The sequence below is a fragment of the Elgaria multicarinata genome, chromosome 9 (genome assembly GCF_023053635.1).
Source record: "Elgaria multicarinata webbii isolate HBS135686 ecotype San Diego chromosome 9, rElgMul1.1.pri, whole genome shotgun sequence".
Lineage (NCBI taxonomy): Eukaryota > Metazoa > Chordata > Lepidosauria > Squamata > Anguidae > Elgaria > Elgaria multicarinata.
The window spans coordinates 92,379,974-92,524,152 of record NC_086179.1 but is presented as its reverse complement, the minus strand read 5'-3'; the positions used below and the strand labels follow the sequence as shown (position 1 = coordinate 92,524,152).

The 144,179-nt window shown below is 44.3% G+C and overlaps 2 protein-coding genes across 6 annotated transcripts; both read right to left on the bottom strand.

Moving 5' to 3' along the window:
• Nucleotides 1–46,131: 46,131 nt before the first annotated feature.
• Nucleotides 46,132–75,828, bottom strand: PARVG (parvin gamma). Of its 3 annotated transcripts, none has more exons than XM_063133335.1 (14): nucleotides 75,759–75,828; nucleotides 75,389–75,428; nucleotides 70,228–70,323; nucleotides 69,682–69,746; nucleotides 66,369–66,471; nucleotides 65,948–66,088; nucleotides 58,890–59,005; nucleotides 58,040–58,095; nucleotides 54,437–54,459; nucleotides 51,792–51,853; nucleotides 51,625–51,693; nucleotides 48,425–48,526; nucleotides 47,192–47,264; nucleotides 46,132–46,600 (listed from the first exon to the last, which is right to left on the bottom strand). In XM_063133335.1, exons 3-14 carry the CDS (start codon nucleotides 70,304–70,306, stop codon nucleotides 46,521–46,523), a joined length of 969 nt encoding a protein of 322 aa, XP_062989405.1. In that variant the 5' UTR covers nucleotides 70,307–70,323; nucleotides 75,389–75,428; nucleotides 75,759–75,828; the 3' UTR covers nucleotides 46,132–46,520. The 3 variants fall into 3 exon arrangements, with proteins under 3 accessions (XP_062989405.1, XP_062989404.1, XP_062989406.1); XM_063133334.1 differs by having other exon boundaries at nucleotides 75,389–75,431; nucleotides 75,759–75,820; XM_063133336.1 differs by having other exon boundaries at nucleotides 70,228–70,318; nucleotides 75,389–75,431; nucleotides 75,759–75,812.
• A 4,328-nt stretch (nucleotides 75,829–80,156) lies between these two features.
• PARVB (parvin beta) lies at nucleotides 80,157–136,720 on the bottom strand. 3 transcript variants are annotated; one of them, XM_063134333.1, is made up of 13 exons: nucleotides 136,579–136,720; nucleotides 113,797–113,886; nucleotides 110,097–110,167; nucleotides 102,421–102,523; nucleotides 101,621–101,761; nucleotides 98,267–98,382; nucleotides 95,121–95,179; nucleotides 93,962–93,981; nucleotides 92,136–92,197; nucleotides 89,988–90,056; nucleotides 87,938–88,039; nucleotides 85,145–85,217; nucleotides 80,157–81,280 (listed from the first exon to the last, which is right to left on the bottom strand). In XM_063134333.1, the coding sequence occupies exons 1-13, from the start codon at nucleotides 136,691–136,693 to the stop codon at nucleotides 81,204–81,206; spliced, it is 1,098 nt and encodes a 365-aa protein (XP_062990403.1). In that variant the 5' UTR covers nucleotides 136,694–136,720; the 3' UTR covers nucleotides 80,157–81,203. The 3 variants fall into 3 exon arrangements, with proteins under 3 accessions (XP_062990403.1, XP_062990405.1, XP_062990404.1); XM_063134335.1 differs by lacking the exon at nucleotides 136,579–136,720 and adding an exon at nucleotides 122,669–122,758; XM_063134334.1 differs by lacking the exon at nucleotides 136,579–136,720 and adding an exon at nucleotides 116,691–116,791.
• Between the last annotated feature and the right edge of the window lie 7,459 nt (nucleotides 136,721–144,179).

Genomic DNA, 144,179 nt, shown 5'->3' with positions numbered 1-144,179 from the left:
AGTTGTTACAAGGTAGCTTCTGTGAGCAGTACTGATTTTTTTGTACACAGGTCTAATGAGAACACATCACTGCAAACGTTAGCCATGGAACAAAATCGATTAAAGCTTGTCTTAGCTTGTTTCAACTTCAACCAGACATAGCAGTCAAAAACAACCAAGAAAAACACACCTACATTGAAATTGCAATACCTAATGACAAAAATGTTGCAGAAAAGAAAAATATACATCACTGGATATGGAAGTTAAAGAACTATGGCACCAGGAAAAACTTACAATTATTTGTTACTCACATCAGTCACCAGTATGACATTGTGGTTGTTTTTACAGAAAACCTTCAAAAATTAGGTCTACCGAAATACATGCATGCCAACATCCAGAAAGTAGTTATACTTAAAACATGTTCATTAGTCAGGACATTTCTGAATCAGTAAAAGACAATATGACTTGGCAAAGCCCATCATGTTCATCTAGAAAAACCACAAGCAAGAAAAGAGATGATGATAATGATAATGATGATAATAGCAACCCTGTTAATTTTTTAAAAAGTTTCTTTAAGAAGGATGGACAATTGTCAGCCACTGTTACAAAACATACATCATGCCAATTATAGTAAACAAATTGGAAAGGAAGGTCTATGGGTCTAAAATGCATTATTTAATAGGAACGTCACCTCCAAATCATCCCCCCAACTCACAGAAAACTACAGCCACCCCCACTGCAAATATGCACATGCATTCATTCAGTCAAACAACCAGGCATCCCATTCAGACATCAATACACTCACACTGCCAGCACACGTGTGCATGCACACACACACTCAGCATCACTCACTCAAAAAACATGCATGCACACATGCATTCACTCAAAGACCCCATGCACCCACACATTCTCACACACAAACACACAAACTTCAGTCTCTTACCTGCTCCTCCTGCTGCTGCTGCTGCTGCTGCTGCTGCTGCTGCTGCTGCACTGGGGGGAGCTGGAGGCTGCATTGCTGGAAGTTCCTGCACGCAGTCCCCAAGCACTCACCCCACTCACTACCCACCCCTTGCAGTGTCCATCTTGAATCTCGCCCAAACTCACGCGAGATCTCGGCTGTTGGCTGGGTCTCGCAGAGTTCCCAGCCAGCTGCCGAGATCTCGCGTGATTTCAGGCGAGATTCAAGATGGCCGCCGCCACTCACTAGGGAAATTTAGGCCTGGTAAGTTGGGGTTTATTAAGGCTCTCCCAGCTTCCGTTGGGGCCGGACAAAAGGGGGGGGGAGGTATTTCCGGCAGGACACAGATTCCCCCCTCGTTTCCCGGGCATGTCCGGGCCAATCCAGACGTTTGGTCACCCTATATTACTTTAAACGCTCCAAAGCAGCAAAGGAGTTTACATTTCCCCACCTGCCAACCTAGGGCATGTCTACACCAGGCAATATGACAGGGATCGTCCTGAGATTGTCCCTGTGCGTCCACATGATGCACAGGGGATTCTGAGAGCAGGGAGGGATGATCCCTCCATTTCCCCAAAATGTTGCCATACAACTTTGTCATGATTTTTCCCATGGTCCCAGGACAATCCCGAGGACTGCAGGTGGTGTGGCTGCCCATCCTGGCTTCTTCCCTCTTCCCTGTGAGTAGCGGGGTCATCAGAGGTAAGGAGACGGGCTTAGGAGAGTACAGGGCCATTGGGGGTGGAGGGGAGCGGAAGCGAGGCTTTAAAAAAAACACATACTTTTTCACTGGAGCGCAGGTGTGCTCCAGCGCCTGTCTTTTTTTAAAAAGATGGCAGGCGCAACGGCCTGCTTCCTCCCTGGACATTGCAAGCCGCATGTGAACCCAGGGGGAGGATCTCATGATCAGCATGTCATGAGATCCTCCCCCTTCCCTCCCCTGGTGTAGACATGCCCAAAGACTCTGTCTCCCCCTTCTGCCTCTACTTGCTTTGAGGTCAGATAAATCAACTTTGCCTGCTCCCAAAAGAGGTTGATTGGAAGGTGGAGCAGACAACACAGAGACCTTTTCGGAGAGGCAGTGGGCAGCCTCCTCTGTCAGTGGGGTTTTGGGGCTGACAGGAGCATGTAATTAACTTCTTGCAAGACAGTTTTCAAATTGTTGTTTTATTCCCTCCTGTACCTCTTCCTGCAGCAGAGTTACATATATACCTTTGTTCCAGGTGTGAGTTTCAAAGAGGAATCAATTTCTCAAGCATCAAACCTTCAAGGAGAAAAAGTCAGAAGCACAGTTGCCTAATTATCCATCCTCTGAAATGACAAAATACTCAATGGGATCCAAGTGTTGGGTTTATTTATTTTTTACTGTATGCAGAATCTGTTTCCACTGCGGAAAAGCTGAGCAGAAGTAGAGTACCATCACAGAGCCTTGTGACCAGGTTGGATTCAACCTTTTTGAAAAGCATTTGTTTGCCAGTAGAATTCTTCTTCTTCTTCTTCTTCTTCTTCTTCTTCTTCTTCTTCTTCTTCTTCTTCTTCTTCTTCTTCTTCTTCTTCTTCTTCTTCTTCATAGAATCATAGAATAGCAGAGTTGGAAGGGGCCTACAAGGCCATCAAGTCCAACCCCCTGCTCAATGCAGAAATCCACCCTAAAGCATCCCTGACAGATGGCTTCCCAGCTGCCTCTTGAATGACTCTAGTGTGGGAGCGCCCACAACCTCCTTAGGTAACTGATTCCATTGTCATACTGCTCTAACAGTCAGGAAGTTTTTCCTGATGTCCAGCTGGAATCTGGCTTCCTTTAACTTGAGCCTCTTCTTCTTCTTCTTCTTCTTCTTCTTCTTCTTCTTCTTCTTCTTCTTCTTCTTCTTCTTCTTCTTCTTCTTCTTCTTCTTCTCTTCCTCCTCCAGCATGGATAGTAAGAGCAGTAGAGCTCTGTTGGCTCACTCAGGCTTGCTCCATGGCCCAATTCTACTCCTTCCACTAAACAACAACCACCTATTGAAGTCACATGTGAAAAAGAGGTTGCCTGGTCCATAAAACTGAGAAGGCTACATATATTTTATTTAGTCCTTGTTCCTGTGCTTTCAACAGCAGCTTGACTTGCAGATATTAGCTGGTGAAAATGCTTATTTCCATGCTGCAAAAAGGCTTCACCCCAGGCCAGTTAAACTGATGACCAAGACAAAGGCAGGATCTACACTCCTACTTTAAGAACATCAGAAGTGCCCTGATGCTGGATCAGTCCAAGGGCCCATCTAGTCCAGCACTCTATTCACACAGTGGCCAATTAGCTGTCATCCAGGGACCCACAAGAAGGACACGGTGCAACAGCACCCTCCCACCCATGTTCCCCAGCAACTGGTGCACACAGGCTTACTGCCTTGGAAACTGGAGGTAGCACATAACCAACAGGGCTAGTAGCCATTGATAGCCTTCTTCTCCAGGAATTTATCCAAACCTTTTTTAAAGCCACCCAAATTGGTGGCCATCACTACATCTTGTGGTAGTGAGTTCCACAATTTAACTATGCACTGTGTGAAGAAGAACTTCCTTTTATTAGTCCTGAATCTTCCACCAATCAGCTTCATGGGATGACCCCAATGGGTTCTAGTATTTTGAGAGAGGGAGAAAAATGTCTCCCTATCCACATTCTCCACACCATGCACAATTTTGTACACCTCTATCATGTCTCCCTTCAGCCTCCTTTTTTCCAAGCTAAACAATCCCAGCTGCTGTAACCTTCCCTCATAGGGGAGATGCTCCAGCCCCTTCATCATTTTAGTTACGCTTTTCTGCACTTTTTTCCACCTCTATAATATCTTTTTTTTAGGTGTGGTGACCAGAACTGTACACAGTATTCTAAGTGTGGTCACACCATAGATTTGTATAAAGGCAGTATGATACTGGCAGTGTTACCCTCAATTCCTTTTCTTATAAGGCCTAACGGGGATTACAGCGGCCACACACTAAGTTGACATTTTCACTGAGCTGTCCACCACAACTCCAAGGTTTCTCTCTTGTATGGTCACTGCCAGCTCAGATCCCATCAGCTTATACTTGAACTTGGGTGTGTGTGTTTTTTGCCCCAGTGTGCATCACCTTACACTTGCTTACATTGAATGCATCTGCTACTTGGATGCCCACTCTCCCAGACTGGAGAGAACGTCACAAACCCTTTATGTTTTAACAACCTTAAATATTTTGGTGTCATCAGCAAACTTGGCCGCTTCACTGCTCACTCCTAATTCCAGGTCATTTATGAACAAGTCGAAAAGAATCCCAATCCCTATGGTTCCCCACTATTTACTTCTCTCCATCGGGAGAATTGACCATTTATTCCTACTCTCTGCTTTCTGTTCTTTAACAAGTTACTGATCCATAAGAGGACCTCTCCTCTTATTCCATGTCTATTAAGTTTGTTCAGGAGTCCTTGGTGAGTCTTTTTATCAAAAGCCTTTTGGAAGTCCAAGTAAACAGTGTCCACCGGATGTCTACATGTTTGTTGACACTCTCAAAGAATTCTAGAAGATTAGTGAGACAGGACTTGCCTTTGTGGAAGCCGTGTTGATTCTTCTTCCATGCTCCTGAAACTGGTGTGTATTTAAGGCTGTTAAAACGTTGCAGCTGCTTTTTCTAGAAATTAATTATGACAGGAGAGCCAAACACCGACTTTGGCCTTAAAACTTTATTTATGGAGGAGGCTTGACACTGTTCTTGGTTTTTTTTAGCAGAAGAATCCCTGCCAGGTAAAGATGCTAATGTTTACCTCCATCAGTTGAAGTCTGTGTCTTCAGCAGTGTGACCAGGTGCAAATGGGATACAAATAGCTGTAGCAAAGCAGAAATGCTGTTGATAGCTTGTCAAGTGGGGAGAAATTCTACCTGCTGAAACCCATTCGTCTTCTAACCAACTAGTTAAATCACATTTCTCTATTATACAGCTATTAAGAGCATGGAAAGCCTGGACCCCTTGACATCACCTTAGCCCAGCTGTGTGGGTAACCTGAACGAACGAATCTCCTGTATGTTCGGTTAGTCTTGTACCCACCTTTTCTTCTTTAATTGTGCCCATTAAGTCCCACCACCTCTCATTTTGCACCCATCTCTTCTTTAAAGAAACAAGATATTAATGTTAGATAATAAAGTGAAGTGCTTCTGGACATGTACAGAGTGCTCATCACAACTGAGCAACTGCAGCCTGTCCTCAGACCCTTTGGGTGTTATTAATCAAAAGGCCTTGTCCCTTGTTCCAGCTTTCCCTCCTTAATGGTTTTTTTTTTCCTGGTAAGAAAAAAGATGGAAGCAGTGGTGGAAAAACACAGGAGGGATACAAATGGAAGACAATGTTGCCTGGACCCCCTGGGAAATTCTGTGTTTGAGGCAGGTGTTTGCAGGATAAAAGCCTCATTTGCAATCACCCTTAGCATCCAGGAGAAGGGCTTCCTTCCAAGGAAGAAGACAAAGTTCCAGTGCAGGGCTGAGCCCAATCAATTCTTTTTAAAAATATACTTTTAAATAAAACACACTTTTATTTCTTAGTCCTTAGAGCTTCTTGTGTTGGCAACACTGTACCTTAATGTCAGTGCTCCATACCTGTTATGATGTAGTACGGTAGCTAACAAAGATTACTAGAGTGTCACTCTAAACATGAGGCAAGCTTTCCTTGACATTTTCACATCCCAACAACCTCAAAGTGGGATGAATAATTCGGCTAGATCTAGTTTAAAGGCACAGTAGATGAGCCAACATGGGGCAATGGTTAGCGTGTCACGCTAGGGCTCAGAAGACCCAAATTCATATCCCCACTCCTCCAAAGAACTCACTAGGTAACCTTAGATCAGTCAGGGGTGTCGTGAGGATAAAATGGGGTGGTGGGGTTCATATACACTGCTTTGAGCTCTATAGAGGAGAGGCAGGATATAACTGTAATAAATAAACAAAGTTGACAGCTCCTATATCCAAGATTTGTGATGTCTCCTTCATTTGCATTCATGCCTACTGTCATCCTATTTGGGAGTGAGAATTCACTTTGGGAGAAGGTGGTAAGGTGGTTTTATTGAATATTCACACCGATTTATTTGCAGAAGGGAAACGTCCCCCTGGCTTTTATCTTATTCGCGGGTGAGCAATGGCAGCTGCAGTTCTCCTTAGGTAATGCAATTCAGAACGTTACTGTTCTGCTCTTGTCTGCGCTACGTGCCTTCAAAGGCGCAATAAATCTCATCAGCGAGGAGTGAGCTGGAAGTGCGCGCTCATTCGCCTCTAAGGACTTGATGCCGTTGTTTGCAAAAGGCGGTTAGTCTTACCATTTTTAGAGTGGGCAGAACAAAAGTCCAGGAGGAGTTCATTGATTCAAGTTTCGAAGTAAATGGACAGCAGAACAGGCAATGCAACACAAGTGAACAGGGTGTGTATGTGTGTTCTGTGTGTGTGTGTGTGTGTACGTGGTTGTGTGGTTGCGCTGCTGACTTCCATAGAAGCTGCTGTGTGATAGTTATGTGTGACTCTCTTTGTGCAAGAGCCATGGCAGTGAGTGGGCTGATCCACACCTGGGCTTCATGCCTTCGGACGTTGTGGAGAATCCAAAGAGGCTGGGTTGCCGGACCATTAAGCCCGGAGCTACCTCGGGAGGCCCTGAGGAGCAGCCCAAGCATCAACCAGATAGAATTTCTTGGGCTGCTCCTATGTCTTCAATATCAGCTTATTATTCAGGAATGCTTCTTGCAGTATGGAATTTTTGCAGTGTGGAAACGTCTATTGTCTGCAGTTCAAGCTAATGCTCAGCAGCAGGAACTGGTAACAAAACTGGCAAATCCAAAGACAAAAAATATCTAGAGTTGGCAGGTTGTAGACCAGACGGGATCTTTACAATGGTTTATTACAGCTTTGACAACTGTTGGGGCCCCGTACACATTCCATGTACCGTTTTCAAAACATTTTCGAAGTGTTATATCCCGCTTGGTGCAGATCTGGCCCCAGACTTTGTACCTTTACCTTTAATAATGCAATATCAGAGTACTTCTAATATCGGAGGCAGGATGCCTCTGTATACCAGTTGCTGGACTAGACGGGCCTTCAGCCTCGTCCAAAATTGCTCTCCTTAATTCTCATGTGCTGTGCAGCATGACAGAAAGAGTGCCACATTCGGCTTGCTCCTTCCTGGGTCCCATTCAGACCACAGATGACCAAAGGAAATACACTCTTCTGTACAAATATTGCCAAGTCTTCTTTGCATCAGGTTAACCTACTGCTACCAAAGTTATATGTTCCCAAAAAGTTAGCAGGAGCCTCATTTAAAGTTAGGGCAGCTTCTTTACAGTGGGTTTCTGCAGGGGGAATCCGCACCCAGAAAATCCCTTATTTGGTGGAGTAAATTAAACATTCTTCCTATCATTACAGATACCCATTGCTAAAGTCTGGGGAATGGCGAGAAGACCGTGTAGATTGTGCTTGATGACATTTTGTTTAATAACAGTACCAAGGTATTGAAAATCCTTGACTAGTTCAATTTCCTCATTATTAACTTTAAAATTATGTAAGCCCTCCGTTGTCATCATTTTAGACTTCTTGGATGTTCAAATGAAGTCCTGCTTTTGTACTTTCTTCCTTAACCTTCCTCGGCATGTGTTTCAAATCATTGCTAGTTTCTGCTACTAATATGGTATCGTCTGCATACTTATTTCTATTTCTCCCTCCAACTTTGACCCCACCTTCGTCTTGATCTAAGCCTATTTTCCGTGTGATACGTTCTGCATAAAGAGTAAATAAAAAGGTTGATAATATACATGCCTGTCTCACGCCCTTGCCAATGTAAAACCGTTCAGCGTCTCCGTATTCTGTCCTTAACGTGGCCTCTTGCCCAGAGTATAAATTACGCATCAAGCACTCCATAGCTTTTTGTGATCTACACAATCAAAGGCTTTGCTGTAACCTATGAAACACAAGATGGCTTTCTTCTGGAATTCATTAGTCCGTTCCATTATCCAACGTATATTCCTCAGTTACTCAGATTAAAAAACTAATAAAAGACAAAACATTATGGTCTTTATTTACATACTATTTAAAATATCATATCTTGTCAGTAGATTATACATAACTAGCTGTACCCGGCGTAACATACGCCGTTGTAGCATATCTTAAAGTTTATTAATTAAATATCATCGCATTTTATTTATTTATTCATTCCCAGCAGGGCGAGCGGCCTTCCACCCAGCCACCAAGGGCCCCGGCTGTGCCTTGCTCATGCTCTGGACTGTGGCGCTGCCCCCTTCGTGGGGGGGAGCGAAGAGGCAGAAGGGCTGGAGGGGGGCGCGGGCAGCTTGGAGGCCGCCAATACAGCACCATCTGGCAGACCTGGGGGGCAGGGAGGTTGGAGGGAGGGGGAGCAGGTGTCCCCCTCTCCCCAAGGTTCCTGTCAGCCTTGGGCTGCCCGCCCAGCTCGCATGAGATTAGGCTGGGGCCTCGGCTCGCAGCAGGTGAGCGGCCTCCCACCTGGCCACCAAGGGCCCCGGCCGTGCCTTGCTCATGCTCTGGACCATGGCGCTGCCCCCTTTGTGGGGGGGGGAGCAAAGAGGCAGAAAGGGCAGTAGGATTACCTTGGAAAGCCCAGAGGAGTCGGGTGAGAGGCTTAGCAACCTGTATCAGCTGACGTTACACGTTGTTACTGTTGCTTAGCAACCTGTATCAGCTGAAGCCATTCTAGAATTCCTGAAGGCAAACTGGGCATGGCAAAATGGTAACATACCTAAGCGTTATATATATATATATATATATATATATATATATATATATAGTACAGTCCTATGTATGTCTGCTTCTTAGAAGTCCCATTGAGTTCAATGGGTCTTACTCCCAGGTAAATGTGTATAGGATTGCAACCTAAGTGTTCATGAATGTTTATAAAAGAGCTTCAAACACAGTAAAATATATATATCTTATTGTGGCTTTTACAATTCATTACAACAGCTACTCTTAAGAAAAGAATAGGAACTAAAAAGGAAATGAAAGGGAAAAAGGAAAGGTAGAATTTAATCACGTGTTCTTTTCTCATCCCTACAAATGCCGATTTTGAGCCTATTCCTCAAACAAATAATGAAACATTAGCAAACAATCTGCCATTTGATTTCCATCCAATCTGCACATAGAGTCGTTCCACTGCCAAGCTTATTTTTGCTTCCATGAGGGCTAGCAGCTTAAAGTTAAAATTAAGATAAATACCAGGACACAAAGTCAACCCTTTTTTGTCTTTCCTTGAGGGAAAAGCATTCAGCTGTTTTCTGTATTGGAACCATTCCACTCTGCTCTGAGGATTGAATAAAATATTGGGGGTTGGGGGTGGGTGGGTTGGAGAGACAGTGGGCATGTCTAGACCTACCTGCGGAGGGGGGGAGGATCTCGCAATATGGTGATTGCGAGATCCTCCCCCTCAGTCTACATGCGGCGTGCGACTCCCGGGAGGAAGAGGATGTTGCACCCGCCATTTTGTTTTGGTTTGGGTTTTATCAAAACTGAGTGCAGGAGCGCTCCAGCACAAAAGATATTTTTTAAAAAAACAACCCCCCACTCCCCCACCCCACCCCGATGGGCACAGAGCTCCTGAGGAACTCTGTGGCCTGGTTCCTCGCAGTTACTCACGAGGAACCAGGACAAAAACAGGATGCCTAGCCAAACCTCCCGTAGTCTTGGGATCATCCCAGGACCATGGGAAGAACCGGGATTAAAGTGTAGAGCCATATCCCAGGGAAAGGTAGGGATCATCCCTCTCTGCTCCCGGAATCCCCTGTGCGTCATGTGGATGCACAGGGATGATCCCCGAGATAGCGCCCTGTCTAGACATGCCCAGTTACTGCACCAGTTATGGCTGTCATGTGCAAAGCAACCCAATGCAATATTAAAGCACAGGAGAGGAAGAATACATAATGTATTTGGCTTTAAAAGCAAACCTTCAAGGCAGAGCCATTCTGCAGTAAAAAATAAAAATAAAATGAAATATGAGCATGCCATCTCAATGATGATGATGATGATGGGTCATCTGGATGAGAGGACTTTGTGCCCCAGCAACAAAAATAGAAGGCAGGGGAGAGAAAAAGCCATCCACTTGAGTTGCTGCCCAGCTGAGAGTTGCAGCTGTGGAAAGGAAACAACAGCCTTCAGAAGCGATGAGATGCTGGCCGCAATTGGAAAGGCATTTGGATTGTGCATTTTATCTTGCTGGGAACAGTAAAGAAATGGCCACAGGAAAGAAGAGTCACCACCTGATGTAGGAAATTACCATTTTAATGAAAAGGCTTGTAAGGTGTAAAACATACCCAGAGGGCAAAGCAACGGGCAAGGGAAGAGATCTCAGAGAGGGCAAGAAGCATGGAAGTTCAAAGTCCCGCTTTTTGGTTCAAAGTTAAACTGCAAAAGAGAGCATTTGTTTCTGATGGAAGAGGAAATGTGAATTCCTCTTGCTTCTTCTCTCGCCACTTGTTCCAAATGCTCAAAGCTTGCTGTTTTATGATCCTTTTGCACCCAAGCACGTCCGTTCTTATGAGAAAAGAAGGGATTGCCACAGCTTTAAACCCGTGAAGCAGTGCAAACCTGAGCATAACAATGGCATATAAAATCCATGAGGCAGCAAATCCCCCAAGTGAATTAGATGTGGCAAAACATCCCTCACTACACTTTTTGATGTCCACACAAGCTTTTTGAGGTTTGAATATATTAAAGAAAAAAGAATATCACAAAAATATGTATTCTTCGGGGGGGGGGGGTCGCCAGCTGAAGACCTTTTTATTTTCTCAGTATTTTAACACCTAATTTAACTTATATTTAAACTATGCTGTTTTAATCTCATATTTTAACCTATATCAGTTTTTGCTGTGTGCTTTTATCCTGGTCGTGCTTTTTATATTGTATTTTGTATTTGTGTTTTTAAATTGTTGGTTGTTTTATTATGCTCTTCATGGTTTTAATTTTTGTGAACCGCCCAGAGAGCTTCAGCTATTGGGCGGTATAGAAATAAAATGAAATAAGTAAATAAATAAATAAAATATGAGCATGACACATGCAGATTTGTCAAACACATTGTGGGATTTCGCAATGGCTACTGGATTTTTATTAATAAGAACCAACCATGTCACAAAATCTGACTTTGTTAAACTTTTCAATGTTTTGGCAGGAATGGTACACACACACACACACACACACACACACACACACACACTACCCATTTACCTGGGGGTAAGCATCTGTCAAGTATGCTGTAGGGTGGATTCCTGCACTGAGCAGGGGGTTATTTATTTTATTTATTTAGAGTATTTTTATCCTGCACCTCAGCCAAAAAGGCTCTCAGAGCAGCTTACAATTCATCAGTAAAGAAGACAGTCCCTGCCCTCAGGCTGACATTCTAAAAAAGATATGACACACAAGGAAAAGGGGATGGGGAGGGAAGAGGGGAAAAATAAAAAGAAATTAAGGAGACTGTTTAGGCTGGTGGCAAGGCCCTGCTCCATCCTCTCATCTCCCAATGGAGGGGCAAACCAACAGCTCCTTCTTCTCCCCCACAGGGTGAGGATGGCAGTTAGCCCTGTGAGAGGGTTTCCTTTTAGGCCCCTTCCAATGATAGCACTCTTCAAATACTTAAAAGGTTGCCACACAGAGGAGGGCCAGGATCTCTTCTTGATCCTCCCAGAGTGCAGGACATGGAATAACGGGCTCAAGTTAAAGGAAGCCAGATTCCAGCTGGACATCAGGGAAAATTTCCTGACTGTTAGAGCAGTACGACAATGGAACCAGTTACCTAGGGAGGTCGTGGGCTCTCCCACACTAGAGGCCTTCAGGAGGCAGCTGGACAACCATCTGTCAGGGATGCTTTAGGGTGGATTCCTGCATTGAGCAGGGGGTTGGACTCGATGGCCTTGTTGGCCCCTTCCAACTCTGCTATTCTATGACACTATGATTCTAAGTCCCATTGAACTCAATGAGACTTGCTTCTCAGTGTAGGATTGTGCTGTCAGTTGTACAGATTACAGAATAACTACAAGAATATAAGAGCCATGCTGTATCAGACCAGGGGTCCATCTAGTCCAGCATTCTGTTCACACAGTGGTGAACCAGCTGCCCATGGGAAACCCACAAGCAGGAAATTAGTGTAATAGCGCACCTTCCTCCCCATGTTCCCAAGCAATTGGTCCTCAGGATCTTATCGCTACTGACAGCCTTCTCCTGCAGGAATTTGTCTAACCGCCTTTTAAAGCCATTCAAATTGGCAGCCATCACTACAGCTTGTGGTAGTGAATTCCATAGTTTAACTACGCACTTTGTGAAGAAGTCCTTCCTGTTATCTGCCTTGAATCTCCCACCAAACAGCTTCATGAGATGACCCCGGGTTCTAGTATTATAAGAGAAAGAGAAAAATGTCTCCCTCTCCACATTCTCCACACCATGCATAATTTTGCACACCTCTATCATGTCTCTCCTTAGCCTCCTCTTCTCCAAGCTAAACAATCCCAGCAGTTGTAATCTTCACTCATGGGGTAGTTGCTCCATCTCCTTGATTTTAGTTGCCCTTTAGTTCCTACTCTCTTCTTTCTGAGGTTCATCAGATGAACCTCAGAAAGTGGGCACGCTCACTACTGCCCACTTACAGATGTGTGTGCATCCTTTAGATGCCAACGTCCACCTTCCACGCACCTTCCACTCATTTTTCGTCACAAAATAGACCCCTTTTAATCCGACTCTTTTTAAAAAATGGAATATGCCATGATCACCTGGAGCATCATCACACGGGAAAATCACGTTTCCTTACCGTCGCTTCTCCACCCCCTCGTTTGTCCCGCATTACTTCCTCATTCTGCCCTGAGGGGAAAGAGGAAATAAACAAAGACCGTGTGGCCCATTCAGGGGTCATTTGTGTCATGCCATCTTCCAGTCTTCTGGTACAGAACATTCTGGCTAGGCAGAAACATCCAGGCTATCTAGGCTGTTATGGGGTGTACATGTGGGAACGAAGCTACTGCACTCTAATGTGTATGTGCACACACCAATAAACAATAAACAAGCACCCCAAAAGACAAAATAAGGGCAGTGATTTGCCAGGGATGGATCCAAGAAGATAGCGACTATGCCTGGTATATTGGGGCAGTTGGTTGGAGTGTATGACAAAGCACTGTTATTCTTGTAATGCCAAAGCCTAGGAAAAGCGGATGATCTATGGTGCGCTGCTCTGCACTAAGTACATGCTCTCATCATTTTAAGTATAGGTTATCATTCCAATGTCAGCAGCACTCTAGTGTACTTGAGGTTTGTTTTCACTTACATGATCATTAAAGCTAGTGGTGGAATGTATCTTAAAAGCTACTAATGGCTCTGATAAGTCAATTCATGCAAGGTATTTATTAGTGTCTCGAAGTACATGCTGAAAAACCAGTAGTAGTATTATATCCCATTATCAGTTTGGAATAATGAGCACATAATGCATTCAGTCTGTAAGAGGCCAGAAATTCTAACATGCATGTGTGTGCGCGCGCACACACACACACACACACACACTTTTCGGTCTGTCCATTAGTTTTAAAATGTGGTGTAATGGCTCTCCTTGGACATAGACCAAGGAGACCCAGATGCAAATACGCACTCACTGGGTAACCTTGGGCCAGTCACCCTCTCTCAGCCTAATCTAATACACAGGGTTGCTGGGACGATAAAACAAGAGAGAACCATGCCATCTTGAGCTCCATGGGGCAAAGGCAAGCTATGAATGAACAAATGTAATTAAGTAAATAATTTAAGGAATGATGTATCTGAGTCACATACATTGTGACTAGAACAGAACTAGAAGCTTGTAGCCAAGAAATGTGCTAGTAAGTTCAAGTCAATCAAAGCACACAAACATACCTCTCTCCCCCTATCCTCAACGTTGAACCCTACAGATGTTTTGGACTACAGCTCCCATCAGCCCCAGATACCATACCCAATTGCCAGGGATTATGGGAGTCATAGTCCAAAACATCTGGATTAGAGAAAGCTGAGCAATACCAAAGGCGAAGTATGAAATTTGCCAAATCCAGGGAGTGGGCAGAGAATGAATACAGAGACATTACTCCAGCAGTCTGTTTCTAGAAAGGAAGCTGCCATGACACAGTCCTCACACACCAGGCCTTGTCGCACCTGAGGGTCGGCTAAAACACAATCTTTCCCTTGTATGAGAAGGTAAAGGCTAGAATCTGAGAAGGTTTTACTGTATATGGAATAAGCTGAAGGTTATATATATAAGCTGAAGGCAACGGCAAACCACCCCACTATAACGCCTGCCAGGAAAACGTCAGCGAAAGCAGGCGTCCCTCCAAGAGTCAGTAATGACTCAGTGCTTGCACGAGAGGTTCCTTTCCTTTCCTTCCTATATATATATATATATATATATATATATATATATGGTGTTTACGATAGTAACTGTAGAGCAGGTGATAAAGCCAAGCAGACATGTGGTTCGAGGTAACAAAACAAAATAAAATGTTTATTTTTGTTTAACAGATCTTAGTTATTTCAAATTCAAGTTAACCTGCTTAATCTATTAGTTTTAATAACAGTCATCTTAAGTCTCTTAAAATCTTATCTCATTTCACTCTCCACACCACTGACAATCCTAACTAACACTCCCAACTAACCAACAACCACCTGCTCTAGACTCCCCCATTTATACTCCTCCCCTCCTTTCACAGCATCATCAGCCCCACCCACTCAATCCACCATTCTGCACTCAATAGACAAAGTCAGACATACCTAAGGAAAAGAACTGTGGGTAATGCCACAGAAGTTTTTAAGCCTGAGCCTTCAGAGCCCCACCCAGAGCACAGCTGCAGCAGGCCATCAGTGTTGCTTAAGAGTAGTCTTTACTCATGAGGAGTCTTCATTCCTTAGGTAGGAACCTAGATGGCTGCTCAAAATCTGCCTCCAATTCTGAGAAGAGTCTATCTGCATCTACTGTTTCACCTGTAGTTTAAGATGACCATATGGAAAGGAGGACAGGGCTCCTATATCTTTAACAGTTGCTTAGAAAAGGAAATTTCAGCAGGTGTCATTTGTATATATGGAGAACCTGGTGAAATTCCCTCTTCATCACAGCAGTTAAAGTGCAGGAGCTATACTAGAGTGACCAGATTTAAAAGAGGGCAGGGCACCTGCAGCCTTAACTGCTGCGATGAAGAGGGAATTTCACCAGATTCCCCATATATGGAAATGACACCTGCTGAAATTCCCTTTTTAAAAAATTATTTATTTATTTATTTATTTATTACATTTCTATACCACCCAATAGCCAAAGCTCTCTGGGCGGTTCACATACATCTGTTAAAGATACAGGAGCCCTGCCCTCCTTTTTCATATGGTCACCCTACTGTAGTTGTGCCCTACTGCATTCAAGTCGTGGCCCTGGGTGTGGATGAAATTAGATGCATCTGGAAGTGGAGACTGGAGGAGCATGGCAACGTGGGTCAACTGCACATGTGCAGAATGGGTAGGACTGGAAGAGGTCAGAGAATCATCAGGTCTGCCCACGCAGAACCTATAGTGCAACAAAGACTGGAAACACACACTTGTTCTGAGACCTGGCTGGGGTTTCTGCCAATCATGGTCAATCGACACACAAGCATCCATATTAATCATAGAATCATAGAACAGTAGAGTTGGAAGGGGCCTATAAGGCCATCGAGTCCAACCCCCTGCTCAATGCAGGAATCCACCCTAAAGCATCCCTGACAGATGGTTGTCCAGCTGCCTCTTGAAGGCCTCTAGTGTGGGAGAGCCCACCACCTCCCTAGGTAACTGATTCCATTGTCATACTGCTCTAACAGTCAGGAAGTTTTTCCTGATGTCCAGCCGGAATCTGGCTTCCTGTAATTTGAGCCCATTAGGGATGAACCACATTTAGACCCATACTTGTTTGCTGTGTGTCCTTGTTCACACAGACATGTACCTTCCATGTATACACACGTATCCACCAACAAGGTTTGAAAGGGGGCTTTAACCAGAGGTGTGGTACACATGTAGCAGACTCATGCTCTTACTACAGTGGGGAATAGCTACTTCTAAACTGGAGAAATTAAGTCAAACACTTGTTCAAAATATGATAATTGAACTAGTTACCTAGGGAGGTGGCGGGCTCTCCACACTAGAGGCCTTCAAGAGGCAGCTGGACAACCATCTGTCAAGGTTGCTTTAGGGTGGATTCCTGCATTGAGCAGGGGGTTGGACTCGATGGCCTTGTAGGCCCCTTCCAACTCTGCTATTCTATGATTCTATGAATACAAGAACATCAACATTATTTTTTACAGATTTCTGTTCTTCAAAACCTGTACATGCAAATTCATAACCAAGGAGAAAATTGGCTTGAATAGTACATCTCCATGCTCATGGGTCAGCATACCAGTTCTAAGAGGCCCAATTTAGGATATAAGAAAATACTAAGATTGGAGAAATTAGCAAATACTAAATAAGGAGAAGAAAGTGGTGCTATGAAAATGGTGGAGCAGAGGATTGGAAGGCTATGAAACCAGGGAAGCTCAAGTGCTGATGATAGTGGTGAACTGTGGGACCAATTCCACCCTTTTCACTCAGAACCAGCAACTCATGCATGGGTCGTAACTCTTTACAAGCACTGGAATGGCTGGATGGAGCTCGCAATTTGTGTGAAACCTGGTTCTGGACTCAATGGGGCTCTTTACCTGTAGCGGAATATGCATGAAAGTGTGTAGAATTGATAAGCATGTATTGTATCTTGTAGGTGTGTATGTATGTGTTGTGAGATAATGATGAGTGACGGAATATATTTGTGAAAATGGAGGGAGGCTGCCATGAATGGGTGGAAGCAGCACATAGCTGAACTTAGCAAGGATACCTCCATCTGGAGGTTCATCTACACCAAGCAAGATATTCCACTATGAAAGTGGTACGAAAGTGGTGTATAAAAGGCAGGAGCTATCAGGATTTATTGTCCTCACCCTGCAGCAAAGCATCATTGTAAAGACACACATACACCCAGGAGATAACGCTCCATCTCTGGGTATATGAGGCAAATGGATCTACCTAGGGCAAACAAGGCCAGAAAGTGGAGGACTCTGGCCCTAGAAATATGGGATACACGAGAATACAGCAAAGGATGATATTAAAAGTAGGGTGACCAACTGTCAAGATTTTCCCGGATTTGTCCTGGTTTTTGTTCTTTCCATAGTGTCAGGGGGGATTTTCTATAATTTTCAATAATGTCCTGGAATGACACACCTTCCCCTTTAAGGCTGCCATTAGCATGGCAGGAGGGAATGACATGCTTTCTTGAGGCACATCATTCCCCCACCCCAAGCTCCAATTGAGGTCTTAAAGGGGAAAGTGGGTCATTCATGGACATTATAGAAAAGGCCCCAACTGGAGTGGATGGTGGTGGTGCAGAATGAAATCCTTTCCCCTCCTCCACTCCAATCGAGTTCTTTAAGGTGGCGGGGGAATCACGTACTTTCTGCAGGACTCAGAAAGCTGCTTCCCCACACACACACTAGGTGTCCTCTTTTTTGGTTTCCCAAATATGGTCACCCTAATTAAAAGTCAATGAGTCCCTACATGTATTCTCAGAGCTGAGGCATAGCCTAAGCAAAAGGAAAGAACGCTGATTCCAAAGCAGTTATAGGATCTGGAGCAAAGAACTCAAGGGCCCAGAAGGTGGACCCGGGATGGGTTAAAACAAAAGGAACAATAGTTTGGTTCTGGCAACCGAATGGAAAGTTCAGGGTGGTTCATTTTTCCATCTATACAGAGAGTAGTCTAATACTGTGTTCAAAAAACAAAAAGATGACATTAAGGATATGAAGCTGGATTTTTTGAAGCTGGATTTTTAAAAATTTTTTGAGGGCTTTTGATTGGCCAATTCAAAGGTACCTTCATGGGTGAGTCACCTGGGTGGCGGCACGGCTATCAGGCGAGGATCAGCTGGTCGTTCCCCAAACCCCAAACCGCAGATGCAGGGAAGAATTTCCTTTCATTTAATCAAGGAAGAAAGTGGCCCCTTTGCCTCCAAGGCAGTTCCAGAGCTTCAACGCTGTTCCTGGTAGTTCCCAGGCTGTTTCTTCTGGAACAAAATGGGAGTCTTGAGCCAATGTGTCATGTTAATGCCAATTAAATCCATAGCACAGAATACGCCTATCATAGGGTGACCAACTGTCAGGATTTCCCAGGATTTGTCCTGGTTTTTGTTCTTTCCATGGTGTCAGGGGGGATTTTCTATAATTTTCAATAATGTCCTGGAATGACACACCTTCCCCTTTAAGGCTACCATTAGCATGGCAGGAGGGAATGACATGCTTTCTTGAGGCACATCATTCCCCCACCCCGAGCTCCAATTGAGGTCTTAAAGGGGAAAGTGGGTCATTCGTGGACATTATAGAAAAGGCCCCAATTGGAGTGGATGGTGGTGGTGCAGAATGAAATCCTTTCCCCTCCTCCACTCCAATCGGGTTCTTTAAGGTGGTGGGGGAATAACGTATTTTCTGCAGGACTCAGAAAGCTGCTTCCCCACACACACGCTAGGTGTCCTCTTTTTTGGTTTCCCAAATATGGTCACCCTAGCCTATCAGAGTGCCAGGACACCAAGGCCTCTGCCTCCATACTTCTAAAAACTTGGTGGAGGGTGGGCCCAATTTCTAGGGGAGAATCATAGGCAGGGAAAGAGTGCTGAACTCCTTCCTTCTAGTTGCTTCTCTACCGGGCTGTCTCTCCCTAGCCATACTTTTTATTTTCCTCTACCGTCAATCACTTTCCTTTATAAATGGCACTGGATATTTAACATCAGGCTGGCAAACGGGCGCCCTGCCTGAAAATTGTCCACTGACATGGTTCTGCTTCGTTAGCATTCCAATTAGTTTCAGAGTGATGGCCTGGCTCCTGGCCGCAACTCCTGCCCCACTCGGGAGTGGGTGATTTCAAAGGTTGCTACTTGACATTGTCAGCCAAAGATGAGCAGCCTGCCTAGGATATCAGCAACACACAGCGAAACACTGTCACTTGCCAAGAGCAGAAAGATGCGAACTCTGCCTGTTAGAGGCAAAAGAAAAAGGACCATATGTGGGCAGAAGTACGAGCGCTACTTTGTAGTTGTGCTGCATTAATCCAGCAGCAAGTGCAGACATTTCCCCTGAACAGTTATGAGATTGCAACTAGTGATTTCCTCAGCTGGATTTGGAACTGGACTATTTCCCCAAAAATTAGAACACTCCTTTTGATTTCCCCCTAAGCCAGCAGTGGGCAGAAGGCAGAGCTCCAGATGTTTGGGATGTCAACATCCAGAATCTCCTGCCAAGATGGCCAATGGTCAGGAATGCTGGGAGCTGAAGTCCAAAACATCTGGAGATCTACTTTCTGCCAACCCTGCCCAAAGTCATGTCTTCCGCAGGTGAACATGCAGAGATCCTTGAAGAGAGTCACATGCATGCAACTTGCAGTCACATGAAAGAATCTGTGACTGGGGGGTGGAATCCCACATGGGCATATAGAAGAGAAATAGAGCAGGATCTCTTTCAGATCACCTCACCTAAGGACGAAGCAGTGGTTTTTTTTGGGGGGGGTGTTTCCCTGAACTACCTCCTTCCCAAATAACACTAGGTGACGTGGCAGTGAGGGTAGCGTTACCGCACAAATCCCATTTGGATCAGTGAGGACCCACTGCCGGGTATCATTCACACTACCAAAGTCTTAGCTGGTAGGGGAGGTCAGTGCCACCTACCTCAAGTTCTTCTCCCCCTCTGGAACTGTGTTTTGCCACATGACCTGCTTACACTAAGGCCATAGCTAAATGGGGCAATATCCCGGTGATTACCCTGGGATCATCCCTGTGCGCACAGGGCATCCCAAGAGCAGGGAAGAATGATCCCTCTCATGACCTGGGATATCGCCCTACAATTCTAGCCTGCTTTTTCCATGTTCTCGGGATGATCCCAAGACCGTGGAATGTGTGGCCCAGTGTCACGGTTTGTCCCAGCTCCTCACGAGTAACTGCAAGGAGCCGGGAGCTGGGCACGGAGCTCAGGAGCTCTGTGCCCATCAGGGGTGGGTGGAGGGAGCAGGGAAATTTAGTTATTTTTAAAAAATCTTACTATTTGCGCATGAGCACTCGTGCACTCCGTCCCCTTTAACAACAACAAAAAACCAAAACGGCAGCCGCAATGTCGCACACCGCGTGTAGACGAGGGCGACGATCTCGTGATCATAAAATTGCAAGATCGCCTCCCTCTGATCCCCCCTTGCCTAGCTGAGGCCTAAGAAGGGCCTACAGTTTGAAAAAAACCCCGTGGTTTAACATTAATATATGTGAGCAAGCAGGCAAAGGAAAAGGTTTTGTAGGCGGGTCATTTTTGTAGGTTTATTTGTAAAACCTATTGAGCGAATTTTCATTAAATGTTCACTGCATGAAAATGATGAGTAAACGACACAGTGGAGGGACTTCTACCATGCTCAAAAATGAACACGAGAATCAGGCAACAGACTCAGGGGGATATAAACAAAAGCCTCCTAATGGTGTCAGAAGAAAGGCTTTGGCTTTGATACAAAGGAAGGGTGTTTTCCCCCCTGAACATAGAAAGCTTTTCTATGATGTCACTGGAAGACAAAAGCTTTATATAATCTTCACAAAAGAGATGGAGAGGTTTGCCAGGGAAAACAACCCTGGGTTAGAAGAAAAGAAGAAAAAGAGACAGCCATTGCTCAATTTAAAGATCAGCTGATTTTCTGATGAGATTAGAGGCAGCAGAGAGCTTAGAGCTGCAACGATTCCAACCAGGGCAATAAGGAAATCAACTTCTTTCATGTTTCAAACTGGACTGAAAAGCCCATAATGTCTGATCTCATTATAACAAGCTGCCGAGGACAGCGGGATTGCCAGATGAAAGAACTGCTATCCAAGAGTCTAAAGATACAATGAGATATTGAATGTCTCTTTCATTGTACTAAAAAACCCCAAAAAACCAGGGTACGCTGCATTACGGAGAACGCCTTGTATGTACTTCATATATCACTGCATTGTGAAGAGGAAACAGCAGCCACTGCACTGTGAAGAACTCAATCAGTCCTAATATGCCTGTTTTCTAACCTATCTCCATTAGGGCTGTGCTCCGCTTCATTACAGATCCCCAGATCCGAAGCGGAGCAGGCCGATCCAGACCTCCAAAGCCCGGTTCTGGAATGGATTGGGGAAGGTCCAGATCGGCGCGGAGCGGAACGATCCGAAGCGTTTTGAACCATTCCGAAGCTCTGGACCCAGGTAAGTGGGAGGGGCTTACCTGGCGACGGTGACACTGCCGCAGTCCGTGTGGCAACAGCAGCAGAGCCAGGTAAGGGGGAGGGGCAAGCCAGGTAATGGGGGAGGGGGCTTGCCTGTCTGTCGCGGTCCGGGCGGCGGCTTCAACTGAGGCCCCGAGGTCTGGATTAGGATCCGAATCAGTTCGGGGAAGGGGTGCACATCCCTAATCTCCATGCAACAGGGGCTGGGGAAGGCAGAAAATATACAGGGCCAGAGTGCAGTCAGGGTGGGTGTTTGCTAGCCGCCCTCCCTACACTGGCAAAATGAGAACTTCCAGAACAGCACCAGCTTTGCACAGAACACCCAAGAAGGCCAGATTGCTGCACCTCTTCCGGGTTAATTGGACCTATACAAGGTGCCTTGCCCCAAAGCCTCAACAAACCCTGGAGCCAACACTGGAACCAGAGCACATATTCTATTCCCCACACAGGAAGCAGCAGTCGAACAGAAGAGTAGAAAAGCTATCTATCATTGACTTGGGCTCATCGTTGACACCCGGGCCTACTACTACCAGCTTTACCCAGCCCTGGAGAAGGCTAGGCTAGAAACTTTCTCCCAGAGATCTCAAAGTACAATTTCAAAGTTCAATTTGTTTTCAAAGTACAATTTGCAGAGAAGCCTTTAAATCATGTACATCATTTATTTATTTAAAACATTTATATTGCGCCCTATATCACAAGGGCGTCATACAGATAAAACCATACATATAAAATGGAACAATAAATATACAATTCTAAAACAAATTAAACCATTAATATGTTAAAACTGATATGAAATTTTAAAACAGTAAAATCCAATTAAAACAAGATAGTGTGCAGGCTGGTGGATTTAGAGCTTCATCACACCAGGGTTATACTGTGCAATCTCTGCGAATTGTGTGCAAAGGACTCCGAAGTTTTCCACCTTATAATCTGCTTTGATTGTGAAGCACTCCAAGGCATCCTGCTTTAATTGTGCTTTAAAGCCAAAAGACCCCACCTATTTTGCTACCTGTTTAGGAGCGAATCATTTGTTGTTCTCCGAGTGGCCACTGGGGGCGCAGGAGAAGGATTTGATATGTTTAAAGTACAAATTAAACAAATGCTTACATCTGTGTAAGTTTTAAAGATAAAGACATCAAAATTGGCACAGTAATAAATATTAAGGAGAGCTTTAAGCATACCAAATTTGAAACGGATTGGGTCATCTGTTGATTTTTTAAACGTTTTTTGTTTTTTTTTACATTCCCGCCCTTAAACCCTTTTCCTGGTATGCAAAGGATCTTAGGAGCGCTGCCGGCCGGGGTGTGATTTAGCTAACAATGACGACGACAGCTTTATGCTACAGGGGATAATTCAAGGGAAATGGGTACGTGGGATGAAGCCTTCAGCCATCAAAGGCTTTGTTTAAAAGCCATGTCTTAACTTGGCACTGAAATGAAGCCAGTGCCCAGGCAGAAGGCGGGAGCCAGGCCCCACGAGCCAAATGGCTGCTGGAATCCCTGCCCTCTGCGTCAGGATTAGCTGCCACCACCCTGCAGAAGAGAAAATGCAGGGGGTTGTTTAACGCAGCGGCAACTCGGCGGCGTATAGGCAGGCCCCTGGTTAAATAAAGCTGCATACATGTTTCTTTAAGATACAGAACTAGAACTAACGTTAGATAAAATGTTATCAATTGTAAGATTTTGGCTTGCCTGGGCAGAGAGTGCCTGGGAGAACAAGCAGCCTATCAAACAGGATTACCTAAACTCTGCCAACCATGCCTGCCAGTTAGGAAAATATATGTTCTCAATGATGATTGTTTCATTGGTTGAAAGTAACAGAACTTTAATTTTATTAAGAATGTGCTAGCCATTATTTCTATTATTCTTCTAATCATGTATTGTATGTAATAATGTGTCTCTCTGGTTTAGCATTGTTATTCTCTAATACTGTTTGAATAACACACACACATACACACACACACACACTGTGGTACCACTTTGTGTTTTCTGGCTTGAGGGGTGCTCAGGAAACACAACCTATAAATTAATTCTCAAAGCCCCAAACACTCAGCTAGGATTTATAAATCTATTGCTGCCTGGGGTCTAGCCATATAGCTGTAGTTTTCTTTGTTGGCCAGGTGACTCTTTCTTGGTCAGGTGAGTCACAGGCTGTCTATACCAAAGCCTCGCGGTGGCTGCAAATTATATGACGCCGATGCAGCTTTGCAGACGCCACAGGACTTTCCTGCAAAGTTGCACTTTGAAAAAGACAGACACTTAACCTGACATTTTCAGTGGGAGCGAGGTCAGTATGACACTTTTGTCATCTGACCTCTTTCCGGGGCTAATTCTGGCGGAAGGCGACTGGCTATTGGTCTCCAGAAACCAGTAAAGAGGGTAGGGAACAGCTCCGGAACCCAGATGACCAACGGAAACCCCACGTTCCCTCCTTTGTCTTGGGATTGCCCGATGCCACCCCAGATACGGGAAACCATGGGGCTTGGGGGGAAAGCAGTGCCAACTCAGGGCTGCCTCAGGTTTGTTCAGGTAAGAAAACCAAGCTAATCAGATGGAGCAGGATTGTTACATTTGTCTAAACAGTGCAATTGTAGACATGTCTATTCTGAACAAACCCCACTGAATTCAATGGGACTTACTCCCAGGTAAGTGTTTATAGGATTGCAGCTGCAGCCTCTTAGAGCTTTATCACACCAGCGTTATACTGTGCAACCACTGCGAATTGCATGCAAAGGACTCCGAAGTTTTCCAGATTATAATCTGCTTTGATTGTGAAGTACTCCCAGGCATCCTGCTTTAATTGCGCTTCTTAACCAACGGAAGTGCAATATTTTGCTACTAGTTTTCGAGCATATTATTTGTTGTTTTCCGAGTGGCCACTGGGGCGCAGGAGCAGGATATGAAGAAAAATTAAACAAATGCTTACATCTGCATAAGCTTTAAAGATAAAGACATCAAAATTGGCATAGTAGTAGATATTAAAGAGAGCTTCAAGCATACCAAATTTGAATCAGATTGGGTCATCTGTTGAGTTTTTATATATTTTTTTACATTTCCCTCCTTAAACCCATTTCCTGGTATGCAAAGGATCTAGCCGCCCGGTAGCAATAACAACAGTGACAGCAACAGTTTAGTGCTGTAGGGGATAATTCAAAGGAAACAGGTATGTGGGATGAAGCTATTAGTTCCTCTAGTATACCAAATTTCACTACTTTCTGTAATCCCTTGGACAACCATCGGGATTGTAACTATTTTGATTGCTTTTATTTTAGGCATTTTTGTCTCTTCCAACTTGTTATTCAAGCCAGTTAAACAAAAGTGAAACAATCACCATCTGACCGGAGGACTAACTATTGCTGCAAGTTTAATTTCAGAGGACATTGGGGTCATCTTGGTGAAAGTACTCCAAGAATAACCCTTGTCGAAATGCTACAATGAACACTGGAAATTTGTATTTTGATGCTGGTGTGATTTCCCTGGACTACAAACTGAGCAAATGCCAAAAATGTGGTTGGCAATTCCCCTGAAGCATGAAAGGGAAACATTTGAAAGTGATACATGCAAAACTTTATTTGGGTGTCAGTTTTCCTACTTAAGCTTAGGGCAGGGGAGGATTAATTGTATTCAGGGCTATTTGTATACTCTGCTCTAAAAAAAATTATTAAACCCAACAGCACCAAAATTCTGCACCAGCGTAACCCCAATTTTACAGTATGAAAAAAGAATGCTGCCATCTAAATAAATTATGAAAATTAGACTAGATTTTGCAGTGTTTCTTATTTTGAACATTTGCTTTTGCTTTTATTAGTCATGGGGAGAGAGCAAGGAGTTAAGTCAGGCACAAACACGCCACCCATGACTTTTGGAGACAGATATGAGCACCCCTGTTAATCATCTTGATAGTCCCTGTCAAAAGACAGTCTATCTGTCTATAATAGTATAGTCCATATAATCACGGGCGCTAGTAGTCTAAGAGCTTCATCCCACATACCTGTTTCCCTCGAATTATCCCCTACAGCACTAAGCTGGCATCGGCGGTGGCGTTGTTGTTGCTAAATCACGCCCCGGGCAGCAGCGCTCCTAAGATCCTTTGCAAAGGGTTTAAGGGGGGAAATGTAAAAAAATCATTAAAAAAAAATCAACAGATGACCGAATCCAATTCAAATTTGGTATGCTTAAAGCACCCCTTAATATTTATTACTGCACCAATTTTGATGACTTTATCTTTAAAGCTTATGCAGATGTAAGCATTTGTTTGATTTTTCTTCAAATCCTGCTCCTGCGCCCCAGTGGCCACTCGGAAAACAACAAATGATACGCTCGAAAACTAGTAGCAAAATATCGCACTTCTTTTGGTTAAGAAGCGCAATCAAAGCAGGATGCATGGGAGTACTTCACAATCAAAGCAGATTATAAGATGGAAAACTTCAGAGTCCTTTGCACGCAATTCGCTGTGATTGCACAGTATAATGCTGGTGTGATGAAGCTCTAAGTATGAAACATACTGTTCCTTGACTCCCGCTATGTCAGTCCTACAGAAGCTGTATAGAGGTTGCTTTCCTTCAATGTAACGGAGGACATATGGCCCTCACTTCTACACCCCTTTTGCTACTGAACAGCATTCAGTCCTTCCTAGCAGGCCTCAAGTCCACCTCTTCCCCCATATTTTAAAACCTGGCTTTTCCTAGGGCCGCTTCTTTTCCACCACCTTCTCTGCCTCAGGGTGTTCTCTGCCGCCTCCCCCACCATCCCTGCTGGCAATATGGCCACTCCAAGAGCAGGCTCAACTCGCAAAGCCCAGGGTTTTTCTCCCTGTGTGCCTGGGAGCTGGAGTTCCCCAACTGCCTTGGACTCCTGGCCAGGGCATAGAAAAGAAACATACTGTTCAGCTATTAAAGCTCAGGCTTTGAACTTTTTCAAACTTTCAGAATTTTCCGCACTTCTACGCTGCTCAAGCTTCAATTTTTTAAAAAATGAGCAAAATCAGTCTGGTAGTTCTCTAATAATAAGCCTTACACTGCCATATTTTTATAGAGATAGCAAATACGTACCTAAATATATACAGCCATCCTCTGGCTTCTGAGATTTCAGCAGACATTCCCTATATTCTTTTAGCATTTTGCAACCATAAGGGCTAGAAGGCTGTTTAGAATGTATTTAATTTTAAATCCGTAATTCTCAGGAAGCAAACATCTTTTCCCAGTACTACGTTCCATGGTTTTACTGGAATCATAGCACTCTCACAGCTCGGATTGTATTATTAACAATGGGTTGGATCGGTACACAGAGGGCCAGGAGAACCTTTTGAATGGGATGTGCTATGGTGTGAATGGGACAGAAGGGATTCCCAAAAATCAGGCAGAGGCACCTTCTGTGAGTGGAGCCCTTCCTTCAATCAAAAGCAGATTCTGGATCCAAATATCCTTTAATTTTAACTGCTTCACCCAGTTACTCTTGTCTGGAAGAGCTATGACTTGTGACTTTAGTGCATGAGTCTGTGATAAAGACAACACTTATAGAATCATAGAATAGCAGAGTTGGAAGGGGCGTACAAGGCCATTGAGTCCAACCCCCTGCTCAATGCAGGAATCCACCCTAAAGCACCCCTGACAGATGGCTGTCCAGCTGCCTCTTGAAGGCCTCTAGTGTGGGAGAGCCCACAACATCCCTAGGTAACTGGTTCCATTGTCGTACTGCTCTAACAGTCAGGAAGTTTTCCTGATGTCCAGCCAGAATCTGGCTTCCTTTAACTTGAGCCCGTTATTCCGTGTCCTGCACTCTGGGAGGATCAAGAAGAGATCCTGGTCCTCTTCTGTGTGACAACCTTTCAAGTATTTGAAGAGTGCTATCCTGTCTCCCCTCAATCTTCTCTTCTCCAGGCTAAACATGCGCAGTTCTTTCAGTCTCTCTTCATAGGGTTTATAATGGACAACTGAGCCAGCATTTTAATGGAGCACCTTTGCATGGACTTTATTTGTACCCGGGCCAGAGCTCCACACAGGCTCCAATGTATACAGGAAGCTCTCGAACAGGGCTTCCTATTTTCTTCATTTTGGGGGAAGAACTCTAAACACAATGAAGCTGTCTGCACAGAACTGCCCTAGTCACAGACAGCATATGGAAGCGCTGGAGCCTGTGAGATCGCCACGTAGACATTGGACTTTTCATGGGTATAACTGGAAAGCTGCAATCCTGTTTTCTTTAACAGCCATGGGGAGCATTAGGAAATTCAGTCTTTCATTTCCAGTGAATGACAAGGTTGTTACTATCTTCCTATTAATATGATTTCATTGTATATATCAAATCATCTGAATCGTTGCATATCCATTTTGTCAAACTGGAAAATTAATAAAAGAGTTCAGCTGCCTGCTGCTTTATCTCCTGGGCAATCTCTGATTCACTATCCTTTACAATTTTTATGAACTTAATGTTGGTAAATGAATTAAAATAAATCCTCATATAATTTTCAGCCACAAAACTGGAATAAATGTGTCCCCCTCCTCACCATGAATAAACTATTTGGGGGCAGTGGGGTGGTTCTTGTTATAAATACATCCGTTTATCTACATTGCAGCTCCTCCAACACCTGCAGTACATCACTTGTATTTCTCAGATGCTTAACAGTTGGGAGAAATTCATGAGGGAAATTTTAACGTCTCTCCTGCTGAAAATTTTGCATTGTATGGGCAAATCCTACCTACCTATCAGTCTGTCGATCTGTTCTCCCATCCATAAGCAATTCTACAACTCTCAGGAGCACCAACTAGAATTGTGTATGCATATAAATAAGAAGATAAAAAAGCTGTAGTTGGCAGCTCCCTAATGTCTACATCCCTGAATTATCTGCTAATTCTTGCTTTTCTCATTGGACAATGCAAAAATGTAATTTAGGAGTTCTCTTTATCCCCCATTATAAAGACAGTCTCAAGGCATCAATTCTTGTTCCTGAGAATATAAGCGAATAGTTATAGTGAATTCAGATGGAATAAAGATGAGGCAACCAGATGTCTAAGGCTGAATAAGTCAAGTTATGGGAGAATTCCGAAAGGACCAACAAAATAATTTAAAGATGTGGAGGAGCTGAATATGGTGTACTGGGTATGAAAGTAATCTCAAAACTGATCAATTAACATTGAACAGGCATCACTGAAGGTTAAACACACCCACACACTCTTCCCTATTGAGCTCAAAGGTACTGACAGCAACCGAAAGCATCCAGACTACTGTGCGATATTTATTTATGATTTATTTTATTCATGGTATTTAGGCCACCCAATAGCAAAAGTTATCTAGGTGGCAGGCAGTATAAGTGAGAAATAATCAAATTCAGAAATAAAATCATAAAATTTAATACAGCATAGCACAAACAGCATAAACCTAGCAATATTACTGTATTTCAGTAATATGCATGCTGTGTCTATTTGGCAGCGGTTGCATAAACACACACTAGTGAATGTTGACATTTAGAAGTGAACACTGACAATCCTGAGCAAATATTGTGAATGTCCAAAAACTCAGTTGTCTTCTTATTTCGCTCTGTCTGTTGGGACTCTGTGATTCTATACACAGTCAGTGGGTACGCTTATGAAACCCCATGGCTTTCAGTACCATCAATATTCTGATGATATTAGTCCTGAACTGATATTTTTGGTCGTGTTATTTGTGGCGATTCGAGACAGAGGGATGAAATGACATTTGCCCTGAAATTATGTATTTGTTTCAGTCGTTGTCATTAAGCTTCAGTAAGGTCTAGGATCTAGGAGGTTGTGCTAAATGAGTCCCAGAAAGGGACCTTTTTCTGCATCTCTTGTGGTAAAGCTGAATTCCTTTCGGGGGGCATTAAGTTGCCTTTATAACTGTATGGGGGGAAATGCTCCTCCCCCTACTTTTGTGAGGGGGGATTTTCACAAAACTGAGTGGGGTTCAGCACAAGAGGTGGCATGAGTGGTGAGTAAGCTCCACTTCTTCCTGCTTGTGCCTGTGACACCAAACAGTGGTTTAATGCAATGGCCATTTCTACACCTGCCTTTTTTCCTGGGATTCTCCCGGGATCATCCTCGTTGCATCCAAATGCCACTCAGGGGATATCAGGAGCAGGCAGGGACGATCCCTCCATTTCCCAGGGATAATCCTTAGGTGTAGAAAGGGCCGATGTGTGAGCTGGGCCATTGTGTGAGCTACGACTACACCAACATTGCTGCCAGCAAACTAACTCTGAGAGACAGCTGTGTCCCTAAATATTTAATTATTGTATACCCTGTCCTTTGGTTGGAGGGCTTCAAGGTGGCTTAAAAAGCACAAAAACCAAGGGCACACACTTACCAAGAAATCTTATACATGTTACCTCAGAAATAAGTCCCACTTATTTTGGGGTTTGTTCCCTAGTAAATGGGTTTAGGATTGCAGCATAAAGCACAAACAAGATCACAAATAAAGACGTCAGATAAAACAAAAGAACCAGTAGGTAAAAATGAAATAAAACAGCAGATGAAACTATATGGGGTGAACACAGTTCAGGCAATCACGGAGCATGTCTACACTGGGGAGGATCTTCTGATATGCTTATCGTAAAATCCTCCCCTTTGTCCACACGTGGCATGTGACATCCAGGGAGGAAGTAGGACGTCACGCCCGCCATTTTGTTTTTTGTTCTTTGTTTATTGAAAATGAGCACATAAGTGCTCCAATGATAAGGTTAGTTGTTGTTTTTTAAAAAAGATCCTGCTCCTCCCACCCCACCCCTGATGGGCACAGAGCGCCTGAAGAGCTCTGTGCCCTGGGCCCGTTTACTCGCGAGGAGCCGGGACAGCCGCCCACACCTCCCGTGGTCTCAGGACGATCCTGAGACCATGGGGATAACTGGCTAAAAGCTGTGCCAGTTATCCCGGAAAACTGGAGGGATCTTCCCTCCCTGCCCAGGGATCCCCTGTGCATCATGTGGATGCACAGGGATGATCCCGGGGTGATCCCCGGGATAAGGCATGGTCTAGACATGCCTATGACCAGTTGGGACTCTCCAGTGAATAAATCTGAGTGTTTTTAGGAATACATATCTGCCCTTCACACTATGTTTACTCGTGTAGCTCTACAAATGTGATTTCCATGTAAGATGTGAAGAATTTCTCTTTAAGTAGCTTTGGGCAAGTCGCTCTCTGTTGGCCTAACCCCCTTCCTCATAGGGATTGTTCCGAATCAGAAAAGGCAGGGTGCATGAACAACAAATAAATAAATAATTGAAGTCCTAATCAAGTTGTTTAGTATGCATTTCAGCCCTCTTTGTTTTAGTTTGTAAAGTTCTTGATTAAAAAATAAATAAGTTGAATCTAGAAGTGAAGTCAATGTTTAAGATCTGTATAAAATTGGTATGACTTGCTTCATTTCATGATGCTCATCTCTACGGAGATATCTCCAGCACTTTGGGGGTGGGGGGAGCGTAAGAGATACATCAGGGGGCAAAAGAAACACTTAATTTTATTTTCCAAACTGGGTAACGCCAGAAATCAAGCCAGATTGGAAGTTGCACTCTCTTAACCTATAAGCTTCCCCCCTAAAGACCAATTCATGCATTACCATAGTAACACAGCAGCTGCCAAAAAATAATAATAATAATTCCACATTTTCATATCTTCATATTGCAACAGTAACATATGTTAATTATCAGGGCCAATCTCGATGATATGTTAAGTGCAGGTATACATTTGATGTGTCTTCTTTTTACTTTAAAAATAACAGCAGTGAATCTGAAGGGATTCAGGATCAGAAGCATGGTGAGTCGGTAGAGGGGGTAGCCCTTTCCCCCAGCAGTTACAATGAAAACCATCTCCCCGCTCTTAAAGGCTCTCTTCCCTCCCCGAGTAAGAAGCAGCTGGTGGGGAGGGATTTTCACTGGGCCTGTGAGGGGGGGGAAGGGTTAACCTTCCCTATCTATGCACCATAGTGCTGATCCTCATTGTCCCCTCATGCTCAAAATTCTTATTTTTCAGATAAAAAGCTTCATCCCATGTACCTGCTTCCCTCGGATTATCCCCATAGCACTAAGCTTTAGAGGTTGTTGTCGTTTTTGGTACTGGGCGACAGCGATCCTTTGCATACCAGGAAGTGAGTTTAAGGGGGGGAATGTAAAAAAAGATTTTAAAAATCAACAGATGACCCAATTCAATTCAAATTTGATATGCTTAAAGCTCTCCCTAATATCTACTACTGTGCCAATTTTGGTGTCTTTATCTTTAAAGCTTATGCAGATGTAAGCATTTCTTTTAAATCCTGTTCCTGCGCCCCAGCAGCGGCTTGGAAGATACGTTCAAAATGTAGGGGCTAAATACGGTGAATCTTTTTGCTTAATTGCACAATTAAGGCAGGATGCATGGGAGGACTTCACAATCAAAGCAGATTCTAAGGTGGAAAACTTCTGAGTCCTTTGCATGCAATTCGCAGTGATTGCACAGTATAACGCTGGTGTGATAAAGCTAAAAATCAAAACACATTGAAGCCATATGCGCTTTTAATGTATCACCCAGTTCAGACCTCAATTGCATGTAATGACACACACACACACACACCGGGGGTGGGTGGGTGCTCCTATGAGTCCTGGGCATGGAGAAATGACTTTTCAACAGCAGTCATGTCACATATGAACTGGGCTCAATCCCAGGTATGTGAGGCAATTGCACTCACTGTTACTGAGAAGCTCAGGCATGGTGGCTTTTACACATGTATTTTATTGGCATTACCCATGTACCTTATGTAACAGTTTTTATTCTCATGTGGCGCAGAGCGGTAAAGCAGCAGTTTCTGCAGCTGAAACTCTCCCCACGGCCTGAGTTCGATTCCAGCGGAAGCTGGTTTCAGGCAGCCGGCTTGGGTTGACTCAGCCTTCCATCCTCCCGAGGTCAGTAAAATGAGTACCCAGCTAGCTGGGGGAAAGGTAATAATGGCCGGGGAAGGCAACGGCAAACCAACCGGCTATAAGGCCTGCCAAAAAAACATCAGAATGTAAGCCTATGCGGCAGGGCTTTGCTATTTTATTGTTTTACTCTGTACAGCACCATGTACATTGATGGCGCTATATAAATAAATAAATCATCATCATCATCATCAGCGAAAGCTGGCGTCCCTCCAAGAGTCAGTAATAATGACTCAGTGCTTGCATGAGAGGTTCCTTTCCTTCCCTTTCCATGTACCTTATGTAACAGTTTTTATTCTTCCAGAATATCTGTGTGGACAAGGCACTCATGGACGTTAGGAACAAAAAGATCCTGGCGGTACTGTCTAAGCTACTAGCCCCCAATGTGTTTGATGTTCATGAGTTGTGTATCCTGTACTGTTAACAAAATTTATAGGAGTTGCCCTCCTGTGGGTATGCAAACAATGGGAATTCCAGATCAATGCAAATGCCTTCCTGCCCCCGAAGTAACTAACCCAGGCCGTAGCTAGACCTAAGGTTTATCCCAGCATTGTCCTGGGGTCAAACCTGTTCATCTAAGTGCCACACAGGGCATCCAGCGCTCAGGCAGGGACGAACCTGGGATGATCCTGGGATAAACCTTCGGTCTAGCTACGGCCCCAGACAAGCAACCCATCTTAAACGGGCCAATCTAAAGCGTTGGCAGGAAATATGATTCAATCCTGAAGGGTCCTTATCTCCAGAAAGATCAGCAGGACAAAGCATCACCAGTTATCCTTCATGGTCTCTTTTATTCTAGCAGCTGCACCTGTTTGCCCCTTGGAGGCTTGACTTTCCTCATGTCTACACTCTGTTACGGAGACCTAATTTTCTCCTGGGGTTTGCCTGACCCTCTGTGTGCCACTAGACCTTTTGTGTACCACTCGGCAGTCTAGGAAGCCCATGCCACAAAGTGGGAGAAAGCGAAATGACTGTTTAAAATGGTTGATATACCAACTGCACCCTTATCTGGACAGAGATAGCCTAGCTACAGTTATCCATGCTCTGATAACCTCTCATTTGGATTACTGCAATGTGTTATACGTGGGGCTGCCTTTGAAAATGGTCCAGAAGCTTCAGCTGGTACAAAACAGGGCAGCACGGTTACTAACAGGGACTGGCCGACGAGACCACATCATGCCAGTCCTTTTCCAGCTTCATTGGCTGCCAGTCCAGGTTCAGGCCCGATTCAAAGTGCTGGTATTAACATTTAAAGCCCTAAACAGCTTGGGGCCAGGCTATCTGAAGGAATGCCTCCTCCCATATGTACCTGCCCGGACCCTAAGGTCATCCTCAGGGGTCCTTCTCCGCGAGCCCCTGCCAAAGGAAGTGAGATAGGTGGCTACCAGGAGGAGGGCCTTCTCTGCTGTGGCACCCCGGCTGTGGAATGAGCTCCCTAAGGAGGTTCGCTTAGCACCTACATTATATGCTTTTAGACGCCAGGTGAAGACCTTTTTATTCTCCCAGCATTTTAACAGTCTATAAATAAATTTTAACTCGGTGTTTTAAATTTGTAATTTTGCATTGCTGCTGTTTTTATCTGGTTGAGCTTTTATGTTGTATTTTATATTATGGTTTTATACTGTTGTTTTATACTTTGAATGTTTTTAATTTTTGTGAACCGCCCAGAGAGCTTCGGCTATTGGGCGGTATAGAAATGCAATAAATAATAAATAAATAAATAAATAAATAAAATTGTTTACTTCAACCTCAGTGGTTTATCCTTCCTGTGGCCACGCTAACAGCCATGGGTATTTTGTTGGTCTTTCTCAGGATCTCAAGCCTGGTCTGCCAAACATTTAGCTAGTGTCTCTCTATGTCTCCTTCCCTTAGTTCCCATGTGTGGGTCATTTTTCTTTGGGCTATTCAGGAACGAAAGAGAGGTATCTGGCGGCAGTGTCAGGAGTAATGATGATGGTGGTGGTGAATCGCCTTTTGACTCAAACATGACTTTCATGGTGACTTACAATCAAAACTTTAATTTTTAATTTTTTGAAAAGCAATTTTTGAAAACTTTTTTTAAAAAACCCATTTAATAATAGCAACCCCATCATCACCTTTACCTTTGTCAAACAGGACAGAAACCATGGTGCCTGAGGAGGACCCAGGGTACCACAGCTCAGTGTGAATTTCCAAGTGAGTGTGACCAAACAGGAAGTGAAACCCTCTCTGTCCCCTTTCCTCTGAAATATGTAAATATAACCACTCTGGTTTTATTTCTCCTGATATTGCTCTAAATCTGTTCATTCTGCCCCTCACGTGCCCAATGCAAAACCATTGAAAATGGATTTCGCCCCATTGTGTTTAAGCCTCCAAAGGTTGCCTTGCCATTTTCCTGGCATCCTCCCCACGCCTTGTTTGGCAAACCCTAACTCCTTACCTCTGTCTTCTCTGTGTGTGTATTATTGTTATTATGAATAGGCTGCCAGGCCAGTGCTGGGGGTGGTGTATTAATCAGTCTCTTCTTTCTGAAAACATTTGTGGTAACATAGAATTTACATAATTTAAGTTTAGTCTTTCTCAGGGTCCTTCAGTGAATTTCCCCACTTGTCTAGATGCAGTGCGCATCATGGCTCTGGCCGAGGTTCTAGTAGTTTCACACTCCTTTGACTACACATGCTTAGACGTGTGTTTACATCAACGTGTTTGAAGATACCAAGAGATTTGGCAACATCATATAGGGAAAAGAAACTTAGCAGGCTCTGTGCTTGGTCAATCTGAGGTGCTGTTGTAATTTAGATTATCACCAGTTCTATCTCTGTTGTGGGAGGAAGTCTGCAACCTTTAGGAGTAATGGCTGTAACATGCCCCAAACATACCACAGATGAAGATAGGGACATATTTCTGTATTTGTCATACTGCTGTCTATTCAAGTATCACTGCTTTATTACCCACTGCTGAAGACCATCTGCTGTAGTCACTTAATTAGCAATAACTTGTCCTGCTCTGGCTTTCGAAGCAAACTATGTTAATAAACTGACCCCAACAGTCTTTTAAAAAATAACATTAAAATATTGGATTGCACAATAGATCTGGTTGTACTTATTATAAAGCAGTTGCACTTCTTGCACAATTAGCATCACAGTGCACTGTAAAATGCATGTGTGCATACACACATATAGAAAAACATTTAAAATTGTCCCCCAAATACCCGACCAAAATAGGAAGTGATTTGCCAGAGGCAGGTATCAGGAAGTAAAAGCTGCTACTGGTAGATACACAGTCAGATGGAGCATATGCTTTGCATGTAAAAGATCTCTGGTTTAATAATCGCCAGGATTTAAAAACAACGCCACTATATTGAGTAACATACCCAAGGAAGGCTCCACTAGATATCTTGGAGAGTTGTGACCTTCAGATTAGATCAGCCTACCCTAATCTGGTGCCCATCAGATGTTTTAGATTACAACTTCAACCATCCTTGACCATTGACCATGATGGTGGGGGCTGATGGGAGTTGTAATCCAAAACATCTGGAGTGAACTGCATTGGGGAAGGCTAGATTAGTGGGCTAGATTCTCTAATGAATAGCACTTGCATAATTCACTGTCATTCATATATTACCAGAGAACTAAGAAGTGGTACTAAAAACAAATTTCAGGGTGAGTCCTGGGTTAGACAATTTGGAAAGAATTCTCCTTTGCATGCAATTGTGAGAGAACTGCAGCAGGCAGCAGAAGGGACTTGTCTCCTCCAAAGATTACACACTTTTTGGCATCTTAAAACGAGGTCTGCCTCCCATGACCACCTAGCCTCTCCCATTCTTGATTAGGCATGCTCACTGTGAACTATTTCCCCGTTGGTTCCGTTATTGGTCTCAGCATGCCTGGATAAAAGTAGCACAGCATGGAACAAAAAAGCAGGCTTATAAGAGCTTAATATTAAGAGTCACCAGACACCTGTCATATATCTTTAGAGCAAACCAAAACTGTTCTATAGTACCATCTAGTGACAAGGAAAGGTGTATGAACCTCTAAAGCTTTACTATAATGCATTGCACTAATACTTTTTTTGCACTAACACTTAGATGAAAACAACAAAAGTCATATCTACACTACAAATGTATCATTGGTGTTATACATCTGAACTGTCATGGCTAACCCGAGAGAATCCTGGGAGCTTGCCATTTGGTTAGCTTGCTAAGAAATCTGTTAGATATCCCAAGTTCCTGTCACAGTACTACAATTTCCAAAATTCCACATATCTTCTCTGGATCCAAAAAAAGCATTCATGGGGTTCCCAGACGGTCTCCCATCTAAACACTGGCCAGACTCAGGCCTGTTTCAACAAGGTTTCTGCATCCTGTGCCTTCAGCTCAAGCCCAGGGATTCTTTTCTCCACACCAGCAGCCACCCTATCCAACTGTAATCAAAGTATGTAAAAGGAATGGACCTTAAAACAGTCACATGACTGAAGTGTATTTTGTGAACGGTGACTGTAAATTAATAAATACTTTAACTGCATCTGTCAGGAGATTTATACTTCACAATAGTTTCACACGTCATGGCTTCCCCCAGAATGAGAGCATTTATTGCCTAAGCAGGCTTCAGAAGTCACATAAGAAAAGAAGCTGTTATAGGATGCAGGCTTTGTCTGCAAACCATCTAGGCTAGGTTATTTCTACATGGCTTCACTCATTGGAGGGGAGGTCAACTTATTACTATAGTTAGTGGAGCTTCTCCATACCAATAGAGTTCAGCTTTTTTCAACATTTGGCAATATTCAAATAAAGATACGGACTGAGGGGTCCTCTTACTAAGAGCTGGTGGCACATTGTGGTTCACGGTGCAATCCTCTCCCTGTTTACTCAGAAGCAACTCCTACTGAGTTCAGTGGTGCTGACTGCCTGAACTACACATTACAGTAAGCACGTAACTTATAAGTACATAACTATCTCATTTCCCCCCACAAAAAATAGTTGCAGTGGGGAGTGGGGGAGATGATCCAGATTGGGACTGTGGCTTGGGGAAAGTTGTTTTTAACTGTTTCCTTCCTGTTCCTGTGCTACTTTCACACCAAAACCCAGGCCTGAAAAGTGCTATTTACTTAGCATAACATGTTGTTCAATCTCCCATGCGTTTGAGCTGTGAGCCTGGAAAATTCCTGATTCAAATCTCACCTCAGCCATGAACTCGCTAGGTAGCTTTAGGTAAGCTACACTGCCTCAGTTTCTATCCTCTACCTGCAATATGCTGATAACACTCATGGTGCGCGTCAGAAGATTGTTGCAACGATTACTGAGGTGATGTAAGTGACAAACTTTGAACTTAAAATCCTAGGTAGTTTCCACTCCTATTGGCGAATAAACAGGAAAATGCCACTTCCAAATCCTTCTAAAAACCAGAAAGGTTTTTATCTTCAGCCAATGGATCAACCAGAATCAGTTAGAATTTAGTTGGATATTACCTTGACTACACAATTCAGCTGACATTCTAAAGTCACTGTTAAAATTCAGATCTTCAACAGCAACAAAAAAGTTTAAAATAGCATTCCCCTGGCATAGGGAAGTGTCATAAAATGGTGGGCTGAGTGTAACATTTCCCAGGCAAGCAGGCCCAACAGAGCTCAGTCACACTCCCCCATAGACAAATGTGCTTAGAAAAAAAACCATGTTCTTACATATATATATAGGCAATGAGAAGACACAGTTTTGGGTTCTCAGCTGTCAAGATACTGAACAAAAAAATATACATTTCACCACTCAGGCTCTGCCAGCAGGCATCCTGATGAAATTGGGTTTGAAAATACTGTATCAAGTAGGAATCTGGGTTGGTTCCCACATTCCTTGATGAGGTAAGGCGTGTAATCAATCTGGCCTCCACTTTTGCCCCTTCCTTCCCACCACAGCAAGGACAGGCGGGGCATTTCTACACACGGTATTTACTCTGCCGTGGCTGCAAAGTTGCACACTTTGTTTAGACGATGCACCTGCCAATTCGAAGCCACATTGTGGTTTTCGTCCCGAAGCTGTGCATTTCCTCAGTTTTACCACACAATTTAACTTTGCTCCATCATTGCCATGGTTCTCTTTGCGTGTGTCATTTGTGGAGTGAACGGTGGGCATACTTTGAGCTCTGATTGGAGGCTCCACACAATTCAAGAAGGATGCAGACAAGCTGGAGCGTATTCAGAGGAGGGCAACCAGGACGATCAGGGGTCTGGAAACAAAGCCCTATGAAGAGAGACTGAAAGAACTGGGCATGTTTCGCCTGGAGAAAAGAAGATTGAGGGGAGAAATGATAGCACTCTTCAAATACTTGTACGGTTGTCACACAGAGGAGGGCCAGGATCTCTTCTCGATCCTCCCAGAGTGCAGGACACGGAATAACGGGCTCAAGTTAAAGGAAGCCAGATTCCAGCTGGACATCAGGAAAAACTTCCAGACTGTTAGAGCAGTACGACAATGGAATCAGTTGCCTAGGGAGGTTGTGGCCTCTCCCACACTAGAGGCCTTCAAGAGGCAGCTGGACAACCATCTGTCAGGGATGCTTTAGGGTGGATTCCTGCATTGAGCAGGGGGTTGGACTCGATGGCCTTATAGGCACCTTCCAACTCTGCTATTCTATGATTCTATGATTCTATGAAGGGAAGTTGCTTGGGACAGGAGCTGGGGAAAGCAGAGGTCTAACCATGTGTACCTGGAAGTAAATCATTGCCTTCGATTGGCACTTTGGGTCGACAGGAGCAGAGAGGTCTGGAGAATTCCTTTGCCAGCCCTTTTTCATTAAGAACTACTGTATTGGGAAGGTAGAGCCTGTCTTGATGACGGGTTTGCCCCGGAGTGGATTCGGAGTGGTGGCAGGTCATCTATGATGCAGCCACCATCATGAAGCCATCTAGGGGCAAACCCCCTAAACTTTGCTTTAAAAAAGTCTGCCACTTACCCTGACTTTTTTTAAGTGGAGGCGTGCCACTGCCGATGGCACCCCCTGATTGGTCGCCATCGGCTGGAGGAGGGTTCTGAAGAAAGGGAATGAAAAGCAAATGCTTGGTAGGATTGTCTTGTCTTCACATTGGGCTTAGAAATAGACAAGAGTGTGGAGGGAGCAGGTTTGGGGGTAGCATTAAAGGGCAGCGAGTGGTCAATTATTTAGCAATTGTAAGAGCTAGGAATGTTCAACTGCAGAAGGAACAAAGCAGTCTGAAGTCCAGCTTCTATAAGGGGAAGCAATAGTTTGGCTAAGACTAGGAAGAGATCTCAGCTGGACATGGAAGTCTCAACAGCTTGTCTTCTGGGAAATGAGTGTTTTGTGACTGGTCATGCCCACACCACCCATTTTATGAATGGGCAAGCCCACCCTATGGCAGCCATTTTGTGAGAGTACCCACAACGCTCTTTCAAATGTTCTCACCTGTTCAAAAAGGTTGGGGACTCCTCCTCGACCTTATTAATTATTTATTTATTTATTTATTTATTTATTTATTTATTTATTTTATTTAATTACATTTATATACCGCCCCACAGCCGAAGCTCTCTGGGCGGTTTACAACATTTTAAAATAGTAAACATTAAAAGTATACAATTTAAAAACACACACACACACACACACACACATAAAAACAGTATAAAAACAACAGTATCCATTTAAAAACAACAATTGTGGGGTCCATTAAAAACAAACTTAACGTTGTTAAATGCTGTTAAAATGCTGTTAAAAATGCCTGGGAGAAGAGAAAAGTCTTGACCTGGCGCCGAAAAGATAACAATGTTGGCGCCAGGCGAGCCTCATCGGGGAGATCATTCCACAGTCGGGGGGCCACCACTGAAAAGGCCCTCTCCCTTGTTGCCATCCTCCGAGCTTCCCTTGGAGTAGGCACTCGGAGGAGGACCTTAGATGTTAATATTATATTTTTACCAATATGATGAGCTGGGGGTGCCATTTGTATTGTTTGCCTCAGGCACCAAAATGTCTTGGGCTGTCTGCCTAGATTCTCTCCTGGGACAAGAGAGGCAGAGGCAGGCTACATTATAAGCATGAACTGGGTTTGAACAGTTGCTGGTCTGAGAATTAGAGATGTTCATAAGTAAAGTCCTTTAAGATAAGGAAGACCACCCAGTGAGGCGCTGTAGCAGTAGTCAATGGCTGCTGCTATTTAGTGTGATTTCTGCACGCTTTGCAACTGCTGCCTGGCCAGGCTGCTATCATCATTGGTTCATGCTTCTTACAATTGACTTCAAATCAAGACGGTGCGTGCAGTCTTATTCCAAACTAATGTATTTTTAAATGCGTGCCCCAATGGCCTTGAAATATCAACTAGCCAAATCCAATTTTAACTTTATCATTATTCATAAGCGTACTTGAATAAAAGAGATCACTGATGTTGCCAAAGATGTAATTGCATCTAGGCATGTAGATTCATCACAAGAATATTAAATATACTATTGTTGAAAGTTTAGAGCAGCTGAAAGTCTTCTTTTTAATGCATATTACAAATTATGAAGTCCCTCTTATGCAACTCTGGGAACAAAGCACATTTTACTAACTGTAAAGCGCCCTTAGGCTAAAACATTCCAACTCCATATTATTATTAAAGTTGGAAGAAATTAAATGTATTAAAATGCCCTTATTCTAGTCAGTAGCTTTTCAGTGCTATAGTAACTTTTACAGTTCAACCGAACTTCTACCGTATTATTTAAGGGCTAACAGTATAATAACCACTTTTTATTTTAGTTTTTCAAACTTTGTTTCCTTTTTCTGAAGTATATAAAGTAACTTGGTGTGTGCTAGATTTAGCGAACAAACTTGCCAGGGCAATCTGTGCTTTTCCCAGCTGCAGTCAAGCAAAACCTGTTGCGCCATCTGTTCTGTATGGAACGCAAGATATCAGTTAGAACCAGAGTCAGAATTCCTAGTATGCTGTTCTTCTGGTTTGTTCCTTTATTAATTTTACTTTTCGTGATCTTGCAAGAGAGGGGCTCAAGTGAATTGTCAAAATACACACAGCGCAACAATCTAATTACAAATGTCAAGAAGTGATGGAAACTAAAGTAAGGCTGATACCTTTGGGTGTGCTGTTCTGTAGATATCTCAACCATTTCTGCTAATATACTTGGGTCAATTTACACAGTTGAGTCATCCATTTGGAATCCTTGTCCCAGAGCTCAGTGTTCTTGGGTTTTTTCCTCAGAACTTGCATATGTGGAGGAGGGGAAACCCAACCTTAGCCTCCTGCGTGCCCTTCACCTCACTTTCATGGTGGCCCCATAAGCCATTTCACCACAGAAAAGTGCAGAGAAATAGCACAGCTGCCACACTTCTCATCAATTCCCTCTTCTCGCCTAACCCTCACACCTAACCTATAGTTGCCTCCTTTTCTGCTCTTCCCGCCCTGTCCTTCCCCACAAAACAGCTATTTTGCAAAAATAGCTCGGCCTTTTCCACACGACTTCCCTAGCAGCAGCGTTGACATGGGCAGGAAACAGCATGCAGTCCACCTAGAAATCACGACTGAAGAGCCTCTTCAGCAACAAGTTCCTGCAGCAGTTAGCAGTGATGCTGCTATAGGGAGAGGAGACACACAGCCAGAATACTTTGCACAAGTCACCGGCCTTAGCTAGACCTAAAGTTTATCCCGGGATCGTCCCGGGGTCATCCCTGTTCATATAAATGACACACAGGATATCCCGGGAGCAGGCAGGGACGACCCCAGGATGATCCCGGGATAAACCTTAGGTCTAGCTAAGGCCACCAGCCCCAACTGGAGCAACAACAGCAAGAGAACAAAGAATCGGCCCCGGCTGGTGGCCGCTGGTTCCTACATTGCTGGGGTCTGCTTTCTTGCTGCCTGAGTTAGTGCAGAGGTGAACAATTCTGAATTCTCATATATCTATACAGAAACATGCAAAAAGTGCCATACGACATGAAATGATTTCCCCCTAGAAACACATGGTCATGCCTTTCCTGTGCTCTTCAACTTCACGCTGCAGGCGGTGGTGGGTTGCATTTTGAATGCAATGGAAAAGGAAAAGCAACACGTTCTATGGCAGGATCTACACTACTGCTTATAATGGTTTATAAGGGTTATGACAACTGTTCAGGCCCAGGACACATGACAAATACCGTTTTCATAACGTTTTTGAAGTGTTATATCCTGCTTGGTGTAAACTGCCACCTCAAGCAGAAGGGTTCAACTTGGCCTTCCCAAAGATGTGTCAATTTTCTATGTGCAAGGATCCTTTGGGGAAAAAATATTGGTTAGAGTTCAAGCATGCATCGCCCACACCTCTGTCCTGAAGTGGCTGTGCAGAGTCAGCCAAGAACATTAATTTGAAAATGAGATACACCACAAATGCGACAGATTAATAATCCTTGGATTGAGAAGAATTTCCAGTTGCAGCCAGAAACCTATACAATATTTGCAGATTGCAAGCCATGCTTCATAGCATTGCTATCATTATTTTGCTCTTAGTGCATCTAATTTCTACAAGATTCATGAGCAAAACACTTCAACTGGAGTCAATGTGCTACCAAATCACACATGCAACAAGTGCAATTTCAGGCTCGGTAGTGTGCATGGTTCTTTCACGTGTTCTCCACAGTGGGAGCATAGGAAACTGCCCATTCTTTAACTAGCTGGTGCCAAATGACCCATATTTGTCCTCACAGGTTTTGGCTCTGAACCAGCAGTGTGGATATGTAGTCTACCGCTGTGAACTCTCACAACAGCAATCATTTGTGTAGACTAAAAGATGGAGGGTAGATTCCGGCCTTCCTGTTCACCTTCATGAAAAAAACAATTGCTAATTGTCACAGTGGATAGTGCTGACTTTTTTGTTTGAAGCTGAACTTACAGCTCCTGAAACAACAATAGGAACTACATATACTGTCTTGAAAGCTGGATGTAGCCAGGAACTACACCCATAATAGTAATATCACAAAGCCAAAACTAATTGGTTATATTACCACGTTTGAAACATGCTCACTAACCATTTGCTGCAAAATGGTTAGCAGCCTAACCATGGCTTAGTGTGTAGTCTGAACAGGCCCACTGAAGGCAACCAAAAGTGATGCCATCTGATAGCCAAACCTGATTGACTACTGAGTGTCATTATATCATTATGTTCACTACATGATCCCTGATTGGTTGGGATAACACATGTGACTAATCCAGAAACGAGAAATAAACAACAGCCAGATGAAACACTGGTACCAAAAAGTGTGTTTGTTTTTAAAAGGTGAAAATTCACAATATAAATATTTTTTCAAAGTGTGTGTGTGGGGGGGGAACTACCCTACCGAAATGGCTGTTTTCAATCCAAAAAAACAAAAGGGGAGAACGTTTGGTAATAAAGCTAAATAATATTTTATTCTTCTCTATACTATTTTTGCATTAACATTTTTGGAAGACAGAACCTGAAGGCTTCATAATCAATGCTATCATCTAAGTAGTTCTTTTCATCTGTCTGCTCAAGTGCTGGAAAAAAACAAATCCTCAGCTCTAAATGTCAGCGATCAAAGTGCCTTCAAATGCCTAGGTTTTCCATTAATACTCAGACAGTGAATCTGATTAAAGGTCAAATGCATAGCCAAGAGGAAGTCAAATTGGTTTAAAAAGAAGAAGATTTTTCCTTTCCTTCCTCCCCCCCCCCCACAGTTCTCTAACATTGTTCATTTCACAAATATTCACAAAACATTGCAGTATATTCAATGCAATACACTCAATACACCCCAAAAGCATTCAGAAAAAGTAAGGGGATTATCACAATATCCTTGTTCTACATTTGATAATCCTTTTTGTTTTCCTTTATAAACACTGCATGAATTACTATGAGGTTCATCACACAAGACTGAAATCCCGCACCCTTATTGGGGCTTTCTGCTGCCAGTGTGTTTCCGAGATTAAAAAGGGCTCTTTCACACAGGTAGACACATAGTTTACAATCGAGGATTTCCATTCCCAGCAAATTCAATGTTTCATTTTACAGCCACTAGATGCTGCAGTGACTATAGTGTTATGCCATCATTTCACATAGGCCATAGCTAGACCTAAGGTTTATCCCAGGATTGTCCTGGGGTCAAACCTGTTCATCTAAGTGCCACACAGGGCATCCAGTGCTCAGGCAGGAACAAACCTGGAATGATCCTGGGATAAACCTTAGGTCTAGCTATGGCCATAGTCAATAGATCAGAATAACACCCCATATGGCTTTATCCCCAATCTTTTTGAAAGCAGGATAAAGGTCATAAACTACGGGAGGATCTCTGGATGTTGATGTCGTGTAAAGAACCGCAAACTTCTGTAAAAAGCCAGTCTTGATGGCATGATATAAGCCCTACGTGGAGAAGCTCTACTTCTTTTATCACTACTGCATAAACTACTCTACTTTATGAAATAATGTAAGGCACGGCCACTATTTATACTAAGTAAGCCACAGCTGGGTGTTGGGTGAGTTTGTGCTTGGTGATCCTCCCTGGCTGCCTCTGGAGAGAATCCACTTGAGCAGTCCTCAATCATTGTTATTAATATTTTCTTATGGAAGTAGGCAAAGACAATAAACTAAGCTAAATCCGAGTTTGATCTCTTGGCATGAGGATTAAATGGCACACGTCATGCAGAATGCCCATCACAACATGGGAATCAATGTAATCTAAATGTAACTCCATTGAATAGGGCTCAGTATTGGTGTCCTTTGATCTGGCTTTGGTCAAATTAAGCAGACCCTTGAAAATGTCCACAGTGCTTCTTTGGCCTATTGAGCCTAACTCACCTCCTGAGAATGTGTGTGTGTGTGTGTGTGTGTGATCACATGTGAAGTTGTAAAACATTAACTATTTATATCAGCCTTCCTCAACCTGGGGCGTTCCAGATGTGTTGGACTACAACTCCCAGAATGCCCCAGCCAGCTCTGGCTGGGGCATTCTGGGAGATGCAGTCCAACATATCTGGAGCGCCCCAGGTTGAGGAAGGCTGATTTATATGGAATGCCAGTTGCCTGTGTAAAGTATACTAAGTATAAGTATTAAAAAATGAAAACAAAACGTAGTTATTTGATTTCTGGTTTTCGTAGCCTTGTATTTGGAAAGCAAGCAGTGTAAAATGTGATCTGCCTATCTCGGTTCACAACTGCCGTGTAGAAACCTGTTAGGCACAAGCAAAATATGCCAAAACAATTCACCGTGTTTCGTTTTTAAAATTGGCAGTCCTGAAAATGTACCCTTTGGACTAATTTTCTGGCAGTCCCTGTAAAAATGATAGTATACTAATTTAATCTCTCTTCAGTGATATAGCCAGTCCAGACTAGTTGTGATTTCATTCACGCATATCAAATGACGTAATTATTTCTGGAGCAGCATTGTAATGCCATCCTGTTCAATCTGAGGTGGTATCATACATATGACTAATTTTAAAAAGAGGGTGCCCAGGAAAGAAGCAGCAGCAGCAGACAGGGGTGAAATGACATAGAAGGGGCAGCAGTTATGCAGGAGGCTGCTTTTTGAAAAGTGGACATTCATACAAAGTCTCCCTCGGGGGGGCGGGGGGAAACAACTATTCTACTGAAATAGCGGGGGGGGGGGGGAATGGCTGAATATTTGGTGCAGCCAAATTATAACAATTTTGAGGAAAAGGAGAAATGACTGGCACTAATTTAACATTCATGAGAAAGCTCAATTAAAAGATGGGAAAGAGGGCTCTGCAATCTGATTCTAATGCATGCGATTGAGAATAGCGTTTATCATCATCATCATCATCATCATTATTATTATTATTATTATTATTATTATTATTATTATTATTATTATTATTGTATATGCATACATCTTGGACAAATTCTGGGGAACCCAATTTAAGAAACATCATGGCCAGGGGATTGCACATGAACTGGGACCTCCATATGTATGCAAACCTGGGGTTATTTAAGCTGTGATGCTAAAAAACAACAACCCAAAACTGGCATTTACTTTGCAGCAAGCGTGAATGCCAAAAACAAGCCTCAAGAAACAAACATTTCCAACTACTGTATTTCTTCGATTCTAAGAAGCACTTTTTTCCCATATAAATATCTCTAAATGTGCGTCTTAGAATCGCGGGTGCGTTTATTATTTCTTAGAATCAAAACTTTTTTTGTGTTGGTGGTACTGAAATTAGTGTGCGTCTTACAATCGATGGCGTCTTAGAATCGAAGAAATACGGTATTTCCTGCAGGCTCTCTTAAATTCTTAAAAAAATATTGGTCAACCTCTACATTCACCCGTTTTCATGAAATATATCCACATGTACATGTATGCAGTTATCAAGTGCATATAGACGCAAAGCATCAAACAATGATTAGCAGTGAAAAGTAGACTGTTCACTAGCAAAAATGAGTCTGACAGGAGCCTTTTGAGTTTTGCGCGTCATGTCCCTTTGGTCTTGTATTTGGAGAACAGGCAATACAAGACCAGCAACGTAGCATTCATATCATGGTTCACAACATCTGAAAAGACATAAGAAAGACAAAACTGAAATGGATAAGTTATACAGCTCAGTGCTGAAGAGGAACGTCTGGTTTAAGAAATTAAATTGGCATCCCTCAGGGTGGATAGGAGGTGCAAGAAATATGAAGGGAAAATACATATGGGAGTGAAGTGAATACATATGAAGTGAAAATACACCTGTAATAATAAAAAAAAGGATGCTTGTCTATCTGTCCCTCTGTCAGCACCATAACACCAAGGAAATTACCATGCATACTAAGCCCCCCCCCCCCCACCAGGGGTGTGCTCTTTGGGGTTACTTTATTTTCAATTAATTTGATGGATTTAAATATGCCCATGTGGTTGAAGCCTGCAGTAACATCTTCAGCCATGAGGAGCAGACTTTTCTAACCAGAACATAGCTTTGTAGTCCATACTGTTTGAAGCCAGGGACATTAGTAGGCCAAGAGACAAGCACCTGTCATATATGTTAAACCTATTAAACTATCAATAAGTTTCAGCGATTTTGCATTGGTATGATAGGCCAGTCTCACCCTGTACAAGTTTCCGGATATGGCCTGCCAAATTATCTTTCTCCTACAATGACTGACCTTCAGGGTTGATGGGAGTGTCTAAAAGGCCTCCATCCATCAGCAAGTCTACCGCAAGGTTAACATTGTGTACCTAAGAAAGGCCAACAAAAGAAAAGGTGGTCGTAGTTCTGGGTAAAATGTAAACTCACTGATTAAAACAACAACAGATCAGATACCAAAGTACCCATTCAAAGTTACAGATGCCATGTATCACACAGAGACTTACTTCTGAGTAAGTACGTATAGAACTGACTTTTAATAGTGTGGTCACTCAGAAGCTTTTTTTTAAAAAGTCTAAAAGAGCAAGATGGAGAGGAGTGCTCTGCAACCCTGTGCTTACTTCTGAGGTCTTCTGTTTACTCAGAAGTCTCTCTCTGTTCAATAGAGTTTACTCAAAGGTAAGCATGTATCAGGTTTTACTATGACTTGGATGTAAATGCAGTTCAAATCAATGGGATTTACTCTTGAGTGAGGGAACCAGCAGATCTCTATTTTAGCATTATCAAAGTAAAGGAAAATAGATCCTCTGCAAATGCAAACAGGTATCAGGGAAATGGTTTAAGGGGCGGAAATTAAAATTTTCCTAAAAAATAAAGGAATGAACAGATCTGATTCAAACCTGGCATGTCTAAAGCTCTACTTAAGAGCTCTCACGGTCCCAAATTTCATCTCTTTTATCTTTAAAAATGAGGGAGCTGCAGGCAAAAAGCGTGGGGTTGGAGCAGAAAAAAGTCCGTTGATTCGAATGTTGGACACGGAGTGCTGGAGGAGGAGAACCACACCGCCCTCCCTTTTTGTCAGCAAGACTCCATTCAAAACACACACACCCAACAAAAGAAAAAGTGAGAGGACAGCACTACTCGGAGGCTTCAAGGTGCATTAAATGCGCTTGGGGAAAATAATCCAGACTTTCCCCATTCTAGGAAAAGACGGAAAAAGCTGGGAAAAGGTGGGGTGTCTGCAGCATTGTATGGGTACCATGCTGCAAAACCCACACTGGGCATGGCGAGAGTGCATCAAATCACTGGTGTGATGGAGCCCTCAGTCTTTTGGGGAGTTTATTTGTCCTTTGTAGCTAGCCATGGCTGCCATGGCAGCTGTTTTGTGGTGATGCCCAGGGCAGTTTCTCAAATTGCCAGATGTGCCCACAGATCCAAAAAAAAGGTTCCCTACCTCTTAACGATAACCCTGTAGTGTGAGCGCCAACACAAAGTCCTAAAGCCACATCTGTGTGCAGAATGAATAACCTACCTTTTCTGAAGCAGAACTTGGATTCAGGAAGAAATCTCCCAGATTCAGGAAAAAGCCCTGAAGCTGCCCAATTAGCAAGAGTAAAATAACTCCATCTGCAAACTGCAGGGTAGGTGTGGAATGAACAGAAAGAAAATAAAGATTATGAACATATACTTGCATATAGTTTGCTTAATCCTGGATTCAGTTACATTAACTTCAATATCTCTATGACAGAGAGGATTTGACAGCTGGGTACAGGTACTAGTTTTGTCTAATAAAGTTTTTATGCAAACCAGCACAAAACAGAACATTCCCTAAACTGCTTGGAATACTACAACACTACAATATCATCCACGATGTATTCTAAATCTGAATGGCGCCTTAATCCCAGCTCATGGAAGCAGCATGGAAGTCATATACATGTAGCTAGATCTCATACTCTCTTGTACCATTAGGATGAAAAAATAACGTCAGATGTATGGGTCACATGAAAAATAACCATCTCCGGGCTGCCAGACCTCAGGGACGTGTGGTACTAATGCTGTTACTTCAAGCATCTCACTAATTCCAGGGGATAATTTTTTCATCCAAACTTTGGGATGGGAATGTAATTGAAATACCATATATAGCTACCTCAAATAGTTATATATGAGCCAACAGTGCAATATGGCTGCAAGAACGGCAAATGCTATTTTGGGCTGCATTAATAGAAGTATAGCTTCCAAGTCACGTGAGGTACTGGTTCCTCTCTATTCGGCCCTGGTTAGGCCTCATCTAGAGTATTGCGTCCAATTCTGGGCTCCACAATTCAAGAAGGACACAGACAAGCTGGAGCGTGTTCAGAGGAGGGCAACCAGGATGATCAGAGGTCTAGAAACAAAGCCCTATGAAGAGAGACTGAAAGAACTGGGCATGTTTAGCCTGGAGAAGAGACAAATCTGGGGAGACATGATAGCACTCTTCAAATACTTAAAAGGTTGTCACGCAGAGGAGGATCTCTTCTCAATCATCCCAGAGTGCAGGACATGGAATAACAGGCTCAAGTTACAGGAAGCCAGATTCCAGCTGGACATCAGGAAAAACTTCCTGACTGTTAGAGGAGTATGACAATGGAATCAGTTACCTAGAGAGGTTGTGGGCTCTCCCACACCAGAGGTATTCAAGAGGCAGCTGAACAACCATCTGTCAGGGATGCTTTAGGGTAGATTCCTGCATTGAGCAGGGGGTTGAACTCAATGGCCTTGTAGGCCCCTTCCAACTCTACTATTCTATAATTCTATGAAATAAATACACTACTGGTGTGTTATAGCATCTGTGTGCTCCTCCACCACACCAGTAACATATGAATCAGGTCTTAGAGTTAAAGAGTCAGATAACAGTCAGCCTGTACACAGCCATATGACATGACAAACTAATTGGTTCAGACCTTGGAACATATTGTCTGGCTTTGGCATGTGTTTGGGTTACCAGTTTAGGCTAATACATGGCTCTGTTAAGTTCTCGTATCACCAAGGGCCTTCCTAGACGAGGCCTTAGCGCGCCTTCTGTCCCGGCTTCCCTGCTGTGCGTCCAGATGACGCACAGGGGAATCCGGAGACAGGCCGCGCTGAGGCCTTCTCCAACGCGCCATAAGCCTCAGGCCGGAGCTGGGGAACGTCTAGGGACTTCCGCAGCTTTTCGCGGCTCCTCGCTTACTCGCGAGGAGCCGCGAAAAGCCGCGGACCTGCCTGGCACAGCGCTCATAGGAGCGCTGTGCCCATCAGCGGGGGGGGGCGAAGGCTGGGAGGGTGGGTGGCAGGGTGGGTGGCACGGGGGGAGGGCGGGTGCGATCGCGCCGCACGCCGCCTGGCAATGCCTGGCATGGGGCGGCATTGCCCGGGCTTGGGCGGCGCGCGGCGCGATCGCACCTGCCCTCCCCCTGTGCCACCCACCATGCCACCCACCCTCCTAGCCTTTGCCCCCACCCACCCCGTAAAAAATAAAATAAAATAAACACTTACCTTGTCCGCCGTCTTTGGGCCGCACCCGGCCCCTTAAAAAAAAAAAAAAAAAAGGCGGACGCCGCAGGGCTGCGAAGTCCCTACGCGTCCGCCCTGTGGTAGCCTGGGGGAGGCGCGCTAACGTTAGCGCGCCTCGGCCCCGCCTCCCTGCCGGCATAAGCCGGGAGGTCTAGCAAGGCCTCAAGTCAACAGGAAACAGCAAGGTCTCTGAAAACTGAGGCCTAAATCCACTCACAGAAGGGTCCTCTGCCCAATTTTCAGGAATTCCGCCTGCCCCACATGCTACCCCATTCAGCAGTATCCCCCATCCTCTGTGTAGCTTGGGGGGGGGCTGTACTGAACAGTAGGGGGGTGGGAAAGTTCAATTCTGACAGCCCTGTTGCATGCCCCTAAATCTGGATCCAACCTTATAGCTAAACACTGCCTAGAGAGCTTTGGTTATTGGGTGGTATAGAAATGTAATTAATTAAATAATAAAATCAAAATCAAAATCTTGTAGGTGGAATATTAATCTACTGTAAGACCTGGGCATTGGCTTCATCTTCCAGGACAGTGTATGTTCCAGAGACCAGAATCTGGCAAGAGTAGCTCTACCTTTCCTTTTCATCAAACCCAGGTGAGGCAGTGGCTGTTCTGAACCAGTTCTGGGCGGTTCACAAAAATTAAAAACATTTAAAGTATAAAACAACAGTATAAAACCATACCATAAAATACAATATAAAAGCTCAACCAGATAAAAACAGCAGCAATGCAAAATTACAAATTTAAAACACCAAGTTAACATTTATTTATAGACTGTTAAAATGCTGGGAGAATTAAAAGATCTTCCCCTGGCGTCTAAAAGCATACAATGTAGGTGCCAAGTGAACCTCCTTAGGGAGCTCATTCCACAGCCGGGGTGCCACAGCAGAGAAGGCCCTCCTCCTGGTAGCCACCTGCCTCACTTCCTTTGGAGAAGGACCCCTGAGGATGACCTTAGGGTCCGGGCTATCCTTCAGATAGCCTGGCCCAAAGCCATGTAATGTAATGTAGCTAATAAAATAATAATAATAAGAAAAAATTGGCCTAATATGTGACATTAATCAAATCACTGCCCCGACCCATCGGTAAAAAGGGAATTACAGTGTTCTGTTTCATAGAGTTGTTGTGAAGGTGAACACCGTAAATCACTTTGCAGATTAAAAACGGGATAGGAAATCATTAGTAGCAGATGTTTACCTGAGAGTCCAGATCGTTCACGTTTAATCCTAATTTCCCGACATGCTTGTTGACAAACTTCAAAAGTACCTAAAAGAACAGAAAGCAGCACAGAATCAGTTCTATATCACATAATAAAGTGTCCGGGGGGTGTGGGGGGGGAATAGGACAGTGTTTGTTTGTTTTACCTGTTTTACAGCATCTAGTTTCTCTGGAGCACGTTTCAATAATTCATCAAAGATGTCAGCTTCTACAGCAAAATGGTACACGTTAACTAGGGCAGGAGCTACACGACTGCTTTAAAACGGTTAATAACAGTAGTGACAAATGTTGGGGCCCAGGACACGCTCCATATGCAGTTTTCAAACCGTTTTCAGTGTGTTATATCCTGCTTGGTGTATATCTGGCCCCAGATAAATCAATATCATCCATTTATGGAGAGTGCATTTGCATTTTGTGTTGTAATGCAGGTCTTAATGAGCCATGCCTTGACCCAGTAACAAAATGGGATGAGGCTTGGGCTACTCTCCAGGCTTGTACAAAGGTGATACTCCTTTCTTGTCTCTGTTGTTTGCTGCATTTGCCTTTCCTTCCTCTCGTACTGCAGTCATCATGAATCCATACTATTTATTTTTTATTTTATTTGAATCTCACCTTGCGACCAAAAAATGGCACTCAAACCCACTATAGAAATTTAGACTATAAGCCAGGATTCCCCAACCTGGCACCTTCCAGATGTGTTGGACTACAACTTCCAGCTGGCCATGCTTGGGGGGGATGATGGGAGCTGCAGTCCAACACATGTGGAGAGGGCCAGGTGAAGGAAGGCTACTGTAAGCTCTTTGGGACAGAGACCTAGGGCATGGCTAGACGAGGGGGGTTAAGGGAGATGATCTTGTGATTTTGTGATCACGAGATTGTCCCCCTCGTCTACACGAGGCGCACGATGTAGCGCCCGCCATTTTGGATTTTTTTTGTTTTTAAAAGAAAAGGAGTGCATGAGCGCTCGAACAGTACAGAAAGTTTTTTAAAAAAAACACACACTCACGTTCACCCCACCCAATCCCCAATGGGCACAGAACTCCGTGCCCCATGCCGGTTCCTGGCTCTTCACGTTTACTCACAAGCAGCCAGGACAAAACAGCAACGGCGGACCACACATCCCACAGTCTCAGGATCATCCCGAGACCTCGGGAAAAAACGAGATGGAAGGGTAGAGCGATATCCCAGGGAAAGGGAGGAATCATCTCTCCCTGCTCTCGGGATGCCCTGTGTAGGGTAACCATATAAAAAGGAGGACAGGGCTCCTGTATCTTTAACAGTTGCATAGAAAAGGGAATTTCAGCAGGTGTTAGTTGTATGCATGTTGCACCTGGTGAAATTTCCTCTTCATCACAACAGTTAAAGCTGCAGGAGCATACTGTGACCAGATTTAAAAGAGAGCAGGGCTCCTGCAGCTTTAACTGTTGTGATGAAGAGGGAATTTCACCAGGTTCCCCATATATACAAATGACACCTGCTGAAATTCCCTTTTCAATACAAAGATACAGAAGCCCTGTCCTCCTTTTCATAGGGTCACCCTAGCCCTGTGCATCATGTGGACACACAGGGACGATCCCGGGGCAATCCCCAGATATCGCCCTGTCTAGCCATGCCCCTAGACTCCAAGATGTGATTCTTTCCCTTGTCTGTCCCTCGCAGCAGCCACAGAAAGAACTGCTGTGATGGTTTTCCAAGGTTGCAAAATGAGCCTCAGAGGACCTCATAGGCCATAGCTAGACCTAAGGTTTCTCCTGGGATCATCCGGGGTTCACCCCTGCCTGAGCATTGGATCCCCTGTGTGTCACCTAGATGAACAGGTTTGACCCCTGGATGATCCAGGGATAAACCTTAGGTCTAGCTATGGCCATAGAGGTCAAAGCGGGGGGGCATTCCGGTGGGCAGGGAAGAGAAAGGAGAGGCCAGGATGTGCCAAATCCTATTTCCAGCCCTGTCCCCACACTGACTACTCTAGATGAGCTCAGAGGCCTGTCTAAAGGAAAGTGTAAAAACAAAAACAAAAAAGGAGTCCAGAGAGGCAAAAACCATCTCTGGGGCAGATCCACACAGAGGCTTCGGGACGCCCTGAAGGCGCTTTAGGGCACCCCGAAATCGATGATGTACACCCTACCTTAATCGTTCCAAGAAGAGGCGGAGGAGGAGGAGGAGGAGGAGGAGAAGGCCCCACATCGCCCCTCACGGGGACGGGATGAAGAGTTGCCGTGCCCGGCGGCTTCGCTGGGGAATCAGCTGCCGCCCACCTACCCGCCGGCCTCCTTTTGCCGGCGAAAGAGCCACCCGGGTCATAGAGCTCGGTGGAAGAAGCCGGCAGCGGCTTCTTCCGCCAAGCTCTCCAACCCGGGTGGGCCCGGGTGGCTCTTTCACCGGCAAAAGGAGGCCGGCGGGTGCAGGAAAAGCTGCATGATTAAAATGGCCCCTGAATGGGCCATGTGGTCTTTGTTTACTTCCTTTTCCCCCTCTAGGCAGAAGAGGAAGTAAAGAGGGACAAATGCGGGGGCGGAGAAACGACGGTAAGGAAACGCAATTTACCCCCGTGTGATGACACACTCAGACACAGGTGACTTTTCTACCTCACCCTCATAAACATCTCAGAAGAGCAGCTCTCTGCTCTTATATTTAGAGAAACTGATGCAGTTGCCTATAAGGGTATTGGAAGAATGTTGCTATTTGCTGCACGAGATATGAGGCTTTTTGCTGGGAATCAGAACTATTGTCCAAGTCACAGAGCTATTGAAAGCAGAATGTTGAGCAGAAGCTTTGTTTTGTAACTTACTTGAAGAGTTTTCTGCACTTTCCCTAAATATGAAACAAAAAAATAAATGAGGAGTTCAGCAAGTACAAGAACTGACTTAGTCATGTCCAAGAGAGAGGCATCTGATAAGGTGGGTTGCAACCCACAATTTCTCATGCTGCCTCTTATGGCCCAATCCTATATATGTTTTCTTAGAAGTAAGGGCCTTCCTAGACGAGGGTTTAGCCCGGTGCGAGGCCCGGGCTCCCTGATGTGCGTGCAGATGACGCACAGGGGATCCCGGGGTCAGACCGGGCTAAACCCTCCCTTGACCCGGGATAACCGGATCCGCTTCTGGCCCGGTTTTTCCGCAGAGGGCTGCAGAAGGTGGCTTTTCCCGGCTGCTCGCTTACTCACAAGTAGCCGGGAGAAGCCGCGCTGTGCCCATTGGGCTGGGGGGGAGAATCATGGGGGGTGGGAGATGGGGGCCGGGAGGAAAGAGCGGACCCAGCAGGAGAGATGGGGGGGGAAGAGCGGAGCCAGGGTGGGGAGATCACAGATGGGAGGGGCATCGAACATGAGTGATGTGCAGGTGAGCAAGCAGGGGGGGTGGACAGGTGAGTGGGGGGTGGACATGGCGAGCAGGGGGGTGGACATGGCGAGCAGGGGGGTGGACAGGCAAACGGAGGGGTGGACATTGTGAGCGGGGGTGGATGGGCGAGCGAGCGAGCAGGTGAGCGGGCGGGCGAGGGAGGCATCAGACATTGTGGGGGGGAAATCGGGGACAGGGGGGAGTGGGGAACCCTTTTTTTTAAAAAAAAAAAAGACCTACCTTTTCGTTGGTGCGCTCCTGCGCACATGGCCCCTTTAACGTCTGAATAGGCGCGACAGCCTGTGCTAATTGTAGCACGGGCTTGCCGCGCCTGAAGGCCGGATTACCAGGTAGGTCTAGCAAGGCCCTAAGTCTCACTTACTCCCAGGTCAATTGCATAGCCTTGGTTTTGTTTGTTTTTGTTTTTCTGCGACAGATTGACACAGTCACCTTTCTGGCTTTTTTGTCACAATGAAGTAAGAGACTGAAATCCAAACTTCAGCTGTGCCCTAGACCCTGGCTCCCAGGCCAAAAACATTTATTTTATAAGCAAAATTTGTGGTATTTATAAATTAATTGTCTACCACTGTGTTCCCCAACCCAGTTCCCTCCAGAGGTCTTGGACTATAATTCCCCTTATCCTTGACCATTGGCTGTGTTGGCTGGGGATAATAGGAAATGTAGTCTAAGAATCTGGAGGGGACCAAGTTAAAGACAAAGCAATTGAAGGCAAAAGACATTACCGGTGTATGGGCCAACTTCCCTGTTAACTTCCATGTTTTCTAAACATTATAAATTATGTTGGGGGGAGGGGTTCTTTTTAATCAGCAATTTCTTATAATAAAAACTGAACTCATTCTTGTTATCCTGCCTTCAAGACCAAAGCTAAACAGAAAATCTCTGACTTCAGGAACACATCACTTAAGCAAGTTCACACAAAAGTGCATATGGTTACTTGATACGTGTCAATATTTACATACAGTTTCAAAGACATAGATAGTTGCATAGCTACGGTTAGGTTTCCAAAACTGGGGCTACGCCTGAAGTTTGCACAGTAACTCCCCAGCTTCTCCTTCCTCGCTCCTCTCCTCTTACATGTGAATGGCCCCTTCAGAATGGACCATGGTGCCTCTGAGATTCACACTAGCCAACTTTAGCTTCTATCCAGAGTTTGTCACAACAATGTGAAGCAGATTTGGAAACCATGTTAATGCTCGGCGTGGTTAGCATTCCCATTGGTGTGAACAGAACCAACAGCATGGTTATAGTTCTGGAAGGGGGGGAAGGGGGAATTTGAGCAGGAGAGATGGCAAGAGAGAGGAAGATGGAGAGAGGAAGATGAAGTAAGTACGCTGGCAGTTCACTCTTGGGGCCTTGCTAGACCAGGCGTTAACCCAGTGCGAGGACTGTGCTCGTCCCTGGGTGTCCAAATGACGCACAGGGGATCCCGGCCTCAGGCAGGGGTCACGCTGCCCTGGCACCGCGCTAACGGGAACCGCTGGTAGCACGGTTCTTCCCGTGGTCCCGACCTCAGGTCAGGCTGAGGCCAGGACCGTGGGCGTGTAGCCAGGTCCGTCACTTTTCCTGGCTACCGGATTTACTCCCGAGTAGCTGGGGAAAGTGGCAGATGGGCCACAGCACTCCACAGGAGCGCTGCGGCCATCAGCACTACATTGGGGACATCGGGGGGATCAGACTTTGCGGGTGGGGGTGGACGGGGACGGAGAACGGGGTCTGGGGTGGGCGGGTGGGGGATCGGACTTTGCGGGTGGGGGGGGCGGACAGGGACGGAGAACGGGGCCGGGGGGGGCGGACGGGGGACCGGACTTTGCGGGTGGGGGGGCGGACGGGGACAGAGAATTAAAGAAACAAAAACCCCTACTTACCTTCTGTGGCTCCTGCCGCTTTTAAAAAAAAATGGCGGCTGCAACGGCTCTCCTCCAGAGCTCGTCGCGGCTCCCGTCTGAATAAGGGTGAGATCTCGCATTATTCCTATCGCGAGATCTCCCCTCCTCCCCTCCGGGTTATTACACAGGTCTAGCAAGGCCCTTGGTCTCATAACACAGTTAAGAGATCAGAAACTACATCTGCACCAAGCCAATGAATCATTCACACAATCAGAAGATTTGAATAACTAATTTGTCTAAGATGAAAATATATTCAAATTCAGGTAAAATCTCATTGTAGCCTCTTGTAACCATAGATACAAGAGGCGCTCTTCTTCACAAAGTCACCTTTCACAAATAGGGTGTGAGGGAAACTATTCGCACAAATTACGGTCAGGGCTAAAAAAAAATGTGTAAAATGTCCCCAGAACCGGGGGGGGGGGGGGGAACTGTGCAGCGAGACTTGAAAAAGCAAGCTGAGTCTAGTATGCCTCAGAAGTCTGACGGGCCCAAAGAGGGCTGGATTTCCCAGCAGCAGACACCCCTAAGGCTGAAACATGTGGTAGAGTATGGCCATGGCTAGACCAGGCCTATATCCTGGGATGGTCCCGGGGTCATCCCTGTGCATCTAAATGACACACAAGAAATCCCAGGAGCAGGCAGGGACGACCCCTCCATTTGCCTGGGGTAAACCTTAGGTCTAGCTGAGGCCTACATGTTCTGCATGCAGAACGTTCCAGGTTTAATCCCTGGCATCTCCAGATAAGGCTAGAAAAAAACCCTGCCTGAAACTCTGCAGACCCACTGCCACTCAGCCAACAATACTGGGCTAGAGGAACTGGTTGCCTGACTCAATATAAGGGAGGTTCCTCCATTCCTAGGAATCTAGCACAGCTTTGCTGGTCAGTTCAGCTACTAGAAGTAGTCAATGTGGGTTAAGAAGACAGCTTTGCATCTGCTGAATTGGCTCTTGTTTTCGAAAGCAGCTCAATAAAAAGTTGTATGGGCTTTACACAAGCCGGTAGCAAAGCACAATGTATTTTTTACTCCTTTACATTTTATTTCTAAAACTGACATAATATTTTAAGTTAAATTACTACATAAGTAAAATATAATTTCCATCTTTAAACCAGATCATTCAGAGTTCAAGACAAAGAACGTTTTTACCTGTTCTTTGTGATATACTCCACTGTATTTTCTGTCTTTAATCCAGTTGAAGTACACTATGAAACAGAAAGCAAGCTTTAGATGAATTATGGAAAACTGTAAGCGAAGGTCAACTATTAACTTGCAAAAAAGAGAGGGAAGAATGGATATTAAATGGACGAGAGAGCAATGTACAGTGAATGGTGCAAGGGGCCTTAATGGTCTAGTATGAAATAAACACAACCCTTAGGCGAGGTCTACACATTTTGAGATCAAACATAACATTCCCAACCCTCTTTTCTGCCAACGTGCAAAGTGATGGGGGGAGAATTTGCAAGGGAGAAGTGGGAGATCAAAAGAAAAGTCCACAATATTCATCTCAGTTCTAGAAAAACTGAGAGGGCACTGATTTGCAGTTCACCTGACACTATGGTCTGTGTGTGATATGCCTGATGGACCTGAGGTAGAAGGAGAAGTCTCTCCCCACTACACCCCACTACCTTGCAGACTATATATGGTGCTGTTACTACAGCAGATCAAATGAGAGGAAAGGGAGGTGGGAACCTACAGAACCAATTTTGATCCCACTCTTCTCTCACTAAGTCATGTCAGTTCGCTTGATGTTGTGCCGTAGGATGAGGACCTTGGTGCCATGGAACAAGCTCTCCTCCACACCACACCCCATCCCTGGTCCACAGATCATCAATGAGATAATTAGATGGATGAAAATCAAGGCTAAGGTTGGCTCCTCACCCTGCCCCCATCGTCATAACAGACATGTCTCTAGCTTTAAAATGCTTACAACAGGGTAAAAGAGATATTCTCTACAACTACGACAGAGGGCATGAAGGAAGTACCAGTCTTGAATTACCTCTATGTTTATTACACCCACGTCAACATTTGGAGGTATGGCAAGTTCTGGTTGGAAATGCTCGGCAATGGCCACCAGAAGATGCAATGTGCTTAGGAGGTCCCTCTTGAAGATGGCTAAAATCAAAGCACAACGAGAACTGATGAAATACAAGACGATGGTATTTTTGAACATCTGTATTAACGCTAGTAGATTTTGGTGTAATGATATTATTTCAGAAGCTATCTAAAAATAAATTGTAATGAGTGCTGTCTACAAGGTGTGTGTGTTGGAGGGGTCTTTAGGAAAGGTACCCTGAGGCCATAGCTAGACCTAAGGTTTATCCCTGGATCATCCAGGGGTCAAACCTGTTCATCTAGGTGACACACAGGGGATCCAGTGCTCACGCAGGGGCGAACCCTGGATGATCCCAGGATAAACCTTAGGTCTAGCTGCGGCCTGAGTTGGTCCGGTTAATCTGGAAATGGTGGGTCATGCAAACCACAAACTCTCTTACGCTTTCTCTGCACAGAACACTCAGGAAGGACAGAAACAGCATGAGAGAAAGTCAAAATGCTGGGCCCTTTCCTGGCTTTGGAGTGCAGGAAATATCCACCCTCACTGCTCTCTAAAACCAGCCCTGATCATTGCAGAAATAAATCAACAGTCCACCTGCAAAGCAGAAATAATCATCCAGAGCAAAAACGTTACTTTCCAGTGCTTAGTTCTGTGTTAATCCATACCTTCTTTAACAATTTTCCTCCCAGCCAACAGAAATATATATTTTGCATGAATTTTCTGCTACACACACACAAAACTGTTTATTAAAAAAAGAAGCAAGTTTTGGCCTTTGTCCATGTTTTGCCCCTCTGTCATGGATATTAAGAGAAAATATGAAAATATAAGTCTGATTCACCTTTAGTCAGGCAGATGGCTTATTCAGTTTCAATCACATGACCTTCCAACTCTGCCTTTTTCAGCCTATCCTTCTTAGCTAGCTATTTTCTGTCACTTCAGTGTTTGAAAGTGAGTGACACACTAGATTAGACAGTGCCCATCTGAACTCTGGAGAAATAACAATGGCTCAGATAAAAAAGGAGCTTAGTGGAGGAAGAAAGGAATATTTCTGAAGTTCAAAAGGGTGAATATTGTAACTAAGGTAGAGACACAGACTTTCAAAGGGAAGGAAGTAAATATTATGCCTGGGTCATGACTTATGTAACAGATTGGGCCTTAGAAGTTTGCCAACTTGTGGAATATATTAAGAAGGGAGGAAAGAAGCCTGAAACAAGCTGATGAGGATTAATTTGTATATGTTATTTTATTTATTATTTATTTATTGCATTTCTATACCGCCCAATAGCTGCAGCTCTCTGGGTGGTTCACAAAAATTGAAACCATTCAAAGTATAAAACAACGGTATAAAACCATAGTATAAAATACAATATAAAAGCTCAACCAGATAAAAACAGCAGCAATGCAAAATTACAAATTTAAAACACCGAGTTAAAATTTATTTTTAGACTGTTAAAATGCTGGGAGAATAAAAAAATCTTCACCTGGCGTCTAAAAGCATATAACGTAGGTGCCAAGCAAACCTCCTTAGGGAGCTCATTCCACAGCCGGAGTGACACAGCAGAGAAGGCCCTCCTCCTGGTAGCCACCTGCCTCACTTCCTTTGGCAGGGGCTCGCGGAGAAGGACCCCTGAGGTACATACGGGAGGAGGCGTTCCTTCAGATAGCCTGGCCCCAAGCCATTTAGGGCTTTAAATGTTAATACCAGCACTTTGAATCAGGCCCGGACCTGGACTGGCAGCCAATGAAGCTGGAAAAGGACTGGTGTGATGTGGTCTCGTCGGCCAGTCCCTGTTAGTAACCGTGCTGCCCTGTTTTGTACCAGTTGAAGTTTCCGGACCATTTTCAAAGGCAGCCCCACGTATAACACATTGCAGTAATCCAAACGAGAGGTTATCAGAGCATGGATAACTGTAGCTAGGCTATCTCTGTCCAGATAAGGGCGCAGTTGGTATATCAGCCTAAGCTGCTAAAAGGTGCTCTTTGCCACTGAGTTCACTTGTGCCTCAAGTGACAGTTCTGGATCCAAGAGCACCCCTAAACTACGGACCCGATCCTTTAGGGAGAGTGCAACCCCATCCTGGGGCAGATCCACACAGAGGCTTCGGGACGCCCTGAAGGCGCTTTAGGGCGCCCCGAAATCGATGATGTACACCCTACCTTAACCGTTCCAAGAAGAGGAGGAGGAGGAGGAGGTGGCAGCCCTGCATCGCCCCTCGCGGGGAGGGGATGAAGAGTTGCCGCGCCCGGCGGCTTCGCTGGGGAATCAGCTGCCGCCCACCTACCCGCCGGCCTCCTTTTGCCGGCGAAAGAGCCGCATGGGCCCACCCGAGTCGGAGAGCTCGGCGGAAGAAGCCGCCGCCGGCAGGGAGGTGGGCAGCCGCTGATTCCCCGGCAAAGCCGCTGGGCATGGCAACTCTTCATCCCCTCCCCACGAGGGGTGATGCGGGGCCTCCTCCTCCTCCTCCTCCTCCGCCTCTTCTTGGAACGGTTAAGGTAGGGTGTACATCATCGATTTCGGGGCGCCCTAAAGCGCCTTCAGGGCGTCCCGAAGCCTCTGTGTGGATCTGCCCCAGGACAGGGCAAACATCACCTCGCCAGACAGATGAACCACAAAGGTGAATGTATAATGTGAAGAAATCTTGTATTATATTACGTCATGCTTTGCTGCGGGTTATTGTTGGGGGTCAATTGCCTCCCTTCACCAAGGCAGGGCCCCAGCCTGCTTGAAGGAGGCAGTGATTGGTTTTGATCGCTGCATTTGGCTGACTGGATGCCATTGGGGCTTTGCCCTGGACCCAACCAGGTGAGGAGGAGGAGGAGGAGGAGGAGGAGGAAGAAGAAGAAGAAGAAGAAGAAGAAGAAGAAGAAGAAGAAGAAGAAGAAGAAGAAGAAGAAGAAGAAGAAGAAGAAGTGCTGCCACCCCTGCCATACCAAATAAAAACTGTGGGGACGGGAGAGTTTTGCTGGCTGGCTGGCAGCTTGGGTAGGAGGGGCTTATTTATTCTTGCATTTCCATACTGCCAGTGCCATCTTAACGCATGGGCACGCTGGGCAGTTGCCCAGGGGCCCCACGAGCATAGGGGCCCCATGCTAATCTATGCACAGTTGCAGTATGATTTACCAACTAAGTACCATTTTTATGTTGAAATTTTCGTTTTTCAAGTTCAAGGCTCGTGTTATATTGTCCAAACATTTGTACTGATTAATCTTTGCTGTACAGCATGTTTTTTTTAAAAATGTCAAAACACTGATTTTGTTGGAGGTACCAATAAATATAAGTTTATTTTATCGATAATTGACATTTTTATTCCTGTGAGTGGTTGTGTAGGCAGGGCCCAGTGCACTGCTTTGCCCGGGGGCCTATAATGCTGTTAAACAGCCCTGCCCCAGAAATCCCATTGGATCAGTTAACGCTATTGGCATTGCACTAGAGATCCCTTACAATCGTGCAATGTAATTTACATGAGAGCCAGTGTCCAAATGGATACTGGCTCTAGGACTTGGCAACTTCTACAAAGCCAGAGTTGACTGACGGCCCCTGAGCCAATGCTGAGAGTGATTATCCTTTGGTTTTATCCTTTAGTTTGGGACATCTGTGGCCAATCTATCCACAGACATCTGAGAAATTTTGTTACCCAGTTGACTATGCTTAGTTACATCACAAAGTACCTTAACAACAATTTCTGATTTGCTTAATCCAGGAATTATCAGGGTTGAACAGCAGGGCACGGAATAACGGGCTCGAGTTGGGGGAAGCCAGCTGGACATCAGGAAAAACTTCCTGATTGTTAGAGCAGTACGACAATGGAATCAGTTACCTAGGGAGGTTGTGGGCTCTCCCACACTAGAGGCATTCAAGAGGCAGCTGGGAAGCCATCTGTCAGGGATGCTTTAGGGTGGATTCCTGCATTGAGCAGGGGGTTGGACTCGATGGCCTTATGGCCTTCCAACTCTACTATTCTATGATTCTATGAATGAGAATGCTGCCTCAGGAATGCTCATTACTTTTGTTTTCAAGCAACAACCCAGGAATGCCCCTTCCTGGATTATTATTGTTACATCTGTACCCAGAATACTGCATTGTTTAGGGGTTAAACAACCCAGATGAAGTTTTGTGGTTCTTCTATACTTCTAATGCTATGTATTTTTATATACGTAAAAATTCATTTCTAAAGATAAACAGAGGTGCTCTTTAATGGGTTTTCCCACACATGTCCTGCTGATGACAAATGACAAGGTTTGCTTATCTACTGGGATGTGAGAATCGATCTATCAGAAGCACCAGGGCACTCTCACATCAAACTTAGATATGATGCATCTCCTACCTACACCATTAGAAGGAATGAGCCTGAAGTCTCCCAACAGGGTACTGCCAAAAAATTTCAAACTCTTAAAGGAATGGTTCAGTTCCCACCTCTGGTTTAAAAAAAGATCATCAGCTGTGCTTCGCAGCGTGTGATCCAAACGACAAAGCAGTACATTAATTTCGGGTAGCCAGATAAGCAGACTAAACCAAAGACTCAAAATAATGTTCTCTCTCTCTATATATATTTAAGTTTTTAGCTCCACGTGTATGCTTTGGATGCCTAAGTAATGACAATGTTAACTCCGTAGTAGCATGTAGTATAAATTTAATTGTTTTAAATTTGTATTTTAAATTTGTATTTCTGCACTGCTGCTGATTTTATCCTGGCTGTGCTTTTATATTGTATTTAATATCATGTTTTTATACTGTTTGTTTTATACTTTGAATGGTTTTAATTTTTGTGAACCGCCCAGGGAGCTTCGGCTATCGGGCGGTATAAAAATGCAATAAATAAATGAAAAGCTTTCTTTTTACATCGAAGACACACGTGCGGCCCTGATCCAAATTGGGATGACTGCAGGAGACCTCTGGTCAGATGGCGCTCCACCGTTCAGAGGATAGGTGAGCCTCCTCCTCGGCCTGCAGGGGCTCATCTACATCAAGCAGGATATTCCACTCTGAAAGTCGTATATAAAAGGCAGGAGCCACACGACTGCTTTATAGTGGTACTGAAGTGCACTGACAACTGTTGGGGCCCATGGCACATCTAGACCAAGCAGGATGTAACACTATGAAAGCGGTATACGGTATGTGTCAATAGGCCCCAACAGTTGTCAGTGCACTTCAATACTGCGATAAAGCAGTCGTGTGGCTCCTGCCAATTTTATATACCGTTTTCATACCACTTTCATAGTGGAATATCTGCTTGGTGTAGATGAGCCCCAGGAAACCGACACAGACTAAAAGGGAGCAAAGGAGGACATCTTTGAAATTCTAATAATCTACCAGAACTCACCTGTCTGTCAAGGGTTTTTTCTTTTCTTTTCTGGAGGACATGATTTATGAGGGCCAACCTAGACACGCACATGTTTAATAAACAGAAGCTTACCTCATCACACTCTGCTGATTCCAGCTCAGCTCTAGCTTTCCCACCATTCCAATATCAGAGCTGGATTGGTGGGAAACAGTTAAAAGCAGGGGCATGCAGTGAAGTAGGGGATTTGCTCCCCTCCATTTGGCACACCCCTCCATTTTATAGCCAAATGGCCCAGAATGTGTTTGTTAAACACACACACACATACGTCTAGTTTGGTTTTAAGTCTGTCTTCTCCAAAATGCCTCACCAATGGAACCCCTGCAGCATTAATAAGTACAATCATAGAATCATAGAATCATAGAATAGCAGAGTTGGAAGGGGCCTACAAGGCCATCGAGTCCAACCCCCTGCTCAATGCAGGAATCCACCCTAAAGCATCCCTGACAGATGGTTGTCCAGCTGCCTCTTGAATGCCTCTAGTGTGGGAGAGCCCACAACCTCTCTAGGTAACTGATTCCATTGTACTAGTAGTATGTGTCCCTTCATTGCACCCATTATCAGTGATATTTATTTATTTATTTATTTATTTATTACATTTTTATACCGCCCAATAGCCGAAGCTCTCTGGGCGGTTCACAAAAATTAAAACCATAATAAAACAACCAACAGGTTAAAAGCACAAATACAAAATACAGTATAAAAAGCACAACCAGGATAAAACCACGCAGCAAAATTGATATAAGATTAAAATACAGAGTTAGAACAGTAAAATTTAAATTTGTTAAAATTAAGTGTTAAAATACTGAGAGAATAAAAAGGTCTTCAGCTGGTGACGAGAAGAATACAGTGTAGGTGCCAGGCGGACCTCTCTGGGGAGCTCATTCCACAACCAGGGTGCCACAGCGGAGAAAGCCCTCCTCCTAGTAGCCATCTGCCTCACTTCCTTTGGCAGGGGCTCACGGAGATAGCCAGGCCATGGTGTTAGGTGTGGAGGGAAGGTTTTTGGCCTTTACCCCATCTTGTCCTCATGTACAGTAGTTTTCCCCATAGACTTTAATGCCAACCATTCACTTATATGGGAGAACATAAATGGTGCCTACAGGGTTTGCAGAGTTTGGGGCTAAAGAATCAATCCTGCTCCTGTTTATGTAGACCTATCCTGGATTTCCCTTCTTGGTGACACCAGTATTTGGAGACTTGGGCCATAGCTAGACCTAAGGTTTATCCTTGGATCGTCCAGGGGTCAAACCTGTTCATCTAGGTGACACCCAGGGGATCCAGTGCTCAGGCAGGGGTGAACCTTGGATGATCCCAGGATAAACCTTAGGTCTAGCTGTGGCCTTGGAATGTTGAAAGATGGGACTTGGGCCATAGCTAGACCTAAGGTTTATCCTTGGATCATCCAGGGGTCAAACCTGTTCATCTAGGTGACACACAATGGATCCAGTGCTCAGGCAGGGGCGAACCCTGGATGATCCCAGGATAAACCTTCGGTCTAGCTGTGGCCTAAGTCAGGTGTTAAAACTTTGCTTCTTCTTTTTTTTAAAAAAAAAAGTTCCACTCAAGTCTAGAGCATCTTTTTCCTTTACATCATCATCCAAAACTGAAAGAGAAAGGATATTAAGGGGCATCTGTTTTGTGTTTTGCATCTGTACATACCATTCACGCTCCATTTCAGTTCACTTTCTTCTAGCTGTAAACACTGGCTCACAGTTTTTAGAATGACTGCAAGTTTAAGCTGTTGTTTCTTTTCTGTCAGTGCAATCTTCTCTACTCCCAGAGTGAGTGACCCAAGTTTCTCTGAGATTTAAAAAGGAGACAAAAAAGAAGAAGAACATAGTTCAGACCCAACAATTTCCTGCAAGGTGTCCTAAATCGTCCATGGAGTTCTGGCACAAGTGTGTCTTCTTTTTATTTTCATACACACGTACTCACCAGCATTGTGAACTGAATTTTAATTAATGAATAATAAAAAAGTGGGTTTCCCATTCCATTTCATGATTTGGATTCCATTCCAAATCATAAGGGCCAACCGCTGGAGCACACGCAGGGCTCTGAATTATGGAGAAAAACGGCCTACCTAAAAGATGGTGAAGTACTAATCCATCATATAAGTCTTGTTCAAGGCTTTTCACCACAATGTGTTCATGCTTCAAGGTTGTGTTAATCCAGTCCATCAAAAACTGTGGGGAAATTGGTTTCAGATTTTGAGTAAAATAGAAGTCAGATAGTTATCTATAAGAAGAATCCATCTTAATCTGAGGCTAGGTACATATCTGGAATGATATTACCACAATGTCACTTGTAGGCCATGCATTGCATGCCATAGGTTTCCAAGTGGGCCACAAAGTTTTCTTCTAAGTAGCTCCTTAAAGTGCCTGGCTTTTTTGTTCTAACTGCAACAACTTGCTCTTGTTTTCGTAATATGTTTTCCCTCTTCTATCCAACTCTGTTCTCACTTCTCAATTTCCCATCCTTTTTATCGTCTTTCCTTAGCATATTCCGCCATAATCTTGACTAAATTCTGCAAAAGAAAAGCCCATTAAAAATCCAGTGGCAGCTGAGGCCTTGAAAATGTGATAAACTTTGGGTGTTTTCCCCCTTATGGAAATGAGATAGAAAAAAGGGGTGGATATATTGGTGACCGTATCACAATCAATCATCACAAATAATATAAAGGTAAATGAAATACTTAAAATACCTTTAATGTACTAAATAAAATCGCAAGTCTATATAGTTCAAGTATATTCAAACTGTATAGTTGCCATCTAAAAAACTACCCCAACAGTTGAGACATGAGGGTTTATCCCAAAGCTATAAGTTTGATAATAGCTAGAACACAGTAGGATATATCGAGCCTCTAGAAGGCAAGAGGCTAGAGTGTGAAGCGGCAATGATAATCCAAAAATAACACTCTCAACATTTTATGTTCACGTATATTTTATTTTACCACTGAAGAAGACCTTGCGTGGTTGAAACGCATTTGGTCTTGAACTGTTTTTATTGATGTTCTAATGCAATACTCTACAGTTTGAATATACTTGAACTATATAGATTAGCGATTTTATTTAGTACATTAAAGGAATTTTAAGTATTTAATTTCCCTTTATATTATTCGTGATTATTGATTGTGATACGGTCACCAATATATCCACCCCTTTCTTCTTTAAAGCTGCAGGTGCCCTGCCCTCTTTTAAATCTAGCCACTCTAGTATAGCTCCTGCAGCTTTAACTGTTGTGATGAAGAGGGAATTTCACCAGGTGCTGCATGCATACAAATGACACCTGCTGAAATCCCCTTTTCTGTGCAACTGTTAAAGATGCAGGAGCCCTGTCCTCCTTTTCATAGGGTCACCCTAAGCCAGAGGCGGCGCTGTGCATCTATCTGTTCCAGAGACCAAAGGGCTGGTGTGTCTGTGCCCTGCTTAACGCTTTGCCTATGAGTACCAAAAGCAAAACAGAAAAGTCCATGCAAATTGTTTTTTTTCCTCCAAAATGGATACAGAAAGATAGAAATCAGGTTTACTTTAAAATTATCTGCCATAGTAACCTAAACGCTGTCATCTGGGGTTAGTTTAACACATAGCATTTTAATTTACAAATAAAATTTTAGTGTCTTCCAAAATTTAGCATATGTCTATACGTTCTGAAGAGATTTTGTGCACACTTGGCAGAAAGATACAGATCATCGACCCGCTGATTAAATCCTGTCTATTACTTAAGAAAAAGCGGCTTCCAAATTGCTTAACCTTCATGACAGCATCATATGGAGACCACGGCCTAGTCTTCACTTAAGATGGCAAACCTGTCTCTGGGCTGGAGGTGGCAGGAACTCATGTGATTAAAAGCTCCCACATACAAAACATTTCCCTGAACACAGAAAGTTGCCATGTCAGGGAGAAGGCTAAGCTGGAACCTTCTCCCTGTCACTTCTATGTGGGATATATATCAATGCACAGCAGAGCCTAATCACCTGAGTTTGATTGTCATGACAGCTAAAAACAAAAAAGTTTGATCAAGTACTTCCTGTACGCTGCCAGTCCTCTCCACCTCCTCCCCAAGCAAAAACCCTCTAACCCAAATATTTAAGAAGAGGGGTGAGGTATTTGGAGGTAACCATCCATCAAGTATGCTGTAGGGTGGATTCCTGCATTGAGCAGGGGGTTGGACTCAATGGCCTTTTAGGCCCCTTCCAACTCAATGATTTCTATGATTCTATGAAAGCTCAATATTGAGAGGAGACACCTTGATGGACTCTCTTTAAGTGCCATTTGAAACTGCCACTTCCTGTCAAAAAAGCATGGAATTTGTAGTTTCTTCTTCCTCCCAGATTGAATCTGCGGGCAGAGAGAACTTCAAATTCCATGTTCCTTTGACGTCACCTCTGCTCATGAAGCCTCTCCTGCCCTTTAGCAAGTCCTTCTCACTACCAGCTTTTCCCTTTCTCAAAGAAGTATACTTTGCTAAGGAAGGGATTGCGATGTGTGGGGGGGCTGGGGGGCGAGATATTGGCAGGAATGGCTGGCTAGCAGGGCAAGGGACGGCAAGCCGTATTTTGAGTCGGACTCAAATTCAAAGGGCCCAGCTCAGCATGGAGTGATGTGTTTCAATGCGGGGAGTTCAGACTTTGAGCTCCCCATTCTGGATTCGTCCTCATCACTGGTCTGAAGAGGCACAGACCAGATGCAGGTTTAAACAGCTGCCGAACGTTCACCAATATTCCACTGGCATTTAGTTAATTTCCCAGAAATTGAAGCTTAGCTTCGAAATATCATACCTGTAGTTCAGCCTTAGTTCAATATGAAATATTAAACAGTGACTATTTCGGGCAAGTCTGACAATCCAAGCAGGGCTTCCTACCTTGTTGCTATTTTCCATAGATTACCTTTCAAAACTTCTGTAATGCACCATGACTTTTCTAGTATAACACCACGAATTTCAGGTGTAGAGTTCATAAAGGGCATAGTTTATGCAGGTTGCATTAACAGAATTTATTGCTACACAATTAATGTGATGGCGCAGAGTGGTAAGCGGCAGTTACTGCAGCTGAAACTCTCCCCACGGGCCTGAGTTCGATCCCAGCGGAAGCTGGTTCTCAGGCAGCCGGCTCAGGTTGACTCAGCCTTCCATCCTTCCGAGGTCGGTAAAATGAGTACCCAGCTAGCTGGGGGAAAAGTGCGAACAGAGTGCTGGACTAGACGGACCCTCGGTCTGATTCAGCATCAGGGCTCTTCTTATGTTCTCATGAGAGGAAGTCATAAGACTTGGGCAACCCAATAAAAATGTTGCCCAAATATACTGTTTGTCAACAGAGGCACTTGGGATTTCATCTCTGAGAATGTGGTTGTTATAAAAGAACCGTAAGCTGACTAAAATCAGAAAAAATGCATTACTGTTTGCAGAGCTTCCAGTTTAGGGTCAGTTCGAGAACTTGGGTTTATGTATTTCCTCTTTTCTCCTAAAACAGAAGTAAACAAACACCGGTCACAACTATGCAGCATGACTAATGCAGACCCTGAGAACTACCATTTGTTCAACATATTGCTGATTCGTGCATAGAGTCTAATCATTTGGACTTTTAGATCCCCCTGGAGAAAGCACAGCAGAAAGCTGCGCTTTCAGATCACGGGTTCGAAATGCCGCATCAAGGGAATACAAAGTAATATAACTTTGGAGGGGGGAGGGAGATACTTCCTAAAAGTGATTTTTAAAAAGAAAATAGTAAAAATAATACCACCTTAATTTGTCTCGACTGGGTGACACATTAACCTCATTTAAAAGGTCCTCTATAATTTGTATTAGCACTTCCTAAGGTGCCTGTTGAAAATGGGGTGGAGGCGGGACCAAATTACGTAGAAGGGACTCGATTAAATCTAGAAATAATACTGAGCAAAAGCATCTGTTTGCTCACAAAGGAGTCTTGCCTCTTAACCACATACCTGGAACAATGTCCTCCTCTTGTAGCAACTGGTTAACTTCAACAACCTTTGGAAAAGCATTAAGAAAGTCTGGCTCCATTGCTCTGGTTTACTTCTCTAGAAAACAGAAAGCCGTGGTTGACTTCTCTTAGAACACTTGGCAGGAAGTTACAGACAACCAAGCTATTCCTGGGTGAAAGCACTCACCTCTGAGCAGTTTGGTCAAGTGTATGGACAGAAAACGTGAGCAGCAGCTATGTCTGTGAGCAACCACACAGAGGTGGCAGTAACCATGTAGATGAAGATAACGTTATCAGCGAGACCCCTTACTTTGATGGTATAAGATTCCAGACTCTATGGTCTCTTTTTCCCCCTCCATTAAAATGGGGATCTATTGGGAACAACCTTTGATTATTCAGGGATTCATACTAAATTCAGGAGGGGAAAAGATGCCATAAAAATGATGAAAGACTTTCACACCAGCCTCACAAACCAAAACAGGCACAAATTCTCAACAAAACCCCGAAGGGAATATATTTCATCACGCTAACCGCAAACCCAAACAGGAACACACACACAATAGGGTTGACAGTAAGAAAATAATTGAGAGGAATGAGGCAATTAACCATCTGGATTAAATTAAAAGCTGAAATGTCTGAGGAAAAAATAGAATAAATATGGAACAAGGATAGGAGAAAACATTAGATCTAGTTTTATTATAATATGAATACTAGCTGTAACCCAAACATCAACTTGCTCTTAACCTTTTCATTTTAATACTGACAGCCGGTTGCTTTTATTATTCCTGGTTCTGTTTCATCCCAATATAAATATGTTAATAAAAAAGTGTCCGAAGAAGAAATACTCAGGACTGAGCTCATGTATAAAAAGACTTGCTCCCCCCCCCCCACACACACACACTCCTGAGCTCGAGGCACACCATGTGGTACACATGCACCTATGTCTTGTACATGCACGGTGTCCCATTCTTTCAACAGTATATATGCAATGCGGTTGCCACCGCCATGGAATTCAGGGACCAGTCCTGGTGGGTGATGGCCAGTGGTAACATATGAGATTCCCAAGGGAATGCAGGGCACCTTGCTAGGATTGCACTCATATGGACAGTGTATTACTTTCAGCTGATTAAGGGAATCATAGAATCATAGAATAGCAGAGTTGGACGGGGCTTACAAGGCCATCCTGGCACACTAATAGGCATGTGCATTACAGCTACACCCTTGGCCAGGGCCAGTGCTACCATAGAGGCCACTCAGGCGGCCGCCTAGAGAGCCAAGCTAAGAGGGGCGCCGGGCACAGCGCAACACTCACGCGCGTTGGCTGTGAGCCGGCCCGGCCCGAGAATTCAGCTGGGCCTGGGCGGGCGAGATGGCGCCCCGCGCCCGCCCAGCTGAAGCAAAGCCAGGGACGCTGGGGTGGGGATGGGGCAGCTCCACGTTCGGACTACCAGAACGCGCCCGGAAGACAGAGAGAGAGAGAGAGAGAATGTATGGGTGAATGGGGTGCATGGGGTCTTTGAGTGAATGCATGTGTTCATGCGTGTGTTTGTTTGGAGTGAGTGATGCTGAGCATGTGTGTGCGAACACATGTAAGCTGGGGGGGGTTGATTTGGAGGTGATATTCCTATTAAATAATGCATTTTAGACCCATAGACGTTCCTTTCCAATTTGTTTGCTATAATCGGCATGACGTATTTCTTGCACTTTAAAATAAATTTAGCAGTTTCAAGTTTTGTGCTTATTTTTTCCAGGAAACATATGTTCTTAAAAATCAAAGTTGGCATTTGGGGCGGGGGGGGGGGAGCGGTGAAAGTAGCTCACCTTGCCTAGGGTGCAAAATTGTCTGGCACCGGCCCTGCCCTTGGCAACATCTCATGGGTTAACTTCAGGCACCACATAGCACCAAACAAGCAGCAGATGGGTTCATTGAAGCCTTTGCTCTTGGTCATCTTGTTCTGATTCCACTGTTCCTCCATCCTAGCGCTGCACTTTGTTTGCAGATTCTCTGCCTGGTTAGAGTGTGTCAGGGCTGATGGCCTGAAGAAGGCAAGCACTTGGGTGTGAAACCTAGGAGCCAAGCTGGAATCCGAAGCTTTATGGCAGGGGTGCACAAGCTTTTTGGGCCAGAGGGCTGCATCAGGTGTCTGCTGGCGTCGTACGGGCCACATGTATGCAGGCAGGCACCCACACATGTACTCACACACACCCCACCAGCAATGCATATTGGTCTTGCAACACCTACACCAAAGTACTAAAGCACTGTCCAGAAGCCAATATAACACCATCACAAAAAAGAGAGAAGAGCATCTCAGGAAGTAGGCAGGAACATTCAACCACTGCTTTCTTGGATACTCTAGGAATACGGCCTTTTTTCTAGAGTGGGTCCCCTTTCCCGACCACTTGCAGCCTGCAATTTTGGCAGCCCCGTTTTCTAGGATTGCAGAGAGCAGCAGACATCAGGCCAGCAACTTCTTCCTTCAGCAAGTTCTCGTGGAGATGTAGAAAGGCAGGCACTTAGGTACTTATTATTAGAGTCCCTGATTCATGACCCAAAAGACCTTACAGTGTGCGGTGACAGTAAAGACCATTGGGTGTCTTGGACAAGTGTCCCATCTCTTCATTGGATGAGTTAATCCTGGAATGGAAGGTTCCAGAAAGCTACTAGCTCCTCTTGTTTTTATTCCAGTTTCTTAGGCACATGAGAGATCTTTGATCACATCCTCTGATGTTTCTAATTTTATAGCTGCTGTTGAAGGCTCCAGATTCGTTTGGAGCTGCTGTGCTCAGGGAGGGGTTTTGGTTAACCTTCCCCTCTATGTTTCTCTAGCTAGGCAAACAGCAGCTTCAGGGGGCAGTTTAGTTCAGAAAAAGTTGTGGGGAGAGGGAATGGTTAAAAAATAACTCCTCCATACAGCGACTCTGGAAAAATGGGGGGGGGGGGGGGCTGCAGCTGCTGTGCAGTAAAAATAGAAACATCAAGTAATGAGATAATGGATCTCCTGCGTCTCATTTTAGTATGGCCCTTTATATTCTGCTAAGCCTTATAAAAGAATTTGGAACTGCTGCTTGTTTTATTTTAATGATATGTTTAATTCTGCATTTTAAAACTGATATTTTTTTATGGTTTAGGTGTTTGGATATATCTCTTCTTTTAAAGTTATTTTAAGTTGCTGCTGAGTTGTTTGAAATCGCTGCTGTTTTTGACATAACGGACCGGGACGTTGACTAATGAGGAAATTAGGCAAAAATCAAGGCAGAGCAGTAGAAGTGGGGGGATTGAGCACAATGTCCCCAACAGCTATCAGCTGCTGCTGCAGTGCTGCACACTTGTGCAAGAATGACAGTAAGAAATTAAAAGGGGGGGAGACAGACTGGTGAATGGAGCAGTTACTGCTGCAGTTACTCCAGTGACTGTTCTGAAAGGGAGCGGCGAAAAGAAGAGAAGCAGTCTCCCCCCTTTCTGGACTTGCTGGGGATTTGGGTAAGTGTTGAATGGGAGGAGGGCGCTGATAAGTCTCAGTTCAACACTTAAAAGCGAGAGGATTACATTGCCCAGTGGGAGAAATCCCCCCCCTTTTTTTTTGGTGCACCTGCTGCTCTTGCATTCCCCTCTTTTCCAGGCTTCTCAACTGCTCAAATGGGTTCCTCCTGTCTCTGAATACTATTTTCCCCCAGTCCTTGACAAGTGCGCAAATTAGCCTATCTGCCATCCTGCCTCGTCAATTTCCTTGTATGCTACCTACTCTACTTCCATGCTGTTTTGACAGCTGCAACATACAACAACATTGACAAGGCAAGAGCACACCTGGTAAAAGTACGCTCTTACGCACTTGCAAAAGAATAGGGAAATAATGCTTTTTTTTAAAAAAAATTATGAATATATTTGCATACTCCCAAAGCACTGAAAAATATTTTAAAAGGTGATGAACAAGTGACTGTCCCTCCAAAGTGATGTTTGGGCCTTGGTGGAAAACGCAATCACTGACAACGAAAAGTGGAGGTGGCAAAATTGCAAAGGCTTTTTTGACACTCTTGCCAAATTTATTTATTTATTTTATTTAAAACATTTATATCCCGCCCTATATCATTAAGATCTCACAGCGGCGTACAGATAGAAGCATACAGTATAAAACAATAAATATGCACAGTTAAAAACAAATTAAACCATGACCAGGTTAAAACAATATATAATTTAAAAGCAGTAAAAGCAATTAAAACAGTTAAAACAATGTGCCAGTGAGTTTAACCATCAAAGGCTTTGTTAAAAAGCCATGTTTTTACTTGGCGTCGAAATAAAATCAGTGGCTCTGTAGCTGATCCCGGCATCCCATAATAAAATTGCTCTCCCCGGTTCAGCCAGCACGACAATGCACCATGGGTATGAACAATTCCACAAGCCATGGGTTCTCAGGATGGCTTGTTCATGAAAATTACGTTCAGATAACATGACAGCCCACCATGGCTGACTGCCCATGGTGGGTTGTTGTATTGTGCGAATTCAGTCATTACTCTCAGCCCAACCACACAAGGTGGTTATGAGGGTAAAATGGAAAAATTCCATGAACAGCACTCAACTCCTTGAAGAAAGAGTGACATACAAATGGATAGACAGAACAAATAAAGAACTACCTATAATTGGACATTAATTACCAAGCCAAACTATGAAATAACCTAGAAAGAGAAAACTGTCTCTTTGGTTGGCACAAATGCCAAGAATTTGCAAAATATTCTCTGTGCTGAACTTTTATTGATGAACTCAGAAGATGAGCCAGTGTGGAGTAGTGGATAAAGTGTTGGACTGGGAGTCGGGAGATCCGGGTTCTAGTCCCCACTCGGCCATGGAAACCCACTGGGTGACTTTGGGCCAGTCACAGACTCTCAGCCCAACCTACCTCACAAGGTTGTTGTGAGGATAAAATGGAGAGGAGGAGGATTATGTATGCCGCCTTGGGTTCCTTAGAGGAAAAAAGGTGGGCTATAAATGCAATAATAAATAAATAAAATAAAGTAAGATCAATTGTCCCCATGGTAAATGCATAGTTTTTACCATTTGCTCAATCTGTTGTTTTTCCGAGTGTCAGACTGTGTAAATGTAAAGATTTTCTGCATAGTAATTCGTTAGCTGCAAGCTCCCCGCTCCCCAGTAGATAGAAACCACTTACTTTTGCAGATGTCACCAAGAAACATGAACTGCTTTGTTTCCTGCTGGAAAAAGAGAAAAACGGCTCAGAAATGGTAGCAAAGGAATGAAAAGCTCAGTGGAGGTTTTAGAAAAACATTAAAATGCCCCCCCAGTATTTAATCATATCCACTGTGTTCAAACAGGATGCTAAAAAGAAGCAAACCAGCAGTGAGTTGAAAAACAACTTCCTGGTTTTGTTCTGTGCTTTCAATATTAAGCTTGCAAATTCGGGCAGCACGCAGCAGCAGCAAAAAGGGTGCTCAGCCACTATATATTTCTAGACAGAGCTATTTATCAATATATTATATATATATATATGCTGAAACACAGAAGGACACTGAAGTACCAACCTAAACTCCTTTCAAAGCAAAATCTTTTAAGAGCGTTATATTGAAGCAGGCAGTATATTTGGCTTCCATTGGACCAGTCTGGCCTTCAAAATGCTGCCTTCATGGTTAGGGAGGGCAGAGAGAGAACGGAAGTTGGTGCGTGTCCTTCCCCTAAGAGTCATTTCAAAAATGAAACCGCTTTTCTTTTCTTCCGCTTTTTCAACCCGTGCGTTCCCAGACCAGGGGTGTGGGAGATCTCCAAGTGATCTCAATAGATCACAATGGTTTCTCACCCCCAATATTTTACTCGGAACAAATAAAATTGCAAGACACAAGTCTCTGCCATGGCTGGCCTTTGCCTAATTGATTTTCTCTCAGCCTCTGTGTTCCTCATCTGCTAGAATCCCTCATCTCTAGTGATTCAGAAGTCGATTTGTATATATGCCAGTGCAGGGTAGCCATGTGCCCTATTTTACAGAGAACAGTCCTCTACTTGAAGGCCACTTTAAAGATCGAAAACCAAAAAAAAGGGAGAACAGGGGCCTTGAAGTTGCTCATCAACAGCTTGCACCCAGACAGCAGACTGAGCAGACATGCAGGTCACCTACTCAGTCTTCTTCACTATGGCGCGATGTATGGAATTGTGCTTTACATTATAGTAATTATTTCTCTCTTTTTTGGTGCTGCCTTTCCTCTTATTCGGTGATGTGTAAATAGCCACCCTATGCCAGTGTACGGTTCCTGGAGTGCTGTAGATCAGGGGTTCCCAACTGGTGGTCTGCAGACCCCAGGGGGTCTGTGTAACCCACCCAGGGGGTCCGTGGCACCATTCACATGTTAGCTCTGTAAGGTCCACATTTTAATAAAAGAAAATATGCCATCACCTGTGCTCCATTTGCTCCGACTGTGACGTCATGCGCGAAAGCACCTGCGTGATTTAGTGACTAGCGTCAGAGGTTACTTCCCTGCACCTAATCCTGAAAACTCATGGAGAAGGAATCCTTTTGAATGTGGTGATGTACAACTAACAACTCTATCTGCGGAAGAGCAAGATGCACTTGTTGACATGACTTGTGATGGTTCATTGAAATCATTTTTCAAAGAATATAGAGTGGACCAATTCTGGGTGAAGGTTTTTCCTGATTGTAAGAAGTTAGGGGGAAAAGCTTTGAAACATCTAGTTCCCTTTTGTTCCACATATCTTTGTGAACAAACATTTTCGACATTTTGTTATGTGAAGAACAAGCATAGAAATCGGCTCGATGTTGAGCCAGATTTGAGATTAAAAGTAGGAAATACTGAATCAGATGTGGAAGGGATTGTTTGGGGGGGGGGGGGAGAAGAGGCATGATTTCTCCCATCACATTTAGGTTTAGTAGCTGCTAGACGTGTCATAATTTGTTCAATTGTAAACTAGATGTTAGTCAAATTAAATTCGTCTTTATATTCCTAACTAAATCATTGTCACTTTTGTGTGGTAATATCACAAATATCACAAATTTTATGGACTGTTTTTTAGTATGCCTAAAATCCTTTGCTTATTAGGAGCTACCCCTTATTTTCTCCAAAAAATTGCTTCGCATAGGTAACTACCGGAGATAACAAAAATTTCAAAAGTAGGGGGTCCATGGCTTGGCATTTAAAAAACAAGGGGACCGCAGTACATAGCTAATTGGGAACCACTGCTGTAGATAATTAATTCTACCCCTTGAGCCACCATTTTGTGTCTGGCTCAGGCTGGTGGACCTCAGTATTTTAGCAAAAACAAGACAGACAGGACACAAGGACAAGCTTCAAACAAGGTTGAAGCGAGGGGTGGGTGCATTCGGTCCCCCTTGCATTGCCACAACTTCAATTCATCTCTGTGGAGGCTTGTCCCATTTTCTATACAAAAGTAGCAGCCCCACCCAAAGAGTCCGATTGTTCGGATAGAATCCTGAGCAACAGAGAGCACAGAGTGGCTCTTGTTAGCACTGTCTCGGTCAAAGTGGAACAATGAGCTCTGGGTTGCAGAAAGAGAAATTGAATTGCTGTCCTCCACCACCTGAGGAAATGTAGGTGTCATCGGCCTAGGCCCATTGCTAGACGAGGACTTAGCCTGGTGTGAGGTCCGGGCTCCCTGCTGTGCGTGCAGACGACGCTCAGGGCATCCCAGGGTCAGGCCGGGTTAAATCCTCCCTTGAGTCAGGATAACCGGATCCGCTTATGGCCCGGCTTTTCCGCAGCCCCAGGCTGAGCCCGGGGCTGCAGAAGGTCTAGCTACTTCCGTGGCTTTCCCCGGCTGCTCGCTTACACGCGAGTAGCCAGGAGATGCCACGCACTGGGCACAGCACTCCATAGGAGCGCTGTGCCCATCGGGCCGGGGGGGGGGGAATCACAGGGTGGGGGAGATGGGGGCCGGGGGAGAGCGGACCCAGGAGAGATGGGGGGAAAGAGTGGAGCCAGGGTGGGGAGATCACAGACAGGGGGGGCGCGGAGGGGGCATCGGACATGGCAAGTGGGTGATCGGGTGGGCATGGCGACTGGGCTGGCGAGTGGGCAGGGGGGCATCAGACATGGCTGACGGGGGGGGAAGAGGAACGGGCCCAGGGCAAGGAGATCTGGGACGGGCTAGCGAGCAGGGACAGGCAAGCGAGCGAGCGGGCAGGGGGGCATCAGACATTGTGGGGGGGAATCAGGGGCAGGGGGAGCGGGGAACCCTTTATTTTTTAAAAAAAAAAACACCTTACCTTTCCGTTGGTGCGCTCCTGTGCACATGGCCCTTTAATTAAAAAAAAATGGACGCGACAGGGCTTTCCCTTTCCCCGTCGCGTGTTACGTGTAGAGAAGGGTGACGGCCCGCGCTAGCTCCCCAACCACTCCCCACCGGATTATCAGGTAGGTCTAGCAAGGCCCTAGGTTTTCCAGGTCTCAGGGTCTGAGCAGAAGTCGTTTCACTCATATTTGTCAGCATGTTCTTCCAGGCCTCAGTTCTCTCTTTCTGTGGAGAAGACCAAGGCCACCACTCGACCTAAGGTTTCTCCTGGGATCATCCAGGGTTCGCCCCTGCCTGAGCACTGGATCCCCTGTGTGTCATCTAGATGAACAGGTTTGACCCCTGGACGATCCAGGGATAAACCTGAGGTCTAGCTATGGCCCAAATGTGCGTTGGACGTCGATCGTGACATAATAAATCCATTTTTGGAACGCATGGGAAAGGAGGCAGTTATCCATTCCTGGAGATCAGCCTGGCAAAGCAAGATACCTTATTTTGTTTTTGTTTAAATTACCAAGTGTTTCCAGGCTTCATCTCCAAGTCTAATAGACACCACCACTGAGCAACCTTCCAGGTTGTGATCACGGAGTCTCAGGGTTTGTTCTTCAGGATAAACATACAGCGACTTCATTTTTAAAAAAACACATTTTGGCCTTCCAACATTTCTTCAGCTTCCCCATCTAATAAACACAGTGGTTGATAGTTTGAGGTTTTGACTGTCTCAGTATTGCAGCAACTGTTCTGAAGTGTTGCAGAGATAACAGAATCGCCTGAGCCAAATTGTTAAGTTGACTGTGGTAAGATGTGACATTGATCAATACTCACATCAGAGGGGATTTTGGTTTAAAGCGAGTTTTCCATTTTTATGTCCCTAATATCTTTTACGTCTGCTGCCACCTTGTGGCTAAAGACAGAAGACTTTATTATTAACATGAAAAGATACAAACACATAGAAATCAAGTCTATCAAGCATTGTCTACGTTCACTTGCAACCGTTCTGCAGGGTTTCAGACAGGAGTCTTTCCAGCCCTTGCTAGAGATGCCAGGCACCTTTTGTATGCAGAACATGTGCTCTACCACTGAGGTACAGTCCTTCCCTTATTAGGAACTTCTGAGGATGTTGTTGACCAAGGAGACAGCCAGACAAGAGGCCTATAACACAAAACAGACATGAAACCTCAATATCTGGCATAGAGCCTCAATACATCTGGCTGGACGTTTTCTTGAAAGTAGATGTTTTGGGCAGGCAAAACATGCACCATCTTACTTTGGCCTAGGCCTGTAGCAGGGGGGAGGGGCTGCCCACCCCTAAATTTTCTCTGCCCCCCCTTCCTTGGTAGAGCCATATGCTGCTCGAGAGGCCAAATTTCATGTGACCCCTCCCACCCACGCCAACCTAACTTCAGAAGCCCTCCACAAGTGATCAGTTCAGACTTGTAGCAAGAACAATCTCCACATTACTGAGGAAGTTTGCAAGTTCCTTTCTTTCGGGGAATCATTAATGACCTTCTTTTTGAAAATCCGATAAGCTTCTAATACCCAGTTTGTAAACCAGTGTTCTAGGAAGGTTTGTTCTAGATACGTTCGCCTATTGTCTCAATGCATAACAAGCATCCCACCAAGCAAAGCCAACAACCCCAGGAATCGAGATCTCACTTCAGAAGAAAAGGTAAAGAAATCCTACTTTATTCAAATTAGGCAGTCATTCCATCTGAGATTCACAGTGTATTCAGTGGAAGTAATACTGAATGGTACAAAGGTAATACAAAAAGAAAGGCAATGCCTTGAAAAGGTATATAGAAGAGTTTGAGGTCACAGTCTTAAAACAAACAAATACAGTGAAACAAAAATAATACCTAAAGGAAGGTGTGCAGCGGTTTAATGAACACGGATGGGCTACATACAGTCAAATTGGGGTATATACTGCAATGTGGGGACAGAGGATATGGACTCATGCCTTTTAAGTATGAGAGGAGGAAATTCTCCTTTCCCCAAACAGATCACTGGTACTTCTTACTCTCACGGTTGCACACATTTTTTAAATTAAATTCCACACTCCATCCAGCCTTCGCTTATCCCTAAATGTTATAGCTAAGAACCTAGATAAATACTATTTAGCATTCGTTTAGCACTTTAGAGTGTTCAAAGCACTTCATGTCTGTTACCTTACTATGTCTTACAATGGCCCTGTAAGGCAGGTCAGTACTGTTATCTCCATATTGCCGACGTGGGAATAGGGGCTGCGGATGGCTTGCCTAAAGCCACCCAACTAGTGAGTTTATGGCAGAATTGCGATACAGAGAAGAATTCAGAAATGAGTAAATTATTTGAACAAAATGCATCACAGTTATTATTTCTTCATCAACAGCATCAGAACTTCTCACCAGCAGAAATGAATCGTAATTGCAATCTCCACTAATGGAACAAGGCATTTTTGTTGAATGTAGCATTAAAGGAGACGACAGACTTGTAGAACAGACAAGTACAATGTGGAATATTTCAAGAAATTAAACTACATTTTAAAAGGCACAGAGTGGGCCCAAAGCATAGAAGAGTAATATGGAGAAAATCTTAACAGAAGAAGGGATACCATCATACATCAGAGAATCCAACATAAGGCATTAGAGGAAGAAAAATAAAGAGTTTATTTTCTTCCCTCCCCTAAAAAAAGGATGTTTTGAAGATCCTTAGCATCTCAGGAGGTCTCCAGATCACTCAACATTCTTGTATTTTGTGAACAGGTTGTATAAAACCCTTAGGGTAGATTTCAGATCCAAGTTGACAACATCTGTGGGATTAAAAAAAAGAGGGACACTTTAGGTTTTTTTTAATGGCTCTTGGTTTTAGAATATGAAAAACAGTTTTCTGATCGGCATTATTTTTTTGTAACACCCCATCCCCATCCCACCATTCACAGAAGCCTCAACCACAGTTAAAACTCTCATCAAACAACTCACTTAAGTATAGCAAATTCATTCTATCCTACCCCTGAACTGCAGTTTCTCAGATTAATAAACTGTCTTTTCCAAAAACATGAAATTTGAACACTTAAGGTCACTTAAGAAACTGATTTGAGAAAATGATCTATTTTAGAATGTTTAGAATACGTTTTCCCAGGGGTTATTTCTTCTGATGAAGCTGCCAAACTGAACATTTGTTGGTCATGTGAGAACCTGTATCTACCCATGAACAGACAAGTCATATAAACTTTATTCTTAGAATCATAGAATAGTAGAGTTGGAAGGGGCCTATAAGACCATCAAGTCCAACCCCCTGCTCAATGCAAGAATCCACCTTACATTCTAGAACTTCCCTCCGTCTCTAGGTTTGGCAGGGACATCCTTTCTGTACAGAAAGGAAAACAGCAGCTACTTCTAAGGGCTATCATTATTCCATGGGTTTACTGCACAAGCACAGGTCTTGTTATTATAGGGTAACACAGAATTTAGCATCCTGTGATTCAAAGCTCTCATTCAAAAATCACAGTTTCAAGTCCTATGGAGAAAATTTATATCTTTTGAGAAGCCAAAGGTAGTCGGAAAAGATTTCCATAATCAGCAGGTGAAATTTCACTGAACTGCACCATCTCTCCCCTTTTCCCACAGCATCACTTCCATGCTGTGGTAACTACATCTCCAGAAGAACCACACAGACTTTACATGGATTTCTAGTAGCATGGATTCCGCATCAGGGGTTGTGGCAACTTTGCTGCTATAACAAATACGTGTAAAGAAGGTCTTGGCCTATGAAATTTTGTTTAAATAGTTGTACTTGAAATGCTGTCACATTCTTCCAGGAATTGGGGGGGGGGGATCTTGGTGGGAGAAGTTTCTGAAGCAGGGTGCTTTTCCTGCTATTCAAGTTTATTTTTCTAACAATTAATGAGGGAATACGTGAGAGAAGCAGATGAAGTCCTACGAAGGAACAATCTGAAAAATGAGCAACTTGACAGCATGAAGAAGCGGCAGTGAGTGTTGGAATCTTGCATGGGCAATTTGTCTGTAGAATTGTTTTTATATGGAATAGATTGCAAAAGCTGAAAACAGCTGCCTGTGCCGTCTGGTACACACCATAACAACTCCAATGTGACACAACATGTCCAAGTGGCCCAAACAGCATGACAGCACATTCTGCACAAGGGTGGCCCTCCAAATGTTGTCGGACTCCAGTTCCCATCAGCCTCAGCCAGCATGACCAAGGGGGCAAGGGTGATAGGAGCTGTAGACTATCATCATCCAGATGGCCACAGGTTTCTCAGCCATGTTGTATAATAAACTGTGTGAGTTTCCAGAGGAAGCTTTTAGAGTGCAATCACCCTCTCTCAAGTCACGGCATATTATTATTATTATTATTATTATTATTATTATTATTATTTGCATTTTTATACCACCCAATAGCCGAAGCTCCCTGGGCGGTTCACAAAAACTAAAACAATTCAAAGTGTAAAACAAACAGTATAAAAACATGAGAAAAAATACACATTAAAACGAATTAAAACATACCATACATGATTAAAACATCCTGAAAACATTCTAAAATTTCACTGGATAGGCCTGCCGGAATAGATCAGTCTTAATTGCTTTTTTAAACTCTAAAAGACCGTCAAGTTGACGAATCTCCTCCAGCAGGCCATTCCACAGTCTGGGAGCAGCAGAAGAGAAGCTCCTCTGGGTAACAGTTGTTAATCTCGTTTTTGCTAGCTGAAGTGGATTCTTCCCAGAGGACCTGAGTGTGCGGGGTGGATTGTACGGGAGAAGGCAATCCCACAGGTAGCCTGGACCCAAACCATGTAGGGCTTTAAAGGTAATAACCCACACTTTGTACTTCGCCCGGAAACTAATCGGCAGCCAGTGAAGAGATTTTAAAACTGGTTTAATGTGGTCACCCCTAGGTGTACCAGTGACCAGCCTGGCTGCGATATTTTGGACGAATTGAAGTTTCCGGACTAGGCACAGAGGTAGCCCCATGTAGAGCGCATTACAGAAGTCAAGCCTCGAAGTTACCAGTGCGTGCACTACTGTCTTTAGGTCTTCCAACTCTAGGAAGGGACGCAGCTGGCATTCCAGACAATGTTGTCTTCTAATTGTAACTCTCTCGTGTTTACCCACCACGTCTTCTGTCTTTTTCAGGCCAAAAAAAAAGAGTTAAGCATGAAATAGCTGCAACATTTCTTTTAATTGGCGGAGCCAGGAGCCATCTGTCTGGAAGCACCCCATGTTACTTCGGAGTCTGATTTCAGTAGACCAAGCCCTGAAACATTAACAGCCTCCTGTATGATAAGGGGGGGCATGATAGTTCCCGGGTAAGACAGGCAGATGGTGATATTTGGCCCTTGCATGGTATCAGACGTGGTTTAAATAAGGTACATTCTTGATCTCAAAAGATACATTAAGAGTGCAATCCTCTGCCTGCTTAGACAGAAAGAAGTCCTACAACAGTCAGCGTGCCTAAGCCAGCATGAGGCATGCTACAACTTGTAGGGCTTTTTTCTGTCTAAGCAAGCAGAGAATGACAACCTAAACTGACCTATGCTCAGTAGTAGAGCAGATGCTTTCCATGCAGAAGGTCCCTTTCCATGCACATGGTTCAATCTCCATTTAAAAAGGATCTCAAGTACCAGAACTAGAAAAGGTCCCTGCCTGAGAACCCAAGAGCCATTGCCAGTCGGAGTGGACAATATTGGGCTAGATGGACCAAGAGTCTGACAGCTGAAGGCAGCTTCCTACATTCAGCCTAAACCCACTCAACCTACTCCAGCGTAATCAAAGATGGTATAGTCCTTGCTGGAAAGTATTCTGGAAAGTATTTAAACTCAGACTTCAACAGACCTCTAGAAGATTCTTCAGGTCACTCTGTACTAGCCTTTGAAACACAGGCACCTTTCCTTGGAGACCAATACAGGTAGAAGAAGCTGCAGGGCACCTTCAAGCACCCACAGTGTCTGTATGCCTGGCCCGTCAGCCCTGACAATGAAAGTTTAATCAACTAAAGCTCTGGTTGATTAACCCACTGGAGCTAATTTTAGTTGCTGAGAGTGGGGCCACAGCTAGACCTAAGGTTTCTCCTGGGATCATCCAGGGTTCGCCCCTGCCTGAGCACTGGATCCCCTGTGTGTCACCTAGATGAACAGGTTTGACCCCTGGATGATCCAGGGATAAACCTTCGGTCTAGCTATGGCCCAAATCTTAACCAGTGGGGCTGGGAGTTAACGGCACACTTGTTTATCTTTTGAGACTGTTTTGATTCTGACATTTTATTGTAATAGGGAATGAAAAGCACACATTAAAGATGACCTTTCTTCTGACATTTAGCGTTTGTAATTGGAATTGATCTCACAATGCATTTAATAACTAACATCTTAAAAAGGCAGCTATATGGATTTGTTTGGTAATATGCCCTTATTTCAACTTAATTAATCATTTAAAAGGCAGGTGATCAAGCAACTAGTGACATTATTTGAGAAACACAGAAATCCAACGTTGGAATACGCTTTTGGATTCTTTATATTTTGAGAATAAAACATAACCGGTGTAGAAAGGCAGCCAAGGAGGTAAAGAGATGACACCTTGGAGAACCAATTAATGCCACCCCTGCTTGCACAGACAGTTGAATGTGGGTTTATTGCATATGAACTCCTGCTTCTGCACACTACCTTCTGGTCGAGCTTTAGGCTTCTTCAACCCTCCGTCTTGCATCAGCTCAAAAGCAAAGGAAACATTGTGAACCTGAAAACCAACAGAAAGCCCTCTAGTTAAATTCTCAGAACGTAATGAAGAGGAAGGTTTCTTTCTTCATCTTCCTTCATATGACTTCACATAAGTTAACTGGATGCTTTCTCCATTGGATTCTTAAGCCAATCTCCACTGAAAACTTATTGACTGCTTTCAAGAACAATTTCATTGCTTAAAACCTTGTTCAGTTGCCACCACTTTCAGCTTGCATGATCAATGTATACTGTCTGCTGGAAACTCGTTGATTTCAGCCACAGCAACTTGGGAGACTCCCAAACTAATTGTCAGAGCCCTGGGGCTGAACAACATGCTCAGAAGTTTCTTGTGGTTGTACCTGTACCTGCTGAACTGTAGCCCTATCGGAGGTGATGGCCACACGGAAGGAAAAAATCAAAAACAATCCTTCACATGGAAAATTAGCATGTCAGGGAGGCGGCTAGGTTAGCTTTCCATGGACAGGGAGCCTTTTAAATGTCTGTGGGAGCTTTAAACATGCAACCGCGTCCCCCACACAGGCTGAAGTGGTAAAATCCAGGAAAGGCTGTATTGCGCAATATCTCTATGCATTATCTATCTATATTACACATCCAGTTTGGCTGCCAGATATCCTCAATCTACTGGTCTATGCAAAAGGCTCATATATGATCCAATTCATACTTGTCAGTAACTGATACACTAGCTTGTTCATGTAAATATGCAGTCTCCAAACATGATGTTTGGTTGAGAGTACAATGAAAAGAATGTCGACCATAATCACCCTGGTTAAGGATTGTATTGTAGAAAATCTAGTCGTGTTGGTACCAACTAATAGCAACAGCATTGCCCTTTTGCTTTATACAAATGCACGGCTAAACATTCTTTTTCTGCCATTAGTTTCAGAGTGTGTTGCATCTCTAACCACCCCAGTTTTAAACAGCCAATTCTTGTGACATTACATTGGCGCACGAGGGAGGAATTTAATTAAAACGACTCATAGCTCAGCGAGCTGAGCAGTAAAAACAGGCAAAAGCTTCCCCTCCCTGGGAGTTAAGTGTTCAAAAACGTTTATTCCTCCTTCCAATTCTTGCTTAATCTTCATTGTCCTAGTCAAAAGCAAAATCCTTAGGATATTAGTTTTATGGAGATTTTACAGTTGTACATTTTAATTGGCTGAGAGGTACCTTGAATGCTACGGATAAGTCTTCTAAATGCAGAAATTTGAAATAATGTAAATGAAAGTTCCTATATATATATATATATATATATATATATATATATATACATACATACACACACACACACACACACACACACACACACACACACACACTCCATCATCACAACATCTCCCCAACTAGATGACTCTTTTCCTTTATATTAGGGACTCCGAAGAGTGCTCTGCAAACTGGCTTATGCATTCATAATATTTATTAATACAAGAAAATCTATATTGTGAATATAATCACTTGATATTGCGCATCCCATGCAAGATACAGCATCAGTCATTTGGAGACGTTCATAATTTATACAGGTGCGTCTGATTGAGCGGTTTTGGTGCGTATGGAACCCACTGAAAGTGTAGATTTCACTAGAGTATTGAGGGCAAACCTCTGTATGCCCCACAGGAATGAAAATACAGTGCTTTCCCGTTCTCTGAAATGAAACTCCTTCTGCGTGCATGCAGTGGAGACTTTGCCCCCATTCACTGGAGGCTGGATTGTCCTGGAAGCAGATTTCAACGAACATAAAATCATAATAGTAGAATTGGAAGGGGACTATAAGGCCATCGAGTCCAACCCCCTGCTCAATTCAGGAATCCACCCTAAAGCATCCCTGACAGATGGCTGTCCAACTGCCTCTTGAAGGCCTCTAGTGTGGGAGAGCCCACAACCTCCCTAGGTAACTGGTTCCGTTGTTGTACTGCTCTAACAGTCAGGAAGTTTTTCCTGATGTCCAGCGGAATCTGGCTTCCTGTAACTTGAGCCCATTATTCCGTGTCCTGCACTCTGGGAGGATCGAGAAGAGATCCTGGCCCTCCTCTGCGTGACAACCTTTTAAGTATTTGAAGAGTGCTCTCATGTCACCTCTCAATCTTCTCTTCTCCAGGCTAAACATGCCCAGTTCTTTCAGTCTCTCTTATAGGGCTTTGTTTCCATATCCCTAGCTGGATGGGCAACTGAACGTGTCAACATGTGCACATCCAACCCCCAGCGATACATATGTGTAGCCTTTTTAAAAGGGCCAAGATCTTGCCAATACAGAATAAAGTGACATTATTCTCCATAGGCTGCAATTTCCTCCATTTTATATCTGCAGGACATTTTATCTTTAGATCTCTCTCTCTCTCACACACACACACACACACAAACACAAACACACACACCAACCACAATAGCTAATAGTTCATTGTAAAGTGGTTCATTGTACTATTGGGATTTATTAGCTGCTGGATTGATTAGCTTTATAGGTAAGATTCAGGACTAAGCTTTATAGTCTATTTTCACATAATTATGAAATGTTAACGGCACATCTTATCTGCACTCATCTTGACTTCACTCTGGCTCCAGTGTTGTTGTTTTTTATTCTTTTAACTGGTTGTAATCTGCCCAGAGAATGTTCGTTATTGGGCAGATTAAAAATATAATTAAGTGGTAAAAATAAAATAGGCAAATATTGAAAGTAGCCGTTCACAGAACACAGCAGATAATAGTTGCTTGGCTGGGATTTCTACTCACCTTCTGATCAAAACTTTCTGGCGTTAAATAGAAATTGTGAAGAGGAACAAAATAGTCTTCAAGGAGGCCCATCAGTAATACCAGGTAAACACCATCTGCAAACTGAAGAGAAAAACCAGCATCACTCCCAATGAGACCATCAAGAGGACCGGGGGAGGAGAGAGGGTGGAGGAACTGTCAATCAAAAGTCACGTTGACTTTTACTAAACTCCACAGTAGCCCACGGTCACACAACGGTGGAGTTAGAACATGTTGTGTGGGGAGGACCCCCTAAAACTCAACTGTTGAGTGGAGTTTTCACACTGCGCTGACTAACGTGTTGTCTGAACTGAGCCACTGACTGGGTTTGGAGGATCAGTGGAGTGAGTGCCGCTCGCATGCCTGCCATTTCCCTAACTACCCTCACTGCAGTGCAGGGTGCAATGTTGTCTGAACCCAGCACATGGTGGGGGGTGTAATCCCTACAACAAACCATGGGTTGTGGCGTGGCTTGGAAGCCACCCCCACCATGCACCTCACCAGGTCTGGACAACATGGCAAGCCATGGCGAGGGTAATTAGGGAAACAGCAGGCGAGCAAGTGGCACGTGCAGGGCGCTGTGGCCTCTTTTCCCTGCTGACTGTCCGAACCCAGCCACTGAAATAACAACTAGCCTACAGGGCACCTTTTCTCTGGTCACAATACTTGACCTAGAATAGATGTTTGCAGGCATTGAATAATGTACTAATATTCATTATATAAATTATATATTGTTTTAACTTGGTTTATGGTTTAATTTGTTTTTAGCTGTGTATATTTACTGTTTTATACTGTATGCCTTTTTCTGTACTCCGCCCTGAGATCTTATTGATATAGGGCGGGATATAAATGTTTTAAATAAATAAATTCAGGATGAAGGATGAGGAGAAACACAAAATGAGACCTAGTGAAAAGGAAACAAGGGCTCCCAAGTGGGCCAAGAAATCAATCAAATATTTGATTCATCTTCGTTTGTAGTCCTTCCAAAGCAGCTACATTTATTTTCTTATGCTACAGCAATAGGTAGAGAGCAGAGTTAACTGTAGACTTGTCATTATTAGGATAAATGGTTTTAGTTCAGATAAAATAATGGCCACTCTGGACCAAGTTTTCATTATAACAGACAAATTCATATCCTTGAAATTCATATCCTTGATCGATGGCTGTTTACGTAGTATATTAGCCTGGCCTGGTGAAGCAACCAAATCTGATGAGGTGAGTTTTTATTTGCTACACTGGCATCAACCAATAGGAAGCAAGGATGCTGTCTGGCATTGCAGGCCTCCAGATTAGTTGGGAAGGGACTCTAAAGGAAGACAACACCCCTCATATACCACCAACAGTTGGAGATGTGAAAATATTTCTAACCACCACTCCAATTACAGCCAATCCAATACAAGTAAATGGAGCAACATATCCATTCACTTCCATGGAGCACACGAAGGGGCAGAAAACCCTTATGGGTGGGGACCATTCTTCCACCATTCCAGAGCCTGCTGTCCCATGGGTCTAGGAATGGGGCAAATGCCCCCTCATGGTTTTCCAAATTCCAGCCCAGTTGCATGCATGATGTGGAGAAAGTGGATAGGAATAAGGTTTTATCTCTCATAAGACTAGAACCCAAAGTCATCTCGTGAAGCTGAATGGTAGGAGATTCAGTAAAGATAAAAGGAAGTACTTCCTTATACAATGCATAGTTAAGCTATGGAATTCACTGCCACAGGATGTAGTGATGGCCACTAATTTGGGTGTCTTCACAGGAGATTGAACAAATTCTGGGAGAATAAGACTTTCAGTAGCTACTAATCGTGATGACTTGATATTATCTCCAGCATCAGAGCCAGCATACCTCTGTATACAGTTTGCTGAAGACACAAGTAGTAGGGTGCTATTGCACTTGTATCCTACTTGTGGGCTTCCCAGTTAACTGGTTGGCTACTGTGGGAACAGAATGCTGGACTACTTGGGAGATTATTATGAATGTCTGAACACACAGCAAGTCCCTCAGCAACTGGTACTGAATGGCTCTTACCTGGGTTTCCAATTCTGTCACTTCCAAATTCAGCTTATTTAAATGTTTGTTTACGAAAGTGATCAAGGACTGGGGAGGAAAAGAACACCATGATCAAAGAAATAAAATAACCAATATTCTGATTTTCAAAACCAACAATACACTTCTGCTGATTTAGACTTATACCTTATTATATTCGAATTTCATGCAATGCAGTTTTAGCCCATCAAGTAGTCTATGCACCTTGCATATACATGCTCACATGCTCTGGAAGTCTCTAAAAGTGCCTGACAGAAAGCCTACATGGTCCTTCCTATTTGTTACATTTCTATACCAATAGCCAAAGCAATTTAGAACTATCGCATACAATGACACGATAAAACATAATATAAAATTTGTAAAATAAATATATTAAATATCAAGAAAGCTATCCAGGCAACAGACCCATCAACAAGTAACAGGTGGGAAGGAAGAATTTTGATCATGAAAATCATACAAACCCAGCTGAGAATTGAAAAGTGGTATGACAGAGGCATCATTCCCTGTTGAAAATATGAAGTTGCCTCATGCCATTGTCAAGACCATCGCCTGGCCTAGCGGAGGACAGCCTACCCTGAATATCAGTGGCTCACCACAGCTTCTGACAGTGTTCCTCTAACTGGAGTTCTCAGGGGTTGAACATGGAACCCTCTGCATGCCAAGATCAGCTTTACCGCCGACTACACACGTCTTCATTCTGCCCCATCCCACCTTGTGATTCTCACAAAAATCTGCAAAACACTTTTGACCATTGAAAGGACAGAAAAACTGCATTTGTATATAACTGTGGGCCATGATAGTGCTATCTGAGAACGTTTGTGTACCTCAAAGTCTACTATAGAGACATAAATCTGATACTTCTCACCTGCATGGGCAACAGTTCTTCCTATGCGTTGAAGTATCATGTGATTCTCTGGGTCAAGCCATTTCTATCACAGCTGATTATCAGGACACATTTGTGCAGGCGTAAGATCTCCGGTTCAATCTCTACCATTGTCTTCCCCAACCTGGTGCCCTCCAGCTGTGTTGGGACTGCAAGTCCCATAATTCCCAGCCAGCCACTTGCCATGGTGGCTGGGATTGATGAGAGGTGCAGTACAACACATCTGGAGGACGCCACATTGGGGAAAGCTGTCCTAGCACCTCCAATTAAAAATGGAACTCAAATAACCTGGCTACAAAAGACCTCTACTTGAGCACTGCTGCCAGTTGGAGTAGGCAATATTGGGATAGATGAGCCAGTGGTCTTCCCTTACACCTTCAGTCCGTGAAGCAGCTTGTTATTTTCCTCTCCATTATACATGCAGGGAGCCAAGGTGATCAACACCTGCAAATGGCCACTGAGTAATCCCAGATAATCAAACTATTGGAATACATAGGCTCAATAAAAAAAATCCATTTCATTTTTCAATTTATCATTGTGTTCATCACCTATTTCTCATCTCACAACTTATCTGATTGTTAGAACAAAAGTGTGTGTGTGTGTTTGTCTGTGAGCCAGCCCACACAGATTGCTAAATTTTATAAATACTGTTCAGGGGAACACAAAGCCACTGTCAGGCTAGAAATGGAGGTGATGTTTGAGATCCGTACGTCAATGACAGATCTGCTTCCATTCCTATGGGGATCAAGACATTCACCTCTACATGAACAACCTGATAGGGTCAGTTCAAATAATGCCTCCACATAAGGCTGGCACAGCTGCGAGGTGATCAAAGGAGGACCTCAGCATATCTGAACCCATCCTAAGACTCTGAAAAATAAAATTAAGTGCATTTCAGAGAACAGGGGTTTGAGAGGTGTTGAATTTAAAGTATATTGCTAAATGTCTGTGATTATTAAAACCAAAAGAAACAAATCACACCCCTCTCCTAAGCTCTCCCTTCATTCTACTGCACAAATTACCTCAGAAAACCAATTTTTCAGTAACATGATGGGGAGTCTAAAAACAAATTATTTCTGATTGTTAAGTGGGGAACCAAGCGTGTGAAAGCATGCCCCTTAGGGCAAAATCCTGTGCTTATTTAGACAGCAAAAGTCTTACAACTCACAGCATCCCTCAGCCAGCACAAGCTATATCAAGAAAATGAAGAATTCCATTCACTGGCCCATCAAATACAAACATTTTACCTTTTTCACTACACTTAGTTTATCCGGAGCATGGTCAAAGAGGGTATCAAAAGCGTCTCGTTCTGGTTTAAGAGTGAAAAGGAAAGAAGGCTTTGTTTAAAAAGAAAAAGACAGATGAGGCTTATTTTTATTCATGTAAGGAAACCACGTCAAGGACTCATAGGACAAAGTGTAGAACAGAAGCTTTAGCCTTATCACCAGATAACCCAAAGATTTTGTCTCAAGCAATGTTTTGATTTAGATAGAAGATGTGGGGCGTGTGTGTGGAAATAATCCATCACTGCCTGAGTGTGCAGCTAGGGTGACCACATGAAAAGGAGGACAGGGCTTCTGTATCTTTAACAGTTGCATAGAAAAGGCAATTTCAGCAGGTCTCATTTGTATATATGGAGAACGTGGTGAAATTCCCTCTTCATCACACCAGTTAAAGCTGCAGGAGCTATACTAGAGTGACCAGATTTAAAAGCGGGCAGGGCACCTGCAGCTTTAACTGGTGTGATGAAGAGGGAATTTCACCAGGTTCTTCATATATACAAACGACACCTGCTGAAATTCCTTTTTCACTACAACTGTTAAAAATACAAGAGCCCTGTCCTCCTTTTCATATGGTCACCCTACACAGTGTGCATATATCTACTCCTCAGAAACAGCAATGGATAACCATGGAAATGGCCCCACTTAACAGGAAGTGCTGATCAAATTGGATTGCGGCAAAAGGCAAAGGAATGAGAGAAACTGATGCAACAGGGAAGCTAGCAGCCAGACCTTATTTTTATATTTATTTATTTATTTATTAAATTTATATACAGCTCCATGGCCGAAGCTCTCTGGGCCGTTTACAGAAGTTAAAACCAGTGAACATTTAAAGTGTACAAAATTTTAAACCATCAAAAATATAAAAACAACAGTATCATTTAAACCTTCTCTGGTACATGTACCAGCCAAGGCACATACATGTTATGATTGTAAGTAAAAAGGCTCCACTATAAACAACTATTTTTTAGGATGGCAAGAAACTGCAGTGGTCATACAAAGAGTTAACCAATAAGATAATAGGGTAACTCTGAATGTTGCCCAAATGAGGGCCTTCCAACCATCCACGCAGTCTGAGAAAACTGGAGCTCTGAATTAAATTCTTGAAACCACAAAGACCCAGAAGTGGAGGACCAAGCCTGATAAAGTCGTGACTAATTCCTTAAAGGGCAACCATCTAGAGCTAACTGCTATCAACCGATTATTTAAAAACATCCCCAGTTTTATAGCAATCCAGAGAAATTGCTATAAATCTGTGAAGATTTATAATTTAGTTTTACTGTGGCAATGGTTTATGTTAGTAATTATGAGGAATTTGTTGTATGCAATATGTTTTCATACATATGTTTGTTTACTTTTGTCATAGTTTTCAACGGGTCCTTCGTACTAGACCACTGAACGTCAAAAGAAGTTTGGTTTATTTAATATTGGTTATTTTTAAGCATGGTTCATTTTTTTACAGCACAATATAATTGTATTCTCTTTTATTGTTTAGGTGTATCCTTTTAAATCACACAGATTAAAAAAAAATTATCAGATTTTGTCATATATATTCATTATCACCGGTAAGCCCAACCCAGTTGCCTCACTGTTATGAGTGACCCAAAGCCCATCAGACTACCCTAGAAGCAAAAACCCCTAAGGGCAACCCCAAATAGTAGGAGTCTCAATGAAATGTCATGCTAAACATAATATAGTGCTACTAGTTTAATATGGCACATGTCTTTAATTTTGATTCTTGCATCCAGACCTCTATTATGGGTTTATATTCCAAGTTAAAATCATGTACTTACCAAATCTTCCCATCATCATCCTGCAAATCAAAGTTTTAGAAAATGCTTTGTTAGTGCATGAATAATGGGTTCCCAAGAGACCACAATAGAGAAACCATGAGGTCTTGACCCGAAGTCAATGTTACTACGCAATCTTTTAAGAAAGGTAGGATTATTACCTCCTAATGTCAAAGAGCAATTTTATTATACACCAGTACACTAAATTCTGAGATCCCAAGGGCCTGTGCACTCACAATGGGTTTTTTAAAAACCTTTTTCTTTCCTTGAACCTCTGCCTCCCTGTGCCATATCACAAATCGCTTTTGAAGCTCCCCTCAGTTCCAAAAGCAGCATACCAGCATACCATCAGCCCAAAAGCAGAAGTATGTAGCATAATACCCAATTTAATAGGTTCAGCACAACAGTAAGCCTATGCATAAGTTACCTGGAAGTAAGCTCCATTGAAGTCAGTGGTGCTCACTTTTGACTAGTAGAAACAATAGAGGTTTAACCAAATATCTTCAGTTTTTAATTGGAAATACAAACAATCTTTCCAAGACGTGTGGCCATTTAAACTGCAAGAGTGAAGTAGGAAGCCCATCAAAGAAAAGGAGAGAAATGAAGAAAAGCTTCATTATTTCCTCATTCTCTGATTTCCTGTACACTTTTCTGTCATAAGGAGCAGTAAACCTTGTTATCAAGTCATTCACTTGATCAATAAAGATAGACATGTTTCTCCCAGATACAGCTTGCCCACCACTTCTGTGCAATGCACAGCTACAGGGAAACCTTGGGTGTGTCCTAGTTCTTATTCTCAGTTGACCCAGAGCAAACACTGAGGCCCAACAGGTCTAGCTAATACCAGCTGAACCAAGTCTGCATACCAGAATATGTCCCAGAATCCCCTGCAGTGCACAGGGGGTTCCGTGCCAGACAAGGCACCATGTTTACTTATTTATTTTATTTACTTATTTATATAATCCCGGCTTTCTGCCAAAGAGGCAGAAATGCTGGAATCCACTGATGTAAGTATTATAGATACAAAATATGAAGGTCCAGATTCCCTTCAGCACACAATGCTAATTGATTCCAGAGAAGTGCATTCACAGCGAAGTGAAATAATGCCAAGCATCCAACTTTGTGCACACCATGGCAAAAGGATGAGGACAGCAGTGCTTACTCTGTGGTGGTGGTGAGCTCCTCCGTGACATGGGCTGTCTGGAGCAGCCCTTCCCGTTTCTGGAAGACAGGAAGGAGAAAGGAAATCAAGCTTGCAGGGATGTCAAGAGAATACAAAAGGCCACTAAAATGACCACCCAAAAGAGAGACCATGAACCAAGATGCTGCTGATATGTGCAGTTCAGGATCTAAACATTGATTTGAATGGCTAAATTAATCTTTAGAATGGGAGCATTGCCATTTTGGTGCTCATCCTTGGCCCAGTTATCTTTGCTGGGGAGATGGATGTCGAGAGAATCCTCTGTGAATGGCTCCCAAATCACATCAGTAATCTAATCCCTTCCTTATGCAAGTTATATCTTTATCCTACTTTTCCGCCAAGGAGTTTGGCGGGGTGCTCTCTCACCCTGCCATGTTACCCTCACAACCACCCTGTGAGGTAGGTTAGACTGAGACCATGATGGGCCTAAGGCCACTCCAGTGAGCTTCGTGGCTGAGAGGGAATTTCAACTCAGGTCTACATGGCTCTAGTCCACACTCTAGCCACTACAAAGGTAATGTCTGAACTGGGCCTGTGAAAGTTTGCTACCAGTTTATCATGAAAGACTGAACTCTTTCTGAATTGTGAATGCAAAGGCTGCTTGGCCCAACGAAACAAAACGAAGTGTTATTCACACAAAAGCAGTAATGCCACCGTAGGCATGTAGCAGGCATTCCTTTGGAGCAATACGGGCCAACCCTATGCAGACTGACACCCCTAACTCTATCTAGAATATCCAGCTGTAATGGTATGGTTAAATCAACTAAAAATTCCTTCCCTTTCTATATGGATGTGTATTGCTCCGTACACACCTGGCCCACAGCACCATTATCGTGTAATTGCATCAAAATCACACCCTAAATATTCATTATTTTTCTACTCTTAATCAAGACAGGCAGAAGAAGGGCAAACATTCTCCTCCTTAAAGTAAACTCCCCGCCACCTAGTGGTGCTTTTTTTAAAAAAAAAAAGCAGCAAGGTGATTGACAGATGTATTATGAGGCACTGTTCAGTGAATTGCATTCCCTGCTAGAGATCCATTTTCTTCTCCACCAAACAGAGATAATAAAGCAGGGCGACAGCTTTCAACGGAGAAGGCTGCTTAACCGGAACGTCCAGATACACTCCTCGGCCTTCAGCGAAAGAATGCCGGCCCACTCCTAAGTGACCACGGCTTTAAACGAGAAACAAATCTCCAAACGCAGAGATGCATTCATCTCTCACATTCTGCCAAGGCTTTTATACGTGCTAGAAATTGGACGGCACCTTTGGGGACTTGGCAAATTTACGCCAGCAGTTGATCCAGCCGTGCTGTTATTGTAATTGTCTTATTTTCCCTGCAGAGAAGGTATCATCAAACCAGAGAGAACAAACAATGTCAACAGAGGCCTTACATAGGATATTGTAGCTACAACTGTTACCAATACAGAAAGGGTCCTCTTCTTTTTTTTTATCCACAGATTTCAGGGAGCTTCATCTCTGATGAGATGTGTGCACACCAGGTTCCCCAACCCAGTGCCCCCCAGATGTTTTGCCTTGTAACTCCCATCAGTTCCTGGCCCCAGCACAGTATCCGTCCCAGAATCCCCCGCAAGAAACCGATGTTCAATGCATCATTTCTGCTGTGGAAAGTGCATGCCCACCACCTTCTCCTGTCTTACCTCAAGATATGTTTCTGGGTCTTGGGGCAAGAAAAAGGGGAGGCAGTAGTGGAGAGCGAATTCCTCTGGGCAGGGATTCATCCGGTCATTCACGCACTGGTAACCTCATGATTAGACTACTGTAATGCACTCTGTGTGGGGCTACCCAAGTGTGTGGTTCGGAAGCTGCAGCCTGTGCAGAACGCAGCAGCTAGGGTTGCTCAAAAGGGACACCTAGCTCTGGTCATATAAAACCTGTATTAAAAGAATTGCACTGGCTGCCTGTTAGCTACCAGGCCACGTACAAAGTCATGCTATTATCTTACAAAGCCCGAAACAACTTGGGACCAGGATACCTGACAGCGCCTGCTTGTCATTTCGAGACGAAGAGAATGCCGCCATGAAGAACCTCGACAGCAAGGCCTTCCCTGTAGCGGCACCCACTCTGGAAAACCCTCCCTCTTGCGGTTCGGGAGGCAGAAAATTTAATCGCTTTTAAACGCCTCCTAAAAACGTATCTTTTTAATCAAGCCTTCCCTGGACTGTAACTTATTCTGGTTTTATGTGGTTTTAAAGTTTTAAATTGGATTTTATGGTTTTAGTTGTAAACTGCCCAGAGAGCCTAGGCTGTTGGGCAGTATAAATATGTAATAAATAAATAAAATAAAATAAATACTGCAAGGACATGATGCCCTTTGGGGGCAGGCAGCCAGATGCTCAGAAGTTGCCCCACCCCATTGGGGAGGTTCCGTTTATCTATAATGGCTAGTAAGTGTTGGCAGAACTGTCTAATCCAGGGGTGGGCAACTTGTGGACCGCCTAATATTTTGGCCTGCAGCTCCTGTCAGCCCTAGCAAGCATAGTCTATGGTGATGGCCGATGGGAATATTTGGTGGGCCAAAAGTTGCCCATCTCTGGTCTAATCTAATCCTTCTTTAGACGCCATCTACACTAGTGGCCATCACTTACAACTGATGGCAGCATATATCTTAGCTAAATTGTGCATCATTCAAGGAAGCATTTCTAAGACTGGAGGGAGCAATCCCGTGCCCCTTAGAAAGCATCTGATGGGCCATAGGATATTTTGGAGTCCCTGATCTGCTGTCTCCGACCTCGGAAAGGGTTAACGGAGCTCCGGCACTGCTTCTGCCTTGTACCTGGTGCGGAAGAACTGTGCCAGCTGTTCCCTGAGGTCAGAAAAAGGATCTCGGAGAAGGGGACAGTTCAGTGAGTGGGGTGGGAGGAGACTGGAGCAGTACGACAATGGAACCAGTTACCTAGGGAGGTGGTGGGCTCTCCCACACTAGAGGCCTTCAAGAGGCAGCTGGACAACCATCTGTTGGGGATGCTTTAGGGTGGATTCCTGCCTTGAGCAGGGGGTTGGACTCAATGGCCTTGTAGGCCCCTTCCAACTCTGCTATTCTATGATTCAGGATATCCAAATTTTAAAAAATAAGAGTTTCTTACCCTTACAACCACCACTTGCACAGAAACATGTTCAGGAAGTCGGATGGGAGCACGGAAATGCATGGCCAATGCAACAAGCAGATGGAGAATGGACACCAGGTTCTTGCCATGAATTGCTGGAAGGAAAAATCACAAACACTTTTGAAGGTAATTAAGAACTCATCTTTCATGGGAAGTTTTAGACTGGTTATCTGGGATTGGGGGCTTTTCTACATGAAGCTTTCAACCTGCCACTTTACCGAGGTTTCTGCTTCCAAATTCTTTGCATGACTAAAATTGGCTCCTTTCCACATATTCCACACACACATCACCGTAAGGAGGTGTCTCTCTGCCTTTCTACATGTTCCACTACACAACCCCTAGGTGGCTCCATGGTATAGCGGAATTGCACAAAAACACTGGGGACTCCTGCTGTCATTCACAGAAATACCAGACTTTCCTTGTTAGGAAAAAAAATCTAGTTGCAAAGTATGGGAGAGGCCCTGGAGGATTACAATGTCATGCGAAGCACCCACAAACTACCATCAGTGAGCGCACAATAAATGCCTCCTATAGAAAGGCTCTGGTTCTCTGCCTCCAGGGGCCCTGAATAATTCAGCCATCCAGGTAAGCCTTCCTCTTTATTATTCTCCTCTTTATAATTGTATAATTACAGCATCACACCCAATACAAGTTAGCTTCAGGCAGCTTTATTCCTTCCACTGCGGCCCACTACTCTTGCCTAAACTTGAAGCATTAGATATACCCTGTGTTCTTTCATGGTAGGGCTCAATCTAAAGCCTCTGTGAATGGGATGATAACCTCCTCCCCTTGACCCCAGGCTCGGAAGTGGATGAGGGGAAGATGGCCATGTGGGGAAAACCCTGCCAAATCTGCTTCTTCAGCTGTCTCTGCGCTCTCCTCCTTCCCCACTCAACCAGCCTGCTGCCCCGAACCCTGCCATCACCCCATCTGCCAGGCTCCACCAGCACACTCCTCAACTGCTGCTGACCACAGCGGGGCCAGGTGTCGTCCGTGACAGAGAAGCTGGGGCGTGGGTTGGGGAAGCCCTGCCTGATCACTACAGGACAAATCGTACAAAGATAAAAACCAATAAGTAAAAACAAAACCAGAGCTGCAACACATTAGCTTGGAAGTCCCGTTGGAAATCGATGGAATTTGTTTCCAAATCAACGTGCATTTTTGGGCCAGATCTACACTAAACAGGATATAACACTTTGAAAATGCTTTGAAGGCTCTATACGGAGTGTGTCCTGGGCTTCAACTGTTGTCACTACTGTTATAAACCGTTTTAAAGCAGTAGTGTAGATCCTGCCTAGGTTTGCCCAACCCGTGAACCATTAAGCCGAGGGTTACCCAGCAGTCATATATGGCACTCTATTGGGGGCGTGAGAAGCTTCCTGTTCCTGTTGGCTGCCAGAGGCTGCAAAACTGGTTGAGGAGACAGAAGGGAAGGGAAACCAAGCACCCATCAAGCCACATAGTACATGGCTGGTGTCCTGTTTCTCAGAAAACTCCTGCTTTCGATGGGAGGCAAATGACGAGGCTTGCTAAGTAATCCACAAAGCTTTTATTAAGCAACAAACGTCTCTTCTACCTGAAGAGAGTCTAGCCTCTTGGAAACGTCTCCCATGGCAAATCTATGCAAACGAAGCAAGACAATTGTCCGCTCAAGGAGAATAGGAAGCCACTTCTCAAACGCCTGTAACTTCAGAGCGCCTGGTGCGGAGGCAGGTTCTGGCGTAATTGAACTGACTTTCTCACGCCTTCCTTCCGCCCCATGCGTTCGAGCTTCCGGCAGACCCTAGCATCAGCTAGCTTGTCGGGACGCTCACCTCTGGAAGAAACCTCACTTCCCACTAAGTGTGTAGAATTTGGCCTTGAGGAGATAAGCTCTGGAGAGGGCTGACTCCCAGCTGGGGAATCACCCGTGAGAGCTTCCTCCCCCACTTGTACAGGCTGGCTGGCGCTGCATCTTCTAGTTCTGAATCTGATTCTGATTGATTACCTGAAACGTCTTTTCCCAAAACAGGGGCAGTAGGGTTAGACATGACAGCTGGTGAGCTCCGAATCATTTGGGGGCCCATCAGTTGTGCAGGCCTGATGGTCTGCCTTCTAGGAGTGACACAGGAGTGTTTGAGATTGGTTTGCCAAAGAACTATGTGGCCCATTGACTTCAACATTTTGTTTCCAGAAACAACTTGCTAGGAGTCTCTGAGAAGAGCACAAGGCAGCCACAGCCCTTCCCACTGAAGATGGAAGTCCACTAGCCGCCATGACTAATAGCCGTGCTATATTAACCAACCATCTTCCCCTACCTGAGGAGGCTGATGCTTAGTTTTGCTACTGCAGGTTGGGGAACCCAGATCACTGGTGTTGGAAAGCAGCCCCTGGCATGTGTGCAGTGGCGTCATTCCAAGAGTTTGCATCGCGTTCAGCATTTCCACCTCTAGCCCTTCCAACAGATGACGGATCACTACCCAAAGTACCCAAAGCAGACCTCTGCGTTCACGCCCCCATTCTGGTGAAATGAAATCCAGAGACTCCCTCAGAACGCTCACGCAGAGGAAAGGAAGGCACAGCCAATGTACAGATGCAACAAACCGATGCTGAAAACGCAAGAGGTGGGAGCATTATTGCCAGTCAGCCACTGGTGAAAAGTCACCGACCCCATGCACAACTTGGTCTTACTGCAGGGCTGTATGCATTCTGTAATTCCCTGCAAGTGCAAGAAAGCACAGAATGTGACATCGGACACTGAAGCAAGCTTCCTGAAAATGTCAGCTGTCATTTGTTTTTGTTTTTAATTTAAAAGCAAGTTTCTGTCCCTTATGGCTGAAAATATATGCTGGAAAATGTGGGTAATACCAAGTCAAACATCAGTGTGGCGTCTGAATAGGAGCCTGAGGGCCAGTGGATGGGACCTTAGTATCCTGTACAGTCCCTTGCTCCACCCCACGATCAGCAGAAGTGCCATAGTTTTTGCAAAATGGGCTTAATTATGAAAATCGTGCAACTTTGCACAATTCATACAGGTTGCAGAATATTATTGTCACACCCTTGTCCATAAAACAGCAGAGAGCAGGCAGAAGGGGCGCTATCTTTCCTTCAAGTCATACAAATCTACGAAGCTGCATTGTACTATCAGACCATTGATCCATCCAGCCTAGTGCTTTCTACTTTGGTAGCAGCTCTCCAGGGAGTCAGAAGCAAATATTGTTCCCAGTCTTGCTACCTGGAAGCCTTTGAACTGGGGCTAGCAGGCACAGCCTGGGAGCACGGGCAGGAGAAGCAGGTTCTCTATCTAGCTACGGGGGCCCCCCACAACAAACCCATCCTAGTGAAGCTTCTTACAGTCAACATTCCACTTGATAGTCCAGCCGTGGGGTCGGAGTAAATCATGGACGGCTTCCAGAACAGTCTGTAGTTTTTGCTTCTGGCCGATTTCAGACTGCGTCACTTCAGCCACGTTCAGTTTACGGCCAGCTAGTTTCTCTGGGTTGGAAATACGGACAAGATTTATCAGACAAGGCAAAAGGGACTGAAAGCAAGATCTCTTCATCATTTTCTTAGTTGCCAGTACAAGTCAGTTAATCCAGGCTCACGTACATGATTGGAGCTATTTTGTTCATCAAACCTGTAACTTGTCCTTATTTTGTTTATCAAACTTGTATCATTCCATTTGAGCCATACAACATTCTAGTAAGACAGGGGTGGGAAAACCTTTGGGGCGATGGGCAGATTTGGAAATTTGAGGAACTGTCCTAGGCACAACCATAAAATAGGTGCCAGGGGTGGGCGTGGCTAATCACAAAGGACAAATAATCTGCCCAGAGGGGGGAATTAAGATGGCAGCGGCTAGAGGCCCCCACTTTGCTTTGAAGCAATCTCAAGTGCAAGTAAGAAAATATTTAAATATTTTTAAAAAAACATTGGGAGGAGTCAGATGCCTCAGTGGACACCAAGGAAGGTGGATGGGTTCCTGCTGACACCACATTGCCAACCCCTGTAGTAAGACAATTTGGGCTGAAAGATGGGGCCACACCAAAGATTAGCCAGTGAACAACATGGCGGACTGGGAATGAGAAGCCAGGTCTCCTCAGTCCAGCTCCCAACACTTTATCAGTCTCATTCGGTCCACAGCAGCAACTCACCCAACAGCTTCTGTAGCACCTGCCCATCATAGACGTCTTCCTCGAGCTGCTTGACGATGATTCTTTCTTCAACTAGGACATCATTTATCCAGTCAATCAAAACCTGGAAAATGGAGAACGGAGTAAAAACAAAATAAAAAATGACTCCGTAGGTCCTACTGCTACTATTTGGATTTTATCCATTTTTTTTAAAGAGACGGTTATTATTAAAAGCAGTATTCCAGAAAAGCAAAGTCAACTTCTTATTAAAAACAATTTCTTGAGGATTAGTCAGGTTAATCTGCTGCTGTAAAAGCAGTGCCTTGTGGCGCCCTGAAGACTAACACCTTTATAACAGCATAAGCCTTCATGGACTAGAGTCCATTTACATCAGCTGCATCTCGTGAAATGGGCGCTACTAGTCCACAAGGGTATAATCTCTGAAGGAGACACAGACCCCTCCCTCATCCAGCTATAGGAGTGCCCCATAGCAGGGAGATGCCTAAGGGTGCCAGCAGCTGTGGCTTCACTCTGATCATAGAATAGCAGAGTTGGAAGGGGCCTACAAGGCCATCGAGTCCCACCCTCTGCTCAATGCAGGAATGCACCCTAAAGCATCCCTGGCAGATGGTTGTCCAGCTGCCTCTTGAAGGCCTCCAATCTGGAAGAGCCCACAACCTCCCTAGGTAACTGGTTCCATTGTTGTACTGCTCTAACAGTCAGGAAGTTTTTCCTGATGTCCAGCTGGAATCTGGCTTCCTTTAACTTGAGCCCGTTATTCCGTGTCCTGCACTCTGGGAGGATCGAGAAGAGATCCTGGCCCTCCTCTATGGGACAACCTTTTAAGTATTTGAAGAGTGCTATCACGTCTCCCCTCAATCAACAAAGCCACAATGGGCCTGCTCAGACAACACACTAAACCATAGTTAGGCCATTAACCCTTTTGCAGCATATGGTTAGTGTGCATGTTTAAACCATGTTTATGTAGCTACCATGGTTAGGAATGGTTCACATGACATGCTTAGTCACAGTTCACACGACACACGCCAACCCATGATGTTAAGCTCAAAATGCTTAACTACTGCGGCTTAACATGTTGTCTGAACATGGTCAATGTATCAAATTAAGGGCTATTACAACCTGTGCAAAGCATGGTCCATTTGATAGTTTATACTAAGCTGCTGCTGCTGCTACTACTATTATGAATATTATTTTTTGACAAAGTACCACATGACGTTCTGATTAACAAACTAGCTAAAAGTGGGCTAGATGGAACAACTATTAGGTGGATTCACAGTTGGCTACAGAATCGGACTCAAAGAGTACTTATCAATGGAACCTTCTCAAACTGGGGAGAGGCAACGAGTGGGGTGCTGCAGGGCTCAATCCTGGGCCCAGTGCTCTTCAACATTTTTATTAATGATTTGGACGAGGAGGTGCAGGTAATGCTTATCAAATTTGCAGATGACACAAAATTGGGTGGGATAGCGAATACCCTGGAAAACAGAAACAAACTTCAAAGTGATCTTGATAGGCTGGAGTGCTGGGATGAAAACAACAGAATGAAATTTAATAGGGATAAATGCCAAGTTCTACATTTAGGAAATAGAAACCAAAGGCACAGTTAGAAGATGGGGGATACTTGGCTCAGCAATACTACAAACGAGAAGGATCTTGAAATTATTATAGATCACAAGCTGAAAATGAGCCAACAGTGCGACATGGCTGCAAGAAAGGCAAATGCTATTTTGGACTGCATTAATAGAAGTATAGCTTCCAAATCGCGTGAGGTACTGGTTCCTCTCTATTCGGCCTTGTTTAGGCCTCATCTGGAGTATTGCATCCAGTTCTGAGCTCCACAATTCAAGAAGGACGCAGACCAGCTGGAACGTGTTCAGAGGAGAGCAACCAGGATGATCAGGGGTCTGGAAACAAAGCCCTATGAAGAGAGACAGAAAGAACTGGGCATGTTTAGCCTGGAGAAGAGAAGATTGAGGGGAGACATGATAGCACTCTTCAAATACTTAAAAGGTTGTCACACAGAGGAGGGCCAGGATCTCTTCTCAATCCTCCCAGAGTGCAGGACACAGAATAATGGGCTCAAGTTAAAGGAAGCCAGATTCCAGCTGGACATCAGGAAAAACTTCCTGACTGTTAGAACAGTACGACAATGGAATCAGTTACCTAGGGAGGTTGTGGGCTCTCCCACATTAGAGGCATTCAAGAGGCAGCTGGACAACCATCTGTCCGGGATGCTTTAGGGTGGATTCCTGCATTGAGCAGGGGGTTGGACTCGATGGCCTTGTAGGCCCCTTTCAACTCTGCTATTCTATGATTCTATGATTATAATATTGTATGATTATTATATTGTAAAATACAACATATAATTTAATGTATAATTCAACACATATATTCTACTGACTCCCAGGCTAGTCTAAGCTATTTAATTTTAAATGATCACATTATTCCACCTAAGCAACCTTCCAAGTTATAGACAAATGTGCAAGTCAGCTATATCGGTGGCTCCCAGCAGAACCACAAGGCATGATGTTCCCTTTAGTCTGGTAAGAAGTTATTGTCCTTCTATATTGCACTGGGATGGTATAGTTGATCTTTCCCAAAGCTATGGCAGTTGTGTTTTAATCATGCCCAAGCACACTCAATGCCTGCAGTTCTTAATCTACTATGGACGTGCTTCGCAGAGCAGGAGACAAGGACAGATTAAATTACATTTTTTGAAACCATTAAACATCACCATTAAACATCAATAGCTTCCATTTTTTGGACACACTCCCCCGCCCCTGCCCCCACTCCCAATATGCTTTGATTTTTAGTGTGCGCACAGAGGTATAAATTTTCAAAGAGGTGAATTACTAATAGGCCATGAAAGGATTATGCTGATGTAACGTCTTTCCCAACAAGGGAGCACATCTGTTGGAAAGCAAATTACACATTTGTTTGGTGGGAACGATCAGTGAACAGGAGTCAGCTGGAAAAACAATATCCTGTACATGGATCTTTTGGGTGAAAATCATCCATATGATGATGGATTCCTGCATTGAGCAGGGGATTGGACTCGATGGCCTTGTAGACCCCTTCCAACTCTGCTATTCTATGATTCTATGATTCTGTGATACAACCGTCCCTTACACCTAGGCCTTGAGATCAAGCAGTGGTGCCCTGTTCCACTGACTGGAGAGATTAAGTGTGCAATCCTGTACCAGAGTAATGCTGGCTGGGACTGGGAGGCTTTAGGTTTGGTTAGGCCTCATCTAGAGTATTGCGTCCAATTCTGGGCTCCACAATTCAAGAAGGATGAAGATAAGCTGGAGCATGTTCAGAGGAGGGCAACCAGGATGATCAGGGGTCTGGAAACAAAACCCTATGAAGAGAGACTGAAAGAACTGGGCATGTTTAGCCTGGAGAAGAGACAAATAAGGGGAGACATGATAGCACTCTTCAAATACTTAAAAGGTTGTCACGCAGAGGAGGATCTCTTCTCAATCATCCCAGAGTGATGATTGAGCGCTGTGCCCATCAGCCCGGGGGGGGAGAGAGGGGAGGGGGAAGAATGGCAGGGTGGGTGGCAAGGGGGCAGGGCGGGTGCGATCGCGCCGCGCGCCGCCCGAGCAATGCCGCCCCATGCCAGGCATTGCCAGGGCAAGCGCCGCTCGCCTGCTTGCTCGGGCGGCGCGATCACACCCGCCCTGCCCCCTTGCCACCCACCCTGCCATCCTTCCCCCCCCCCCAGTTTTAAAAAAACACCACTTACCTTCTCGGAGTCTTCGGGCCGCACCCGGCTCCTTTAACAACAACAAAAAAAAAATGGCGGACGCCGCAGGGACTCAACGTCCCTGCGCGTCGTGCGTCTGGAAGCCTGGGGGAGGCGCGCTAACGTTAGCACGCCTTGGCCCCGCCTCCCTGCTGGCATAAGCCGGCAGGTCTAGCAAAGCCCTATGATTCTATGTCTTCGCAATGCTAGCTACACCATTGCCAGGACAGATATGGCAGTGAAACTCCCCTGACGCACCAGCAGAACACTTCGCCAATGGAGCTGTTCTGCCTGCAAAGATGTACCAGTGGTGCGGTCAAAGCAGAGTGGAGATTGGGCAGGACCTGGACAGCACTGGTGAAGAGCACACTTACATCTATGTTATAATCTCTACTAGTACAAACCTATGGCCATGTGCCGCTCAGTGGCGCAACTTTACACTTTACCCAGAGCTGGTGAAGGAAATCTCCTTCCCATTGGCTTCAATTGGAATGGGGAAAATGTTAAAAATAGCCGTTTCCGTTTCAACGAGCGCCCCACCTATGCTGGCATGACACCAGTATATAAACCCCACAATGTTTTGGGTGACCGGAACTCAGGTGGTAAAGGCCATACCATGAGGCTGCATCTGTGACCTCATGTCGTGCACACTTAAGAGCTGACAAGGTGGAACTCTGGAGATCACAAACTAGGAGCGCAACCCCTTTGCGCAAGCAGAGAGCACTTTGCAAAACATTTGTCTCCTCAGCACACATGGGGAACAAGAGCATACTGGACCCTTTGGTTGTCAGGCGGGTGCTGATTAGGCCCTGGGTGCCTGTGTGAGCATCATAGAGGGCTTCTGCCCAGAAAGGCAGCCAAGAAACATTTTAATTTTTTTAAAAAAAATTCCAGGCTGCGTATGGCCCTCAGCCCAATTTGAAAAGGCCTCTGCATCGGTCCCTCCCCTCATCAGGAAGGGGGGGAGATGAAAAAAGATGGCGTCAAAGAGAGAGATGGTGGTGGAGAGGGAAAGAAAGGGGCTTTCTGACTACTTTGGCCCAGATCAATGCCACCATGCAGTCCCCAACCCATTCCCTCGGAGGGAACGAGGCCCTCAGCAGAAAAAAGATTCCCCATTACTGACAAAGAGAAAAGAGAGGGGGAAATGGTTCTAAATCGCCTAAAAATCAGGTCGTCTGTAACCCCTTCAGCCCTGGTTAGGCCTCATCTAGAGCATTGCATCCAGTTCTGGGCTCCACAATTCAAGAAGGATGAAGATAAGCTGGAGCGTGTTCAGAGGAGGGCAACCAGGATGATCGGGGTCTGGAAACAAAGCCCTATGAAGAGAGACTGAAAGAACTGAGCTTGGAGAAGAGAAGATTGAGGGGAGACATGATAGCACACTTCAAATACTTAAAAGGTTGTCACACAGAGGAGGGCCAGGATCTCTTCTCGATCCTCCCAGAGTGCAGGACACGGAATAACGGGCTCAAGTTAAAGGAAGCCAGATTCCAGCTGGACATCAGGGAAATTTTCCTGACTGTTAGAGCAGTACGACAATGGAACCAGTTACGTAGGGAGGTTGTGGGCTCTCCCACACTAGAGGCCTTCAAGAGGCAGCTGGACAACCATCTGCCAGGGATGCTTTAGGGTGGATTCCTGCATTGAGCAGGGGGTTGGACCTCTTCCAACTCTGCTATTCTATGATTCTATGAAAGTAGCTCTCCCTGCTTCCCATCGGCACGGTTCCTGCCAGCTCCACCTTCAGTTCTTCACACATAGAGGAGACATGCTCAGCTTAACTTGCATAGATTCCACATTTAGATTTCCCCACTTTTCCATTCTTTGAAATGGTGGCCCCATTCCACCCAACCCCACCCACGCACCACGTGGTTATAAAATACTCAGGTTTGGGGCCTGCAGTCCTCTATTGGTACACAGCACAGCAAAGGAAGGTCTTGCAGCAGGGATGGGAGGAGGAAGGGGGGAAAAGGTGCCCTTTACCTCTCTCCCCCTCCCCGATACCTGAAAGACCGAAACAGCATTACAAGGCCCCCTGTTCCAGGTTATCTGGAGCCCAGAAGAGGAGCACTGCTCTTATGGCATGGGAATACACAGCAGTATTTTTTTTACAGGTTACACTTATATTATTTATAGCCATTTTCCAGCATGCACAAATTGTACAAGTGTTCTCCTTAGTCCAGTGAGGTTCCTGTTGTGGGACCAAAGCCATGGAGTAACCCACAGAGTCAAAGAAATGCTGCCACTCCACACCCTTACCTCCAAAATCACCTTCTTTCTTTTTGTCAGCATCCCCCGCCCCCCACAAACTTTCTACATTCACAGAACCTGTTCCGTCTTGGCTGAGGAACTCTTGCCGATCTGCCTCTTGTGCGGCAGAGAATGCTCCAGAAGACCACGCCTTCAGGGCACATATGGGACTAGCTGGGCTGCTCCGTTACTGTCCTAGGAAGTGCCCAATGGATGCCTGCAGCTGCCCAGAGCAGTGTTCAGTCTAGTTGTGGTGGGCAAAGCTCATCTGCTGTGAATGATCTTCTTGTTGGAAAGCTCCCAAAAATGTAATGGGTGGAAGCACGCCCTGTAGCTCCCTGGGACGGAGTTCAAAAAGCATGCTTTGGAGGGGCTTTTCCAACAGCAGCGACACTCCAACACTCATATAAAGCAAGATTCACATTCTTCTCCCAGAGTTGCATTCTCAGATCCTGCCGGAGCTCTACACGCTGAGTGAGGCTGTAAGGTACTGAAGTGGTAAATCTTACCACTTTAGACTGGACATTTTTGGGTGCCTTCCCTCAAAAAAGCGTCTTGCAAGTTAAAAAGAAAAGACTTGGGGCCTTGCTAGACCTACCTGATAATCCGGTGGGGAGTAGGGGCAACGCCGCACTGCAGCTAGCGCGGGCCGTCGCCCCTAGCTAGACGTAACACGCGATGGGGTAAGGGAAAGCCCTGTCGCGTCGGCCATTTTTTAAAAAAATTAAAGGGCCATGTTTTCAGGAGCGCACCAACAAGCAGGTAAGGCTTTTTAAAAATAATAATAATAAAGGGTTCCCCGCTCCCCCTGCCCCCGATTTCCCCCCAATGTCTGATGCCCCCCTGCTCGCCAGTCCGCTCACCCGCTCAATTGCCCGCCCGCTCGCCCCCCCCGCTCACCCCCTCACTCGCTCGTCCACCCCCCGCTCGCCATGTCCACCCCTGCTCACTCGCCCGCCCTTCCCCCCACCCGTCCGGCCGCGATCTCCCCATCCTGGCCCCGTTCTTCTTCCCCTCCATCCCCGATCTGCTTGCCCTGGCCCCGTTCTTCTTCCCCCCCATCCACCATGTCTGATGCCCCGCTCGCCCACCCGTTCGCCATGCCCGCCTGATCACCCGCCCGTCTGATCACCCGCTCGCCATGTCCATTGCCCCCTCCGCCCTGCCCCCCCGTGATCTCCCCACCTTGCCTCCGCTCTTCCCCCCCATCTCTCCCGCCGAGTCCAAGTCACCGAACCAGCTACACCAGCCCGGGGCTGCGGAAAAACCGGGCCAAAAGTGGATCCGGTTATCCCGGGTCAAGGGAGGATTTAGCCCGGCCTGACCCCAGGATCCCCTGTGCGTCATCTGCACGCACAGCAGGGAGCCCGGGCCTCGCACCAGGCTAAACCCTCATCTAGCAACGGCCTTGGAGTATCAGGGAGTAAAGTTCTAGCCTAGCATTCTCCTTGCTGTGCTGGTTTTCTACTTGCAGGGTTTTTTTAAAACGTAGGCAGGCATCATAAATGTGATCCCCTTCCTTTTAAACTTGTACAGTCCTTCCTACCACCTAAGGACTCTCCCACCTTATTCCCACTACATGTACAGATCCAGCCAGTACCTCTGAATTGGGAAGGGTAATATATCCTTGCCCCAAAAGACAAGAAAAGGTATGCATTAATAAATTCCCTACCTTGATGAGTTCTTTAAATTTGGCATCCTCCTTCGAGTTGGGATCTATCATGGTGCGCTCTTCATTCTCCTCTGCCAGTTTAGAAGACAAACCTTTAGTTAGAGCCATCATGACAAGCAGACACACACAACCACACTGTGCCTTGGACGCGGTTTCTCAAAAATCAGCTGCTGTCTGATTCATAAATGGCAAAGCCCAATCACAGTACAAAATTAGAAATCAAATCAAATCGTCACGAGGAATGGGACAGGTCTAAGGATGCACCAAACAAAGTATTGCACCATGCTAGTTTCCTCAAAAGATGACACCGTTTGAGAATCAGGGCTTTTGATCACATGGCATGCAACATTTGGCTGTATGAAGAAGACATGGACCTTGTAGTTCCCAAACCACGGCTCTCAGGTATGGTGGATGGGTGATCAGTTCATTGTTTCATCATGACTTTCCAAGCGGCTTCCCTTTTTAATCTTGTTACAATGGCAGTCCCACTGAGTGCTGTAGGTGCAATCCTATTCCCATTTACCTTGGAGTAAGACCCATCAAACATAATAAGTCTTACTTCTGAGTAGACATGAATAGCTGATTAATTTAATAAGCAAAGCTTTCAGCCCTAAACTTATTATTGAGTGTTTTTAATTATGCTCCAAGACATCTTAGGGTTGACAGATAAGGAGAAATTTTTAATGAGTAAAAAACCATTGTCATCTTTTCGGCGCCAGGTCAAGACTTTTCTCTTCTCCCAGGCATTTAGCAATATGTAATGACAGTGGGTCTGGGTTTTTTGGCTCATCGTTTTTAAAGTTGTTATAGTGGTTTTAAATGTATGTGTATTCTGCTTGTTTTGTGGTTTTTAACCTTTGTATATTGTTTTTAAGTGTTTTCATCTTATGTGAACCGCCCAGAGAGCTTTGGCTATGGGCGGTATACAAATGCAAATAATAATAATAACAATAACAACAACAACAACAATAATTATAATAATAATAATAAAGTTGAGCATTGAGGCAGGTAGAAGGCTGCATAGGAACCCAAATTTGTTTTGAAATAGGGAAGGCGTCAGAACTGCTGACTCTACACATTCTGCAGCAACACTGATCCCACAATGCGTCTCCACCAAGGATTTGAACAAGTGCTTTGGTGTTGCATGAAGCCTGATCACAGTTCCCTTTTCATTCTGCAAACTCATTTCAGTTGAAGCAACCATATCCTCAAGTTATGTTTATTTTTACATATTTTAACTTCCTTAACTTGTTTCAGAGCCTCATGAGGCGCAGAGTGGTAAGCGGCAGTTACTGAAACCAAAACTCTCCCCACAGCCTGAGTTCGATCCCAGTGGAAGCTGGTCCTCAGGCAGCTGGCTCAGGTCGACTCAGCCTTCCATCCTTCCAAGGTCGGTAAAATGAGTACCCGTCTAGCTGGGGGAAGGGTAACTATGACCGGGGAAGGCACTGGCAAACCACCCCGCTACAAAGTCTGCCAAGAAAACGTCAGTGAAAGCAGGCGTCCCTCTAGGAGTCAGCAATGACTCAAGTGCTTGCACGAGAGGTTCCTTTCCTTCCTATCTTGTTTCATCTTCAGTGTTGATGAGGGTTGCACAAAGCCACCTTACTGTCTAGCCTAATCACAGCTTTCCATTGGCTATTAATTCAGAACCCTGCACTGGGTAGCGATATTTTACAGGAATGATGGGTTCTTGGGGACTTCTCTATTCTCTAGGGATTGGAAGTGTGTTGTACCACACCACACAGTGCTTTTGCAGGTGGTCTCTCTCTATTGGGGATAGTGAACCAGTAACTCAGCTCCCACCTCGTGAAGTGCCCTGCGAGTACATTCAATTGCCACAGGGGCTACTACTTCCTCCACACCTCTTTTGCCTCCAGATCAGCAGTAGACAGGAAGCATCTATCAGGATGAGAGTGGATTTGGCCCAAGGGCTTCCAGTTGCTGACTTTTACTCCATGAAATAAAGTCATGCCACCTAGGGCCTGCTGTACTTCTAAGTCCTAGAAGCAAGAGTGCAGAGCACTATAATTAGGCAGGGCTTGGGGACATTCCATACAAACCCCAAAGAGAGGTGTAGCATTAAAAGGGTTGGATTTGCCTCAAATTTAGGAAGGGATTGTGGCTCAGTGGTAGAGCACATCTTTGGCATGCAGAAGGTCCCAGGGTCAGCTTCCAGCATCTTCATGTAGGGTTGGAAAAGTTCCTGCCAGAAATCTTGGAGAGGCACTGCCAGTCAGTGTCAACGATACTGAAGCGTAAGTACATAAGAGCCATGCCAGATTAGACCAATGGTCCATCTAGTCCAGCATTCTGTTCACACAGTGGCCAACCAGCTGTCGATCAGGGATCCACAAGCACCTTCCCACCCATAGGCTTACTGCCTCTGATAGAGGAGAGAGCACGCAACCATCAGGGCTAGTAGCCAAGGATAGCCTTTGCCTCCAGGAATTTATCCAACCCCCTTTTAAAGCCATCCAAATTGGTGGCCATCACTACATCCTGTGACAGCAAATTCCATAGTTTAACTCTGCACAGTCTGAAGAAGTATTTCCATTTATTTATTTATTTATTTATTTATTTATTTATTTATTTATTTCACTTATATACCACCCCCATAGCCAGGGCTCTCTGGATGGTTTTATCTGTCCTGAAACTCCCATCCATCAGCTTCATGGGGTGACCCCGGGTTCTAGTATTTTGAGAGAAGGAGAAAAATGTCTCCCTATCCACATTCTCCACACCATGCATAATTTTGTTCACCTCTCCCCTTAGCATCCTTTTTTCCAAGCTAGGTGGACCAATAGTCTGACTCAATTATAAGGCAGCTTCCTATGATCCTATGGAAATATTTATTTATTACATTTTTATACCGCCCAATAGCCGAAGCTCTCTGGGCGGTTCACAAAAATTAAAACCATAATAAAACAACCAACAGGTTAAAAACACAAATACAAAATACAGTATAAAAAGCACCACCAGGATAAAACCATGCAGCAAAAATTGATATAAGATTAAAATACAGAGTTAGAACAGTAAAATTTAAATTTAAGTTAAAATTAAGTGTTAAAATACTGAGAGAGTGAAAAGGTCTTCAGCTGGCGACGAAAGCAGTACAGTGTAGGCACCAGGTGGACCTCTTTGGGGAGCTCATTCCACAGCCGGGGTGCCACAGTGGAGAATTTTACTTTTAGCCAGCAATGGCTTAAATTATCCTTGCATAGAATCTGCATAATCACAGCAGCACAAGAGGAAATTTCAGTTCCCCCTGGGGATGGGGGAGTGTTGAAAAACCTGTGAAAAGAATTTTTGATGTATAGAGAAACACAGTTTTTTTTAAAGTTGTAGCTTCATTAAAATAGTTGCTGGTGAAATCCAGGGCTGATCACAGTCAACCAGTGGCACAGAAAAGCCCAACACTATGGCCATAGCTAGACCTAAGGTGTATCCCTGGATCGTCCAGGGGTCAAACCTGTTCGTCTAGGTGACACACAGGGGATCCAGTGCTCAGGCAGGGGCGAACCCTGGATGATCCCAGGATAAACCTTAGGTCTAGCTGTGGCCAATCTGGCCTGTTCTCACTTTCTCTGGCACTCTTTCAGATTGATATGTCAAGTCTAACCCCCCAGGTTCTCCCATCACAGTAATACACACTCTTTCATTTACATCTACTAGTCCATAGGTAGGATTCATAGCATACCTAGTAAAGCATCTTCCGGATGGAGATCAGTTGTGGCAGGGGACATTGGTGCGTTGATAGCATTTTTACCCTCTTCTTGCAGGTCAGTCACTGAAACAAACAAAAAATCCCCCAAGAGTTGATAATTTCAGAGTGAGACCATTTGCTTCACTTTTAGCTAGAACTGAGCCAAGTGTTCTCCAGGTTCATTCTTTGTTTAAACGCAGAGATCTTAGCAAATCAAAAAAAACCTCCCTTATTTTCATGCCTGTCCACTAGTATTCTTGCTAGTATTCACAGCTGCCACTACCTGGCTATTCTTTCAACACTATTGTTCCCCAACTGTTTCATTCTTCCTCAAATAATCCCAGCCAACCAGGGATGACATACTGGAGAGATGATGTCACAACACTATGTAGCTAATCAGTCCTACCGATTTACTATGATTCCCAAGGGCAAATGACGTTCATTCAGAAGTGAACCTATATGGATCAGGTAGGCCATCCTAACCAACCTGGGATTACAAAACACACACACACACCTGCAGCTATTTCACTATGATCCTTGAAAATTCACAGAATCTTACAACTCTGGTGAAGGTTTTTGTGAAACAGGGTCTCCCCTTCTTTTGGCCCAGACTCTATTTTTAGCTGCAGTCATTAGGAAAAACTCTCTCTCTCTCTCTCTCACACACACACACACACACAGAGGATAGTGCTTTTCAGGGGAAACGGACATCTCATGAAGTGTATTTAATTGGTTTTTAGTAACAGCCAAGTTTATTCCATGTCTAAAACTGAAACTACGGTATGGAAACTCATAACACAATGACATCATGTCACATGGTCCATAACTAGATGTTTGCGGGGTGGGGGCAGCTTGACATGACACCCCTCTGCTTGTCATCACATCTAGTTCTCCCTAAGCCAATTAAAACATGCCAGAAAGTACACGGTACAGCACTTTTTAACAGGAAATATTTAGCAGGAACCGTAAGTGTAGAGTGAGAGAGTGAAACTGAAAATCCCATTTTCTGTACCAGAAAGTGCTTAAAGCTCTATAGACTCATTTTAGCCTGAAAGCAAAAATCTTCCAGAAACTACCTCATTGTGTGTGGATGTGCATTGAATAGAAAAGGGAGAAGGCATTAAGCCAGCCTTCCTCAACCTGGGGTGCTCCAGATGTGTTGGACTACAACTCCCAGAATGCCCCTGGCTGGGGCATTCTGGGAGGTGCAGTCCAACACATCTGGAGCGCCCCAGGTTGAGGAAGGCTGCATTAAGCTGTCTAACTCTTGCAGTGTTAAGAGTGATTTATGCTTCACACCAAAGACATTATTTGTTGCCCTAATTAGCACAGAAGCTGAATAAGGAAATTTAAATGGAGAAGCAAAGAGGATTTGCTTTCATTCCACTGTATCTGGCCCAGCACAACAAATGAATCCTGCAAACTCATGTTCAAACATCCACTCAGTTGTAAACTTGATCTTTCATCAACTGGAAAGTGGAGAAGAAGCAAGCAAAGACATCATCTTTGTTCCTGCAACTGAACCAGTTCCGAAGTTCACCAGAGACTCCCCCAGTTGCCTGTATATCAAACAGATGAGATTTCTAATTCTTAAAACAGACACACAACATCCATGCTGGATGCCAAAGCAAAGTCTCCAGGGAACAAGTTTACAATGATTGAACAGCAGGTTTCCTCTTGACTATACAAAAATGGGAACTAGTTCCAATTTTTAGCAGGATATGAAGCATTCCTCAAGGATGAGGCATAAACCACACAGCCAATCCTGTACTTTGTATGGTCCTTTCAAGCCACGTGGGCTTCAAAGTGGCTGGCCAGATGAACTAAGAACTGGGGGTCCAAAATACAAGGGAGCTCCTTTGCTGTGCAATACACTTTTCCTAAAACAACAGAAGTCGAGTTGCTAGCTAACAATTATTTTAGGATTCCTGACCAGTAAAACTTCATCTTAGCAGGTAAACTGTGACAGTGAGGAAAAGCTTGTAATTTCAGAGATAACCCAATATGGATTGTTGGGTCTCACCCTGCGTCCACTCGGTTCCACCACTGGATCACCAGTTTACACCCTGGTTCCATCTCCTGTACTGGCACAGACTACCGTCCCAACTGATTCTGCCGTGGCTCCATCCTGGTGCCCTCCAGCTGTTTTGGACTACAACTCCCAGGATTCCTGACCATTGTCCATGTTGGCTGGGGTTGATGGGAGTTGAAAACCCAAACATCATAAGGGCACCAGTTTGGGAATGGCTGACCTGACTTGCTGTACCAACAAAGACTGTGAATGGAGCAATTATACTTCCTCCTATTACACTACTACACCCCCACAAGCAAGCCTTTAGGCGAATATTACAATGCACTTCAATACATCCCTTTCCTCAGACATCTTAATCAGCAAATTTATGTTTAAATTGTTGAAGAAGGTGGTCTGAATTCCTCTCCCCCTTAATATTTGCAATATCTAAAATAGATAATGTTCTGGATTTCCTCAACATGACTCGCGTGCTCAGTAGCTGATGGAGGACCAGCGTTTATCTGGAACTAAAAATAAATCGTGCACAACCACACTCCCATTGCTGCCATCCAAAAAAGAGCTAGGGTGGCACAAGAATATGCCTGGACTTGTTCTTTTTTGTTTGTTTGTAAACCCATTTGCAAGACCGCAGGGCTCATTTCTATTTCTGAACTAAGCATTTGGCAAGCAAAGCATCAAATGCCCCCCCCCACACTGCCCACACCCCAAAAAAACAGACTTCAAAAGTTTGTCACGTTACCACTTGCTCTGGGACAGAAAGCTCAGGTCACAGCATGAAGAATCCCCCCCCCCCCAACACAGGTAGCTCTAAATGCGAAAAAGCAAAACCAATCACGCTTAGCACGTTCATTCCTACCTCCTGTTTTCTTGCGTTTTTTACAAAGCAGGCCTGCCATTCTGGCCCCCTGAAATGCAAGGCAGCTTGTAGTGTGCTGCTCTAGACCAGCCTTGGCAGTCCCAAATATTAAACACACACACACACACACACACACACACACACACAGGAGGCGGTGGATGGACAGGAACTGACCTGCAAGCCTGGGTTAATTCTGTCACAGTGACATGGGAGGAGAAGGCCAGGCAGCCACAGTTACGAGGGGTGGAAAGAGGAGGGTGGAATAGAGGCGCATGGCATGGCTGAGTGAAACTCAAGAAGAATGGGCTCTTCACATGGAAGCCAAATAGATGCCACTCTCTCCAAACCTGAAGATAGGCCATTCTCTTGGCTGCCAACTCGTGGGCCTGCCAGAAGTCACGTTTATCATGCTACTAGTAAAATCGCCGTTATTAAAATGGGTTAGGAGGGCAGACCGGAATGTTGCAAAGCCCCCAGGGGGCGTACATGCACCTAGGCAAGTGTACACAGGAGGACACATTGCACGCACCCCTGTGGAATTTGTGTCTGAAAAGTCCACCCCAAGTTAGGAACTGAGGACAGGTTTTCCCTCCACTCCAACAGTGTCCCCTTCTTCCCCTGTCCACAACACACATTCCTTTACTTTCCCCCTCAAGCATGAATGGCAACCCCCTGCTTATAGAGCAGACACTAACCTGTCCCCTGCCTCAGGTCCCCCCAAAGCCTAGTCTCAAGTTCAAGACTGCAGACCACTTAATGTGTCCTGAAGAGCTCTATGTGCACCCTTACAAATCAAACATGCTCTGCTTGAAGTTTTTGTCACTCAGACAATATTTGGAGCATTCTCACGTTGGCAAGCTAAGAACCAGCTACTGTGATATAGTGCTGGTTACACACAGGGCCAAAACCACATCCTGGAATGAGCTCGCACCACCTCCTCAGCACATGGCAACCATGGAAAACTCCTGCATGTCTTAGCTGCCATCCCTGAAGCAGACAGTGGCACATATGAAACTTTCATGTACCGGACAGTTTGTGGCCTGGTACCCATGGCGTGCCAAATGCCAGATGTTGCTCCTGGTGGCACATGCTCCTGGTGACACATTCTCAAGCACTCAACTCCTTTGATTGTGTGAACAAACAGTCTCTTGAGACTACATTTTACACTGTTTCAACATTGTGAGCCACTCTGGAAATATTTCTATTCAGGGGCATGGGATACAGCATTCATAAAGGAATAAATAATTAAAAAAATATTTATCATCAGCACTTCTCCATGCCTCAGTATCATATGGATGAAGGAATGACACTAAGGGGGGAAATTACATGATTCCTTGTTCACTACATTATTTTATGTATTTATTTAATTTATATCCCGCCTTTTTTCCTCCAAGGAACCCAAGGAGGCGTACATAATCCTCTTCCTCTCCATGTTATCCTCACAACAACAACCCTGTGAGGTAGGTTGGGCTGAGAGTCTGTGACTGGCCCAAAGTCACCTTGTGGGTTTCCATGGCCGAGTGGGGACTAGAACCCGGATCTCCCGACTCCCAGTCTATCACTCTAGCCACTACACCACATTAGCAGACCAGCATGTTAAGAATCCACAGGGAAAACTGCATAGTAACTGGTCCTCAGTTACCATGTTAAAATAGAAGTGAAAATTAAATATTTGCTTTTAAACCATAAGCATTTATTATTATTATTATTATTATTATTATTATTATTATTATTATTATTTATATATGCCCTTTTCCCCAGAACTGGGACTCAAGGTGGTTAACAAGATTAAAACATGTACAATTAAAACATATAAATATAAATTTACAAAAGTTAAAATAGAATTAAACCTGCAGTGAAATTAAAAACATTTTTTAAAAAATTTAAAAACAGTACGAGATAAAAAAAAAAATCCAATACATTAACACAGGTCCAGAGTAGTTCCAAAAGCCTGCCAGTACAAAAAAGTGTTTGCATGCCTCCGAAAGTAGTAGTAGTAATAATAATAATAATAATAATAATAATAAATAATATCTCCTGGGCAAACAACAGCAACTTCTGTTTTACAGTAGATTTACGCCCTCTAACTTTAAAGCCATCAGCACCTAAAGGTTCATTGAAGCTGCTTACTAAATTACCCCAATAAATGAGTTTCTCCTTAATGTCAATCAGTAATCTGGGTGCTCAGAAAGAAGCCGGATGATAACTGCGATTTAATTTTAGCTGCAGTTATTTCTGATGCAAAGTCTGAACCTCACAGTATTGGAAAACAGCAGCTGTCACGGTGCTGCTGAATAGAATGGCTAATTATGGGACTCTGGCTGCAGCGTCTTCTGCCTAAATCAAGCCACCACGGAGCGCTGACCTATTGAGCCGAGATCTCCATTTCACAGCCAATTACAGGTTACTGTGTGTAAACTGCCAGACTTTTAAAAGAGCATAAAAGGCAGATCCAGATAAAATACTCTTGGAGAACTACATCATTGAACTTTGTGGCCTTGTCAAAGACAACTCAATAAAACAACCATGCAAACAGGTCCATAGCCACAGCTAGACCTAAGGTTTATCCTGGGATCATCCAGGGTTCGCCCCTGCCTGAGCACTGGATCCCCTGTGTGTCACCTAGATGAACAGGTTTGATCCTATGGCCCAAGAAAGTAACTAGCCCATGGAGGTTGTTCCTTCTAGCCTCCCGGCCTGCTAATATATGCATTGGTCATTTCTGGAACATTAATGGCAGGAGAGAAAGCAAATACCAGCTCTCCTCCAGCTTACAAAGATTTTCAGCCTGGTGATCTGCAGAATTTCATTCACCACAGGCAAACCAGCCGAGCGGCTATTTACAACATGCAGTAAAGTCAATTCGTCAAGTGGCTTTTGTCTCCATTTTCTTCATTTGTAAAATGGGAAGAACCACCACATCCATTGCAGACGAAATGAAATTGACACTTACCTAAAAGAGCATCACCACAATGCAGTTTTTGCACTCCTTTGTACCTTCTTGGCTGTCACTGCATTGCTAATAATTGGCTTTTTTATTTTTACAAAGGGCTTTGAGATTGACGAGTGGAATAAATCTGCTTTCAAGAGAAGTTGCATAGGAGTCCCCATCAATTCCCATCTTTTCTACAAATATTTTAGCATTACCTTCTTAATCCCTTTCCCCAACTGCAAGGAAGCCTAAATCTGCATAACTGCACTTGCTTGTATTAGGGTGACCATAAAAGGAGGACAGGGCTCCTGTATCTTTAACAGTTGCATAGAAAAGGCAATTTCAGCAGGGGTCTTTTGTACGCATGTCGCATCTGGTGAAATTCCCTCTTCATCACCACAGTTAAAGCTGCAGGAGCTATACTAGAGTGACCAGATTTAAAAGCAGGCAGGGCACCTGCAGCTTTAACTGGTGTGATGAAGAGGAAATTTCACCAGGTTCTCCATATATACAAATGACACCTGCTGAAATTCCCTTTTCAATACAACTGTTAAATATACAGGAGACCTGTCCTCCTTTTCACATGGTCACCCTATATTCACCCCTTGCTACCCTGGCCACTTCCTTCCTCCCCTCCCCTCCGCTCTCTTAATCATCCCCTCTGGCAAAGTTTTGAACATAAGATCCTCGTGCCAGGTGTTTCTGGCAAGTCGCTTTGCAAAGGGTCATGTACACTGAGGCTGTAGCTAGACCTAAGGTTTATCCCAGGATTGTCCTGTGGTCAAACCTGTTCATCTAAGTGCCACACAGGGCATCCAGCGCTCAGGCAGGGACGAACCCAGGATGATCCTGGGATAAACCTTAGGTCTAGCTACGGCCTGGCACTACTATCTAAAAAATCTTCATAATAATTCAGAGATGTATGTCCACCACTTCATGGATGCAGTATCAAGTGTTGACTTCCGTCTGTGAATGAGCCCAGTTGATTTGATTTAAATCAATTTGATTTAAATCATGATTTAAAAGATGATGAGTCATCAGAAAGACTCGATTTATTTATTTATTTATTTATTTATTACATTTTTGTACCGCCCAATAGCCGAAGCTCTCTGGGCGGTTCACAAAAATTAAAACCATAATAAAAACAACCAACAGGTTAAAAACACAAATACAAAATACAGTATAAAAAGCACAACCAGGAGAAAACCACACAGCAAAAATTGATATAAGATTAAAATACAGAGTTAGAACAGTAAAATTAAAATTAAAATTAAAATTAAATGTTAAAATACTAAGAGAATAAAAAGGTCTTCAGCTGGCGACGAAAAGAGTACAGTGTAGGCGCCAGGTGGACCTCTCTGGGGAGCTCATTCCACAGCCGGGGAGCCACAGCGGAGAAGGCCCTCCTCCTAAAAGCCACCTGCCTCACTTCCCACGTGACTCCCCCCCCCCAAAAAAGTGCACTATATTCAATGAATTTTTTGAAACTTAGCACGTAAGAGGTAAGGAGTTGATTCTGTCTACATAGATTTGCAAAGGAACAATGGGATTGTGATCTCTGCAGACACAAATTCACAGTTTTGAGAACTGTAAAACCAAGCATCTGTGATAATATCTTCAAGAGAGAAAAATTGCCCAATAATCTTACAGAAACCTCTGAAAGAGCATGACATTGAGAATGGATTAATGGAATTCATTTACCCAAAAATTTAAACATTGCATGAATATACAGCCTCATGCGAAATAATTAAAAACTAATCCTTATTTCATGATGAATAACCTTTGGACTATAATGTATCTTAAAGACAAAACTATCTTTAGATAGATTTTTCCTCAAAACATTTTATTTTTAAAAAATCTGATTTAAATTAAAAAAAACAATTTTTTAAATTTTATTTTAAAATATCATTGATTTTTATCCACCCTGGGGGCGGATAAAAAACCTCACAAAGAAGGCTTCATATCAGTTTGCCCATCTTTAGTTTCCTTATTAAGAAACATATCCAGGAGGGGACTGTTTAAAAACAAATAATGAGCGACCCCCTTCACAGCCACCTAGCCCAAAGCACAATCATTCCGTTTTTATCAGATTATTGTGAATTAAGCTAAACCAGGAGTGTTGAACTTCAGGCCTCAGGGCCAAATCCAGCCCTCCAAGATTCCCCAAATGGCCACACCCCTTCCCTATGTTCCCGCTTCTCCCCTAATTAAATTAGGCCCTAAGACTAAGGCCTTAGCTAGACCTAAGGTTTATCCCGGGATCGTCCCGGGGTCATCCCTGTTCATGTAAATGACACACAGGGGATCCCGGGAACAGGCAGGGACGACCCCGGAGCGATCCTGGGGTAAACCTTAGGTCTAGCTAAGGCCTAAAAGAGGTTCAATACTCCTAGACTAAACCAAGTCTTAGCAGCTTTGCTTTTAGAATGTGCAAAACAACGTCAGCCCTCCATTCTTAACAAGCTGGAACTGGAATAGGATTAGGACAGACTGGTGACTGCTATAAACTAGGGTGACCATATGAAAAGGAGGACAAGGCTCCTGTATCTTTAACAGTTGCATAGAAAAGGGAATTTCAGCAGGTGTCATTTGTATATATGGAGAACCTGGTGAAATTCCCTCTTCATCACAGCAGTTAAAGCTGCAGGAGTCCTGTCCTCTTTTGTAGAGTGACCAGTTAAAGCTCCTGCAGCTTTAACTGTTGTGATGAAAAGGGAATTTCACCAGATGCTGCATGCATACAAATGACACCCTTTAAAATCCCCTGTTAAAGGTACAGGAGCCCTGTCCTCCTTTTCATATGGTCATCCTATCTAATCAAGCCCCAAAGGGCCCGTAGCAGCCTACTCAAAATCAACCAACAAGTCAACAGCAGAAAAGTAACTGATGAGTTCCCTATCAAACTGGATAATCCAAGTTTCCAACCATAAGTCTTTGGATATATATAGGACACAAAAGGGCACATAGATAAATTAATTGTTTAAATGCCTTCCCAATCAAGAGGGAAGAGAAATAAATCCCTACAAGACAAGGCAAGAGCACTCACTGCTAAAAAGATGGTCACTCCGAGGGGCAGAGAGAAAGTACAAGAGAAGTTTCCACCACTGCTTGCAAAAGCCCAACAGCAACTTTTACTTGCAAGATCTTCTGTAGGACAATTCCTAAGAATTCTAAGAATATAAATACTGCGAGCAACACAAGTGACTCTGCAGGAAAGCTGAGCAAAAGATGATAAAACACTAAGAAACCACACACACAAGTTTTCCACACTTCTCTAATTTGTGGGCATTATTTGTATGCCTCTTTTCCAAGGCAGTGTACAAACTAACCAAACTGGGTAGCCAATTTACTTGCTACTTGTACTATCATGTATGACTCCAAAGCAAGAGTACCAAGTGGGCCTACTTTTTTCCAAATGCATCAAGGTATCATTGTTAGGTAGGACAACCTTACAGGGCTTTGTGGCCCTCTGAAATATCTGACTTTTTCCAATATCGTTTAACAATAGCTCATTGATACTTGACAAGACCATTTGCTTCTCTTTTTTACCATTATTATTATTATTTATTTATTTATATAGCACCATCAATGTACATGGTGCTGTACAGAGTAAAACAGTAAATAGCAAGACTCTGCCGCATAGGCTTACATTCTAATAAAATCATAATGAAACAATAAGGAGGGGAAGAGAATGCAAACAGGCACAGGGTAGGGTAAGCAGGCACAGGGTAGGGTAAAACTAACAGTATAAAGTCTGCACAACATCAAGTTTTAAAAGCTTTAGGAAAAAGAAAAGTTTTTAGTTGAGCTTTAAAAGCTGTGATTGAACTTGTAGTTCTCAAATGTTCTGGAAGAGCGTTCCAGGCGTAAGGGGCAGCAGAAGAAAATGGACGGAGCCGAGCAAGGGAAGTAGAGGCCCTTGGGCAGGCGAGAAACATGGCATCAGAGGAGCGAAGAGCACGAGCGGGGCAATAGTGTGAGATGAGAGAGGAGAGATAGGAAGGAGCTAGACCGTGAAAAGCTTTGAAGGTTAACAGGAGAAGTTTATATTGGATTCACTTGTCAAAAACCACCTGAGAGCAGAATTAAACATGATGGCCGGATCCAGAGGGCTGCAAGGCTGGGCCCAAAAGTCCTACAAGGAAGCCCATTGGCCCAATAGTGCTGCCATTCACACTTTGAACACGTAGCACCCAGAAAAGTCTGAGACAATGTGTGAGAATTCTCAGTTTGCATGATCTAATTTTTCCATACTAAAGCGGTCTAGTGAAGTTACCTTATCTGAGGGCCTACAAAAACTTGGAACTGGAACTGCTTGAGGAAACAAGCAACCGTGTATCTCCTCCTGTCTACCAGTATTTAGTACTAGTGCTGTGCCAGAACTTTCGATTATTCCATTTTCAGCATTTTGTGGGGGACGGGGGGAAAGTAAAAACTCTGTCAAAAGAGGCCGAGAGGTAAGAATTTCTGAGAATTTTCTCCTTGGGGAGGGGGGCAGGGTCTCCACATAACTTTTTACATGTAGCCAGTGAGAGAAAAAGTTCCCAAAAATAGGGGACAGGATTCCGCACAGCACTACTTACGACAACAAAATGTGTGATACAGTAACTTGGCTCTTCGGGGTTCCCTGCCCTCCGCTCTGATTCAATGGCTGTTGCTTGCATAACTGGCTGAGGGATTATGGGAGTTGTAATCTAACACATCTGGAGGGCACCAGGTTGGGGGAAGGTTGTACTATGCGTTACCTGAGGAAGAGGAGGAGATGTGGGGTTGCTGCTTTTGGTAGCCATCACATAGGCCCACAATCATCTCACTGTGGGCCTTGCTAGGCCAGAGGTTAGCGCAGTGCGAGGCCCGTGCGAAGCCCTGTGTGTCCAAACGACGCACAAGGGATCCCGGCCTCATGCTGCCCTGGCACCACACTAAGGTCAGGCTGAGGCCGAGACCGCGGGAGAGTGGACCGTCCCGCTGCTTTTCCTGGCTACCGCACTTAAAGCCAAGTAGCTGGGAAAAGTGGTGGACAGGCTGCAGCACTCCCGTCCCCCGTCCCCTTCCGCCGATCTCCCCCCCCCCCCCACGACCACCCCTGGCCTCCGATCCCCCCTTCTCCCCCCCATGTCATAGAATCATAGAATAGCAGAGTTGGAAGGGGCCATTTCCCGCTGTCGCCACCGATGTGCACAGGCCAGGAGATATGACGACAGCAGGAAATGCCAGCTGGGGACATCGTCATCGTCAGCGGGAAACAGCGGCTGGGGACATCGGCGGCGGCGGCAACAACACCGGGAAACGGCAGGTGGGGGCATAGGGGGGAGAGGGGGATCTGAAGGCCAGGGGAGGTCGGGGGGGAGGGAAGATCAGCAGAAGGGGATGGGGGACCACTATTATTTTCACACAAAAAAACCTTACCTGTACTGGTGGTGCGCTCCTGCGCATGTGGCCCCTTTAAGTTTAAACAAAATAGCAGACGCGATGGGGCTTTCCTAGGCCCCGTCGCGTCTCGCGTGTAGACGGGGCCAACAGGTCACGCTACTTCTAGCGCGGTCTGGCCCCTCCTCACCACCGGATTGCAAGGTAGGTCTAGCAAGGCCCTGTGTCTTCAATCTCAAATGAGATGCAGGAAATACAGTCTTTGTTTTATTTGTTGGAACTACGGATTTTAACAAACTAGATTTTTCAGTTGTTTAATCATCTTCCTTTTAATTATGCTCCTTTTAACTAAAAATGTAAAGATCTGCATATTACAAAATCCGTATAAAATTTTGAAATATTATTATTATTATTATTTTATTTATTTATTACTATATTTACATACTTGCACTATAACAAAAGTTCTCTGGGCAGTTCACAAACAAATACAAAGTTTAAAAACAGTATCAAAACAGTAAAAAAAACTATTAAAACTAAAGAAAACACAATTAGAAACACATAATTTTAAGGTGAGAGGCCTAGACTAAAAGACCTAAGTTATTCAATAGGCCCAGAAGAATAAAGAGGCCTTCACCTTGGGCCAAAGAGACAATAAAGATAGCACCAAGCCAGCCTCTCTGGGGAGGCTGTTCCATAAGAAGGTGCCACAACTTTTAAAAAAAACCTCTCTCCCCAGTAAGACTCCCACCTCACCCCATTTTGTGGGAAAACTCAGGACAGGGCCTCTGAAGATCTTAGGGTTCGGCAGATCCATATGGGAAAAGGAGGTCTTTCAGGTAAACTGTTTAACAAACGCACACGCAGACACATAAAGATGGCTTATATTACACCATATTTATTACATTTACATCTCACCCTTCTTCCAAGGAACTAAGCAAGACATATAGTTCAACCCTTTCTTTATATTCTCGTAATAATCCTGTGAAGTACATTTGGCTTTGAGAGAGAGAGAGAGAGAGAGAGAGAGAGAGAGAGAGAGAGAGAGAGAGAGAGAGAGAGTGGTTGGCCCAAGGTCACCCACTGAGCTTTCATGCCTTAGTGAGGGCCCAATATTTGTCTAACACTAACCATAAGCTACTGTAAAATAATTTACAACTGCTCGGTTCACACAATATGCTAACCCACCATGATTACTGTGTTGTCTAGACGCAGCACATTTTCCATAGGGTGGCCTGTTAACCATGTAGTAAGGTTTATTTTTCTCGAACAAACCACCTTGAGAACTCATTGGCATATTGTTGGGTTGTTCAGGGTGATCGACAAGCCACACCGCATGGTTACTGAGCAACCCTGAGGAAAATGCACTGCGTTCAAACATGATAATTCACCCTGCGAAAAAAGCACTGCATGTAAACAACATGACAGCCCACCTTGTGAAAAAAGTGCTGTATTCAGACAGCAAGATAACCCACAGTTCCACCACAACGCAGACTGGGTTGGTTAGCATGTTGTGTGAACCCAGCCAATAAATGACTGAATTTACAATCCGATTACTTCTTTCAGGGCTACAAATTAAGGGAAGGGAAGGAGAAAAGTTAGCAGGCTAGAGGTGGAGAGGATCTGAAGGATTATGGGAAAATCTGGGAGGTCACTGGCAGAATCTGATATTTCCTGGCTTTCAGACACTAGCTATTTGATAAAAAAAAAAGTTTTACTGATAAAACCAGTAAAATATCAGCTGGTTAGCAACCCAAGTTACTTTGTTTCAGCACTCTCTTTTCCTGACACTTCAATAGTTAATGGGCTTGGGTAGCAAATAGGTTTCAATGAGTCTGTGATAACAGAAGAGGTGTTCAATTTTCTTTGACAATTCTAGAGGTTTTTTTTCCCTTATGCTTTCCGAGTTCGTTTCTTGGCACGAGTTTTTCCAACTGCGTTATCACTGCAGCCCAGCCTTCTCCTAATCCAGCAGGGTGGTTTGAAAATTGTATCAGAAAGAACAGCAAACGTCCTCCTGGTGACATTTTGACTCATTGTTTCTAGACAGCATAACAGCGGATGAAGACAAGAGCTTAGTAGGAGGGTGGTAGCTGTATCTCAACAGGAAAGCCAGGAAGAAGAAGAACAAGCAACAACAAGACATAACAGCAAATTCCCATTGTAAGCACAAGTAGGTGTGCGATCCCTGGGCTCACACATTTCCTCCTCCCCTGCCTCCACATGTGAGGTGAGGACATTATAAACTTCTTATCCTGGTTTACAGTAAACATAGGCCACAGCTAGACCTAAGGTTTATCCTGGGATCATCCAGGGTTCACCACTGCCTGAGCACGGGAACCCCTGTGTGTCACTTAGATGAACAGGTTTGACCCCCTGGATGATCCAGGGATAAACCTTAGGTCTAGCTACGGCCATAGTTTCCCAGTTTAACACCAGTTTTAAAATCTCTTCACTGGCTGCCAATTAGTTTCCGGGCGAAGTATAAAGTGTTGGTTATCACCTGTAAAGCCCTACATGGTTTGGGTCCAGGTTACCTGCGGGATCACTTTCTCCCGTACAATCCGCCCCGCACACTCCGGTCCTCTGGGAAGAATCTACCTCAGTCAGCCAAAGCTAGGCTGACAGGTATTACCCAGAGGACCTTCTCTTCTGCTGCTCGAGACTGTGGAATGGCCTGCCGGAGGAGATTCGTCAACTTGACAGTCTTTTAGTATTTAAAAAAGCAATAAAGACTGATCTATTCTAGCAAGTATATCCAGTGAAATTTTAGAATGTTTTTAGGATGTTTTAATCATGTACATTATGTTTTTAATCAGTTTTTATGTGTTTTATATTCACTCTTGTTCCCCGCCTCGAGCCAGGTGGAGAGGCGAGTAAGAAATAAATAAATAAAAATTATTATTATTATTATTATCATCATCATCATCATCCCATCTGACCTACAAACTATAGTTTGCACTCGCTCCTGGTTTGCCAGGCAAGCATAAACCATAGTTGGCTGGCTGGGATATAATAGCAAACGATGGTTTCCTGCAAAGCAGGGGCATAACTAATTAAGCAGAGTCTGAGAAAAGTCAGGAGGAGGGGGTGGGGGTGTTGGGAGGCAGAAAGAGTACATGTGCATAGAGCCCTCTTTGAAAATCTAGTGAAGAGTAAGTCTCAACACAAGCAATGATTCCATTGGATTCGTTTGGTTTAACTGCTGTTTGAATTGTACATCCCAAACATCAGCGCTCCAGAGCCTCTCTTCATGTTCATCTGGAAATTCTAGCCTGAGGGATTTGCCAACACACCAAGTAAAAGTCTATCGCCACTATCATTTCCAACTTCTGTAATATACATTTGCTGATACACTCTCCAGCTAAAATGGAAATACCACAAAAGCAGGAGTTCTCCACAGCTATTTGGCATGTATGGTTCAGTTCAGACATATGAGCTTGCTGGGAATCTCCTTACACACACGTTACTTTTTTTTTTTAATGAAAAATTACATCTGCACAAATAATATAGCAATCCACTCGCAAGCCAACCCCTCAACCTAACTCTGCAATTCAAAACACACTTACTAGGAAGAAGCTTCAATGGGCCTTTCTTCTGCATAAACATGCATAGAATTGTTCTGCACATTGCTTAATCACTCCTTCTGACAATAATTAATTGCCTTGTCATCTTAATTATGTGACACAGGATAGCTTATAAATTGAGTCTCTGCAGAATATTTACTAGTTCTGTATTATTCTAGCCATAGCAACTGCAACTGGAGGAAGCCATTATAAGACAATATATGTGTCAGCTTCTCAAAGTTTGTCTCTAAGTTTTAGATTTCACAATTCAACATTTTAGATTGTATTGTAGCAACAGGATGCTTAAAGCTGTCCTAATCACACTCCCATATTTACCAATCTCTTTATTACTCAATCCCAACAATTCTGTGAGTCATTGTACCAGCCAGGAACTCAAATTTACTTGAATTTAAAAAACAGAACACCTGAAATATCAAGCTCCATTTGAACTCTTGTATTAGTCTCCCTCATCCCAAAAGATTTAGTACAATGGTACTATTACCAATGGATTAATAGCCAAGGATCTTCTCCTCAAGTTTTTACCTGCTACAATTTTGGTAAAAAGAAAGTTGACTCAAGACAAAATGCTTCCTTTTTTAAATTGCATTTAATAAAAGCTTGACATATACATTGGAACTCTGTTGAAGATCAAATTAAATGGAAAGAAACTCTGAATACACAGTTTTGACAACAGTGGGAAATGTTGTCACGTATATCTCACAATAAGTATTTCATGGATTACATTTTTTATGATAGGGGGTTATCTCAAGTAACAACCTTGTAAGGTTATTATTATTATTATTATTGTTATTGTTATTGTTATTATTATTATTTATATAGCACCATCAATGTACATGGTGCTGTACAGAGTAAAATATAGTTATACATCCCTAACCTTGGTTACACTGAGAATATGGGGCAAGGGTTAAAGCCAAAGACCTTATAGAAAATAATCCAGAGAAATCATGAATTGATTACTAACGTTTCCCAGCAAATAATAAAAAGATAAAATAAAAGAGTACATTTGCATAGGGAAAACAAACGTAAGGCAACCCCTTGGACCGAAGGGATGCCTTGTGCCCTCTACTGGACAGTGCCACAAAATACCAGCCAAAGCTCGCCAAGATCTTGCAGGATCACCCCAATGCAGGCAGCTAGACATGCTGCATCCCATCCAGAGAAAGCAGGTTACATAAGGAAGATGGGCTAATTTACAGAAAACGGCTTTTTCTAACGCAGTATGCTACAGTTGGGGCTTGACTGGAATTGAAACGTTCTACTGGTGTGTACTGATGATTTTACTTGAGAAGGATATAAAGCAATCAGCCCCATTTGATAAAGGTCTTATGTGCATACAAGCCTAGACATTTGGCCACTGAAGGCTGTATGGTCAAAACGCATATGGCCACTTGAAAAGAAAGCACTATTTTAATAATTCGTTGGATGTAAAATTTGGAACCACAAGTGCCCCTATGTAAAAATATTATTTTTAATTTATTGGTTTTGTATTAAATTTTTACATATCTTTGCCCTTAACTTTGCTTTTAACATCAGCTTAAGAACATCAGAAGCGCCCTGACGCTGGATCACACCAAGGGTCCATCTAGTCCAGCACTCTGCTCACACAGTGGCCAACCAGCCATCGGCCAGGGATGAACAAACAGGACATGGTGCAACAGCACCCTCCCACCCATGTTCCCCAGCAACTGGTGCACACAGGCTTACTGCCTCAAATACTGGAGAGAGCACACAACCAACAGGGCTAGTAGCCATTGATAGCCTTATATTCCATTAAGGCTAGAACCTTTGTGTGTGTGTGTGATAATTTATAGGAAAAACACTCATTCTAGTATTAATTACCTAGTACTAATTTCCTATATTTCAGACAACTTGATGGATTGCCCCATCATGTTTTTCATTCCTCGCATCTTATGGAACTCTTATGCACACACCATTAAAAAAAAACACCTTCACGATTCCAAGTATGCCACATTTACACAACAGGTGTAATGTCCCAAAGATCCTTTTAACTGGAAGTGCCGGGCCTTGAACCTGGGACCTTCTGCATGCAACGTTTGTGTTTTCCCACTGATTTTATCCCTTTCCATATGTAGTTGCTGATTGGTGGTGGGAATATTCTGTACATGTTCAAAAGGACTGTTTAATGTTACTTTACACAATGTTCTCTTTTCCTGCTCCACAAAACCCAGCTTTTTCATTAAGCATTTTCATTTGACCCCTTAGTTCTTATTCCCAACTGTAACTATGGCTAAATATATGTAACTCCTTTTGTTCATTCCTCCCCTTTCTGCATGTGTAATCCCTTCTGTTCCCCCTGACACATATGACTTTATAAGCCCAAAACCAAATTCAGCTGTGTTGGTATAGCTAGTCCTATAAAATGAAAACAGAAAAGCAGAATGTTGCTTACTACTGTAAATCACTTTGTTCCCAGTCAATTAAAGAAGAAAAGACACAACAATTTGAATGAGAAGACTTCCGTAACCAAAAAGCTACAGCTGTAATAAAACCTGGCAAAATAATAGTCAGACTCAGCAAAACCCACACTTGGCAGTCACTGTGTGCGGCAGTAAATACCCGGAAAGTAGAATCCAACATTGCTGACTATGTGTGCTTGGTTAAAAGGTATTTTGGCAAACTCTTAGGCTCCCAGAAAGAAAGACCTTCAAACTAACAATATAGCATTCATCTGTCATCGAATTCACCTATGGGAATATATTTGCAAGAACTGATTCATATAATCCTATAAGCAAGGAGTCCCAGCTGACCCTGGGAACTCATTTTACATGGACAACATAATGTGTAAATTCCCTGCCTAGGTTCCCTGTAAGGGAAAGACCAGGGTGGATGTTTTAAAGGCAAGTAGCGAAAGGAAAGGGTTCCACGCATGCCAGCAGGTTCACACAACAGTTTCCAAACTTCGTGCGTAGGTCAATAGTATACATGAGAGAACTGTCAGTGTACCCTGAGAAACAAATGTTACAGCCTCCTGTGAGTATGTACCCAAAAGGGCTTCTTGCTGTGTCCCTGCATGATTCACTGTTCTGGCCATGCCACCCTCCAATAAGTTCACTAGGGCAAGGAATTCTTCCCTATTTTAGTACCTGGTGCAGTTTGATCATTCCATCGCTCACAAACCCTGACACTCAGAGGGGACTACCTGTTACACATCTGTAAGAGTCACTGCAAACTGTGCCTCTCATTTTTAGCCCGGGGGGGTGGGGGAGATCAATGACTCTCCACTATCAGAAGTTTGGGGGGACGACACAAGCCTACTCACAATTAATCTGGCAGAGAGGTGAGAACCGAACAATGATCCAACATAGAGATTAATTATAAATTGGACCAAGGTGAGTCTAACCATTGCTACTGGGAAGCACCGGCACAAGTTCAACCCTTGCTTAGTGCATATTGTTTTACAGCTCTAGAAAAAAAAGTTCTGGAATAACATCTGCAAACCTGTATTTTAAGATGTTAATAATGAAAGGAAACGCTGCAAGCTAGGAAGCTGGGGACTGGCGGGCAGGGAGGAGGAAGCAACTTCCTTTGATCCACATTTGGAAGCCAAATGCTTATACTTATCTTCTCAAAATTAATAGCTATCCTGTTCAAGACAATGAACGATGCAACCCTAAACGGGCTGTGCCACTGAGTAAGTCCCACTAAACTCAGTGGGAATTACTTCTGAGTAAACATGTACAGGATGAGGCACCACCTGGCTAGAATCCTAAATTAGTCCCAGTGAGCCCGGCTGGATTTCTATTTAAGTCAAAATGCTTAAGGTAGGGTGACCCTATGAAAAGGAGGACAGGGCCTCTGTATCTTTAACAGTTGCATAGAAAAGGGAATTTCAGCAGGTGTTATTTGTATATATGGAGATCCTGGTGAAATTCCCTCTTCATCACAACAGTTAAAGCTGCAGGTGCCCTGCCCTCTTTAAATCTGGTCACTCTAGTATAGCTGGGCTTGGTGGTCCTGGTGAGCACAGCATGGCAGCTGTGGTTTAGATGTGGAGCCAACCTAGGGCGACCATATGGAAAAGAGGATAGGGCTCCTGCATCTTTAACAGTTGCATAGAAAAGGGAATTTCAGCAGGTGTCATTTGTATGCATGCAGCATCTGGTGAAATTCCCTCTTCATCACAACAGTTAAAGCTGCAGGAGTCCTGTCCTCTTTTGTAGAGCGACCAGATACAAAAGAGGGCAGGGCTCCTGCAGCTTTAACTGTTGTGATGAAAAGGGAATTTCACCAGATGCTGCATGCATACAAATGGCACCTGCTGGAATTCCCTTTAAAATTCCCTGTTAAAGATACAGGAGCCCTATCCTCTTTTCCATATGGTCGCCCTAGGTTGGCTCCACATCTAAACCACAGCTGCCATGCTGTGCGCACCAGGACCACCAAGCCCAGCTTGCCGACAGTGCACACGTAGGCAAGGAAGCCCAGTAACAAGGTGCCAGGTGTTAGGTCCGTTTTTCTTAAACTGGGGCCATAGCTAGACCAGGGTTTGTCCCTGCCTGAGCACTGGATGCCCTGTGTGGCACTTAGATGAACAGGTTTGACCCCAGGACAATCCTGGGATAAACCTTAGGTCTAGCTACGGCCTGGGCCAGAGCATTCTATAGTGAGTTACCCTTAATAGCTATTCACAAGGTACGGCTGCCTTTCCTCCAGTCTTTTACATATACATCAAAGGCAAAAATTCTGATCAGCTGGAGATCAAAACAGACTCAACTAAAAGGAAGCGATAGCTGGATTTCCTGCCAGCAGATTGTAGCCATTTTGAGCATTGTTATATTTATCTATTAGTTTTGAAGCAGAGGGCGACGGGATGGGGGAAATGGCCCCAAAAGCATTCCTACTGGAATCAATTAGGAATTTTACACTATTTTTAAAAGCCTGAACAAAATCAATGTATGATTGTACTTTTACCCCGGGGGTTGTGGTAGCCTACCCTCTCTGGGATATTCACGACCACTTTCCTAGGTTTCTAATTTCCAACTAGTAATAAACAGTCTTCAGCCCTTTGACTTTCAAAGGCGCATGACAAAACATAGTCTACTAAATGCCCAGAGAAATGTACCAATGGAGAAGTACCGTAGCTCAGTCTATTATTATTATTATTATTTATTTATATAGCACCATCAATGTACATGGTGCTGTCTAACGCAGCTCTCTCTTTTCCAAAATAAATCCGACTCCTTCCAGTGTTCTAGCCAATGAGCATACACTCACTGGGAATGATGGCTCTTACAAGTTAATTTTACTGCAGTGCAGTTTTATTTTCTTAACACTTAATGCAGTCAATCACTTTAAACGTATTAGGCTAATTCCTGCTTGCAGGAACTTATCTGGCATTTTGCCTAGCCTATATACAGGTGTCATATTGCAGTTACATGATGCACGTAAGACTGAATTTTGCTTCCGAGGAGACATGCAAAATTCTACTTAGAAGATTGTGCTGTAAATTGCTCCATGCAGCAGCTATCCTCATGTGACGAGCATTTATGTGTTTTGGGTTGCCACGTGGAGCAGGTGTTTCCCCCCATATTACAGTAAGGGTGGAGTGGGGGAAGGTCTGTGATGTGGAGAAAGTTGCCCAGTAAATGGGATAAGCTGGTTGTACAGTAACTGCTTCCCATGTGAAGACAGTCTCCATGTGGAGCCATTTCATATCACCTCCACATGCCAGTCATCACAGCTGGCACACACCGATACTTTTGAAGTGACTCTAGATCTGTGGTTTCACACTTTCTATCTTCAGGGTACACTTTTTCCATACTGATGCCCACTGAGGAACCTCTGAGTATCAGCCACAGACATCTTTGTGGCCAATGTTCTAGGGACCACACTAGATTCATGCCAGACACTGATCAGACCATTGGACTTTGTATTGCCCTGTGCAAATGGAGAGGGAATCCTAAAACACACGCCGTATTCCCCTGCATCTTTACTGACCGTGTCAGTGAGCACTACCTGATAAACTTCTAAGGAGCCCCAAGAGTCTTCCCGAACAAAGTGGCCACAGAATGCTGTCTGACTGTTGGACAGGCAAATAATAGAAAGCCAAGGAGGGAGAGAGAGAGAGAGAGAAGGAAATGGAATATTCTGGAAGAGAATTGAATCCCTGAACAGAAACGCTCTGTGCTGCAACACAGCCTTTTCTTTGTCAAAATACGCACAGGATCGCATCCAGATTTAGCAGCGGCCACCACATCTTCTGGTTCTGAATTCCTTCAGGTTACTACTCCACAGTGCATGAAGAAGTACATCCTTTCCAGATGTCTTGGCTACGATTTGAAATTCATAAACGATTACAAAGAATTAAACTCTCTGAAACTTAGGAACAAAATCTCTCTCCTTCACTAATCACAAGCACCCTTTTAGGCATCAGGTTTGCCAGGTTCATTTCCCTGAAGGGGCTACTGTGGCTTTAGCAGCTGTATAACCATGTTTGAAAAGTGAAGCTTTTCCCATCACTGAAATACCGTGCCAGGAAGGGCTTCACCTGCCAATGTCAACAGGATCCCTGCCAAGGGAAAGCAAAGAGACAGTTAACAACCCTTTTTTGGGCACCATCATTTCTAGAGCGGAAAAATCAATCACAAATCCAGCAGGTGAAGCTTTTCCTAGCATGGAGAGTCACAAATATCTGCTTGCTCTGTGCCTTTCACAGTTCTGCAGAAGCCCTACCAGAATCATCGTATCGATCACCACATCCAGTTTGGTCTGCAGAATCACCCTACTGTTGAAATCAGATTTTATGCCCCTTGGGACGGAGACCTGTCTTGTTTTGCTTATGCTGTTCTGTAAAGCACTAAAGGACACTCATGGCGTATCATACTATATTATTATTTTGCATATATTATCTCAGTTATCCTTACAGCAATCCACTATAGAAGGGCAGTATTAATACCCCCATGTTACAGACAGGATGAGATTCAGGCCTTAGCTAGACCCAAGGATTATCCAGGTAAATGGAGGGGTCGTCCCTGCCTGCTCCCGGGATCCCGTGTGTCATTCGGATGCACAGGGACGATCCCGGGACAATCCCGGGATATAGGCCTGGTCTAGCTATGGCCTCAGGCCCATGGACAGTGGCTTACCCAAGCCTTGTCCCCCTCAGTTCACAACTGAAATTAGATTTCACCCGGAGACTTTCCAATTTAGCCACTATGCTAGCTGGCCCCCATAGTCCAGCATGACCATTTTTATACAAATCTGCCTTCTTCATCGCTGCATGTAAAAAGACACTCTTCTGAATTAAGGGAGGCAAAACAAAGCACACGTGAAAGTCTCCATCAATGCCTTTCCCACTGCATTGTCCCACTGCCAGCCAGAAATAAAATGGGGTGATGAAAGTTTTGAGACAACGGGAAATAATAAAGATGGAGATGGTGGGACTGGGAAATCAAAGGATGGAAGTGGGGGGGGGGCAAAGTTTGATGTAGCATTTTAAGGCTGTGATAACTATACAGACTTTCCTAGGAGTAAGCCCATTGAACTGACAGGGACTTACATCGGGGTAGCCACATACAGGAGCACGTTTAGGGTAAAATCCAACATAAGTCCTACTTAGAGTAGCGCCATTGAAATGAATGGGACTTAACTTAGGCCACAGCTAGACCTAAGGTTTATCCCAGGATCATCCCGGGTTTGTCCCTGCCTGAGCGCTGGATGCCCTGTGTGGCACTTAGTTGAACAGGATTGACCCCAGGACAATCCTGGGATAAACCTCAGGTCTGGCTATGGCCCTAGTCTAGAGTAACTTAAGTCTCATTCATTTCCATGGGGCTACTCGAAGTAGGACTTACGTTGGCTTTTTTCCCTTGGTGAGATAGAAGCCACTTGCATCCCACTTGGGAATCGTTCCGCCGGTCTCCCCCACCCCACCCCCGACCCTGGTTTCCCCAGCGTGGCGGCGGGTCCGTTGGGGCAAGAGGCGTGATGGCCCAGCCCGGCTCGTGCTCCCCCGGCGCTGCGCCCTTCCTCCTGCACTCACCCTCTTTGGCTTTCTTCTTCCTGGCCAGCGTGCCCCCGAGCTTGCCCAGGAAAGACTCGTCCTTCTTCATCCGATGGGGCCGCAGGGTGGGCGACCGCACGGGAGTGGAGGACATCGGGGCGGGGAGTGGGGGATCCGAGCGAGGGGCAGGAATGGGGGGCGAGGGGGTCCTGCGCGCTTCCTTCGCGTCGTGCGCTTTGCAGCCGGGAAGCGAAGCGAAGCGCCCCTGGGCTACATGGGGCGGGCGCCGGGCTCGGCGGTGGCGGTGGCAGCCCCGGGCGCCGCCCTCGCTCCACTTTCCAGCAGGCTCACCGGCGTGGGAAGGCAGCAAGCCCCCGGAGGAAGCGAGGAAGGAGGGCGCATCACGCCCAGGGAAGGGGCTGGGATGGAGGGGGTGGGCTCAGGCCGCCGCTTCCCGGCCGCTCGCACAGCGCCCTGCGATGGCGTGGAAGTCCGAGGGGCGGGTCCGCCAGCCGGCCTTGCCGTGTGGTTACCGGGAGGGGGGGAAAGGGGATCGGGGGGGGGGAAGGGGGTCTGCCCGTCTTAAGAAGAGGAAGGTAGGACCCCGGCGTGGCCAAGGAGAACGGCCAGATGGTCTGGCCAAGGACCCCTTCGTCGGTGTTTGGGCTTTGACGGGGAACAAAGGCTTGAAAAACAAATCCATGAGTAAAAGGGACAAAGAGGAATCCGCCTCTGAGCATGTGCAGAGTGGCTTTCCTTTGGGAAGGCTGCTGGCTTTCTTTTTTAAAAACAACGACAACCCTGAAGGCCTCTACTTCCCTTGCTCGGCTTCGTCCATTTTCGTCTGCTGCCCCTTACGCCTGGAACACTCTTCCAGAACATTTGAGAACTACAAGTTCAACCACAGCTTTTAAAGCTCAACTAAAAACTTTTCTTTTTCCTAAAGCTTTTAAAACTTGATGTTGTGCAGACTTCTACTGTTACTTTCTACTGTTAGTTTTACCCTACCCTGTGCCTGCTTACCCTACCCTGTACCTGTTTGCATTCTCTTCCCCTCCTTATTGTTTTACTATGATTTTATTAGATTGTAAGCCTATGCGGCAGGGTCTTGCTATTTACTGTTTTACTCTGTACAGCACCATGTACATTGATGGTGCTATATAAATAAATAAATAAATAATAATAATAATAATAATCCACGATTTCTCTGCGTATAATAATAATAATAATAATAATAATAATAATAATAATATATTTATTTATTTCTTACCCGCCTCTCCCTTTGGATCGAGGCGGGGAACAACATTAGAACAGGAATCAAGACATCTTAAAAAAATTTCATTTAACATTGATCTGGATAGGCCTGCCGGAAAAGGCTAGTCTTTAAAGCTGCCTTAAAATCACACAGAGAGTTAATTTTATGAATCTCCTCCAGCAGGCCATTCCACAATCTGGGGGTGACAGAAGAAAAGGTCCTCTGGGAAACTGATGTCAGCCTAGTTTTAGCTGACTGAAGTAAGTTCACCCCAGAGGACCTGAGTGTGCGGGGCGGACTGTATGGGAGAAGGCGATCCCGCAGGTAACCTGGACCCAAACCATTTAGGGCTTTAAAGGTAATGACCAACACTTTGTACTTTGCCCGGAAACTAATCCGCAGCCAGTGGAGTGATTTTAATGTTGGGGTAATATGCTCACCCCTAGATGTACTGGTGACCAACCTGGCTGCCATATTTTGAACTAGTTGAAGTTTCCCAACTAGGTACAATGGTAGCCCTATGTAGAGCACATTGCAGAAGTCAAGCCTTGAGGTTACCAGCGTGTGCACTACTGTCTTTAGGTCTTCCGACTCTAGGAAGGGGCGCAGCTGGCATATCATCCGAAGCTGATAGTAGGCACTCCTGGCCGTCGCATCCATCTGGGCTGTCATTTGGAGTGACCGATCCAGAAGCACCCCCAAACTGCAAACACAGTCTTTCAGGGGGAGTGTAGCCCCATCCAGAACTGGTTGACACACCTCCAAACCCAGGTCAGAGCCCTTGACAGCAAGCACCTCTGTTTTGACTGGATTCAGCTTGTTTTTCCCCCTCATCCAGCCCATTACTGCCTCCAAGCATTCATTTAGAGGAGACACACTATCCTTAGCTGATGCTGTTATTGAAGGCATAGAGAAATATATTTGGGTGTCATCAGCATACTGATAGCACCCCGCCCCATGCCTCCGGTTGATCTCTCCCAGTGGTTTCATGTAGATGTTAAACAGCATTGGGGATAGGATGGCACCTTGTGGTACACCATACAACAGCTCCTTTTTTGAGGAGCAACTATCCCCAAGCATCACCATCTGGAATCTACCTGAGAGGTAGGACCGGAACCACTAAAGCACAGCGCCCCCAATTCCCAAATCCCTCAGGCGTTCCAGAAGGCCGCTGAAAGGTCCAAAAGTACCAGCTGGGTATGTACAGACAAGGCCGGTGCTGGACTATTTTGCGCCCTAGGCAAGGTGAGCTACTTTCACACACACACACACACACACACACACACACACACACAATGCCAACTTTCATTTTGAAGAACATATGTTTCCTGGAAAAAATAAGAAGCACAAAACTTGAAACTGCTAAATTTATTTTAAAATACAAGAAATACGTCATGCCAATTATAGCAAACAAATTGGAAAGGAACGTCTATGGGTCTAAAATGCATTATTTAATAGGAATATCACCTCCAAATCATCCCCCCCAACTCACACGCGTGCGTGCACACACACACTCAGCATCACTCACTCCAAACAAACACACGCATGAACACATGCATTCACTCAAAGACCCCATGCAGCCCATTCACCCATACATTCTCTCTCTCACACACACACACACACACCCCTCTGTCTTACCTTACTCACTTCTCTTTCTTTTTCTCCACCTCCTGGTGCTTGCTTCTTGCTGCTTCTTCTAACCCCCTCTTCTTCAGCACTGGGGGTGGTGGTACTGGAGGCCCAGCTGCTCGTGACAGCGAGCAAACTGAGCCCTGCCCCCTGCCTCGTGTCGCCCTTATGCTGACAAGATGGCGCCCTGCACCCACCCAGCCAAAACGAAGCCAGGGATGCTGGGGTGGGGCAACAGCTCCACGTTTGGGCTTCCGGGCACGTTCCCACCCCCACTCCAGCATCCCTGGCTTCACTTAAGCTGGGCGGGCGTGGGGCGCCATCTCGCCCGCCCAGGCCCAGCTGAATCCTCGGGCCAGGCCGGCTCACAGCCAACGCGCGTGAGTGCTGCACTGCGCCTGGCACCCCTCTTAGCTTGGCTCTCTAGGCGGCCGCCTGAGTGGCCTCTATGGTAGCACCAGCCCTGTGTACAGAGTGTGAAAAGAAGTGCCTGGCACTTCAATAAACCTTTTACTAATAATAATATTGCAGAAGATTCCTTGGTTCCGCCCTTGCCTTTGGCTTATTTTTTACACTCCTGTTTGTACAGAGTGCCATTCTCCTCTGATGGAAATCAAAGACATCCAAGGAGCAGGAGAACTAGGATTCATCTACACCAAGCAGGATATTCCACTATGAAAGCGGTATATAAAAGGCAGGAGCCACACTACTGTTTTATAGCAGGTATTGAAGTGCACTGCAGGATCTACACTACTGCTTTTTAGTGGTACTGAAGTGCAATTACAACTGTTGGGGCCCAGGACACGTCTATACCAAGCAGGATATAACACTATGAAAGCGGTATATGGTATGTGTCAATAGGCCCCAACAGTTGTCAGTGCACTTCAATACCACTCTAAAGCAGTAGTGTGGCTCCTGCCTTTTATATACCGCTTTCATACCACTTTCATAGTGGAATATCCTGCTTGGTATAGATGAGACCCTAGTGATTGCAGCTTCCTCCTCAGCTGTTAAAGGAAAAGGCTATATATAGAACCCTATGGTGCTAAATAAATAAATAAAAAAGGCAGTTTGTAACTTGCTGATCCTGATGCCTTCTGCTGAGGCCTGTAGACCTTAGTACCTGATTCGATCAATACAAGTCAATGACATTGAAGAGCCCTGATGGGAGACCAACTAGATGTCCTGTGTGTCAGCCATTCCGTGCTGATTGAAGGAAGGGGGGAGGGGTTACATGATGATGGTGAAAAATAGAACATTACACGAGTGAAACTGATGATGGCACCAAAATGGGGGGGGGACTCAAAATGAAGAACTTAAGGTTTCACCATCCCTGAACACAGCGCTGGCTCCAGGTTTTTGAGGGTCCTTGGGCAAGACATCCACAGTGAAGCCCCCCTCCTTCAGTGAGTCAACCTTCTCAACACCGTCACCACTCCTCTTTCACATCATTTCTACCACCTGCAGAAAAGCCGTGAACAAGGAGGCAGTGGCATAGACTGCTCCTCCTATGTTGTTACGTCCAGGCCAGAGTGAGAGGCAGGTGAACCAGCAGGTTGCCGTGGTGAAGAGAAAGAGCAACTCTGAGGGCCTCCCATCAGTGGGGCCCTGCTGGGATGTGGGCCCTTAGTAGGTGCCCAGCCATGCCTACCCTTGACTACAGCCCTGGCCGAGCATATTATGATCCAAGCCCAAATTTAGGCCTGGTTCCTAATAAGCTTCCCCCAACACCATTATTCTCAGCTGAAGCAACAGAGACCTTACAGGACGTCTCTCTGTGTACCCTCCGTTATTCCCTAGCTCAAAGCAACACCAAAATGGCAGCATGAATTTAAGGAGCCTTGAGGCATGCAATTTCCAGAGTGCCTGATATCCCTGCTAAGGCACTCTGGAAAACTACATGCCTCCTGGTGCCTGGGGTGCTACCATTTCAGCTGTCTTTCTCCCATGAGGTCTCTGTATCACCAAAAATAGGTAAATTGAGGGGGGGGAAGGGCAGACCTCAGGGCTCACCTGGGGATGTTGGAGGCATCTAGTTTTCATCATTGTGTTATTGGGAGCAAATCCAATTGTGAGAGGTCACTAACAAAAACTAGACCAAAAGAAAATCTGAACTCTGAAGAGTAATGGAAAATTTCTGAGGGGCAGTTTCACAAAAACAACAGAGTCTTGTGACATCTTGAAGGACAGCTGTTTTATTGTAGCATAAGGTTTCACGAACTATAATCCACTTTGACATATACATGAAGTGTTCTCTTAGTGAGCAAGTGCACACTCAGATATGGGGGGTGAGATTAAAGGTAGGGCCAAACAATCATGAAATACGAGGGAAATAGCAGGTCTATGGCATTGTCATGCAAAAGTTTAAAAGTATATGAGAAAAAGAACAGTGATCAGTCACAACAGCTGTAATTGCAAATAATATAATATTCCCAGCTTTGGTATGCTAACATCTGCATTGGGAGAGAAATCCATTGTCCAGATTAAAACTGAAATTAATGTAATGAAATTTTCTGATAAAATCTAGTTTACCAGTTACATTCTGGAGTCTCACATGAGTAAGAGCTATACATTCAAATAATAAAATAATAATAATCAAAATCAAAGAATTCACTAACCTCATTGCTGGTACTAATAAAATTACGATACAACTGGGAGACTTAATATTTTTAAAAAATAACCATAGGGAGCTTTTGCCACTGGTTTGCCATTACGTAAACATTGGGAAGTTTTATTTGCCTTTAGAGAGTCAAAGTTGCTCTCATCGTTGAATGATATTGAAGAGCAACCCTGGTTTGTCCCATTCCTTGCTTTCATTGGTAATTAAATCACACCGAGCCACCTTAGAGAGTAGTAGGCTTGTGTTAAGTGAAGATGCGTAACTCTAGTTTGGAAGGAAGTGCTTAGTTCCTCTTCCATAGAAGAGGTACAGTTGAGTTGGAAAGTCTGGGTCTTCAATAGCAGAACAGGAAGCTCTATTAGTCATCTAAACTGCCACCCAGTAGCACACACCCTGGAAAAAAATCGTCTCTGCCTACACATCTGCAGATTGAGCCCTGACATTGCTCCAAAATCCTCAAGATATGTGACGGATCCAGACTTATTCATGCCTAGAAGAGTCCCACTGAAATCAATGGGACTTAAGTTAGTAATGATTAACTTTCCCCATTGATTTCAATGGGACCACTCGCATAACAATGTCTGGATCCAACCCCATTAACTTGGACCTGAGTAGCAAGGCCTATAGAGGTACATTTTTGAAAGAAAAAAAAAACTTGCCCTAAATTTATTTTTAAAACACTGTCCTGGAATCATACGTGTTCTGCATATCAGCATTCACAATTAAATCGTTCTCACACCCTAGCTGTTTATAGAAAGATCACACAAAACTGAGCTGCAGAGGCCTGACTTTATAGTCATGTAAACCGCCCAGAGAGCCCTGGCTATGGGGGCGGTATATAAGTTTAATAAATAAATATGTCAACATTACATAATTCTACATAACAAAACATCTTTTTATAGAGAGCCTATACACTTTTATCGAAAGCTTCATTCAACATGGGAATATGAATTACTTTGCTGGTTCAGCATTCTGTTTCCAAATGATGCCTGTCCAAAATATTAATGAGAAGCCCACAAGCAGGACAAAACAGTAAGAACTGTCCTCTGTTGTTTGCACCAAGCACCTAGTATACTACTACTGAGCATGGGAGTTTCCGGTTTTGAGTTCATGCTCGCAGAATCCTAATCATAGTTTTAAATGCATATTCTATTTCTAGCCCTTCTTATTGGAATTTGTAACTTAAAAGGACAGTAGCACATGTTTTGAGAACACAGTAGATTCAATTGATAAATATAAGCATGGTGATTAGTTATGTCAGAACATGAAGTTATGGCATTTTAAAGCAATGATGGAGAAGTGGAAATGAGGTCTATATTTATTTATTTTAAAAAAGGTCATGCTATTTTGCATCTTTATCAATCAATACGAATATATAGGAAGCTCTCCTGAAAGGCTTCACCAAATGCATCCAAATTACAGTCAATATTGTTGGAAGGGATATGGCCACATTGGCTTATACGTTCATCTTTGGTGGGAATGTTCTACAGTGCGGGGTTTTTGGAACATGGGTGTTGATTACAGTCAGGAATTTCTTCACCATGTCAGACCATTGGAAGCTCCTAAGGCAATGTGGATTCTTCTTTTTGAGCCTAATGATCCTGAATCCCTGCATAAAGACCTTCTTAAACAATTGTATGCAGCTGCAAAGTTATGTATAGCTTGCAACTGGAAGTCTCCAAAGCAACCAACCAAAGAACATTGGATTAATACAATTTGGGAGACTATGAGTATATATAAACTTAAGTCATAAGAACATAAGAAGAGCCATGGTGGATCAGACCAAGGGTCCAACCAGTGGCCAACCAGCTGTCGGCCAGGGACCAACAAGCAGGACATGGTGCAACACCACCCTCCCTCCCATATTCCCTCGCAACTGGTGTATATAACCTTACTGCCCCTGATAACAGAGGCAGCACATAGCCATTCATAGCCTTCTCCTCCAGGAATTTATCCAACCCCTTTTAAAGCCATCCAAACTGGTGGCCATCACTACATCTTGTGGTCACAAATTCCATAGTTTTAATTGTGTGCTGTGTGAAGAAATACTTCCTTTTATCTGTCCTGAATCTCCCACCAATCAACTTCATGGGATGACCCCGGGTTCTAGTATTATGGGTGTGAGAGAAAACATTC

Coding starts and splice junctions, on each gene's coding strand:
- PARVG (XM_063133335.1), bottom strand. CDS start 70,306: ATGGAGCCAGACTTTCTTAATGCTTTTCCAAAGGTTGTTGAAGTTAAC. Junction 47,265..48,424: donor CAAGTTCTGCTTCAGAAAAG/GTAGGTTATTCA, acceptor GGCCTTTCTTAG/GTACACAATGTTAACCTTGC. Junction 46,601..47,191: donor CACTCCCATCAACCCTGAAG/GTCAGTCATTGT, acceptor ATGTCTTTTCAG/ATGTTGTGAACCATGATATG.
- PARVB (XM_063134333.1), bottom strand. CDS start 136,693: ATGTCCTCCACTCCCGTGCGGTCGCCCACCCTGCGGCCCCATCGGATG. Junction 102,524..110,096: donor AATTTAAAGAACTCATCAAG/GTAGGGAATTTA, acceptor TCCATTTTCCAG/GTTTTGATTGACTGGATAAA. Junction 93,982..95,120: donor GAGCTCACCACCACCACAGA/GTAAGCACTGCT, acceptor TTTGATTTGCAG/GATGATGATGGGAAGATTTG.